Below are 144,179 nucleotides of genomic sequence, written 5' to 3'. Positions count from 1 at the left end.
TGACTTTTTAATGATCGCCATTCTAACTAGCATGAGACGGTATCTCATTGTGTTTTTGACTTGCATTTCTCTAATGACCAGTGATGATAGCTTGTTTTCATTCGTTAGCCACATAAATGTCTTCTTTTGTGAAGTATCTCTTCATATCCTTTGCCCACTTTTTGATGGGGTTATTTTTTTTTTTCTTGTAAATTTGTTTGAGTTCCTTGTAGATTCTGCATATTGGCCCTTTGTCAGATGGATAGATAGCAAAAATTTATTCTAAGAAAGTGTTAGATCTCAATTTTTTTAAAAAATTGTCATCTAATTAGATTGCATGAGATGGCAGCCTAAAAACACAAAATTATCAATGAGATCCTTTGAAAGATAGATTTGTCATTATTATTATAAATGAAGAACCTTGTTTTAAGAGCATATTTTCTTATTGGCTGATTAACTAAGGGGTAGTATCTAGGCATCAGTAATCAAAACATTTAAAAGCCAAGCAACCAGAATGTAATACATACAATTATGTTTTGAGATTTTTTTTTTTTTTTACTCAAGCTAGTGTTTACAAAGTTTCATGACAGTGTAATAATGGAGAAGGTCTGTTTTGATATGTGATGTCATACTAGAGTTTTATGTAAGATAGTACATTTGAGGGAAGCTAGGTGCAGGACATGTGAGACCTATCTGCACTATTTTTACAAATTTCTATGAGTCTATAATGATTTTTAAATAGTTTTAAAAACTCAGCTTTTTAATGTATTATATATTTGGGTTTCTAATAACATTTCCATTGAGAAAAGAATTTTAATCAAGTCAGAAAGCCACTCTGTACAGAACAGTTCTAGTCTTCTGTGTAGCAGCAGCACTGCCCCATGGTACTTACATGTAATTAGAACTCTATTTAACTATAGCCAGGCAGAGCAAAGTCATTCAAACCAGGGCCTAGAGTGATTTGTAAACCGCTAATTGTATTTAGGGCTGTTTGTTTTCAGATATCATTTCTTTAGGAAAAATCACAGCTATTCAGCAGTCCAATGTCTAGAGTCTTTGTTTTGTTCTTGACACCAAAATAAAATATTTAGCCAAATACCTATTCTGCTCTTCTCCATGACTATAACATTGGCCACATGCAAATGTATGAAGTAATTAAAGGCTTTCCTTAGTGCTCCTTTCCCAGATACTCTATGCTTGCTTGTGCTTAAGCATATGCTATTGCCACAGATAGAAGAGCAAAGGAAATCTTGTAAGTCACCGTGTTGAACAGCAAAGCCTCAGACCCTCAGTGGCTGGGAGCAGCGCCTACTCCCAGTGCAGTGGACTTAGACTATGGCAGCTATTGCTATATTTACTGTCAGTGAAGTTACTAGGAAATCTGTATTGAAGTGTGGGGGTGGGGATGAACTCTAGCGACTCATGTTTTTGACAATCACTGCAAATCAAGGCATTGTAATCTGACAGCAAGAATTAGCCTGTGGGATGTGAGTTCCGCACCGTGCTCTCTGCTCTGTGTTTCCTTAAGAAGCTCACAGAACATTTTCCACATGGCATCCTTCTGTGTGGCTTCTTTTTCTGCTGTATCTATAACTGGTTGATATAGCTCATGCCTTTCAATTTGTGGCTGCTACTTGCTTTATAATAAAAATTGTAGCTTTTTGCTTGGTTAGGTTCCTGATCTTGTGTTATCCCCACAGGTTTTTGGCATCTCATGGTTAAAGCCCACATTTCTTGGATTCTTCCAAGTTATTTCTGCTCCAAATTCACAGCTAAGTGGGTGCGAAGTCATTCATATAGAGACAGGCTGCTCCTTTATTATCAGGAGGAAACCACACTAGAAGAACAGGGTGACTTTGCTGGGATTCAATAACCATTCTCTCCATATATCAGCCACAGATGCTGCAACCTTCGAATTCAGAAATTACTTCTCTGCATAGGCCTGCCTTTGGGGGTTCAGGAGTATACCTCTGCAGACAGGTACTTGGTGTCATGTTTCCCAGATTTCTCCCAATGCTTCAATAAGGTGAGCAGACTACCAATTCTTATTAGGATTTTGGCGATTGATAGGAATAAATGTGCTATCAGTGCCTTGTCAGGTGCTTCGTTTTTTTTCAGTTTTCTTTTTCCTTGGAACTCATTTAATACACTAGCTGAGGCTGCTGTAACAGGTAATTTTAGTCAACAAGATTCTTTCTGGTATATTTCCAGTAGTAGCAACCTGTTCCACATTAGTGCAGTCTTTCCCCAGACAGCCCTGTTGTAGTGTGGCAGGAAAACCCGGCACTGGGAAGAGCGAACAGGACCATGGTCTTCCATGTCATCAGTCTTAACTTGTGAAACCTGCTTTCATGGAGGCTAGTAAGAGGGAAAGAACCACATGCATAGATCTACCATAAGGTGAGATTTACTTTGTCATTTAAGTCCTCACAGTAAAATATTTTAATGGATGTGAGAGGGCACATAGGGCTGGAACTGAAAACCATATTTCAGTAAAGTGTTCCTCAACCTCAGAGTCCTAAGGGATTTCAACTTCGGGGGCCGCAAGGCTGCAGTAGCATTGCACACACTAAGCAGTGTCTTTCCAGACCTGAAACACTCTGCTGTTGATTCCCCAGTCTTTTATACTTGAGGTTTGCATCTCCATCCAGAAGAAATTATGAAATACATTGATTCACTACATCTAAAGAAATGTTTTTAAACATTGGATTCTTACAGTTCTTCAAACACGTCCAAAGGCAGCAAGACTTTATCTAGAGCTGAGGTGTAAACACAGATTCAGTGTGCAAGTATTTCTGAGTATACCTATGCCTCCAGTTCTTCAGCACTGGGGAAACACTCTTTCCCCAAGAGAGGAAAAGCTCTCCCACATGCACGTGTTGACTGTGTGATTTCTGCATACCACTGTGCCTGCCAGGTTCTCAGGGAGTTATACATTCAGCTTTTCATTTATCTTTACAAAACTAAAGGTAGGGGATGTACCCATAATCACTTGGTACCACTCAGTCATGCTAGTACTGAGGAACTCAGATTAAAGTAGAATATCTAGAAGCACCAAGGTGGGGTGGACGAATAATTTCATAGAAGCAAAATGCAAGGTAGAATGTATGATGGATTCTACAGATAAATATAAATTTACACTCTGGGTTCACCAGGAAAAATGTCTCAGTTCCATGACTTTCCCCATGGATATTCATGCTTTCTTTTCCCTTTCCTCTTTCTCTTTCCTGCTCCCATATATTGAAGAATATTTTATCAACATGTATTAGAAAACCCTCTGCAAAAGCTTCCTACTCTTTTTTAAGGTAAAGTTATCTAAAAGATGATGCTCTACTTCTTTGAGAGGTGTAATGGAACAAGTCTCCATATATTGAAGATTATTTGATCAACACTTACTAGTAAACTTCTACAAAACCTTACTAGCCCTTTTCTTTTAAAAAGGTCTCTAAAAGATGATGTCCACTTATTTGAGAGGTATCTTGGAACAAGTGAGGACTGGCTCTGTCACAGCCCCTGCCCCATTTTCCTTGAGAGAAGCACCCCAGTCACTTCAGAGCCACGGTATTCACGGCCCTGGGCAGTGGCTCATGCATCCATCTCCTTCTCTTCTTTTCTAGCCTCCATTACAGTAAGGAATGGCCACAAAATCTAGTTCTATCAAATGACATGCCTACTGGAATGACAGTGGGTAGGGGTGGCGTAGGGTTGTTTGGGGAAAGTGCTTGCTTATAGTTTCCTAATTAAAGGGGGGGAAAGTTTTTCTCTCTTCACCTTCTTTCTGCTTGAGTGCAGACATAAAGCAAAGTCTACAGAAGTCATCTTGTGGTCATGATGTGGAAAGATAAAAGGATGGCCAGATTGATCACAGAGATGCCAGCTCTGATGTCATAGGTCACCACAATAGTGCAAACAGCTGCATCTCTTGAGACATTTTGTATATAGAAACAACCTTTATTATTTAATGCTAGCAGTCAATGGTTTCTAAACATATAAGATACCTTCTCTTACAGGGTCAGCAGTTGGGAGGCCAGTCCAGATATTCAATAATTTACACCAATTTGTGGACATTTAGATTAGATAAGAGTAAACTTGATCAGAAACTGACCAACTCAGAATCAACTCAAGAAAGTTTGAATTTAAAAAAATGAAAAATGAATTACCTGTCTACTTTTCTGTCCCATAATTAATTTGTCTTATAATGGGCTTTCGGAGGTAATTATTGCCTGAAGTGGGCACTTGAATATTATATAATTTTGGAACTGGCCCACAAAGATCCCACAGTTTCCTAGTATTTGGGAGGAAGGGTAATAATGGGCAGTGTGCCCAGATTCATATTCCAAGGACTCATGACCCCCTGCATTTTAATAAACTCAATGTAAGAGAAGAGAAGGGATTGTTACTGGGAAGTTTATTCTTTTTCTTCTTCAGGTCTCTCCTACACCACAGGTAAGGAGCTGAAATACACCCTTGTCATGTTTCTCATCATGATTTCCTTGAATTGTCATTCCTGCCCTTTCATAACCATTTCCAAAAAAAATCATCACTTAGAGATGAATATGGCAAAAAGGAGAACATTCCCTGTCTGCTTCCCTGTCTTTTATCCTTTGCCCAAGAAGTGGATGGAGACAGATGATGAAGAGAAGGGTAAGAATAGACTGAGGACAGAAGATAAACTATAATTCTCTGGGGACTAAGAAAGGCAGCATGAATCTCTGTAAGAAATGAAATAATTTAAGAGAAATTGATAGGAAGAAGAGAGGAAGTGAGGGATTAAGAGGTTCTTCTGCACTTGGAGGAGGGAAGAGTCTGCAGAGAGTTTATGAAGATAGAGAAGTGTAGAAAGAGCAAGGGATGTTAAAAAATATTTCTGTGCACTATTTGGAGAATTTTTTTAGTCTTGAGGATTTCAAGAAAACATTTGAGTTACTTGTAATCTATGTTTTCCTCAAGGCAACACCATCTGAAATTGCACTCACAGCGATGCATCCACATTTAATATTTAATACATAGATTCACAAAATGGCAATTAATGGCCTAGACCAATAATTAAGTGTACATGTAAGAAAACATTTTAAACAATTCACTAAGAAATGCAGAAACTAACCATTAATAAAAAACATCCACAAGAGCTAGAACGCCAAGATGTCATAGTGGAAAGGATGATACAGATTAACATATGTACTCTACCAATAAAGAAGCTGAGGCCAAAACAGGTTAATGGACTTGTCCACGGTTCTTCCCAAGGTTTGCCCTCAATTCCATTGCATGATCTTACTGATCTTGTTTTTGTAACATCCACACATCAGCTATCAGTTCAGGACTGAGGGTTGCATTTTATATACAGTAGGCCAATGGGAGCTACAAGAAACTATGAGTGACATTTACTTCAAGAAGAATAGAAGAAGTAAATTACAGGGAAAATGCAGCTGAATTTGGGTACGACACCTGCCAACAGCAAAGGAAACAAGCACTCATCTTCCATGACACCAGGAAATGAAACCAAAATGAAAGACAAAGCTGTTCTCTAGGTGCTGTCATCCAACCTGGTTTTCCAAGGTACATAAATACTGACTGCACAATCTGTGTGTGCAAACAGTGTTGCAGAGTTGCAGAGTAGGCCTCTGTTGTCTTTTTCTTACCCTCAACCTTGTATCCTTTATAAATCTCTAGATGCAGTAAAATATTGGGGCAGACTAAGGTGAAAATACAGCATTTACTTGCTGAAAAAGATAATGGCAGATGATGAGGGGACTCCTAGGTCATTACATCCAGACAGAGCACCACACTCTATGTGCTTTAACCCTCAAATAAAAAAACAAGGAGAATGGAAAACCCATAAGCACTAAAACCACTTTATTTATATGGTGCTAGGCAAGATGAGTAAGGCAAAGTCCCCTTACTCAAAATTATGTCAGGAAGCTATGAGCATTAAAGAAAATTATGGTCTGTTTAGCACCGATGGCATTATGAGCGCAGAGGCCTAATTTTCATAGAATGAGAAAGAGGGTATCTCCATTTGCTGTAACATGCAAGCAATTCCAAAGATAACTCAGGAGCACTTCCTTGTTGGATTTTGCAACTCATGGATTCTTGATATTTTGCATAGAGATTTCTGTAGAGTGCTACATTTTATAATTTTACAATTTAACCAACATTTACTGATCACCTCCTATGTGTCAGGCACTGTGTTAGATTCTCGAAATTTTCAGTGATTGTTCAGACAATATCCTGTCTGAACAGCATATTTAGGACAGCTGCATTTAGACTGGCAAATTTGGACTTCTGTTCTCTGCAATATGGAGAACCAGACAACCTCAAAGCTTTGCAAGAACAAAATACCTAGAAATATAGGCTAACACCCATTAAATACTTAGCTGAGCTCACAAGGAGGAAAAAAATAAGGGAATGGAAAACCAGAGCAGAGCACTGAGCTTATGTGTAATACAAGAATTATACTGTGGTAATTTTCTGTCAAAATATGGCAGAAACTGTTAGTGTTTATCCATAATCATGTGTCTTTGTATCTTTCTCAGCCTCCCTTGCAGTTAAGTTGACCATGTGAGTGAGTTCTGGCCAATGGATGGTAGGTAGGAGGGATTATCCCTAAATATAGCCTATTCACACTTCTACACACTCTCTCCTTCATCCATGTATCTGGAAGCAAATGAAAATAGGGAAGCTATGTCATGGAAGGCATCTAGACCCCCAACTGCTATTTAGAGAAAAGTATCCAAGAGAGATGCTCAGTCTTTATTGAATGATATGTGAACAATCAACTTATGTTGTGTTAAGCCTCTAAGATATTGGGGTCATTTGTTACATCAGCTGGCATTAACTACTAATATATAAGGTTGCCTAAATTTGCAATTTAATTATCCCACAGAAATAGGAGTTGAGACTCTGAGCCTTTGTGAGAAAGTGATGCCAAGCTATAATCCCCGAATAATATTCATATAATCTAGAAAAGGTAGAGATTAACAAAAGTTCATCACAAGGAGACAATAATGAAGCTTTTTGTTCTCCACCTGAGCTGTGGCTGGAGGAATAACAACAAAAACATCAAAGGCTTTCTCTAAACTTTGATATCCTGGGTCTGAATCTCACATGGGTTTGGAGTTAAAATGTAACCCTGTGGTACAGGAATATGCCAGTTAAAAGTTAACATAAAAGAAAAACCTAATAAAACCTACAGGAGAATAAATTATAAACACTCTAGAAAGACAAACCTTAAATATAAGCTACAGAGAATTTCCACAGTTAAATTCCCAAAGGAAAGAATTACTCGTGCACACTTAAAAATACACCAAGAAAAGCAGTTCTTGTGTCATTCACGTCAGCTGAAGTCAATAGACACAATAAACCACACAATCAGACATTCAAAAAATTTAGATATCTAAGCTAATAAGCTATAAGATAAAGCTCACTAACCATTTATGATCAAAATAAATAAAGGCATGCAAGAAAGAGAAGAAAAAATAACGTGTGGTGCTTGCTGTGAGAGACTACTCAGATTCTCCTTTGGAAGTAACATACTTATTTCCCCAGCTGCTATGAGGGCTTCCAGGATAGGCCTTTCAGCTATGAGTCCTCTTTGTAGGTTGCCTCAAATAAAGAAACTGCTTCACTCGAGGTCACACCACCTTTTAGGGGCACCCCACTTCCAGTGATTAATCAGACAGATGATAACCTAACCCCCCTGGTCCAATTCAGTATAAATCTGAAAGGCCATTCCATCTCCAGAGCTCCCCCTGGCATCAGCTAAGCTTTCATTGGGACTGTCATGCAGTTCATCTTCTCACTCTTTTCAAACCCTGTTTTGTGTGTCTCCCTTTCGCAGATGTTGGTCCCAGTAACTACTTAGCATATGTCCTGCTTGCTCATCTACTTCCGAGAGTCTGCTTCTCGGAGAAGCCAATCTGAGATAACATAGAACTATAAAAAAAGAACAAACGAACATACATTAGCCAATTTGAAAAATCATGAAACAGAAATCGTATAAGAGAAAAATATGGCACACACAAAAAAAGGAAAGGTTAAATGGCATGCTATACACAACTAAAGGGAGAAGTAAAATTTTAAAATTTTACTAATTAGAGATTTAGTGATATTTTTAAAGATTAAGAATTAGGAGAATTAATATGAAAACATTATCAAGACCATGTGTGTTAGATACCTTCTATTTGTCCCTCTCAATCCGCTTTACACCCTTCTTCACCATGTTTTTTTACCCTTAGATGCTGACCTGTATTTAGGATGACCAACTATCCTGGACACAGGACTTTCATTGCAAAGACTAGAGCAGTCGCAGGCAAACTTGGATGCTTTTTTCTTTCCCTACCTGTATGAACTATATGAACGAGCTCCCTTGCCCTCTTGCTTTGGGTTGGGGGAAAAAAAGAGGCATATTACCTATGAATAGATGACAAACGCACTGACAGTAAATTTCACAATAGCAGTAAGTTCATAAAATAATACATGCAAAAATTATTAAAGAAAACAGTCAATTAGTCACTCAAGAGTAAAGACAGAGTTGTAGATGTTTGCTCCCAACCATGATGGGGTAATGAAGAGTGGCTTAATCTTCCTGACTTAAACAACAATAAAGTTAGAAAAAAAATAGATAAAATAATGGTCTCCAGACATTTCACAAAAGGCAGCACAGGACTAGGATCCTTAGTATTATAGAAGGAAAGCAAATGAGAGGAGCCTAACAACTGCCCCATTTTCTGCTTGGAGGCAGTTTCTAGGCTACAGTGCAGGGAGAAGTGGCCCCAAGAAGTGCTTGGTAGTATTTGTGATTTGAAAAGATACAGATAATAGTTTGTGGAGGCCAAGGAGGCTCAAATTGAGGGGCAGTGGAGAGGAGGTTGCTTCATAGAAAGCAGCAAGCTACAGAGACTGCAGAAATGGCCCTTCCGTCATCTTGGAGTACTGATATGCACATACATTAGGTCTTGGAAGGAAACAGCAAAAAGCAGCAGGCTAAACAAGTCTTGAAATTCTCAGAAGGCTGGAAATAAATCATGTTCTGACTAGTCAACAGAGAAAGACCCCATAATATAAGGGGCTTCAGGTAGAGTCTCCACAGAGGTATCATCTTATTAGTGAGACTAAATTAACCTGAAAAGAAAGATTGCATTGCAACTTCCCTAATATAACTTAAAAGCAGATATGTACATGACCCAAGTGATTTCAAGTAGTTGTGTGCCAGAACAGAGACAAATACTACCTAAAGGAATATATCAAAATCTATCACCCAACAATGCAAAATTCAAAATATATGCTATTCAATAAAAAATTGCAAGGCAGACCAAAAAAGCTGAATAAAAGAACCAAAAGCAGGAAAAAATATCAGTCATAGAAAAATGTCTCCAAATGGTAGAAGCGATGGAATTAGTAGAAAAGAATATTGAAATAGAGACTCTAAGTATGACTCACAAGTTCAATAATATAAAAGACAACATGAAATTAAAAAAGAAAGAAATTGAAGGTATAAAAATTTTTGGAGGTAAAAAATAATACTTTTATTTCTTGAAAAAATAATTGATTTCTTAAAGCAAAAGTAGTAACTGTCTATTAGGGAGTATATCCAAAAATGCTCTGGTAGAAATAAGAAATGTATAAAATTATTTGCAACTGGACTGTGGACTATACAGTGTATGGACCTCTAAGAGTCTAAGCTTTTTTAGCTTAAGACCTAGAAAAGAGACTGACTCAGTTTATTTAGTCTAGGCTTCCTTTTTCATTGGGTCTAACCAAGTCCTGCTTAGTATCTTCTTATTTTATTTATTTTACAGTTAAAAAAGGGAGAGTTCATTTCTCTAAAGCTTAGCAGTTATTAACAGCTGTCATTATTGAATGTTTAGAGTGTGCCAATCCAGAATTTTTCATGATTATCTCATTTAATACTAACACTCATCTGGCGAGATATACACGTAAACTTATCTTCACTTAGGAAGCCAACGCTAAGAGTTGTTAAGGCACTTACTCAAGATTTCACATATAGGCAGTAAAACGCAGGCCTCTCTGGTTGTACAGCTGTGCTTTTGCAACCACTCTGCTGTGCTGCCCCCTAAGAGGAGAACTGACCTGAGCCATTCACTGCGTGTGACCTTTCCTCTTTGCCTCAACTGATGACCTCGGCTTTCCAAAAGGTGGGCAATCCTTAAGAAGAAAGTTTTCAGATGTCTGGTCCTACTCTATTGTCCACAGAGACTGAGAAAAAAGAATGAATATCTTTTAGAAAAGAGTAAGTATCTCTTAGAAACCTAAGTTATATATAATTTAGAGTTTCATGTGTTCTTCGACCCAACAGAGCTATTTTTCTTGGTGTGAAATGAGGATGAAGACCATAAATTCAAAATGTAGGACTAACCTTTATTCTATTTCTGTTTATTTTTATTTTCCCATCTATGTTTTAAATCTGCATCCTGTATTATTTTGAATCATCCACTCTGTATAATATAGAACTAGACATTAAGCCACAAAAATTTAAAAAATATATATGTGAATTATTTTTGTAAGTTATTCAGAGTGTTGTAAAAGTAGGGGAATGTTTACTCTTAAGACTAAATATTCAGAAAATATACTGATACTGGTCAACTAAGGTAGAATGTAATTGTGGTAATAATGACTTGCCGCATTTTCAGAGCACTTTTAGTTTCTGAAACCTATGACTTATTTCATCTGATTTCTCCCTTACAATAGGCTAGTGAAGCCTAGATACAAAATATTAATATCTTAATACCTCTACTTGGTAAATGAGAAAACTAAGTCAAAAAAGATCAAGAGACTTGTTCCAAGTCACACAATTAGTAAAGTGTTGTCTGGCTGGAATTCAAATCCATGTCTCTCAGTCCACATCTGAATTTCTCTCAAAGCACTGCACTGCTTTCCTGGTAGATGAGGTAACTTTGGATTCTGAGCTTGTTTAGATTTTCTGATGGGTTGATTACATTCACATTGGTTAACCTACTCACTTTCAACTCTGTATTAATGGATTATCCATAATTACTAGCATGTTCATTTTCATAAACTTCCTTATGACCTGTAAAAATATTTTAAATTCATGTCTCTTGCCCACTTTTTAATGGGGTTATTTTCTCTTTGCTTGATGATTTAAGTTTCTTATAGACTCTGGATATTAGACCTTTGTCAGATACATAGTTTGTGAATATTTTCTGCCATTTTGTAAGTTGTCTGTTTATTCCCTTGATAGTTTCTGAACTTGTGAGTTCTGTGCAGAACCTCTTTAGTTTAATTAGGTCCCCCTTGTCAAGTTTGGTTTTTGTTGCAATTACTTTTGAGAACCTAGCCATAAATCATTTGCCAAGGCCAATATTGAGAAGAATACTTCTTAGGTTTACTTCTAGGATTTTTATAGTTTGAGGTATTACATTTAAGTCTTTAATCAAATATCTTGAGTTTCTTTTATATGGTGATAGGTAGGAGTTCATTCTTTCTGCATATGAATAGCCAGTTATGCCAGCACCATTTATTGAATAGATAGTCTTTTCTCCATTGCTTATTTTTGTTGAATTCGTCAAAGATCAGGTGGTTGTAGATGTGTGGCTTTATTTCTGGATTCTCTATTTTGTCCTATTTGTCTATGTGCCTGTTTTTGTACCAGTATCATGCTGTATTGGTTACCACAGCTTTGTAATATAGTTCAAAGTTGGGTAATGTGATGCCTCTGGCTTTGTTCTTTTGCTGAGGATTGCTTTGGCTATTGGGCTCTTCTTTGATTCCATATGAATTTTAGAACAGACACTTCTCAAAAGAAGACATACAAATAGCCCATAAACATATGAAAAATGCTGATAATCTCTAGTCATGAGAGAAATGCAAATCAAAACCACAAGGAGACACCATCTCACACTAGTCAGAATGGTTTTTTTTAAAGTCAAAAAATAACAGATATTGGTGAGGCTACAGAACAAAAAGAGACAATTATACACTGTTGGTGGGAATGTAAATTAGTCTAGCCACTGTAAAGAGAAGTTTGGAGATTTCGCAAAGAACTAAGAGTTGAACTACAGTTTGACTCAGCAATCCCATCACTGAGTATACACCCAAAGGAAAATAAATTGTTCTACCTAAAGGACACATGCACCCATATGTTTATCACAGTACTATTCACGATAGCAAAAACGTGGAATCAACCCAAGTGCCCATCAACAGTGGATTGGATAAAGAAAATGTCGTACATATACACCGTGGAATATTATGCAGCCATAAAAAAGAATGAAATCTTGCCCTGTGCAGCAACATAGATGTAGGTGGTGGCTGTTGTCCTAAGGGAAATAATGCAGAAAGATAAAGCAAAATGCTGCATGTTCTCCCAAGTAGGAGCTAAGCATTGAGTACACATGGACATAAAGACAGAAATAATAGACCCTGGGTACTACTAGAGTGAAGAGAAAAGGAGGTGGGGGAAGGGCTAAAAAAACTACCTATGAGTACTATGCTCACTACCGGGGTGATGGATTCAGTCATACCCCAAATCTCAGCATCATGCAATATCCCTTTGTAACAAACCCGCACGTGTATCCCGATTTGCAAATAAAAGTTGATAAAGAAAAAAATTTAAATTGCTTTCTGCATGCAATTTCAAGGTAATCAAAATGTCTTTAATGAATAATAAGTGACAATGAGAAGAAAATACTATATTTTTAATAAATTGTATGTGTTAATAAGTGAGGTAATTCACCCACCAACCTGGGAGATGGTGCTCTCATCCCCACTCCACAGGCAAGTATGGGAATCCAGAGCCCTTCGGTAGTTGCCTAGGATTAATCACCTTTGCAAACATATATCTGGATTCAACATATTCTTGCTAGATTCCTGAGCCCGTGTTCTTCTCATTTTACCACAAGGGGGTTAGAATTGAATTTTGGACATGATATTTTGTGACTATGATGCTTATTTTTAAACAAATATTGTACACATTCTTTGACTCTATTTTTAGAATTGGTTCTAACTTCTATTTAAAATGAAACAATAACGCTTGCCAGGATGTATTAGTCTTCTTAAATGTGGGAGTGTTATAATATTTTAATACAAGAATCTACTTACTTGGCAACTTCATTTATCTGACATATTTTTAGTACAAATAAATTAGCAGAAATGGTACTAAATGTACAATACAAAAGCATGCTGTTCATAGCACACTAAGTCATTTCATTATCTAGAACTCATTGACAGTTTGTGCGCATTTATAGCAAGTATGGTGATTTTTACTTTCCAACACATAGCAGGTTAGAAACTTCAAATTGGAAAACAGAGAAAAAAGCTATAAAAAGTGAGCTGAGAGACATATAAAGTTGTAAATAATTGCTGAATAAAAAGGTTAAAAAATTGCCAAGATAGATACAAGTATTTTACATAGGGTAGCATATTGGTTTCATTTATGGAAGGTCATGTATCCATTTATTTCTTTATTGAAAAGTTTTATTTCATAAACCTTAGGCCTGAATGTATCACTATAATAATAACTGATGTTCATAATAACCATGAACAATTTAAACAGAAAAGTTAAAGTTGAATCACGGACTAGCAAGGCTGGAAGAGATCTTAGAAATGCATCATGGAGCTAAAACTCTCATTTTTCAGATGAAGCTACTTAGTCTCAGAGAAGTGAAGTAACTTCCCAAACCTTCCTACTTCGTCCCTGGAGAGTTTGGCGGAGCTAAACTCAGATAAATTCACTGCCTCCCTTTTCCAGTGGCATTATGTATTGAGGTTGCTATTTAGAAAGTGCATTCCACGATGATCAGTCTTCACAAAGACTTCCATTGAAGAGAAAGTTATTTCTTTTGAATATTGGAGCCTGATATTCAAAATAAATATACACTGAGTTCCTGTTCTAAAAATCACTTCCATGGAACACCCCATACCCTCAGGAAATGAGGTAAATGTGCTGTTGCTGTATGTTAAATTTTTAACTACCATGAACAAATAGGTCAACCATCTCTTGCTCCTTTTGGCTAATCTCTATGGGCCTCTGTTACAGGAGAAAATGAGATGGAGAATTTGTGACTGAGCAATACACACTTTGGTCCTCTGAAATGGATGGAGGTGACAATTTTCTCACAGCAGTCTGAGGGCATCAATTAGAAATGAAGGAAAGGTCAAGATGAGAAAGCAGAAATAATTAAAATAAAGGGAAAATTAACCTGAGTGCCAGGGACTCATCACTGAAGTTGAAAAAGAAAGCAGGCAGAGTGGAGGAGAAGCAGGATCGGAATCACATTAATATTAAATAGGAAGGAAATACAGGAGGCGAGCGTGAGGGAGGAAATGAATTCCAAAAAGTACAAAACAAATTGTAAAAGCTTAGATTATTTTCTGACTATCTTTAGTTATTATAAAGGCTTTGGTAATTTAAAAGAGAGAGAGAAGAATGAGAGAAAAGGAAAAGAAACAGAAAAAGAGGGAAAGAAAGGAAAAAAAGATAAACTAGTTGCTGCTCTGCCTTTTACGACTACATTTTCTAGACCTTCATCTGAACACCTATCCCCTGTTCCAATCTATCTCTCTCCAAGCTCCAAGCCTCCTGCCCTGAGGCAAGACCTAGATTTCAGGAGTTAGAGAAATGACTCCCAGCCAAAAATGCCATCAGAAGTAGGCACATCCTGCTCAAGTGCTCTGGCTGAGATCAGCACTCCTGAGTTTTCCCCAGCGCTTATTTCAGTACGGCATCACTTACCAACAACTCAAGCAGTGACCAGGGCCACAGGCATTTCTGGTGGAGATCAGGCTGGGTCAGAGCACATAAATCCTAAAGGAAAGTGACACGCTTTCAGCATACAGAGGTTGCAGTGCTAGCACTAATACTATACGGAGAGACAGAGAAGGAGAGAGAGAGAGAGAAGAGAGCGTAAGTAGGAACCCAGATTCTAACACCACTTCAGACTCTAGGGATGGTCTGAATGTTCAAATATGTGAGGTAAAGTCAATTAAAATTACCCAGCTGTTCAAAATGGCCTGGCTATTCAAGTTGGTTACAGTTCTATAATCTCTCTTCTTTTGTGACTTTATCACTTCTACCCATAGGTTTTTCTCACCCTGAATTATTCCCTATACAAAAAACAAAGAAAAGGAATAACAACTTTACATAGCTACTTTTCTTCTTCTGCTTCACTGGAAAACTCTCTGAAAATGTACTTAGCTTCTCGTATGGTCTCCTTACACAGTCTAATGTCTCTTCTCTCTCTCAAGCCTTAGCACTCGGGTTTCAGCACCATTGTTCCACTGCAACTGCTTTTGCTTCAGACTGTCTAGTCTCTGCTCAGACCTTACCTGACAAGCCCCTCCAACAGCAACATGATATTGGCTATGACATTTTTCTTGAAGTTCTTTCTTTTTTAATTTCTCTAACTATTATTCTGGTTTATCTTCTGTCTCTTTGATTAATATTGCTCTTTTCTGAGATTCCTCTTTTCACACCACCTACCAGGTGCTGAAGTTCTCTAGAGTCCGGCACTTTGCATTCTCCCTCTCCATCCATTCACTTCCATCTGTCAGTGCTGAAGGAACACTTTGGGATGACTTCATCCACAGGCTGATAGGAAGATGATTCAGAAATTCCAGGTTCCACATTCAGATAGAACAATGTTCAGAGGATAGAAGAAACCGTTTTTTTCTTGTAATCTTTTATGAGTACACATTTCTTCAGAAGCTAGTCAACAGAATTCCAACCTCATTTAATGGCCAGAATGGAATCACATGACAACAAATGTTTATTGAACCAATGACAGACAAGAAGAATGGAGCTTCTATGGTGGCTAATAGTACCCATCTTGAGAAGAAATTATATTTGTCACGGTCCTAGCCAGAGAGTTCAATAAACGATATTTTACGTAAGTGCAGTCAAGTTATAGGAAAACCACAAGAGACAGTAGAGTTTTCTGGTTGTAAGGGCACCCTTGAAGCTGGCAGGGAGGTTTGCCACCCTTAGATGTGAAGGAGAAAAGGAGTTGTGTGAGGACATTCTCTGAGTGGAAATTTGGTCTTTGGCACAATTTTTTTTTGGTTCAATTTGTTGATCTTTTGTGTGTTGATTTGTAATGTAATCTTGTATCCAGCATATAGATTTCATTTGAATTTTAATTCAGTTTGTAGATTTTTATGTGTATGTGCATGCGTGTGTGTCCCTGTATCTCATATCTGCAAACAATCACATACTGTATTATTGCTTCCAGTCTGTATACATCTTATTTACTCTTCTAAAATTTCTGTATCGGACAGAATTTCTGTGCTATGTTGAAAAGCATACTGGATAGCAGTCACCCGTGCCTTATTCCAACTTTAAACAGAATGCATCTAATTTTTCCCCATTATGTTTGTTATTTTCTGTGGGTTTTTTTTTTTTTTTTTTTTTTTTTAGATAACCTCATCATCCCCTTTCTATTCCCAATGACTCTTCTTAGTTTAATCCCTCATTATCTCTCCCTGGGAATATTGCAATAGCCTCCTAACTAATTTATCTGCCTCCAGCCTCATACCCCACACATTGGTCTTCTGCATTGTGATCAAGGTAATATTTATGAAATGCAAATCTGATCATGACTCTACATGCTTACAATTTCTTATTAACTTTGCAAGATGTATATAACACACAAGTCCAGGTTCCTATATCAGTCAGAACTTCATCTCACATAACTTCCTGCTAGAGAGAATATAAGGTCTCTACAAAATAAGAGCACCTTAATGTTTACCAGTAAAAGCTTCTGCCTTTTTCAAGCTTAAGTTTTGTCACTACTCTTCACAAACAGCCTTCTGAAAATGGTGTTCTGTAAGATTTCTCTCCCCTATTTTTACTCTGAGTTCTCCTCTCTTCCTTTTCACAAGGTATACCCTCATCACCTGTGATCATAAAATCTCCACTCCATTGCCAACAAAATTTGATGCTCAAATGGGTTTTAAGTTGTACCCTTATATGTCAGGAAGCCTAAGATTTTGATATGCAAAGGAATTGAAATGTGATAGCAACCCAGACACTACTAACTAGTGAGAATTCTACCTTTCCTTTATTGGTAAGCAGCATAGTTTTAGATTAAATTTTAAGGTTTTGGTTTTGGTCTTTTTTCCACAACACTGTCCTTCTAACTTAAGCTATTTTTACAACCCCCTTTGGCATGTTAAGCTTCTATAATATCAACATATGGACATTTCCATAACAAGCTGTGCTAGGTCAAGCCTCCTCTGTTTTCACATGTATGTTCCTATGCCTGCCTGAATTATCCTTTCTCTGAAAGCCTATTCTCTTACAAACCTCACTTTATGTCATTTCTTCCTGGAAGCCTTCTCTTCGAACCCCAAGGATTAGGGGATTCTTTTCTCTGTATCATTTCTGTACATTTTACATATTTTACTGTACTTTTTATACTATATTCTAACTTCCTCACTGGGACTGTTGCACACAATTTGACCCAAAGGGAGCTTTCAACACTTTTGATGAATAAATTAATGAGTGCATAAATGAATGCATGAATATCTTAATGAGTTTCTTTTTGAGGCACAGATCTGGCAGAGTTCTTGGCCCTAATTCAATATTCTGTATATGTTTCTTCTTCCTTGGTTCACTGGAAAATAGCGGCAGGTTTCTCTCATGCAAAGCCATTCCAGTACCATCCAGAGGACCTTCAGAAGCATAGCAGCCTCAGTCACTCAGGGACATACCCAGCTGAGTCCTGGAAACATTCAACTTCTCTTCAGTCTTTGCCTTGCCAGCACCTTTATTATTCTGGGAAATTAGAAACCTGATGCCTTAACCACTGCTGAGGAGCTCCCATTTTGAAGTTGGAAGCCCAGAGCAGAAAATGCCACCTGTCCTGACTGTGGGGTGGGGGACTGCCCTAAACAAAAATACTGTTGAGATGATTGGGAGCAGGTGTGCTGGGGAAGCTACCAACAACTGAGAGCTAAAGTGTCTAAGGCTACACTAGCTTTGGAACAGGAGAAGCCAGACATGGTACTAGATGAAGTGTGCCAGTCTCATTTAATTATCACAGCAGGCCTGTAAAGTCAATATTATTCCCATTTTATAGATGAGGACCCTAGGGCTGAGTGAAATCAACTCATTTAATGAAGGTTATGTAGACAGTAACTTTCTAAGCCAAGCTACAAAATTAGGTCTGGTCTTATTCCAAAGAATTCATTGTTTTATTGATGTTTTTTTCTTAACCCTGTACTACAACACACTTTTATCTGAAAGCAGAAGTGGCTTCGGCCCTCACCATCCTCAACCACCCCACTTCCCAGCATACCTAAGCTGGTAGTCTGCTTCAATACGTCAAATTATTTCTATAAAAGAGAGAACTCAGAAAGCATTAAATGCCAGATGTCATCAAACTGACCACCCACCTCTAGGTATCAAGAAGCAAGGACAAGAACAATTAGATTATGGTGATTGATGTCAGACTAAAAAAAGAGGCAAGAAGGTGGTGTGATACTTTTAAAAGAGGGCAGCGGTAGTTTAAAAACAACATGAATCAGATTTTAAGCTGAACTATAATTTCTGTAATTTAGTGAATAAAAAAGAAATTAAACTTCTATTCATGTCTAACTCCAAAAAGTTTTGATTGTCATATTACATTTTCTGTTGCATAGAAATACAAAATTCGGGATTCATTCTAGATTGGTAATAGTAATCCAAGGCTATCATGTGAAAGAAGTATTTGAAAAAAAAACAGTATTTGTATTTTGCTGGATTACAGTGGCAGAACTAAAACCAATAAATGGAAGTGTCAGGGATCACAATAAAAGAAAACACTGTACTGTAAACAGAGCTGTCCAAAGGTGAAATGAGTTACTTCAGTGAGACTGCCTCTGCAGAGATTTTCAAGGGTAACTGGGACAGCACTTAACTGGGGCATTTCAAAAAGGTACAAGTCTCCAGTTGCGTAGGATTACATGATGTCTAAGGACTTTTCCCAATTTGTTATTCTTTTGTTTTAGAACAGGTGAAAAGATTTCCACTTTTTCTGCTATTGTTTACACATCTTATATTTATTTGGAAATGATGTACTACTATATTAGCCATTAATTTTTGCATGTACTTGATTTGTGCCTATAACCTCCGTGTTGCCTCTCATTAATGTTGAATGTTAGGAGAAGGTTTTTACCAGTGTTAACTAGCTGCACTTGACTTATTCTGTATTATGGTGGGCATCACACATCTTGAGCAAGTCTATTGCTAGGCTTAGTTAATTATTTATAATAAATAAAATAAAATTTGCATCATTCTGAGCAAACTATCACAAGGACAGAAAACCAAACACCGCATGTTCTCACTCATAGGTGGGAATTGAACAATGAGAACACTTGGACACAGGATGGGGAACATCACACACTGGGGCCTGTCGTGGGGTGGGGGGAGGGGGAAGGGATAGCATTAGGAGATATACCTAATGTAAATGACGAGTTAATGGGTGCAGCACACCAACACGGCACATGTGTACATATGTACAAACCTGAAAGTTGTGCACATGTACCCTAAAACTCAAAGTATAATAAAAATAAATAAATAATAAAAACAAACTTGAAGAATCCAGGAATAAAATTGCTCTTGAAAATGACTCATGCTGTAATATTTATTTTTGAAAAAAAAAGTAAAATCCGTTTCCACTCACATATTATTGGACATTACCCTAGTTCTTACCTTGCTTTTGAAAAATCCCAGTTTACACGTGGCAATTAATAAGCCTCTTGGTTGCTTATTTTCATAGATTCACATAAATACTAAGGAGCATAAAACTTTCTTCATCTTGTATCTTCTTCATAAAAATGATAAATTTTAAATCGAGTATTTAAATGCCATATATAAAGCAATATTCTGCTTCTTAAGGACAGAATTTTATTTAAAACTCTGTTTCCTGGTTCTTAACAATCCCCCTTTCCCATTTCTCTATCTCTCACTTTTTTCGCTCTCATGCAGGCATACCTATGAGATACTGTGAGTTCAGCTCCAGACCACTAAAATGAAGGGAGTATCTCAATAGAACAAGTCACACAAACTTCTTTAGCTTCCCAATGCATATAAAAGTTATGTTTATGCTATCCTGTAATCTACTAAGTGTGCAATAGCGTGTGTCTGAAAATAATGTACATACCTTAATTTAAAAATACTTTATGGCTAAAATAAGCTAATGATTATCTGAGCCTTCAGAGTGTGATCATCTTTTTGCTGGTAAAGAGGCTTGCTTCATTGTTGACGGCAGCTGACGATGACAGGGGAGATTGCTGAAGTTTGGGATGGCTGTGGCAATTTCTTAAAATAAGACAACAATAAAGTATGCTGCAGCAATTGGCTATTTCTTTCACACACATAAAATATTTCTCTATAGCATGTGATGCTCTTTGGTAGCATTTTACCCACAGTAGAACTTCTTTGAAATTGGGGTCAACCTTCTCCAATCCCGTTGCTGCTTTATCAGCTAAGTTTATGCACTATTTAAAATCCTATGTTGTCATTTCAACAATGTTCTCAGCATCTGCACCAGGAGTAGACTTCATCTCAAGAAACCACATTCTTTGCTCATTCATAAGAAGCAACTCCCATCTTTTCAAGTCTTATCATGAGATTGCAGCAATTCAGTCACATCTTCGGCTCCATTTCTAATTCTAGTTTGCTTTCTATTAATATTTCTACCACATCTGCAGTTACTTCCTCCAGTGACATCTTGAACCCCTCAAAGTTATCAATGAGGGCTGGAACTCACTTCTTCTAAACTCCTATTTATGTAGATCTTTTAACCTCCTACCATGAATTACAAACGGTCTTAATGGCATCTAGAATGCTGAATCCTCCCCAAAAAGTTTTTATTGACTTTGCCCAGATCCATCGGATAAATCACTACCATGGCACATATAATATGATAAAATGTATTTCTTAAATAGTAAAAGTTGAAAGTCAAATTACTCCTTGATCCATGGGCTGCAGAAGGGATGCTGTGAAAGCAGGCATGAAAACAGCATTCATCTCCTTGTACATCTCCATCAGGGCTCTTGGGTGACTAGGTGCATTGTCACTGAGCAGCAATATTTTGAAAGGAATCCTTTGGTCTGAGAACTAGGGCTCAACAGTGGGCTTAAATTACTCAGTAAACTATTCAGTATACAGATTTGCTTTCATCTACACTTTGTGATTCCATTGATGGTGCACAGGCAGCGTACGTTTAGCATAATTCTTAAGGACCCTGGGATTTTCAAAATGGTAAATAAGCATTGGCTTAACTCAAAGTCACCAGTTGGATTAGTCCCTAATGAGAGAGTCAGCCTGTCCTTTGAAGCTTTGAAGAAAGGCATTGAGTTGTCCTCTGTAGCTACAAAAGTCTTAGATACCATCTTCTTCCAATAGAAGGCTGTTTCATCTACATTGAAAATATGTTGTTTCACTGTAGCCACCTTTATCAGTTATTTTAACTAGATTTTCTGAATAACTTGCTGTAACTTCACATCAGCACTTGGCTGCTTCATCTTGCCCTTTTATGTTATGGAGATGACGTATTTCCTTAAACCTTATAAAAACCAACCTCTGCTAGCTTCAAACTTTTCTTCTGAAGCTTCCTCACCTCTCTCAGCCTTCACTGAATTGAGGAGAATTATGGCTTGCTCTGAATTAGGCTTTGACTTAAGGAAGATAATGTTGTAGCTGGTTTGATTTTCTTTCCAGACCAATAAGACTTTCTCCCTATCAGTAATAAGACTGTTCATTTTCTTATGAGTTGTGTGTTCACTGGAGTAGCACTTTCAGTTTTCTTCAATAATACCTTTGCATTCACAACTTGACTAAATGTTTAACACAAAACACCTAGCTTTGGCCTATCTCAGCTTTTGACATGCCTTCATCACTAAGCTTCATCGTTTCTAGCTTTTTACTTAAAGTCAGAAACATGCAACTCTACCTTTCACTTGAACACTTAGAGGTCATCGCAGGTTTATTAGTTGGCCTAATTTCAATAATGCTGTTCTCAGGAAATAGTCAGGCTGAAGTAGAGAGAGAGAAGGAAAGTGGAGCAGTCAGACACACATGACATTTATCAAGTAAGTTCATTGTTACGGCACCCCAAAACAATTACAGTGGTAACATCAGAAATCACTGATCACAGATCACCATAGTGGATATAATAATAATGAAAATGTTAGCAATATTGTGAGAATTACCAAAATGTGACACAAAGTGAGCACACGCTGCTGGAAAAATGGTACCAACAGACTTGCTTGATGCAGGGTTGCCACAAACCGTCAATTTATATTTTAAAACACACACACACACAATATCTGCAAGGTGCTGTAAAGCAAAAGGCAATACATTGAATTATATTATTGTATGTGTGTTTGTGTGTTTGTATGTATATGTGTACATGATATACTTTGGATGTTTGCCCCTTCCAAATCTCATGTTAAAATCTCCCATCCCAATGTTGGAGGTGGCACCCTGTGGAGGTGTTTGGGTCATGTGGGTGGAACCCTCATGAATAGCTTGGTTCCTTTCCCACAGTAATAAGTGAGTTCTGCTCTCTTAGTTCACAAGAGAGCTGATTGAAGAGCCTAGCATTTCTTCCCTTCTTTCTCTTATTCTCTCTCTCTCATGTGGCACACCTGCTCCTCTTTTACGTTCTACCATCAGGAAAAGCTTCCTGAGGTCCCAACCTGAAGCAGATGCTGGCGCCATGCTTCTTGTACAGTTAGCAGAACTGTGAGCCAAATAAACCTCTCTTCTTATAAATTACCCAGTTTTTGGTATTCCTTTATAGGGATGCAGAATGGACTAATACAGTACATGAGTACATATACATATGCATACATATATGACTATATAATATGTAATTATATTCCTATGAATGTATGTATTTCATATATCACTTATGAATTATAATTTATATAAATTAAGACAAATTATAATGAATATGAAGAATTGGGATATCTTTGTATGTTTTAATTTTATTTAAGTTTAATACATAATTTTAAAAATATTCACTTCTATTAACACGTATTTAACTTTTATTGTGATCTTTGGGCTTAATTATTGACAAGGCAAATGTTTTTGTCTTATTAGAGATTACAATATTGAGATGAAGAGAGACAACTAAAAGTCCAGTATCAGTATTGGTGACAATTCCTCCAATAAGGGAAGTCAAAGTATATTAGAGAATTACCTGACTTGGGCCTTGGGAGGTTAGAAATGATGCCAGTAAGGTTTCCAGGGGAAGGGATGGCTCAGTGGAAACCTGAAGGGTGAGTGGCAATGAGTGAAGGCAAGAGGCCTAGAAACTCACGTGCAGAAGTCACAAAAGAAAGATAAAGCAAAGAACATTCAAGGAACTGGAAGAAGCTAAGTATAAATGTGCTAGAAGATTGAGAAAGCAAAGTAAATGGGCATGAAAGAGTATAGACAGTTACATCAAATATTAAGCAAGCAAACAATAAAGCCACAAGATTCACTCCACAGTTTAAGACTCTTGGTGAATTTTCACATGTGTCCCTTACATGCCTATGCTCTCCAATTTTCCCAAATTCAGCCAGCAGCATTTTCTGTTTCATTAGCTCCAAGAATGGTGGTGCCCTCCACCCAGTTGCCCCTGCTTAATTTCAACACCTCATCAGGTCTGCAAGACCTTCCAATTCTTCCTCCTAAATGTTTCCTGTATCTTCAACTTTCTCACATCGTCATAATTACTACTTACTTTGTTTATCCTTGTTTATTGCAACAGCCAAGAAGCCTTCTTGCTTTTGGTTTATCCTTTCCCTTGCCAGTTCATGCCTATGGTAACATCTACTCAAGTGGAGGCAGAATGGTGCAGTGTGGAGAACACCGGGATTCAAGAAGAGAAAATGAGAGATCTCCCACCAAAATTCTGATGTGCGACTAAGAGTCAGACATCCTAAATGTGGTTGATATACCCAGCCAAATATGGTACGGAAAACATGAAGACAACATCTCTCCAATGTCTCTTTTCCTACATTCAACACCACTACCACCACTCCCCCTACCCCACCCCCACTCCCACCCCCACCACACACACATACATATTTTGGTTTCTAGGAATAGCTGTTCCTGGGACACAGCCCTGATAAGACGCCCAAGAATGGTGAGTTTTGGCATTGAGTTTAGCAGCAGGCACACCATAGATCTTCTCTGTCAGCTTTTTGCTGTGATGTTGACAAACTGGGTGTAAACACAGTTAGGAAACTGTTTTGGCAGCCTTGGAATTGGCAGCTTTCTATAAGTGAGGCTTTATAAAAATCATTACTTGGTTTACTGAAACCAAATGATGCCCCTTGTCCCCTCTGCATCTTTGCATTCTATGACTTCTGGTACCAAAAAAGGCAACTAGAAACTTAAACAAGGGAATTGTTGGCCAAAGGATATAAAATTCCACCTGGACTGGAGGAATAAGTTCAACAGATTTAGTGTACATCATTGTAATTATTATCATTATTAATAATTATTAGTATACTTGAAAATTGCTGAAAGTAGATTTTAAGTGTTCTCACTATAAAAAAAAATAGCATGCAAGGTAATGCAGATGTTAAATAGATTGATTTAGCCATTCCACAATGTATCCATATATCAAAGCATCACATTGTACACCATACATATATATGATTTTTTATTTGACAAAAACAATACAAAAATGCAAAACACGGTATCAGGAAGGTTATTCACATTCTGAGTTACTAGGAATGTTACTTACATACATTTTGAATTTTTCATCCTTAAGACAATTGCAAACCACCACAACAAAAATCTTTGTGGACAGGTTGATACCACCACTAGTCTCAAACAATTGCCTTTTTAGCTCCATTTGTCTCCCAATATAGACAAAGTTACTTTCTGTGTTTCATTTTTTCCCCCTTTAATTCTCAACTGAGCCCGCCTTCTCTGACTCATAAAAAGGACAGAAGACTGTGAAATAACACTACGCAACAACTTCTCAGAGAAGCACTTACTGACCATAAGGCATAGCCAGCAAGTAGGATAGCACGTAAAAAGTTGGCCTTTACTTAGAACTGATTTGAAGACGATGTATTTAAAACCACACAGTTCGTTAGCATTTCAGAGGGATAACTTTTTACTATGACTGAGTAATAAGACTGAGTCTAAGTAGAGCATAGTGTTTCCTGAGCCTTTTAGTGCCTGTGCTGAAGTCTAAGCCTGCTTTCCATTCTGCATCTTCATGTTTAATGTGATTTTCTGTGGTCATACTGGCTATTCTTTCAGAAACAGTACCAGGAAAAAAAATTAAACTTCCCAAGGAAGATAGATTCTGTGTATGAAGAAGCATGTTCCAATCCACTTTTTATATTTTTTATTTTTATTTTTTCATTTTAAACAAGAAGTTTATTTAAACAACAAGACGCTTGACTTGAAGGGAAAACTATCTAGGATTCTTTTTTGTTTTAGAGTAATTTATCCCTACTTAAACTCAGATTGCCCTACATATAACAGCTACGTACAAAAAAGTTATAAAATTGTCCTTGGTTTTACAATGATAAATGAAAAACATTAAAATTCTCCAATTGAACAAGTTATGCAAGGATTTTTCTGTTGTGTGTTTCTGTTAAAACAGTGAGAGCAAAATAACTTACTGGAATATAAAGATAAGAGCTGAATGAGCATGCCACTAATGGAGAAAGGGGGTATTTTCACAGAATCAGTATTTTTCCCTATCCCGTCTCCACTTGATGTCAATCAAAACATAACATTGGCTGTTTAGTTTTAAAAAAATGCAATATGCTTGTGCACATATACCAGTTACTTTATGTACAATAAAGGAATGGGGAAGGGGGTAATGAAAGAATAGAGAAAACTATACGGTAGTAGTCAGGATGTGGTGGAACCAAATTGCAGTTTTCTAATTGAGAATGTAATCTTGGTCTTTAAAGAACAGAGTACTGGAGTAAAGAAGCAGGTTCCCTTTTCAGTAGACACCTCCCGTCTGCTGTTGGAACACATCAATTGTATCTTCATCCTCCAGTTCCAACTGTGCAGGTGTGTCTGTTTCATTGATTGGTTGCTCATCGAATCGGAATCTGATCTGCCTCATTGACAATCCCTGTCGTTCACAATAGGCTTTCATTAGTTTACTAAGTGGTGTATGCCTCTTAATCTTAAACTGCACCACAGAACCATCCTGCCCCGCCACCTTCAAATTAATATGATCGTTATTCTCAGTCTTGACTCCTTCCTTGGGCTTTTCGTAGGCCATGGCGAGCGCTGGAGTCTCCTCAGCTGCCGCTTCACAAAAGAGGTACCAGGTCCGCACCAAACGAGCACACAAGCAGCACCAGGAACCCCAATCCACTTTTTAAATTGCAAAATCTGCCCTTTTAACTTGTTCAATTCCATGGGTTTTGTCAAATGTACACAGTGATGTTAACTCTGCTACAATCATGATGGGAAATAGTTCCATCATCCCAGAAAATTCTCACCTGCCGCTTTGTAATCAGTTGTCTCCTTCCACCCATGGAACTCTGGCAACCACTGATTTTTTCCCCTTTCCTAGCATTTCATATAAGCAAATTTATAGAATATGTAATATTTTGTTAATGGATTATTTTATCATTCTTTATACGATGTTTTTGAGTTTCAATCATGATGCGAATATAAAGAGTTTGTTCCCTTTTATTGCTGAATTGCATTCTGTAGTATATGTAATCCAGAATTTGTCTCTTCTAAAGTTGGTCAACATGTGGATTGTTTCTAGTTTTTTGTTATTATGAGTAAAACTGCTATCTGTAAACATTCCTTCACAAATCTTGGTGTGCACATATCCTCTTATTTCCCTTGTAATGCTTAGACGTGAAATTTCTAGGTAGTTTGGTAAGTGTGTTTAATTTTGTTTTCACACTAGTTCTGCATAGTTGCCAACACTTAGAATTTTCAATCTCTTTTATTTTGGCTATTGTAATGAATATATAGTGACATTTTGTTGATGTTTGAATTTTTATTTTTCTAATGACAGATTATGCTAAGCATCTTTTCATATGCTTATTTTCCATCTGTATCATTTAGTAAAATGTCTATTTAAATTTCTTTTTTTCTTTTTTTTGTTTCTTCTTTGTTTTTTTATACTTTAAGTTCTAGGGTACATGTGCACAACGTGCAGATTTGTTACATATGTATACATGTGTCATGTTGGTTTGCTGCACCCAATAACTCATCATTTACATTAGGTATATCTCCTAATGCTATCCCTCCCCTCACCCCCCATCCCACAACAGGCCCCAGTGTCTGATGTTCCCCATCCTGTGTCCACATGTTCTCATTGTTCAGTTCCCACCTATGAGTGAGAACATGCGGTGTTTGGTTTTCTGTCCTTGAGATTGTTTGCTCAGAATGATGGTTTCCAGCTTCATCCATGTCCCTACAAAGGACATGAACTCACCCTTTTCTATGGCTGCATAGTATTCCATGGTGTATATGTGCCACATTTTCTTAATCCAGTCTATCATTGATGGACATTTGGGTTGGTGCCAAGTCTTTGCTATTGTGAATAGTGCCACAATAAACATAAGTGTGCATGTGTCTTTATAGCAGCATGATTTATAATCCTTTGGGTATATCCCCAGTAATGGGATGGCTGGGTCAAATAGTATTTCCAGTTCTAGATCCTTGAGGAATCGCCACACTGTCTTCCACAATGGTTGAACTAGTTTACAGTCCCACCAACAGTGTAAAAGTGTTCCTATTTCTCCACATCCTCTCCAGCACCTGTTGTTTCCTGACTTTTTAATGATTGTCATTCTAACTGGTGTGAGATGGTATTTCATTGTGGTTTTGATTTGCATTTCTCTGACGGCGAGTGATGATGAGCATTTTTTCATGTGTCTGTTGGCTGCATAAATGTCTTCTTTTGAGAAGTGTGTCCGTCCATATCCTTTTCCCACTTTTTGATGGCATTGATTTTTTCTTGTAAATTTGTTTAAGTTCTACGTAGATTCTGGATATTAGCCCTTTGTCAGATGGGTAGATTGCAAAAATTTTCTCCCATTCTGTAGGTTGCCTGTTCACTCTGATGGTGGTTACTTTTGCTGTGCAGAAGTTCTTGAGTTTAATTAGATCCCATTTGTCAATTTTGGCTTTTGTTGCCATTGCTTTTGGTGTTTTAGACATGAAGTCCTTGCCCATGCCTATGTCCTGAATGGTATTTCCTAGGTTTTCTTCTAGGGATTTTATGGTTTTAGATCTAACATTTAAGTCTTTAATCCATCTTGAATTAATTTTTGTATAAGGTGTAAGGAAGGGATCCAGTTTCAGCTTGCAACCTATGGCTAGCCAATTTTCCCAGCACCATTTATTAAACAGGGAATCTTTTCCCCATTTCTTGTTTTTGTCAGGTTTGTCAAAGATCAGTTGGTTGTAGATGTGTGGTATTATTTCTGAGGGCTCTGTTCTGTTCCGTTGGTTTACATCTCTGTTTTGGTACCAGTACCATGCTGTTTTGGTTATGGTAGCCTTGTAGTATAGTTTGAAGTCAGGTAGCGTGATGTCTCCAGCTTTGTTCTTTTTGCTTAGGATTGCCTTGGCAATGTGGGCTCTTTTTTGGTTCTGTATGAACTTTAAAGTAGTTTCTTCCAATTCTGTGAAGAAAGTAATTGGTAGCTTGATGGGGATGGCATTGAATCTATAAATTACCTTCGGCAGTATGTCCATTTTTACGATATTGATTCTTCCTATCCATGAGCATGGTATGTTCTTCCATTTGTTTGTGTCCTCTTTTATTTTGTTGAGCAGTGGTTTGTAGTTCTCCTTGAAGAGGTCCTTCACATCCCTTGCAAGTTGGATTCCTAGGTATTTTATTCTCTTTGAAGCAATTGTGAATGGGAATTCACTCATGATTTGGCTCTCTGTTTGTCGTTATTGGTATATAGGAATGCTTGTGATTTTTGCACATCGATTTTGTATCCTGAGACTTTGCTGACGTTGCTTATCAGCTTAAGGAGATTTTGGGGCTGAGACGATGGGGTTTTCTAAATATACAATCATGTCATCTGCAAACAGGGACAATTTGACTTCCTCTTTTCCTAATTGAATACACTTTATTTCTTTCTCCTGCCAGACTGCCCTGGCCTGAACTTCCAACACTATGTTGAATAGGAGTGGTGAGAGAGGGCATCCCTGTCTTGTACCAGTTTTCAAAGGAAATGCTTCCAGTTTTTGCCCATTCAGTATGATATTGGCTGTGGGTTTGTCATAAATAACTTTAATTATTTTGAGATATGTTCCATCAGTACCGAATTTGTTGAGAGTTTTTAGCATGAAGGGCTATTGAATTTTGTCAAAGGCCTTTTCTGCATCTATTGAGATAATCATGTGTTTTTTGTCTTTGGTTCTGTTTATAAGATGGATTACATTTATTGATTAGTGTATGTTGAACCAGCCTTGTATCCTAGGGTTGAAACCCACTTGATCGTGGTGGATAAGCTTTTTGATGTGCTGCTGGATTTGGTTTGCCAGTATTTTATTGAGGATTTTTGCATCGATGTTCATCAGGGATATTGGTCTAAAATTCTCTTTTTTTTGTTGTGTCTCTGTCAAGCTTTGGTATCAGGATGATGCTGGCCTCATAAAATGAGTTAGGGAGGATTCCCTCTTTTTTCCATTGATTGGAATAGTTTCAGAAGGAATGGTACCAGCTCCTCTTTGTACCTCTGGTAGAATTCAGCTGTGAATCTGTGTGGTCCTGGACTTTTTTTGGTGGTAGGCTATTAATTATTGCCTCAATTTCAGAGCCTGTTATTGGTCTATTCAGGGATTCAACTTCTTCCTGGTTTAGTCTTGGTAGGGTGTATGTGTCCAGGAATTTATCCATTTCTTCTAGATTTTCTAGTTTATTTACGTAGAGATGTTTATAGTATTCTCTGATGGTAGTTTGTATTTCTGTAGGATCGGTGGTGATATCCACTTTATCATTTTTTATTGCATCTATTTTATTCTTCTCTCTTTTCTGCTGTATTAGTCTTGCTAGTGGTCTATCAATTTTGTTGATCTTTTCAAAATGCCAGCTCCTGGATTCATTGATTTTTTGAAGGGTTTTTTTTTGTGTCTCTATCTCCTTCAGTTCTGCTCTGATCTTAGTTATTTCTTGCCTTCTGCTAGCTTTCAAATGTGTTTGCTCTTGCTTCTCTAGTTCTTTTAATTGTGACGTTAGGATGTCAATTTTCGATCTTTCCTGCTTTCTCTTGTGGGCATTTAGTGCTATAAATTTCCCTCTACACACTGCTTTAAATGTATCCCAGAGGTTCTGGCATGTTGTGTCTTTGTTCTCATTGGTTTCAAAGAACATCTTTATTTCTGCCTTCATTTCATTATGTACCCAGTAGTCATTCAGGAGCAGGTTGTTCAGTTTCCATGTAGTTGAGTGGTTTTGAGTGGGTTTCTTAACCCTGAGTTCTAGTTTGATTGCACTGTGGTCTGAGAGACAATTTGTTATAATTTCTGTTCTTTTACATTAGCTAAGGAGTGCTTTACTTCCAACTATGTGGTCAATTTTGGAATAAGTTGTGATGTGGTGCTGAGAAGAATGTATATTCTGTTGATTTGGGGTGGAGAGTTCCATAGATGTCTATTAGGTCTGCTTGGTGCAAAGCTGAGTTCAATTCCTGGACATCATTGTTAACTTTCTATCTCATGGATCTGTGTAATGTTGACAGTGGGGTGTTAAAGTCTCCTATTATTATTGTGTGGGAGTCTAAGTCTCTTTGTAGGTCTCTAAGGACTTGCTTTATGAATCTGGGTGCTCCTGTAATGGATGCATATATATTTAGGATAGTTAGCTCTTCTTGTTGAATTGATCCCTTTACCATTATGTAATGGCCTTCTTTGTCTCTTCTGATCTTTATTGGTTTAAAGTCTGTTTTATCAGAGAATAGGATTGCAACCCCTGCCTTTTTGTGTTTTTCATTTGCTTGGTAGATCTTCCTCCATCCCTTTATTTTGAGCCTATGTGTGTCTCTGCATGTGAGATGGGTCTCCTGATTATAGCACACTGATGGGTCTTGACTCTTTATCCAATTTGCCAGTCTGTGTCTTTTAATTGGACCATTTAGTCCATTTACATTTAAGGTTAATATTGTTATGTGTGAATTTGATCCTGGCATTATGATGTTAGCTGGTTACTTTGCTTGTTAGTTGATGCAGTTTCTTCCTAGCATCGATGGTCTTTGCAATTTGGTATGTTTTTGCAGTGGCTGGTACCAGTTTTCCTTTCCATGTTTAGTGCTTCCTTCAAGAGCTCTTGTAAGGCAGGCCTGGCGGTGACAAAATCTCTCAGCATTTGCTTGTCTGTAAAAGATTTTATTTCTCCTTCACTTAATGAAGCTTAGTTTGACTGGATATGAAATTCTGGGTTGAAAATTCTTTTCTTTAAGAATGTTGAATATTAGCTCCCACTCTCTTCTGGCTTGTAGAGTTTCTGCCGAGAGATCTGCTGTTAGTCTGATGGGCTTCCCTTTGTGGGTAACCCAACTTTCTCTCTGGCTGCCCTTAACATTTTTTCCTTCATTTCAACTTTGGTGAATCTGACAATTATGTGTCTTGGAGTTGCTCTTCTCGAGGAGTATCTTTGTGGAGTTCTCTGTATTTCCTTAATTTGAATGTTGCCCTGCCTTGCTATGTTGGGGAAGTTCTCCTGGATAATATCCTGAAGTGTTTTGCAATTTAGTTCCAATCTCCCCGCCACTTTCAGGTATACCAATCAGACATAGATTTGGTCTTTTCACATAGTCCCATATTTCTTGGAGGCTTTGTTCATTCCTTTTTATTCTTTGTTCTCTAAACTTCTCTTCTCACTTCATTTCATTCATTTGATCTTCAATCACTGATACCCTTTCTTCCAGTTGATCAAATTGGCTACTGAAGTTTGTGGATATGTCATGTAGTTCTCGTGCCATGGTTTTCAGCTTCATCGGGTCATTTAAGGTCTTCTCTACACTGTTTATTCTAGTTAGCCATTCGTCTAATCTTTTTTCAAGGTTTTTAGCTTCTTTGCCATGGGTTCGAACATCCTCCTTTAGCTCAGGGAAGTTTGTTATTACCGATCATCTGAAACCTTCTTCTCTCAACTCATCAAAGTCATTCTCTGTTCAGCTTTGCTCCATTACTGGCGAGGAGCTGCGTTCCTTTAGACGAGAAGAGGTGCCCTGATTTTTAGAATTTTTGGCTTTTCTGCTCTGGTTTCTCCCCATCTTTGTGGTTTTATCTACCTTTGGACTTTGATGATGGTGATGTACAGATAGGGTTTTGGTGTGGATATCCTTTCTGTTTGTTACTTTTCCTTCTAACAGGACCCTCAGCTGTACGTCTTTGGGAATTTGTTAGAGACCCTGGAGCTTTGCTCCAGACCCTGTTTGCCTGGGTATCACCAGCAGAGGCTGCAGAGCCGCAAATATTGCACAATGGCAAATGTTGCTGTCTGATTATTCCTCTGGAAGCTTCCTCTCAGAGGTGCATCTGGCCGTATGAGGTGTCAGTAGTCCCCTACTGGGAGGTGCTTCCCAGTTAGGCTACTGGGGGGTCATGGACCCACTTGAGGAGGCAGTCTGTCCTTTCTTATATCTCAAACTCTGTGCTGGGAGAACCACTACTCTCTTCAAAGCTGTCAGACAGGGACGTTTAAGTCTGCAGAAGTTTCTGCTGCCTTTTGTTCAGCTATGCCCTGCCCCCAGAGGTGGAGTCTACAGAGGCAGGCAGGCCTCCTTGAGCTGAGGTGGTCTCCACCCAGTTGGAGCTTCCCAGCTGCTTTGTTTACCTACGTAAGCCTCAGCAATGGCGGGCGCCCTTCCCCTAGTCTTGCTGCCACCTTGCAGTTCGTTCTCAGACAGCTGTGCTAGCAATGAGCGAGGCTCCGTGAGCGTGGGACCCTCCAAGCCAGGTGGTGTGCCATTTGCTAAGACAATTGGAAAAGCACAGTATTAGGGTGGGAGTGACCTGATTTTCCAGGTGCCATCTGTCACTGCTTCCCTTGGCTAGGAAAGGGAATTCCTCGACGCCTTGTGCTTCCTGGGTGAGGCGATGCCTCGCCCTGCTTTGGCTCATGCTCCATGGGCTGCACCCACTGTCTTGCACCCACTGTCCTACAAGCCCCAGTGAGATGAACCCGGTACCTCAGTTGGAAATGCAGAAATCACCTGTCTTTTGCATTGCTCATGCTGGGAGTTGTAGACTGGACTTGTTCCTATTCGGCCTTCATGGAACCTCCTCTTAAATTTCTTATAAATGTTTAAGTGGATTGTTTGTTCCATTTGGTTTTTAAGTTACAAAAGTTATTTATGTGTGTGAGCAATTATATTTAATTGTTTTAGATAAAATCTAATACAAATTTGAGTTTTAAGTAATTATTGAATAATGCCATTTTCCAATAATTATCATGTTACTGTTTGTATTGCATATCAAAATATTATTATTATTTTATTTTGTTTTTTGAGATGAAGTTTTGCTCTTGTTGCCCAGGCTGGAGTACAGTGGCGTGATCTTGGTTCACTGCAGCCTCTGCCTTCCAATTTCAAGCAATTCTCCTGCCTCAGCCTCCTGAGTAGCTGGGATTACAGGCACCCACCACCACGCCTGGCTAATTTTTGTATTTTTAGCAGAGATGTGTTTCACCACATTGGCCAGGCTGGTCTCAAACTGGATCCGCCCGCCTAGGCCTCCCAAAGTGCTGGGATTACAGGTGTGAGCCACTGCGCCCAGCTGACATACCAAATTATTTTTAACTTTTTGTTATAAATTTTCTGAAGAAAAAGCATAAAAAGTAAGTAAAATAGTACATGGAAACCCCACGGACCTATCATTCAGATTTTACAAATATCAACATTCTTCCATTTGTGTGTTTTCTGTGCTTTCAACCATTTTGTATCTATAGTTTGAATATCATTAGTAGTATTAGTGGTATTATTTTAATTTTTTGAGGTAAAATTCACCTATAATAAAATACACAAACATGAAATGTACACCTCAAAAAACTGAATAGAACTGAGTAACCCACAATTCACACCTCATAACTTAGGGCCTTCTTGCCTCTCCTTAAAGCTTTGTTGTATTCCATTCCACTTGTATCCCCTTATCCCAAACCAGATAACCAGTATTCTGATTTCCTTTTTGCCTTGGATAAGGTTTTCTTCTTCTAAAACTTTACAAAAATGAAATCATTCAGCATGTACTCTTCTTGTCTTTCTTTCACTCTACACATTCTAGCCATTTTATAGGAATTCAGTGATAAATCATTTTAATTTGTTGAGTAATTTTTCATGTATTTATTGGCCATGTATATAACTTAATTTGTGACTTGTCTGTTCATGTCTTCTGCCCATATTTTGAACCGTGGGAATTATGAATCTATTCTGGATACAAGTCCTTTGTCAAATATGTTTTGTAAATACATATTTTTGAATATTTTTTACACTCTTTTTGCCTATTTCTTTAATGTTTGTAATATTAATAAAAATATTCTTGTATGCTGCATTATAGATTTGGATTTTATATTTAGGCCTCTGAGCTATCACAAATTAATTTTTGTGCATGATGTTACTAGGAGCTGAACATTTTTGCTTGCATATGGATATTCATTTGATCCAGCACCATTTATTGACAAGACTGTCATTTTCTTATTGAACTAAATTGACATCTTTATTGAGACTGAATTTGCCATATAAACATGGGTTCATTTGGACACTCCATTCTATTTCATTGATTTATTTGTTTATCTTTGTGATGGTGCTATGTTGTCTTGATTAAATTAACCTAGAGTAATTTTTAGAGTCAAATAGTGCAAGCCTTGCAGGCTTTTTCTTTTTTGTTTTCTCTAAGATTGTTTTGCAAATACTAGGTTCTTTGCATACTCATGTACATTTTAATACAAGCTTATCGATTTCTATAAAAATGGCTGTTGGAATATGATTAAAATTTAATGTTAAGTTGGGGAAAATGAATATCTAATACTGTATCTTCCAAACTATAATTGATGTTTTCAGCACATTTGAGAAGTTTCCAGCTATTATTTCCCCAATTTGTTGTTATTCTGCTCCATTTTCTCTTGCCTTGACTTCTAGAACTCAAATTACGTGTACAATAAACTTCTTGTTATTGTCCCACAGATCTCTGAAGTTCTGTTCAAGTTTCTTCCGTTTTTCATTTATTTGTTCTTTTGATTAGATAATTTCTACTGATAAATCTTCAAGTTTACCAATTCCTTCTTTTGCTATCTGAAATTTGTTTTAAGCCCCTCCAGTGAATTTTTCATTTCAATTACTGTATTTTGGGGGTCTATAATTCCCACTTTGCTCTTTTTTTATAGTTTTTATTTCTGCACTGAGATTCCCCATCTGTTCATCTATTATACACATATTTCCCTTTAAGAACTTAAACATGTTTGTAAGAGCTGTTTGAAGTATTTGTCTGCTCACTGCAACACCTGGTTTACCTGGAGGTTTGTTTCTGTTAATTGTTTCATGAGTGAGGGTCACATTTTCCTTTATTTTTACATATCTAATGATTTTTATTTGGATCTAGGACATTATGAATGATGCATTTTGTAAAGATTCTGGATTCTGCTGTGTTTATCTGGGGGAATGATTTTTAAAAAATATTCTAGGAGGCAGTTAATTTGATAGTCAAACTCTGTCTCTTACATTGGTATTAGCTGACTCTCTACACAGTAATTTTAGCCTCTACCTGCTGCTTTTATTCTGGCCTCCTAGGATCTTCCCTGTAAATATATAGTTTACTGGTTAGCCAAGAGTCTGGGTAAATTTTGGACACTTGTTTTAGGGATCATCTCCTCAGTCCCTTCACTTTCCAGATTTCCTCCCCAAGCATTCTGACGCCTCTTGACAACCCAAAACTATATTCTCTGAGACCTCAAGCATGTAGAGTTTTGTCTTTCTGCTGTATTTTATATTTTTTTTAGGCAAATAGCCACAAAATGGTAAGTTTCACCTATTGCAGCTTGTCTTTCAAAAGCAGTCTTCTCTAGTGTCTGCTTGTTTTTGGTCACTGCAGTGCCTTCAAATAGTTGTTTGCTACTTTTAAATTTTGTTAAGGTTTAATCATTGTTACTTATGGGAGGGTTGACATGACCAAGCTAATCCATAGAGGCCAAAACCCTAAAACCTTTACTTTTTAATCTAAAGGCTAGCAATTGAGGATCATAAGGGTCACAGTGTTTAACAAAATGTGTTTAGCAAGTGTTTAACACATTTTACAAAACACGAATAACACAGGAAAAGTCAGAGGGACTTGTCTGCGTTTTTGTGTGTGAGTTTTCTTCAACCATGCACAGAAGAAATTTTCTTGGTTATCCTGTGTACTTTTCCTGAGGCATTTTGCTAAAGAATTAGGACAAATCTGATCAGGATATACTTTGTTTGGAAATAAGATTATGGCAACGTATGAAACCCTGCCAAACACCAGTTATTCCCCACCCTCTGTTTCTCAGGCATAGGGAGTTAAAAGAAACAAGGTTATATGAATTCAAGTCTGCTATTATAATTGACAGGCACGACCTAGCTCACCATTTTAAGTCCCCCAGCATGTGAAAAACTGACATAGAAAAGATTGAGACCAGCTGTTCTTTTTGTTGAAGACCTAAAAGGAAGAAATAGACAAACTGCTACATTAGAGATAAAGATCATCTATGTAAGAAAACCTTTCTCAATGTTGGAAATGATTATATTCCTCAATGGATAACCAAAGGCACTGTCTGAGAGAGAGTTAGAGAGAGAGAGAGAGAGTGAGAGAGAGAGAGAGAGAGCGAGCGAGCATGTGATTTCTCTGAAGGGAGACATCTGTGCTTTAAAATGACAGCATATGCTTTTATCTTTTTTGAGTTTTTAATCAACACTGTCATAAAAACTTGTGCCAAAATTTTAAAAGATATTATTTTCAAATGGGCCTTATTTTCCAAGATGCATAAGGAGCACTCAGCATAATAATGTGACTAGATGACACATTTCGGTTATTTAGAATTTTGGACCCCCAGATTTCCTCAAGAAAAAGGGTAAGTATCAATACTCTCTCAGATCTACTTCCACTACCCAAAGCACAGTATAAATATACAACATAAAATTACAATTTAATAAATACTTGAATATCAGTATGTTCTAAACATTTTAAAGCCTATATACCAAAAAAGTAAAGACTTGGCATCAAGGTAACTGATTTCAAGACCCAACTATGCCATGGAAAGGCAGGACAATTAAAAGATATTTTTCTGTGCTGTTACTGCTCTGCGCTGTACTGTGGATGGACCTACAGATGCCCATGGTCATGGGATGCTACCATTTCCAGTAGTTCCTAGGATTGAGGAACACCAAATGCTGCTTAGTCAGATATGTAAATATCACCATTTCTTGGCTGGACACTTCCCATAGGCTCTCGGTAGTGTTACTAAATCTCCAGGGTTAAATTATTTATGTATGTATGGTCTGAGTTTGACTGGCTATTTTTGACATGTGTTCTAAAGGCTTATCAAGATTTGCTTTTTCTTTAATACAAGTTTATTTTAACTAATTAATGGGGAAATGGTTAAATGAAAAACAGCTAAAGCCTGCATTTTGCTGTATACTGTATTTGCTAGGGCTGCTATAACAAAATACCACAGATTGGGTGGCTTCACAGTAAAAATTTATTTTCTCATAAGTCTGGAGGCTGGAAGTCCAAGGTGAAAGTGCTGGCAGGGTATGATTACTTCTGAGGCCTTTAGCTTAAAGATAGCCTCATTCTTGCTGCCTCCTCACATAGTCATCCCTCTGTGTGTGCCCCCAGTGTCTCCCTCAGAACCAGATTTCCTCTTATAAGCACACCAGTCAGATTGGCTTAGGGGCCTGCCCTAATGGCTTTGTTTAAATTTAATCACCTCTTTGAGAGCCCTATCTCTAAATACAGTCTCATGGGTTAGAGCCCACCAGTATGACCTCCTTTAACCTTAATCTTTAAATGCGTATGTCTAAATATAGTCATATTCTGGGGTACTGAAGATTAGGACTTGGACATATACATTTGGGGGGCAGGGGACACAGTCCAGTCCATACTGGACACCAAATCTATCATGAGCCATTTTGGCACAGTCAAAAGCATAACTACTGCTCTACCAAAGCAAAGGCACACAACTCAATTGACACCATTGAGAAACTACAATAAAATCTATGCTCATCCTTTACTCATCCCCTATTATATACTCTGAATCTTCTCTGCCCTTTCTTGGCAAAGAGGAAACTTTCAAGCCAAGTTTGTGATGAGTGAATGAAGTCGTAGATCACGTAAATGATGAAAGTCCACAGCTTTTACATATCAAATGGAAAGAAATGATATAGGAAAATTCAAACAAAACAACATTAAGTAAAATAGTAGTAGAAAACTGTTTACATATTGTAGTCCTATACATTACCTTACAAGGTTGAGGTGAGGATTAAATGAGTTAATACATGTAAAACACTTAGAAAATTAGCTGGCAGAAAGAAAGTGTTCCATATACAATAGCTTATTATTCCTTGTATCATCATGTAAAAATAATTTAAGATTTTTACCATTTACCTGACTGTCTTTCTCTGTACCACAGTACCTGACCTTTCTCTATCACTCATCCTCCAGATTTCCTTGTAAAGCCTCCTCTTTGGAATTCAACATCTTTTGGAATTCAACATCTCTGTTGAGGCAGAGGTGTCACAGGTGAGCCTGATGTTCTAAGTCCAGCCTACTTATGAGACTTGAGAATTTCCTTAGAGGTTGCTTTGTGACTGAAATTGAGAGGAATACTTTTCTTCAGCAGAAGCCATTGACCAGTCTGTCAGATACACACCAGATACAAAGGACTTGAATTACACAATTGTTTGGGGAATGCTCCTGCAGCCTGTAGTATCATTAGTTAGGAAGAAGAGGTTCTTATATTAATCAAGTCCCCTAAGGATGTTGACAAGGATAATAATTCTTTCCCAATGTGCTGTTATAACTCTCAATTGTTTCATATTAAAACAAGAGAGTAAAAAGGCTTTGGGAAAGGATACACATTTTTAATAGAAGCTATAATTCTGTGTGAAAGGTTATCTGAATAGATTGCCCAAGAAATGAAATTATAGCACTTCTTCTATTGATATAGCGATTGAGGGAATGAAGCCAAAGTCCTGTCATCCCTTTCCATAGAGGTTTGTAAGGATACAGTTAACCCTGTGTAATTTCTGTCCATAAGTCCAAAGGCTTTTGCCTTTCTCTGAAAAGAACAAACTGGTGCTATTAACCTTTGCTTAATCTGACTACACAGCCTTATACAAAATAAAAGGCATTATAGCCAATGAACCCTTGCAGATATTAATATTTTTAAATGAATGACAAGTTATAAACCTAAAGAGTATGTGCCTCATGAGTAAACTTACCTGGGTTGGATAGTACAGTTAATACGTTTTTACCCAGCATCATCCTAACTCTATGAGATATATATGGTGCTTCAGTTTAGTTAAACATATCAGAAATGTCTAATTGCCTGGGTAATTTTTGGTCCCTTCATACTCTAGAAAATTACCAGAGGCTTAAGTAGGAATGAAGTTCGTTTTAGTTTGATCCCTCCAGAGAGCAGGACTATGCTTCCTTGTTTAACAATAACTTCTTTTGAGTACCTAGCCACTGCTGAATCTCACAGAGAAAATACAAAATTTCTAATCAATTTTGAAGTAGATTTAGACCCAGAAGATAACCAATTAATGCTTTTCAACTTTCCAAAAAGCCTGAGTACAAGCAAGTAGCCCCCAAGGCCCCAGATAATGATTGTTATTTCCATCTTCATCCAGGAGAGAAAAAGCTAGAAACAGCCTTCATTTCAATAGCGTATTGGGCCAGTGGTTTTTATCACCTATGTAAGAGTCACTTGCAATTCATGTACAGGATCATAACCTCTTATAGCTATAAGGATCCACAGAGAAAATCTAATCCAGTGGTCTCATTTTACAGATGAACAGACTGAGGCCTATAGAGGTTTAGAGACTTGTTCAAGGTCACATGCTTGTTAATGGCTCAGAAGGGATATTGATCAAATGTACTATTGCTAAAAGATGTGGAAAACAGCTGATTCTGCTTAGGAGCTGTATTAGTTTGTTCTTATACTGCTATAAATATACTGCCAGAGACTGAGTAATTTATAAAGAAGAGAGGTTTAATTGACTCACGGTTCTACATGGCTGCGGAGGCCTCAGGAAACTTACAATCATAGCGGATTGGGAAGGGGAAGCAAGGCACATCTTCCCATGGTGGCAGAAGAGAGAGAGAGCAAGGAAGCTGCCACTTATAAGACTGCCAGATCACCCGACGTCAGGAGTTCAAGATCAGCCTGGCCAACATGGTGAAACCCCATCTCTACTAAAAATGCAAAAATTGGCTGGGCGGGGTGGTGGGCGCCTGTAACCCCAGCTACTCAGGAGGCTGAGGTGGGAGAATCACTTGAACCCAGGAGGCAGAGGTTGCAGTGAACCGAGATTGTGCCACTGCACTCCAACCTGAATGACGAGAGAAACTCTGTCTCAAAAAAAAAAGAAGAAAAAAAAGAAACCCACCAGATCTCATGAGAACTCAAACTCACTATCATAAGAACAACACAGGGGAAACCTCCCCCATGATTCAGTCACCTCCCGCCAGGTCCCTCCCTCAACGCATGGGGATTACAGTTTGAGATGAGAATTGTGTGGGGACATAGAGTCAAACCATATCAGCAGCATAAACATTTCCTCTTCATTGTTACTTACACTGTTATTTGTAGAAAGTATAAAATTATATTTTAGCCCAGCTCCCACTAGAAATAAACTAAAAATGAAAATGAAAACCCACAGATTTTTGTTTAGAATTTGATGCTGTTTTAAGCAAAACAGTATTTAAAATGACCCTGCTAATAAGGGTGCCATGTTTTCTCCTATGAGCAGTAAGAGTGGGAGTGGGGAGAAAAATGCTTGCTAAGTTCATGGAAAAAAGAGATTGCTGGGCCTGGTGTGTTTTTCCCTCCAAGGCAGAGAAAGTCACTTTCTCATTTTGAAGAGGATTAGTGTTTCCTGGCTTTCTAGACTTGAGGCTGCATTCTCCCTATTCTCTGGTTACAGTAGATTTGGGACACTGGCTGGTGCTCAGAATTCCAGGCCCTTCTTTTTTTTTTATCCCTGTTTAGGTTGGAGAATAGGAAGGATGCAACTAGATAGAGGGAAAAGTTGATTTGACTGTTACAGTTAAATAAATAACCATCATATCTTCAGTCATTGCAGTGAAATACTCAGGCAAAATTAAAAAGGTGTACATATATATTTATATTGTAAAAACCAGCATCTCTCACACAGAGCAGCATTACAAATTAATTGAGCCCATTTGTTTTTTGGTGTCATGTTAGTAATGAGGATAGCAGGATATTCTACAGATTTAGAGGGTGTTGATGAAGTGGATACCTTGTAGAAAAGCAATGTGCTGTAGAGTAATAGAGGTCTCAGCTTCTCCGTTCCTTCCTTAATTAAACTAGAAATTTCATTTAGGAAGAAAGAGAATCTCAGCATCATGTTTGGTCTCAAGTAAGCATGGAGGTTGGGATGGTAGGTGAGATTTCACCTTCATCATTGCCATGTCCACTGTCCGTTGTGCATATGCTGCCATCGACCAGCTGGAGGAAATCTTCTCTGCGGGGAGAGGTCAGCAGTTGGCAGAGCATGGGTCAGTGTGGAAAAAGCAGGACATTACTGCAGTTGCTCCATTGCGTTACTTTTTCAACTGTAAATGAGGCTCCTCATTAATGAGTCATGCACACAGATTGCCAGGGTCTCAGCATTAATTGGCACTAATGGGAACATCTTATGGTTGAAGGAAGAAGCTGTGGGAGCCATTTTCAGTCTGATTTGATTTGGAAGAAAACTCACGCAATTTACATTTTTCCATGAAACTTTAGGGCAGCCTTTTACACCACATTTTCACTCCAAACCCCAAATAAGTTGCTGAATATCTGCAGAAAAGTCTATCAAATTCTTCATGAGAGAGAAGGATTACCAACAAGTGCCTCAATGAGATTTGCCTTCTCCTGCCAGGCAGGGCATCTACAGAGAGTGTTTGAATCTCCTTTTGACGGTACTATACATGCTAAGGCCTAATGCAGTGTATATAATTTGTTTTATTCATTTGAGATCATTCAGCAGGGAGTCAGTGCAAGTTTGCCTGGAGGATGTTTTATCCAATAAATTTCACTTAAAAATGTGTTCTCCCATGATAATGTACTGTTATTCCCACAAAATAGGTGATGCAAAAGTTTAATCTGAGCTGTCTTGGAATGTTTTGCCCCTTAAGAGGAACCGATATGTAACATCTCTTTTTTAACCCCAGAGTCTCTTGTAATTGGTTTTGTGATATATGTTCGGCATTGGAGAGTCAATGCTAATAGCGTTGGTATATTTCAGACCTTTTCAGATCATAGAACAAATGGGTGAATCCCACTTTTCAGAATACCCTAAGCCAATACCCTAGAATGGATTAGCAATAGGCATGCCTGCCTTCAGGTGGATGCATCCACCCAAGGCACCCTGCTTGCAGCTCCCACTTGCTCCTTCAGTTGGGTACCCTTGTGCAGTATATAATCTGGAAAAGACACATAATAGCCTTAGAATCATCCTTGTGAACATTAATACCTCTCTAATCCAACGCCGAGTCTGTGGGAGGAATCTGGAAGCAAGATAATCTTATAAAGAAAAATGCAGGGCTCAGAGAAAAAGATATGGAGCAAGCCTATGAGGCAGACACAATGATGATATAATTTTCAGTAGAGGAGAATGTGATAGAAAGCTTGAGATTCATATCAGTACTACAGTTGATCTACTGTTAGAAGTAAATATTTTCTTTAGGATCACATAATTTCTTGCTGGAAAAGAACTTAGGAATCATTTAATCCTACCTGATCATTTTACTGGTGAGAAGTCATGTGTGTAGCTCAGTGCTACATAGCTAGCTAATGATGGAGCCTGTGCTAGAATCCAGCTCTTAGGGCAAGAAGTGCAATTTACATTCTATCCTGCCGAGCTAAATGCCACAAGCACAAACCCATCTCTCAGCTTCAAGAAGTGCCTTTAAGTCTGACATTCTGTTAATAGGTGACTAAATCCATCCCTATCTTTAACCTTCCCAACTGTTAATTGAAAATTAATAGTTTCAATTCTTCTTATTTCTCTGTCTTTATGTTTGCAAAATAAATCATAATCTTTTAATATAGCCTTTCAAGGATAGTTGATATTCACTGATGACAATGGAAATGGCATTCCCCATCAAGTAAGAAGTTGTGTTAACTGACCTCTCAGTTTCCTAACATCTCAAGATCTAGTTTTACTAGCATGGCAACCTCTATCTCTTTTGCTTATTTAGTTACCCTTCCCTTTTATACTCTTAGGTCTTGCTTGAGGGGCAGTACCAAGACCTATCTGGTATAGTACAAAAGCAAGGTTAGAGATGTCTTCAGCCCACAAGCCTGCACCCACATTGCCCTCCCCTCTACCATATACATCACATGCACACACACACACAAACACACATTTGTGATTACATATAATGTTGTGTTGATATTTTGGATGTCACAGTACATTGTTGTTAGTCCACTATAGCTCCTTAAATTAAGTCTGGTAGGTCCAATTAGAATTTGATGCTGTTTTAGTAATGCTAAGCCTAAAATAACTCTACTGATGGGGGTCTCATGCTTATCTCTGGGAGCATCTTCTACATATGACTGAAGCAGTGATGAAATTCTGAGCAATTGTCAGACCCACAGTCACCAGGAAATGCCAAACCAGTTACTGTATCTAAGAGGTGTATAAAAGATGGCTGCTGTGTCTCTGCATACTGAAAAGAGAGGAAATGTGTCTGGTTAGCAAAATTCAAAGGAAATGCCTATCAAGAAAACAAAAGCTTTCCTCCAACACCATCTGGCATAAGAAAAGTCTGAGTTAATAGTAAAATAGCATCTTGTACATTTTAGCTTTCTTTCTAATGTTTCCTGTGTTTCCCCGCTTTTAGATGAGACCAAAATGATAATATTAGCTGCATTCATCTATCCATTCATCCAAATCCTCACTCTCTCTAAAGTATGCCATATGTGAAAGAAAAGTTTAAAAATACGTAAGGCTTCTGTTTTCATCTACTTCCATAAATAAGCACTATAAATTATGGCTAACCACCAAGTAATATTATTGAGCATCTGTTCATGGCATTTAAATGTCTAAAGGGGCTAAGGTTGTTTAGCCAAGAAAGGAGGAAACCAGAAGTAGTGTTTGTGACAATCCATTATTCAAAGGGCAGTAAACAACTGTTTATCATGCCCTCTTAAAAAGAAATAAGAGAAAAGAAGCTTGCAAGTTTAAGAACTTCTTGAAGTGTCCAATAAAACAATGAAAGAGCTCTTTCTACTTCTCTATATTTACATCTTTAACTATAACCATTTCTATGCTTACATACTCATATCCATACAAAATTATAAAATCAGGATGCCCCAAAAGCAAAATTTGGGTAGGATAATCAGATAGCTGTCTGAGGATGATGTTACATATATATATAAGCTATCTAGTAACCCATTTTTCTCAATCAATTATTCATGGGGTAACTAGCATGTTATAAGGGCAAGTGCCGTAAAGGAGTATAAAAAGTCCAAAGTGTAATACCTGAACTGAAAGAGTTTACAGTCTGATTGGGAGACAAATTGAGTGGAGAAAGCAGTGGCCAATACAGTGTTATTCATAGTTATGTCATCTATCAATTGTATAGTGTAGGTGGCAATACTGCAGGTGTTCTGAAGATAGCAGGCTTAGATTCATTTGCACGTCTTAGAATAATCTGAGGGCAGAAAAATATGAATTGATCTTTGAAGGATCATATTTTTATATGTGAGAAGGGGGAGAAGAAACAACAGAAAAGAGGGAAACTGAGAAAAGGTGGTAAAGTACAAATTAATAAGGTATTTTGTAGAGTCAGTAAATATGTAGATTTAACCAGATGAGAAGGAATGCATTAAGGGAGAGTGGGGAATAAGTTCTAGCAGGTAGAGTGGGAGAATCCACCATAGTGCTCCCCACTGTATGACTGGGACAATGCCCACACATGACGCTACCTCTCACTTCTAGTCATTCATACTCTTAACTGAACAATCTACACTACCCAACTTATTCCTTACCTTTAATCTCTCAGAACAACAAATATCTAACCAGATGGTCCACATAGGAGGGCACTGGAATCAAAATCAATTTAATTGTTGTATAAGATTGTGCTTTGTATTCTCAAGGTAAAGGCAGAGGACTGCTTTTCAACCCCTTCTTGCCATTACCTGCTCCTCTCTCCTTTCCATTTTTTCACATTTTTATTGTTGCTCCTTCACTCATTATTAATTCAACAGATATGTTAGCTTCTATTTTGTCTCATGCTCTGGGCTAGACACTGAGGGTACAGAGCTGTGTAAGACACTCTTTTTACCTTCAAGATGCTTTTAGTCTAGCAAGCCAAACATGCAACTCCAGTAGAGTTGGATGCATGTTATATGTTGCAGCACCTCACCCAGCTCCTGAGGAGGGCCATCTTAATGAAATGCTAAAAGGAAGAAAGAAGTAAAGGTGGTTAGAGAGAGGAATCTGCTCCAGTCAGGCAGCACAGTGGTGAAACCTAAAGTGAGAAAACACAGTGCGCATAGAGAACCACAGGAACTACACTGTGGGCTATAGCGTGATAGAGGACAGATATGCGAACAGGAGGTTCCTGCAATCAGAACCCCATTACCATAAGTCTTTGATAATTGTGTTCAGTCATTGACTCACAGGGCACATATTTAATGAGTACTTCTTGTGTGTCAAGAATTATGCTAGAGGCTAGACATAGAGCTCCACACAAGACACAGAGCTACCTCAAAGAAGCTTTCATTCTAGCTATCACTAGCTATCACTCAGAAAATGACAGTTATTGATGATTCTGATGGACGTGAAGGGGCACATGATTCATCCCTAATTCATTCTAGAACAGTCTCTCTGCCTCTGATCTCCATTACTGCTATTCCAGACTCATTTTTAAATTTTAATTTTCTTTTGGAGGTCTGTTAAGTTCTGTTATTCTATTCTACTCTTTATTTTATTCATAATCTTTGTATTGTTTAAACAACCAAAATGAACATATTTCCATTAATGTTCAGAAATATCTTCTTCCAAATAAATTACATACATGCATGTACTGAGGTTCATTTTATTTTTAAATTTGCTGAGAAATCTGTAAAATTAAGCCTAATATTCAATAATTTTTAATGAAGTATAAAATAAAACATTAGAAATAAATGTTTAAAAAGGTAGTGTAGCTATTGTTTGTTATCCTTTCGTCTATTTCCCGCCATCCAAGGCCCAAAATAAAATATAAAAATACAAAAATAAATGTAAAATTAAGAAAATAACCTTAAAAATAGAAAAAATTTACAAGAACATAAAGGATTTATCTCAACAATTTAATTCAGCATTTCTTCAAGGAGACAGGAATTTGTCAATAAACAAGTCTTTGCTAACAGTAAGTTCCTGGAGAAGGATGACAAGCTGGCTGAAACAAATAAAACAGTAATAACACGACTGAGAAAAGGTAAATAGAATTCTGGAGCGAACAGTGGTAAAAGTGAATGAGATAGTGAAGAATAAATAATAGAAACACTGAGAAAGCAATGTTTTGGGAATGAATGCAACAACAAGGAAATTAAATTCAGAGAGAGATAAGAAATGAGAAAGAGAACAAGTACAAGTTGTCTTTTCTTTTTCTTGTTCCTCTATCCAAGAGAAATAACTGTCAGCTACAGGTCGTAAAACTTTATAGACTAATGCCCTCTGACCTCTGACCCTGTGATTTATTTCCTCTGAACAGAGGTGTAGTCCTCCCTCCTCCTGAGAAAAATGAGGCAACATGGCTGGGTAGTTTCTTCCATCCATCAGGCAATGAGATGTGTCTCCAGGTCTCAATTTGCCATCAGCAGTCGTGCTCTAGGCCAAGTCAGGACTGGTTTATACACCAATACAAAGATTCAACAGACACATTTTCCTTTAGAGAAAAAAAAACCCCACCATATATAAGATATATATAAGGCATGTATGTCTTATAAATCCTTTCTGCTGCACCACAGAAAGCAAGCAGTTTCCAATTTAATTAACAGTTTTAAATTGCTGAGACTCAGCAGAACCAGTTCATAACTGGGCAGTACTGATTTGTCCCATTTGGAAAAAAAAAAAAAAGTTTCCTAAATGTAAAGGAAGAGTTCTTTCATTTGCATTGAGCTGTTCTACTTGGCAAATAGAAACATCCATTTGTAAATGAGCACATTTCCACACACAGGCCATCAAAGAAGTATTTCCAGAAGAGCAAGTGATAATTAAACAAAGTATACATACCCTCTTTGAAGCCACTTGAAGCTGCAGGGAGACTGACTGGAGTCTGGGAGGGAACCAGGGTAAATTGTTCTTTTGTGAAGCCAAGACTGCTGGTAGCCAGAGTTGGCTCCGGCTTTCGGGGGCAAAGGAGACTGAGTCATCTCCCTTCATCGAACTGATTTGTTCAAAGGGCACAAGAAGTTCCCAGGGATTTCATGCTTCTTTGAGGCAACCTGCATTTCAGATGGATGGGAAAGGGGGTGGGCGCAGTGAATTTTGTTGCTAGGTCTCCCAATGACTTGCCAAAATTTTGCCTGTTTCTTTGTGAACCTGGTAACCACCCCAGCTGGGCTCCCCATTACTCTAAACAGGAAAGGGATGAATATGCCCAGTCTTTTTTAGCTTGCAAATGTGCCCTGGTGAGGGTAAACATGGCTGTGTTTGTTCACCCTGGGGAACAAGTCAGGCATGAAGTCCCTTTTGTTCAGGCTAAGAAGGACCTCCCTTCATTCTCAAGTTCAGAGGGGCTGGTGATTTCATCTGGAAATGTGAACATGAATCCTACCTGAGAAGGACAGCGCTTTCTAAAGTTGCCCGGGAGCTGGCAAGGTCTGTCTGAAGATCTTGGGAAACACAGGGATGCAGGTGATGCCTGGGAGAGACCCACTTTGATCTGTGTACAGTTCCATAAAGGGAGTCTTCCAAATACGCAGGACAGCAAGCAGCTGGTCCAGTAGCGCCTCTAGTTTGAAATAGTTTAAAAAAGATCATGAGCTGCAGGAATGAGAAATATCTTAGATGCCCTAGGAATAAAAAAAGTATAGCCATGATTAGTATTTCAGTGTATGTTTCCTGAATAATAGATGCAGAGAAAAGAGCAGAGCAATGGGTATTTCTCTTTTCGTCACGATGATAGAGAGTGCATGAGTCTTGTACGTTGCTGTGTGTGTGTAATGTGTACGTGCATCCATGTACACAGAGAGTTATATCTGGTGTCGGGGTGAGTTGATAAAAAAAAAAAATAAGCTATCACTCCTAACTTCAGTAGATTTTCAGGAAGAGAAACAGAGTATTAGAGTTGTATGACTATAGTAAGGGGCAAATACAAATTTCGTACTGATGAGTACCATGTAAGAGAAACAAAGCGCTCTGGGGGTTTAACACTAGAGGAGATCATATTTCATCACGTGAAATGAGGAAAGCCTTTATGATAGACGTGGACTGTATGACCAACCTAGATGTGTGGGGAGGATTTCAACATATGGAGAAAGGGGACGGAAAGAGGGCATTCCACTAGTCGGGCAGAGGGAGGACAAACATGTCCATGAGGGAAAGTGCAGAACATGATGGTAGAACAATGTGGTTTAACTGAAGCATCCCATTCTTATAGAAAAATAGTAAAAGATAAGAATGAACAGTCATCCTGGGGCCATATCAGGAAAAGCCTTAAATGTTAGGCTGTTTGGTTTTTAACTAAATAGAGGGTAAAGAATCTTTGAAGATTTTTAACATAAAAATGATATAATTGGAAATGCATTTTTCAAAAATTAATAATGGGATATATTAGAAGGAGATTGGAGGCTGAAACCCATGGGACTAACTCTTCTAGTCATCTAATCTAAATGTAACAAATCTCTTATATTAGGATTATAGAAGTAGAAATAGTAAAAGAAGAAAAAGTTTGCAGAAACTCTGAAAGTAGAATCTACAGACTTGACCACTCGTCGGATGTTGCCTGGCAAGGGGGAGAAAATAGTCAGAGATGGTGCCTGGATTTTAGGCCCAGGAGACTGGAATAATAATGTTGTCATGGAGAGATAAGAAAGTCTGTAGTCTTGGAAAGTGTTGAGTTTATTTTGGAGTGCATTGAAATGAAGGTACTAGCTAGAAACAATTATAAATGCTCAGCAGGCAGCTAAATTACAGGAAATAGGCCAGGACTAAGATATAGAATTGGGAGTCATTTACTTAGCAAATTGTCAGCAAGTCATTTATTTAGAAAATCCACTATGTGCCAGGCATTGTATGATGTACTGGGATTACAAAGATAAAGAAGATTCATGGCTTCTGATATCTAAGAGCACTTACAGTCTGCTGAGTGATACAGACAGGTGAACCCACCGGTCTCCTGCAAACTGATAATCTGATCATTGTTTGGGGTAAGAGAGAGAAACACAGGGTGTTATGGCATCTAGAGGCATTTCAGAACGTGTTACTTATACTGTGGGGTCAAGGAATGATCCCAGAGGCAAGTGGCCTCTAAGCGGCGGGAGATTAAGGCAGTGAATTGGGAAGAGCATCCCCATGCAGTGTGAAGGGAGCTCAGCTTAGAGTGACAGCAAGGTGCAAATGGGCAGAAAATACAAGATGAAAAATAGTAAGAGAGAAGGTTGGAAAGTTGAGGCCAATTATTTAGAGCCTTAAGGTTACATTAAGGAATGTAGACTCTATCCAGCGAATCATATGAAGTCGCTGATTGGTGTTATCCTAGTTTAACTTTGTAAAAATTGTTCTGCGACAATGTGGGAATAGAAAGGAGGAGGAAAAACACAGGGCAGTGAGATTCAGGAGACCTGGTCTTGAATAGTATCAATGTGGACTGAGAAATGCGAATTGACTCAAAAGATAGAGTTAAAGTCTTCATGATTTCTTTTGTGGAGTAGGGGTAGTGGGAGAGAAGCGTCAAGAAAAACATCAAGTTTCTTCTTGGCTACAAGATGGTCGGTGTTACCATTCACTAAGTAACGAATATAAAAGTAGCGAGGGATAATGTTTGTGTGTGTGTATGAGTGTGTGTTTAATTTGATTTGTAGGAAGAGACCTCATCTTGTGATGCTAAATTTGACATTATATATTGGAGATTTCCAATGGTCAGTTGAATATGTGTTTGATGGACATGAGAGGTCAAGTCTGAGGCTACAAATTTTGAAGGCTTTATCACATAAATGAAAAGTAGAACCTCAGAAGAATAAGTACTTACTAGACACATTCCCAGGCAAATACAGGAAAGTGCCAAGATACATCCCTGAAGAATATCAATATTTCAGGGATAGGATGAGAAGGAAGAGACAGCAACAAAGGCTGGGCCACTTTTACCAGAGAGGTAGGGGAAACACCAGAAGACAGTCTGTGTTCTAGAATACAAGGAAGGAATGTGTCAACTAGGACAATGGGTTAACTGTGGTAAACATTGCCAAGAGGTCAATGGAGAAGCCTGTATTGAATAGAATGGAAAGGAATCATTAGTGTCTTAGGCAAGAGCAGTTGCTGAGGGAAGGGAGGAGAGAGGTCAAGATGTAGCAGGTTGCCACAGTGAAGATTCTGAAAGGTCAGGGAGCTTCAGTGGGACAGCCTATTAGCTATGCCAGAAAGTTGAGTGGTAAGAACATAGATCAGACAGCAAGGGCTGAGAAATGAGCAAGTTGGTGGTAAGAAGGAGGTGGAGGAAAGGTGTGAGGACTACTCGTTCTAGAAATTCTGGAGGGAAAATAAGGACAAAAACTGTACTTAGAAGGTCAGTTGAACGTGTTTGCAGGCAAAAAAGAAAGGGTCAGTAAAGATGGAAAAATGGAAAGTACAAAGGAGAAACAGAGAGGAAGAAGCAATAGGCAGATAGTTGGTTGGAATTCAGGTTTTAATGAGACCGCTCTCCTTGCCCCTTCATTCCACTGACACACACACACACACACACACACACACACACACACTCTGAAGTCAGGGCCTTAATATAGTGATCCTGTGGATATTTCTTTTTTTTAATCTCCTAAATACTTAAAATTTAAGAGGAAGAACAAGCAGCACAGTCTGTGGAATAGACAGGAAGCATCAGAGAGTTAAGCCTAAAATACCCTAGCATAATACACCTGTTTGGAAGGCATTAGCAAACATTTTTTTAAGAATGTAAATATCCTTTTGAAGGGTTAAGGTCCTTGGACTCTGAATCATGTACTTCTTTATATAAATGATATCAGCTTTGATGAAAGGAATACTCTTGGTCATAGTTGTGGGAATGGGATCCATGGGAGAGTGAAGAGCGATTTAAGAAAATTTGGGAAGGGTAAGAAGAAAGGAAAGATGATATCAGTACAGTTCAGCTGTGCCTCCCAACCAGGTAAACACCCTTCTGTCCTCTTCCTGAAGCTCCTCCTGCCTTCCAGTAATAATCTTTCTTTCCATTTTCATTGTCATTTATTGACTAGCATCCAGGTTATTAAAAACAAAACTGTTCACAAAATGTTTTAAATAGCCTAGTAGCAGAAGCAGCTCAGTAGCCAGATCTATCAGTGGGATCTGGGTTCTGATTTGTTTAAGCTCCCTGAAAGTAGCTAGCACAATGGACATACTTTATGCCCATCATAGCAAAACAGCCAGAAAGATACCTGGCTTCAACCTAGGCTCACCACAGGGAAACTGTAGAACTTCAATATGGATATTGTGATGGGTAAGGAGGTTACATATTTTGGCTGTCTTTTCTCAGGGCAGGGTGGGGGTCAGGGAAGAGGCACTGGCCAGGTGCTGTAGGTCCCACTTGTGGTCCCAGCATTTTTGGAGGCTGAGGCAGGCAGATCCCTTGAGTCCAGGAGTTGGAGACCAGCCTGGGCAACATGGCAAAAGCCCACTTCTACAAAAATGCAACAAATTAGCTTGGCATGATGGCGCACACCTGCAGTCCCAGCTGCTCAGGAGGATGAAGTGGGAGCATCTCTTGAGCCTGGGAGTCAAGGCTGCCGTGAGCCGAAATCGCACCAGTTGCACTCCAGCCTGGGTGAGTGAGACGCTGTCTCAAAAAAAAAACAAAAAAAAAGAGGAAGAACATGGAGCATTCTTTCCTTTAAATGTAAATAAATAGCTAATTAATCCCAATAGTTTCTTTTTCTTTCATGATTGGCTTCAGGGACAGGAAGCAAGGTGTCTTAGTTTTCAGAACTTTTCACATTTTGAATGCTCAGTAAATACTAAGAAAGCAATCCAATATGTGAAAATAGAAAGCTAGAATAAATCTGCCTCCTTTCTTGAACGTCGAGACTTTAAGCACTCAGCAGGGAAGAAGCATTTATTCTAATATAGAGACAGAGGGTTGTTTGTTACAAATAGGGGGAAAATCCAATTAAAAGTGGGATTTGTGAAACCCCTGCTTTGGCATGAGCAACACGGCAGAGTTGATACATCAGCCCTAATGCCAATGGCATGGAGGCCTGATATTGGTGATCATAAGCCAGCTTCTAGTCTATTGGCTTTCTCATCAGAGGAGGTAGTTTAATGTCCTAAATTCAGCAGTAAATATTAGTGAAGTAACTATAACGCCTGAACTTCTTTTGCCTTCAATGCTTACATAAAAATGTCTAAAACTTGCCAAAGTAATCAACTGAAAAATGAAAAACTTCAGTCACACTGGTTGTGTCATGCAGAACAGAAACAACCAATTAGCTGAGCGATCTGCCATTTAAGCCTAGCACCTAATCATCAGATCCAGTCAGACCATTTCTAATGACATCCTTGTCATTCTTTAAAGGAAATGAAATCGTGTAATGACATATTCTCCTAAATCTCTTTACTGTTGTTCTGTACACCTCCCCGAGAGTGCTCAGACTCAGAATGGCCTGCACACGTGTCCCTTTGTTTGACAGCTGCCGAGTCTGTGGGTCCTGCTTTGTCTGGGTTGAGAGCCACAGGTGCCCTGCTAATAATATCTAACATTTGCTGAGTGCTTACTAGATGCTGAACTCTGTATTAAGCACTTTAACTCCATTATCTATTTTTTTTTTTTTTTATGGAGTTTTGCTGTTGTCACCCAGGCTGGAGTGCAGTGGTGAGATCTCGGCTCACTGCAACCTCCACTTTCTGGCTTCAAGCAATTCTCCTGCCTCAGCCTCCCCAGTAGCTGCGACTGCAGACATGGGGCACCATGCCCGGCTAATTTTTGTATTTTTAGCAGAGACGGGGTTTCTCCATGTTGGCCAGGCTGTCTTGAATTCCTGACCTCAGGTGATCCACCCACCTTGGCCTCCCAAAATGCTGGGATTACAGACGTGAGCCACCATGCACAGCCTCCGTTATCTCATTGAGTTCTCACAGTAACTCTGCATGGTATAAATTAAATTATTGATGAAAAAATTATTGACTCAATAATTTCCCTTCTATAAAGTTATTATGCTGATATTACTACACATATTATGTACTATGATATGTGTACAAAGATGTTTGCCATGCTGGCCAACATGGTGAAACCCCATCTCTACTAAAAATACAAATATTAGCCGGGCGTGGTGGTGCATGCCTGTAATCCTAGCTACTCAGGAGGCTGAGGCAGGAGAGTCTCTTGAATCTGGGAGACAGAGGTTGCAGTGAGCCGAGATCATGCCGCTGCAGTCCAGCCTGGCAACAGAATGAGATGCCATCTCAAAAAATAAAAATAAAAAACAGATGTTTACAGTAATAATGTTTGGGGGAAAAGGCATACTGAAAGCCTAAATTTTCATCAACAGAAGACTGGTCAAATCAACATTGGTACATCCTTACAGTGGAGTCCTATGAAGCTGGCAAAAGAACGAGGCAGTTCTATGTGCACTTTAATGGAACAATTTCTAAGACATATTATTATGTGAAAAAACAAGGTGCTGAACATACACAGATGTGTCTGAGTGTGCATTGACTATTTCTGTGAAGAGACAAAGCATCCAGGAGAATTTGATAGGAAGATGTAACTCGAGAGATGGGGCACCAAGCGTCCAGTACATGAGAGAAACTTGTCTTTATTTTATATAAATATATATATGTGTGTGTGTGTATATATATATAACATATATGTGTGTGTGAGTGTGTGTGTGTGTATGTGTGTGTGTGTGTATGTGTATGTGTGTGTGTGTGTATATATATATATAAAATCAATGTTATTTACCCAACCTCAGAAATGGGTGTTATTATTTCCATTCTAAGGAAAAGTAGCTGAGTCTCTTAGAATTCACTAAATTGTTCAAATGCACACAGCTAGTGAATAGCAGAGCCAGGATTTGAATTGAAGACAGTTTGATATGTAAGCCTTATTTTTGATAGTATATTATTTATCTTTCAAAATCCATGAGGGAATAAGAAAGCATTTTAGTTATGTTATAAAAATAAATTTTAACAACAAAGAATCCCAATTTTAAATTTGTTCTTTATGATAAAATCTGCCTGCTTCAAACAACGATTAATATGAATATAAATTCAACCACAGAAAAAGTTTTCTCCACTAAATACTAGTAAAGCATATATATATGAGAATTTTTTCCTGAAAACTCCAACTATTATATTTCAACTAAAGCCATTTCTAAAATCAAGTCATAAAACCAAAGAAGCAGAGAAAGGCAGAACCAGTTGTGTGCTGGAGGTGGTTCATACTGGCTCAAGAGAGCCAATCACTAAATTTTGAGAGTCAATTGTTAGAGACTGACATTATTTTAAAATCAATTATATAAACCTACAAGTAAATAAATTATATTAAAGGTAATAAAAATTCATTAGATCTTAATTAATTTAATATTATCTGTGCTCTTTAGATTATTTACATCTAATCAATCATTATGGTAGAAATACTACATAATAGCATACTGCTGTGAATCCCTTCCCAATTCTCTCTTTAGTGATGTCACATTGAGAACTTAAAATCAGACTTGATGATAATATTTACACTGAAGAAAGCAGCAAAGGCTAAAAATTAGAGCTTTTCATTCTCCAGAAAGCTGATTGTTAAATAATTATGAAGCACACCACTGGACTCAATCCTCATTAGTAGCATAAGTGTATAACGTTTGCAATTTATAGCCTTCTAATGGGGGAAAAGAAAACCAAACTTGTGACTATTGCAGTACAAGATGACTACTAAAAAATCTAGCAACAGAAAATTGGCCAATGATTTCTGTGGTCGACTCTGGAAACTACATTTCCAACTACTTTTTATCTAATATACCCATGTAGGTTCTTTTAAAAAAAGAAATGATAAAAGAAAAAGTAAAAAAGGCAATTATTTTTATTTATTTATTTATTTATTTATTTTGAGACAGTCTCGCTGTGTCGCCTGAGTGCAGTGGCACGATCTCGGCTCACTGCAAACTCCGCCTCCCAGGTTCACGCCATTCTCCAGCCTCAGCCTCCCGAGTAGCTGGGACTACAGGTGCCTGCCACCACGCCCGGCTAATTTTTTGTACTTTAGTAGAGACGGGGTTTCACCGTGTTAGCCAGGATGGTCTCGATCTCCAGACCTCGTGATCCGCCTGCCTCGGCCTCCCAAAGTGCTGTGATTACAGGCGTGAGCCACCACGCCCGGCCAACTTCTCTTCTTAGGATCCATTGTTGGCAGTCACTTCGATTGGCATGTACTGATGATATGTCTTGATGGAGGTGGGCAAACGAGGAGCGGAACTGGGACCACAGCAGTTTCATTAGCAAACACTAAAATGGCTACCAGTTCTCCCTTTAACACTTCTGGCACTGGGTGGCAAGTCCGTCATCATGACACATTAGCTGAAGAAGCTCATCACTGTGGGACAGCGCCTGGCATTTTTATTTTATTATTATTATTATTATTATTTTGTTTTTGAGAGGGAGTCTTGCCCTGTTGCCCAGGCTGGAGTGCAGCCGTGCAATCTCAGCTCACTGCAACCTGGACCTCTAGGGTTTATGCGATTCTCCTGCCTCAGCCTCCCAAGTAGCTGGGATTACAGGCCCCGGCCACCACACTCGGCTGATTTTTGTATTTTTAGCAGAGACAGGGTTTCACCATGTCGGCCAGGCTTGTCTCGAACTCCTGAGCTCAGGTAATCCACCTATCTTGGCCTAGCAAAGTGCTAGGCTTGCAGGCGTGAGCCACCACACCCAGCCTAAATATTTCATTCCTACGTAGAGATTGTACTTCTAATTTATAATCTCTTCTCAAGAAATTACTTGTGGGGTCCACAGAATGGAGGTTTTGTAGATGGATTTATTCTCCGTGTTACCCACATTCGTAGACTTTTAAAAAAGAAAGAATAAGACAAAGGAGGAATAAAAATGTTTTTCTGCCTCATAATAAAGGCATAATAAAACAATAAATTATTTTCTGGAACACAATGGTAAATAAAGACTTCAAAGATTAAAATAATCTGCAACCCAGAAAACAATCATAATGGAAACCAGTTTAAATGGAACTACTAAATGAGAAATAAATCTGCAAAGACAGTGCTCTATAAGATGTAGTAATGCATAGTAGCTATCACACCTGCAAAGAATATGGGGAAAATTTCTAATGGACTATTGGATAAAGACTTGGAATTGTAAAATATTTATAAAAGACCAAAAGAAAAAAAAAAGCCTAAAAACCTGTTAAAAAATTAGTGAGTGTCAGCAGGGCAAGGTGGCTCACACAGGTGTGTGCCTGTAATCCCAGCTACTCGGGAGGCAGGAGAATCGCTTGAACCCAGGAGGCTGAGGTTGCAGTGAGCCGAGATTGCACCACTGTAATGCAGCCTGGTAACAGTGTGAGACTCCATCTCATAAAAAAATAATAATAATAATTAGTAGGTGTTAAGTACATAAGACAAATGGTCTTATTGATAAACTTTAGGCTTCAACATTATTCTTTTTATTATTATACTTTAAGTTCTGGGGTACATGTGCACAATGTGCACATTTGTTAGTAGGTATACATGGACCATGTTGGTTTGCTGCACCCATCAACTCATCATTTACATTAGGTATTTCTCCTCATGCTATCCCTCCCCCTTCCCCGACCCCACAACAGGCCCCAGTGTGTGATGTTCCCCATCCTGTGTCCAAGTGTTCTTATTGTTCAAATCCCATTTATGAGTGAGAACATGCAGTGTTTGGTTTTCTCTTCTTGTGTTACTTTGCTGGGAATGATGGTTTCCAGTTTCATCCATGTCCCTGCAAAGGACATGAACTCATCCTTTTTTATGGCTGCATAGTATTCCATGGTGTATATGTGCCACATTTTCTTTATCCAGTCTATCATTGATGGGCATTTGGGTTGGTTCCAAGACTTTGCTACTGTGAACAGTGCCACAATAAACATACGTGTGCATGTGTCTTTATAGTAGAATGATTTATATAATCTTTGATAAACCTGACAAAAACAAGCAATGGGGAAAGGATTCCCTATTTAATAAATGGTGCTGGGAAAACTAGCTAGCCATATGCAGAAAGCTGAAACTGGATCCCTTCCTTACACCTTATACAAAAATTAACTTGAGATGGATTAAAGACTTAAATGTAAGACCTAAAACCATAAAAACCCTAGAAGAAAATCTAGGCGATACCATTCAGGATATAGGCATGGGCAAAGACTTCATGACTACAACACCAAAAGCAATGGCAATAAAAGCCAAAAGAGACAAATGGGATCTAATTAAACTAAAGAGCTTCTGCACAGCAAAAGAAACTATCAGCAGAGTGAACAGGCAACCTACAGAATGGGAGAAAATTTTTGCAATCTATCCTTCTGACAAAGGGCTAATATCCAGAATCTACAAAGAGCTTCAACATTATTCTTAGAGAAAAAATTAACTTTGGTAAATGAAGGGGCTTGGTTTCGTCTCTGTAGAATCAGCTTGCATCAACTCACTGTTGGTATGTCATTTGCTTTAAAGAAGAAATGTTACATATATTTATACATATTTTAAACCATTCTGGTCTTTCACATCCTCAAAAGGGAGGTTATTCAGTTAGGGTATTTGATGGCTCTCCAAGGACAATGGCATGTACTGAGAGATGTAATTAGGAGATACCAGATTAAGCTGATAGCATCTAAGGATAAGTCCCTAGTCACATAGTCATGTTTTTAGAAGTTGTTCTGCTGACTGAGGTTCACTGATGGCCTTATTAAACAAAAATCTAACTTTTTAATTTATAAGATAGACTTAAAGGAGTGTAGCTGAAGTTTCTTAACTCAGAAAAGTACTTGTTCATGATTACTAGGCATGAGAGCTCAGGGACAATTACATTTTTACTATGTATGCAAAGCCTGCCCCAACCTCTAGGCAGCCTGGTCACACATATTATGTGATTTCAAAGAATCCAAAAGAATCCTCTCACTTTAAAAGAATTGTTACAGACTTCAGCCTGTTATTCTTAAAATCCATACTATTTAAATTACTGCTTTGAATGAATTATTGCCTCCAAAAGATAGTCTTGAAACCAAGATAAATGTGTTTTTATTTATTTTGTAATTGACACATTGTTATTGTGCACATTTGTGGGGTACAATTTGATGTTTCAGTACATGTATATGTTGTATAATGAGCAAGTCAGGGTAGTTAGCATATCCTTCATCTCATGAATTTATTATGTCTTTGTGTTAAGAACATTAAAAAGTTTCTCTTCTAGCTGTCTTGTAATAAACAATGCTCTATGGTTAACCAGGCACCCTGCTGTGCAAAAGTACAGTAGAATTTATTCATCCTGTCTAACAATAACTTTCTTGTTTGGGTTTGTTTTTTTTTGTTTTGTTTTTTGTTTTGTTTTGTTTTTTGAGATGGAGTCTTGCTCTGTCACCCAGGCTGGAGTGCAGTGGCACAATCTCGGCTCACTGCAGCCTCTGCCTCCCGGTTTCCAGCGATTCTCCTACCTCAGCCTCCTGGGTAGTTGGGATTACATGCACATGCCACCATGCCTGGCTAATTTTTGTATTTTTAGTAGAGATGGGGTTTCATCATGTAGGCCAGGCTGGTCTTGAACTCCTGACCTCAGGTGATCCACCCTCCTCGGCCTCCCAAAGTGTTGGGATTACAGGCGTTAGCCACCGCACCCAGCCCATCCTATCTAACAGTAACTTTCTACCCAATGACAAACATTTCCTGATTCTCCTCTCCTTCACCCTGTCCCTAGTCTCTGGTAACCACTCTTCTACTCTCTTTAAAAAATATATTTTACATAAGAGTGATATCATGCAGTATTTGTTTCTCTGCCTGGCTTATTTAACAGAACATAATGTCTTCCAGATGTATCCGTGTTGTTGCAAATGACAGGATTTTATTCTTTTTATGACTGAATAGTATTCCATTGTGTATATACCACATTTTCTCTATCCATTCATCCATTATTGGAAACTTAGGTATATTCCATGTCTTGGCTATTGAGAATAGTGCTTCAATAAACTTAAGAATGCAGATATCTCTTCAACATACTGATTTCATTTCCTTTGAACATATACCCAGGAGTGGGATTGCTAAATCATTTGGTAGTTCTATTTTGTATTTTTTAAGGAAACTTTAGACTGTTTTTCATAATAGCTCTACTAATTTACATTCCCACCAACGATATGTAAGTGTTTTCTTTTCTCCATGTCTTTGCCAACATTTGTTTTCTTCTGTCTTTTTGACAATACCATTCCAACTGAAATGAAGTAGTATCTCATCATGGTTTTCATTTGCATTTCCCTAGTGATTAGTGATGTGGAGCCTTTTTTCATATACCTGTTGGCCATTTGTATTTCTTCTTCTGAGAAAAGTTTATTAAGGTCTTTTGCCCAGTTTTTAATTGAGTCATTGGGGTTTTCTTGCTGTTAGGTTATTTAATATATATTCTGTATATTCATCCTTTGTCAGATATACAGTTTGCAAATATTTTTGCCCATTCTGTGGCTGTCTCTTTGTTAATTGTTTTCTTCATTGTGCAAAACATTTTTACTTTTATATATTATTGTCTATTTTTACTTTTGTTGCCTGTGCTCTTGAGATCTTATTAAAATATCCTTGCCCAGCCCAATGTTGCAAAGTATTTTGCCTACGTTTTCTTTTAGTAGTATCATAGTTTCAGGCTTTACCTTTAAGTCTTCAATCATTTCGAGTTGAATCTTATATATGATGAGTCATAAGGGTCTTGTTTCATTCTTCTACAGGTACATATCCAATTTTTCCAGCACCGTTTATTGACAAGACTGCCTTTTCATCGATGTGTGTTCTCGGCACCTTCGTCAAAAATCATGTAGGTGCATGAATTTATTTCTTGGCCCTCTTTCTGTTACATTGGTCTATGTGTCTGGTTTGCTTTTTGTTTATTTTTTCTTGCCAGTTCCACACTTTTTTGTTGTTTCCATAGCCTGTAGAATGCATATATTTTGAAGTCAGGTAGTGTGATGCCTCCAGGTTTGTTGTTTGCTCCAGATTGCTTTGACTATTTAGTCTTTTGTAGTTTCATATGAATTTTAGAAGTTTTTTTTTCTATTTCTGTGAAGAATGTCATTGGTATTTTGATAGGGATTCCATTAAATCTGTAGCTTTTTTGGGGTAGTATGGCCATTTTAACAATATTAATTATTTCAATTCATGAACGTGGGATATTATTCCATTTATTTGTGCCTCTTTAATTTCTTTCATCAGGGTTTTATAGTTTTCACTATAGTGATCTTTCACTTCCTTTGTTAAGTTTATTTCTAGGTATCTTATTTTGAGGAGTAGCTATTGTAAATGAAATGGTTTCATTGATTTCTTTTTTTATATAGCACACTATTAGTGTGTGAAAACAACACTGATTTTTGTATGCTGAGTTTGTATCTATCCTGGAACTTAACTGAATTTGTTTATTATTTCCAACAGTGTTTTCATGGAGTCTCTATAACTTTCTACATATGTAATCATGTTCTCTGCAAACAGGGACAGTTTGACTCTCTACTTCCCAATTTGGATGCCCTCTATTTCTTTATCTTGCTTCATTGCTATGGCTAGGACTTCCAGTACTTTGCTGTATAGAAATAGTGAAATCGTGCAACCTTGTCTTTTTCCTGGTCTTAGAGAAAACCCTTTCATCTTTCCTCATTCAGTATGATGTTGGCTGTGGGTTCATTATTTACAGCCTTTATTGTGGTGAAGTTCATAACTTCTATACCTCATTTGTTGAAAGTTTTTACCTTTAAGAAATGTTAAATTTTGTCATATGCTTTTTCTGCACATGTTGAAAAGATAATATGGGTTTTTATCTTTTTAAATTTATGTTTTTAAGCTTCAGGGTACATGTGCAGGATGTGCAGGTTTGTTACATAAGTAAACATGTGCCATGGTGGTTTGGTGCACCTATTAAGCCATCACCTAGGTATTAAGCCCAGCATGCATTAGCTCTTTTTCCTAATGCTCTCCCTCCTGCCCTCCCCCAAGAGGCCCCAGTATGTGTTGTTCCCCTCCCTGCATCTATATATTCTCATTGTTCAGTTCCCACTTGTAAGTGAGAATATGTGGTGTTTGGCTTTCTGTTCCTGTGTTAGTTGGCTGAAAATAATGGCTTCCAGCTTCACCTATGTCCTTGCAAAGGCCATGTTCTTGTTCCTTTTTATGGTTGCATAGTATTCCATAGTGTATATGTTCCACATTTCTTTTATCCAGTCTATCACTGATGGGCGTTTGGGTTGATTCCTTGTCTTTGCTATTGTGAATAGTGCTGCAGTGAACATATACATGCATGTATCTTTATAGTTGAATGATCTATATTCCTCTGGTTATATACACAGTAATGGGATGGCTGTGTCAAATGGTATTTGTGGTTCTAAATCTTTGAGGAATCGCCACACTGTCTTCCATAATGGTTGAACTAATTTACATTCCCACCAACAGTGTAAAAGTGTTTCTATTTCTTCACAGCCTCACCAGCATCTGTTATTTCTTGACTTTTTAATAATCATCATCTGACTGGCTTGAGATGGTGTCTCATTGTGGTTTTGATTTGCATTTCTCTAATGATCAGTGATGTTGAGATTTTTTTCATATGTTTGTTGCCTGCATGAATGTCTTCTTTTGAGGAGTGTCTGTTCATGTCCTTTACCCCCTTTTTAATGGGGTTGTTTGTTTCTTGTAAATCTATTTAAGTTTCTTATAGATTCTGAATATTAGACCTTTGTCAGATAAATAGATTGCAAACATTTTCTTTCATTCTGTAGGTTGTCTGTTCACTCTGACGATCATTTCTTTTGCTGTGCAGAAGCTCTTTAATTAGATTCCATCTGTCAATTTTTGCTTTTGTTGCAATTGCTTTTGGTGATTGCATCATAAAATATTTGCCCATACCTATGACAGCAAAGACTGCTGTCTGCTTCTTCCTCTGGAAGCTTCATCCCAGATGGACACTGACCTAATGCCAGCTGGAACTCTCCTGTATGAGGTGTCTGGCAACCCCTGTTGGGAGGCTTCACCCAGTCAGGAGGCATGGATCAGGGACACACTTAAGGAAGCAGTCTGTCTCTTAGTGGAGCTGGTGCACTGTTCTGGGGGAAACCCCCTTGTCAGGATCACACAGACTCTTCAGAGCTAGTAGACAGGAAAGATTAAGTCCACTGAACCAGAGACTTTGGCCACCCCTCCCCACAGGTGCTCTGTTCCCGGGAGATGAGAGTTCTGTCTGAAAGCCCCTGGCTAGAGTTGCTGGAATTCCTGTAAGGAGGCCCTGCCGAGTGAGGAGGGATGGATCTGGGTCCCACCTAAGGAAGCAGTCTGGCAACAATTGGCCACAACCACTGTGCTACGCTCTGAGGAATAATACCCAGTCCAAACCTCCCAATCTCTCTAGCACTAGCCAGGGGAAACTGCTGACTAGAGCCACAGTGATGGCGGTCTGGTTTTTGTCTTTTTTTTTTTCTTTTTCTGTTAATGTGGTATGTCACATTTATTGAATTGCATATGCTGAAGCATCCTTTTATCCCTCCAATGAGTCCCACATAATCATTGTGGATAATCTTTTCACTGTGTTGTTGAATGCAGTTTGCCAGTATCATGTCAGGAATTTTTGTATCTATGTTCATCAGGGATGTTGGCTTTTAATTTTTGTTGTTGTGTTATGTCCTGGACTGATTTTGCAATCAGGGGAACGCTGGCCTTGTAAGATGAGTTTGGAGGCATTTCTTCTCCTAACTTTCTGTAATAGTTTGAGGATAATTGGTATTACTTCCTTTTAATTGGTAGAATTCATCAGTGAAACCATCAGATCCCAAGTTTGTTTTTTTTTTTTTTTTTTTTTTTTTTTGATGAAATACTTTATTACTGATTCAATTTCCTCATTCATTATTAGTCTGTTTAGATTTTCTATTTCTTCATATTTTGGTAGGTTGGATCTGTCTGAGAATTTATCAACTTCTCTGTGTTACCAACTTTCTTCATGTGTAGTTGCTCATAATACTTGAACAACAATGGTATAGTTGCTAATAATAGTCTCAAGATTCTTTGTAATTTTTGTGAATTTTGTAATGTCTTCTCTAATTTCTAATTTTATTTATTTGAGTCTTTCCTCTTTTTTAAGTCTTGCTAAAGGTTTGTCAATTTTATCTTTTCAAAAAAAACCTCTTCATTTTATTGCTCTTTTGGATTATTTTTGTCGTCTATATTTCATTTATTTCTTCTCTGAGTTTTATTACTTTCTTCGTTGTACCAATTTTGTGGTAAGTTTGTTCTTTTTTAGTTTCTTGAGGTGTCACATTAGGTTGTTTATTAGAAATCATTCTACGTTTGAAGTAGTCATTTATTTCTAACAATTTTCCTCATAGAACTGCTTTTGCTGTGTCTCATGTTTTGGTGTGATGTGTTTCTATTCTCATTTGTCTCAAAAAACTTTTAAGTTTTCCTCTTAATTTCGCTATTTACCCATTATTTAGGAGCATGTTTTCTAATTTTCATGTATACAGTTTCTGAAACTTTCTTGTTGATTTTGTTTTATCAACATTCTCCCTCTATCGTCAACAATTTATATTTTGGTTATATTAATTAACATATCTATTGTGTGTTCATTTGCCACCAATTGTAGTTATTGTTAATTTGACCTTTATTCTTCATACTAGAGGATTGAAAGCTTTGCATAGCACCATTACAGCACTGGAGTATTCTGAGTTTGATTATAAATTTACCTTTAAATGTAAGTTTTATACAATTACATGTTTTGTGATAGTAATTATTTTCTTTCTACTGTTAGTTGTAGCACTCCCTTAAGCATTTATTGTATGGCCAGTCTTGCAGCAGTGAAGTTCCTCAACTTTTGCTTATCTGAGAAGGTGTTTATTTCGCCTTCTTTGCCGTAAAGCTTTGCTGAATACATTATTTGTGGCTTAGAGGTTTTCTTTCTTTCTTTCTTTCTTTCTTTCTTTCTTTCTTTCTTTCTTTCTTTCCTTTCTTTTCTTTCTTTCTTTCTTGCTTGCTTGCTTGCTTGCTTCTTTCTTTTTCACAGCTCTGAATATATTATGTCATTCTCTCCTGGCCTGCAAGATTTCTGCTGAAAAATCTACTCAGTGTAATGAGGATTCCTTATATGTGACTTGATGCATTTCTCTTGTCACTTTTAGAATTCCCCCTTTATATTTGATGTTTTTATTATAATGTGCTCTGGAGGAATATTTTGAGTTTGAATATAATTGGAGATTTTTGAGCTTCGTGGATCTAGTTGTTCATATCTCTCCCCAGGTTTGGGAAGTTTTCAGCTGTCATTTCATTAAATATGTTTTCTGTGTTAAATATGTTTCTTTTTCTGTCTCTTCTCCCTCTGACATTTCTATAATGCAAATATTTTTTCACTTAATGGTGTCTCATAAGTCCTAAAGAGTTCTCCATTCTTTTTTATTCTTATTTCCTTTTTTCCCCTGTGACTGGGTTATTTCAAAAGACCTGTCTCAAATTCAAAAAATTTCCTCTGCTCAGTCCAGTCTGTTATTGTAGGTTTCAATTGTATTTTTTATTTTATCCATTAACATCTTCAACTCTGAGATTTATGTGTGATTCTTTCTTATTATCTCTGTCTCTTTGTTGAACTTTTCATTCATATCATGAATTGTTTTCCTGATTCTTTCGAATTGCTTGTCAGTACTCTGTTGGATCTTGCTGCGTTTTCTTAGGATTATTATTTTGAATTACTTTTCAGGCACTTGTAAATAACCTTTTCTTTGGGGTCTGTTCATGGAGAATTATTATTCTCCAAAATTATTCCTTTGGAGGTGTCAGGTTTCCTTGCTTTTTCATGTTTCTTGTGTCCCTATGTTGATGTGTGTGCATCTAGTAAAACAGTTAATTTTTTTTTCAATTTTATAGAGTAGCTTCAGTAGGGAGAGAATGCTTTTTCTGTATATGGGTGCTAGAGTATTGGTTAGGTATGGTGGTACATTGGCTTTGGTTTGGGTGGATTCAGTCATATGGCTCTGTACAGTTTCTTCAGCCATAATCCTCATCAGTGATGTCTGTCATTGCTTCAATGGCCTAAGCTATGGGAGTTTGTGATGGTGGTGGCACAATTTTTCAAAGAATTCAAGCACTGGACTGATTGCCAGGCCAGGCATGAGTGTAGCAGGATGGCCGGCTGTCCAACAGGCTCTCTGTGGGGCATATGTAGGCACAACCAGCTGTCTGACTGTACAATTGATTCTTTGGTGAGCAAGGCTGCTGCCACATTGTCTGTCAGGTTGGGCAAGAATCGTGGACCCAGGGGGCTAGCCATCTGTGTGGCAGTTTCTCTGGGGGATGGGACCACCATTGCATTGGCTGTCAGGCTGACGTGGGTGTGTATGAGTGCAATGGGCCAGCAGCTGTGTGGCAGCTTCCCCACTGTGAAGGTGCATATGTGCCCCAGGAGTTTGGGTGCCACTTGGATTTGGGGTCTTGGTTATGCCCTCAAGCCAGGAAGCTGGGGTCATGAGGCTGCAGGTACCCACATGAACATGGTGGAATGATGGCAGGACTTTTGGGATGGAGAGAGTTAGTAGCTACTGGCCTCGAGGGCAGGATACATTCTAGCAGTGAGTCTTTCAATATGGCAGTGTGTCATAGGAGCTTAGGTCATGGGAGTAGGAGATGTAAAATGGGCTCTTACTCTGGGGCAGTGTAGCCACACACACTCCCATCAACTCTCCAAACAGGATTCAGGGCCTGTAAAAACTGGGGGATTCTCCCGTAGCAAGTATTCTTAGCATCTGTGACAGTAATGGGGACCACTGAGGGTCTCCAGCTTAGCTTTTCCTCATAAGAAGTACTCCTTGGCTCAAATCAATCCTAGTGAAGAAAGAATGTGGCAGAAGCAGGATGCTTCACACTCCTTGCTATGGTGCTATCCTGCACTTCCATGTTCTGTGAGGACTGTGCTGCTCCTCTGGTGCTTTTCAGCATGCTTTTTCAGTCACCTACTCAAAATATAGTTGTTTATTCATTGTTTTGTTCCCTTTTTATGGGATGAGCACCAGGCAACTTTTCAGCTATCTTGCTGACATCACTCTTTTAAATGTATATTTAAAGAAAGAAAAAATAAAGGCTGGGAAAAAATGAATTAAGAATTCACTTTAAGAAGCTGGAGAAAAAGGACACAAGAGTAAACAAAGAAAACAGGAAGAAAGTATAAATAAAAGAGCCAAAATGAATAAAGAAAAAAGGTCTAAAAGACACTGTAAGCAAAGAATAAAGATAAATGATAAACTGGAAAACATTTGGAATTCATGTTACAAAAGGCTTATTGGCAATCAGAAAACTGCAAATTAAAACAAAAAAACTAAGGTAGTATTTCACATCTTTCACACTTGACAAAATTTTAAAAGTCTCACAGTAACAAATTTTGATAAGGATATGGGACAATAAGAAATTCACATACCACAATTTAAATTGTACAAACACAATAGAAAGCAATTTGGTGACCTTATAAAGTCAAAAATGCCATTCCCAGAAACTCAACAATTCTACCTTTAGTCAAGTTCTATAGCATATTTCTTGCATATATGTCCAACAGAAATGTGCAAGAATAATCATTGCTTAAGTAGAAGTACAACAGAATTGGAAATAAATGCTTATCAATTTAAGATAAAAATAATGTGTTAGACTTTCACAGTAAATATTACATAGCAGTTAAATTCACTAGTGCTATCAATACAAATATATATTAATACAGATAATTTTCAAAAATGTAATTTTAAGGGAAGAAAGAAAAATATGGAATGTATTTACAATAGGATGTAATTTCCATAAGGTATAAAAATGTGCACCTCATGTTTTATATGTTTAATACAATTAAATATTAAAAGTACAAAATCATGGACAGGAAGGATATAAAACTCCAGAACAGTACTTACTTTATGGGGAAGGGAAAAAGAAAATGGCTTCGAAGGGATATACAGGACCTTCTATTAAATGTGGCACATTTTTCTTTAGGAAATATGGCAAAATGGTAGATTTAAGTAAATCTGGCAGAGGCTTCAGGATATTTGTTTTATTTTTCTCTAGACATATCGTGAGTTATAAATATGTAATAATGAAAATTAATAAAAGAATAAAATGTACTATTTAGAGCATCCTCTAAAGTTATTTTAATAAGAAATCTTCCCTTACTCCTTTGAAAAGAAATTAATAGAGTTTTATCTGATTTGGTCATGAATTTCTAGATCTTGTTAAGTTCATAGTTTTAGAAACAAATATTTGATGTTAACAAATCATATTTTTGTGTGTGCCTTTTTTTTTTTTTTTTTAGAAACGGAGTCTCACTCTGTCACCCAGGCTGGAGTGCAGTGGTGCGATCTCGGCTCACTGCAACCTCCACCTTCCGGGTTCAAGCGATTCTTCTGCCTCAGCCTCCCAAGTAGCTGGGATTATAGGTGCCCGCCACCATGCCCAACGAATTTTTGTATTTTTAGTAGAGATGGGTTTTCACCATATTGGTCAGGCTAGTCTCGAACTCCTGACCTCGTGATCTGCCCACCTCATTCCCCCAAAGTGCTGGGATTACAGGCGTGAGCCACCGTGCCTGGCCACTTTTGTCTTTAAAACAACTTTAAGCAAGTTGCCTTTCCTTCCAGAGAAAAATATTTATAGAAGAATAACAAGAACACACTTAAACACACAAACAGCCTCACACCTACATAAACAAAACATACACATACACACATATGTGAACACATATGCACATGCCTACCCACCTATATACATGTTCATCGACACACATACACATACTCCTAATTTCTCTATAGCAATGTGACATTTACTGTACCTTACTTTACATAAAATTGTATAACTATTGTCCTTTAAAACAACACACAAAAACAAACAAACTTTCTTATCTTAGGTTCAGGAGCGTATGTCCAGGTTTGTCTTTTAGGTAAACTTGTGTCATAGGGGTTTGTTATACAGATTATTTTGTCACCTAACTACCTATCCAGTAGTTACTTTTTCTGATCCTCTCCCTCCTCCCACCCTCCAGTGTCAAGTAGGCCCCGGGGTCTACATGACCTACACGTATAGGTCTACACCTATAAAACATGAGGTGCACATTTTTATACCTTATGGAAATTACATCCTATTGTAAATACATTCCATATTTTTCTTTCTTCCCTTAAAATTACATTTTTGAAAATTATCTGTATTAATATATATTTGTATTGATAGCACTAGTGAATTTAACTGCTATGTAATATTTACTGTGAAAGTCTAACACATTATTTTTGTCTTAAATTGATAAATTTAAGACATTTACAAGTGAGAACATGTGGTATTTGGTTTTCTGTTCCTGTGTCATTTTGCTAAGGATAATGGCCTCCAGCTCCATCCATGTTCCTGAAATGGACATGTTCTCATTCTTTTTTGTTGATGTATACATATCTGAGTTTGATGCTATTTGTGCTGCAGAATCATAGGACAGGGTTGTGATGAGGTATGTCTGTGGCATTGCTGGATCATGTGATCACAGCTAGAACACCATTGGTTTCTTTCACAATTCTACATTCATTTTGCGATTTAATTCACCTCTTAAAGCTGAAAGTTCTGAAGGTCATCTGAGCTGCCAATTTTGTGATAAGTGTTTTTGTCTCCTGACATTTCAATTTACTCACTTTTAGTCATTTCTATAGGCTGCACTCATTTTAGCATTAGCATACACTTCCTTTTCAGGGAGGAAGGAAACAAACTACCCCTAATGATTTATGACTTAGAAGTTTGCACATGCTGTATTGGGAATCAGTTTTAATAATAATCTTCATGATACTATTTCATTTATGGTTCATATATAATATGGCAATAGCTCAATTCCTGTATGTAAACACAATTTGACATTTAACAGAAAATTAAAGTATTGGGAAACGAGCTTTTTCTTTTTAAAAATGGGCCATCTAATAAGATCTATTTGTTGAGCTGATATTGTTTCTAGTGATTAAGTTAAGTTTTAGTGTTGCCTAAAGTGTTTCTCTTGTGGCGAATGATTGAGAAAATAATTATAATGGGCTATGTCTTTGACAGAGTCTATAAACACTGAGATGGCAGCACATGATTAAATTTATGTTCAGATTGTAGAAATCGTTGCTGCTTAAGAAGAGAACAAGCATATTGATCTTCGAGAGTGAAATAAGGCAAGATGAAAGGAATAATTAAATCTGGCGGTATTGGTGTTCCCATCCATAGCAATACAATTATACAAATTGCATCTCCCCTCACCTTGCCCCTCCTTCTTCTCCTCTTTAAGTTTAAACTCAAGACCTCCTAATCAAATGTTGTAAAAAAGATTTTGTTTTTATTTGCCTTGCTAAATCAGCCTGTTTTCAGCAGAAAAAGGCTTTGGCATGATCCCTGAAAAATATTCTCTTGTAATTTCTATTTGAGGTGGAAACATGAAGAATGCTTAAGCCTGTTTTAATCATTTTGCATGACTCCTCTCTGGTCCTGAAACCCTGTGACTAATATAGGTACTTGGGGAGGTAAACAATGAACTCATATAAGCCAGTAAGGTACAATTTAATGCCAAGGCAATCATTGTGACCTACTGTAGAGTGGTAGGGGAACATCTGGGGTTGTGATTCTTCAAGATAAAAATAAAAATAGTAATAATAATAAATCCCTTTGGGTCTAAGCCAAGCTTTGTTTGAGATGAAAAATTCAGAATTCCTCTCTAGTAACCGTCATGTACTAGATTTCACCTAGAATGTCTAGGAATGACTCAGAATATATAAGAAATTCTGGGAGATAAATCCTTTTTTAAAAAAAATCTAGGCTTTCCTTTGATTGGGAAAATGACTCAATTTAGAAGGAATTACCATTCCTTTTAGAGGCAGTGGGTTGGAGGATCCTTCTGTTTGAACACCAGGATCTCCCTTGTAAAGCTGTTCTGCTCGCTAGTCTTTTACTCTGAGAACTACTCACTCTCTTATTTGTCTTGTCAATATTGCAATTTCATGTTTCTTCTGCCTGCTCAGAATTTAATCCAGTTGAATGTCAATCTGCTCCTTTGTATGATACCAGTGTGATGCTAAATTAATGTTCACAGTAACCATGACGCAAGCCTTCATTTTTACCCAGATCTCATACGTTAATGGCACTTTCCATATCCTCATTTCTCTTGCATCTGGAAATTTCTCCATTGGTCCCCTTCATACATCACTATTTGTTCATCACTGTTTCTGGAATATAATCCCTTAATATGCTCCATGAAAAGTAAACTATGGAAAAGTAAATTTGAGAAATACTGCAGTCCAGTCAGTCCCGCACTGTTAAATGTGGTAGCCACTCACTATGCACGGCCGTTGAGTGCTTGAAGTGTGGCTAGTTTGAATTGAGATGTGCTGCAATTTCAAAGCAGACACTGATTTTGAACACTCACAATGCAGAAAAATATAAAATGTCTCAATAATTTTTATATTGACTAAATGCTAAAATGATAACATTTTTGATATACCAGGTTAAGAAAATATTAAAATAAATTTATAATTTTTTTATTTTGCCTTCTGGAAAATGTGGCTCACATTATAAATAACTGAGAAAATCTCCAGAATGGCACCACTGTAGTCACTTTTGGAAATCTACAATATATAATTACATAATAAGAGTTCTGAGGTCTCACAATAATAAACTGTTTAACTTGGTTAAAACCTGTATTTCCTGTATCTCATTGACCATGGGATTTATTTTAACATAAAAACTATACATACTCTCCAACAGCTAGTAGTTTAAATAAACCCACTTCAGAAAACAGTGTTTAAGGCTCAAGGAATGAGAAACCTTGATTCTATTTTTTCTGTGTTGCATGCTTCCTGATTCTCAGTAAGATACAGAGGGCAGGGGTTTGAGAGTCCAAATGCCTGTCTGTTTAGTCCAGATATCACAAATATGCCTGGTATTCCTGATATTAATACAAATTAGTTACTTAGCTTTATTGACAAAAATATCTGTGAAAGTATAAGTGGAATTCAAATTCATAACTGTGCTAATGGCTCTTCTCCACCACGAACATTAACCTTCATTTGGGATTTGGCAGTGTTGAATACATATGTAAATGTAATGATTTGATGGCATAAGAGAATGGAATTTCTATTATAATAGGCACTTAAAACCTTGTCTGTAGTTATCCTGAATCATAGAAGAAGTGAAATAGTCAAGATCATGGTAAAAAGGACTGAAGAAAAAAGTCATAATAATAAAATATTAGTTAATTTTGAAACAATTTTCATATCCCAGCACTTTGCTGAGCACTTTATTAACCCCGTCTCAATTAATTCTTACAATAACTTTATTAGTTAGAGACACATTCTCTCCATTTCACCGACAAGGAAACTGAAGTTTGGAAGAGTTAAGTAACTAGATCAGAGTTTCATAGCCAATAAATTATGGAGCCGTGAACTCGGAGCCTACATCTTAATTGCTGTGACAATTATACGGTACCGTATGCATCTATAAACCTCCTTCCAGGGAAAACCCCCAAGGACTGAAAGGGAGCAAGGTGTGTGTATGTGGCCAGGGGGAGAGAAGGGGGACTTTCAATTTCTTTTTCTCCTTTATAAAAATCTAGGCAATATTACCACAAATATGCCTTCATGTTGGTTAGGAGAGGGCAAAAAAATATTTATTTGTAACCCTTAGACTTTTTTTTCCTAGAACCTCCCCATTAATATTAAACAGTCTTTATCTACACAGGCTACATTTTCCCCAGACAGACCAGTCTTCCTGTACATTAGATGAGAAAAATGGCTGATTTCTCAAAACTTGCAGTACAGTGACTATGCCTTGTCTTCTCTCGCCGTATTGCTTTGACAAGTGCTACTCTCTCAGCTGAGAATGTCTTCTTTTTTAATCTTTCTTTGCTTCTTTTTTTATCTCCTTACTCAAACTGTTTCCACAAATCCCATCCCAAATGTCACTGCCTCCAGGGACCTTTTCCTAAATCAAATCATCCTCTACTCCAAGTTGGCTTAGATGAGCCACCATCACCACAATGGGTATCTTTAACCTGATGTATTTTGCCCTATGAAAAAAAACCCTATCATACTATTTTGAAATGTAATAGTAAGATGGGCCTAGTAGTGGGTATTTGTCACCTGGACCTAAGCTCTCTTTTAATGCTTAAGAAATGCTTTTCACTTAGTCACTTGTAAGAGTAGGTAAAAAGTAGAGCTTACTTCTTTATGATACAGTACAGTACAGTTCAGTGGAAGATTTGGATGTGCCCAGACAGAGTGGTAAGCCTCAACAGAGAATTTCAAATAAGGTCTGCAAGGTTTGAGAGGGAAGTCATGCCCACTGGAAAAAGTTACAAGACTTTGTTAGAGTCAGCTCTTCCCCTTGGAACTAAACATATAATTGTGGGTTAATTGATGAGTTTATGTACTGGGCAAGTCACTGCAAACTAGGTTTCATCTATACATTAGCCAGAAAGTCAGGGATGCCCTGAATCACTCCATCATCATATGAAAGCAGTACAAAGAAGGCCTGGATTAGGCAAGTCCTGAAAGCATAATTATTTTGCATGAGCAGAAAGCTTTTAACCCAGTGCAACTGACGTTAACCAAACCTCCTTCAGCTCCTACCTGTTGGTTATTCCCTAGATTAGTTGATTGAGAAAAAAAAACATTCCAACTGAATTTACACAACAGGTTAGGTTCTCCAGAAGTAGATGCTGAGATGGAGTCTGGAATGCAGAATGTTTGTTAGGAATCAACACCTGCTAAAGGGAGAGATGAAAAGCAGGATTGAGCACAGGAAGAAGTCAAACAGTGATAGAAGATAAACAAAACTTGGTCAACCCCATGGAGAACTTAAAAGCATATTCATCACGATTACCCTGCTTTGGGCCCAAATAACGAGGCCTTTATATTTCTACTTCAATCAGTCATTGAACATGGGCTTCCCTAGAGAAAGTTCTGTCCTTGGACAAGATGACTCTTGCACTTGAGGCAAACCCTGAAGGAAGTGACAACTGAAGCCTCTCAGATGATAGATGAGGCAACTGATTTTTTTCTTAAAAGAGGAAATAAATCCTTCTGATGAGGCAGAACTTTGGATAGTATATCTGATTGTTCACTATTCCTTGAAGGAATTAAGGCCTCAGTGAAGACTCTGCATCCTGAGATAACAAAATTGGAAGACTAATGTCAAATTGGCTTAGTGGAGCATGGATGGACCTCTTGGAATGGGCTAAAAAATGGAAGAAACTTGGTTCGGATATGACTGTTCATCAGAAGGCCTTCTTGGTGGGGAACGCTTTCAATAATCAGCATCACTCTCCTTGTGAATGTTGAGCAGCCTCTTTCCATAATCTCTTTTACCCCTAATCAATAGGCTCAGAAACAAAGCAGACTTGGTGTCAAGGATAAAAGAGATGTCGGAGCCTAACATTATAGACCTCACCTCCCCAAGGCTGACCTGTTTACTTCCACTGATAAGTAATCAGTCAGTGAGTAGCAGAAACCAATGTTGAGTGACCTCCCTTACGCTCCCCCTTCAATATGGAATACTGTCTAAGAGGAGCTAGTCATTTACTGAATTTCAGTTACGCTGGATCCTTGATGTGGAAGGGATGGAAACTGGCTATTTGGTGACTGTTTTGTTTTCTCTGCACACCATACTAAAAAGCCATATCACCAAGTGAAGAATCACAGAATGCCCTATTAAACATGTGGTATATCACAAACATTGCTTCTAACCAAGGAACACTCACTTTATGGGAAATGAGGTAAAGACAGTGACTTAGAACTGCATTCTCTAAAAGAAGCTGGACATGGAAAACAGTGGCATGGCCTATTAAAAGACTCAGGCACTATACCAGCAGTAAATTCTCTGAATGATTACCTGATATATAATGCTATTTCTCCCATCACCAGAATATATGGGTCTTGGAACCAGAAGTTGGAAGTGGGAGAGGCCCCTCTTACTATTAGATCCAGTGAGCTAATGATTTACTTAAAAATTTTGCTTACCTTGCCCTGTGACTTTGGCTAAAGTTTTCAATTCTCAAAGACAAAATGCTCCTTTCCATCATGGGTCTCTTATCTTGGCTAACTATAAACAGGAAATAGGTTGCTGCTACAAAATGGAAAAGAGAGGAGAATGAATAGGACATATAAAATCCCCATAATTTTTTTTCTAGTGGTAAAATGTAATGGAAGACAACAGTAAATCTATATAAGCAATACCACAAGGCATTTGGATACTTTAGTGATAACAGCTTGGTCAGAGAACCCCAACCAACAGAAGAAGTGGCTGAAAGCAAACGGAATGGTGATAAAAGAAGGAAATCGTGGCAATTAATTATTGCCTCTAGACCAACTTCAGAAATGAAGACTACAGCTCTTATTCATATTTGTTTCTTGCTCTGTGTTGTATATAATTAGAAATTTTAAGTTACTTTATTTTTCTCTCTCCCTTTCCCCTCTGTCTTATACAGTGTCCTAGGTGGTAGTAAACTTTCCAGTTTAGTCCATAATATCTGGACTTGTGACAGAACTAAAGGAGAATGAACATCAGCCAGTGATCTTCGCTTGTTGCTAGAAGCAAAAATTGTGAATTTTACTTCTGGAAAGAGAGTAATAGGCTTTATGGCTGTAGGAGAGATTTTTGCATCATTTTGCTGAAAGCACTTTTTTAAAAGTCCAAGTGTTTTTACTGTAACAGATTGACATGTTCCTGGAAACCTCATGTCCTGAAAAATCATTTTCAAATAAATATAGGGCTTATTAGAAATAATAGTTTGCAACAAACACTCAAAATCTATGCCATTTGTAACCAAAGCAATAACAATCCAAATAAGTATTCCAGTCCAATTTAAAAGGAAAGATATTGTAATTCTTAACATTTTTAACTAGAGGAAACCTTGTACTGTTTTAAGGAAGTTATATATAAAAAAGGATCAGGTTTGCTAACTTATGAAGGCATGGCCAAAATGCACAAACGCTGAGCAAAACCATTCCATAAGCACTTTTTGAGAAGAGCACATGTCCAGAATGAAAGAGGAGGGAGTAATGTGAATGAACACCATGTATAATTATTATATTATGCTCCCCCACAGCCTTCTGTGTTCAACTGTGTGAGCATTCACTCACTGTTACTTGATGGCACAAAAGATTTGTATGGTGAGAAAAATCATAAATAGATCAATGAAACTTTTGTACTGACATCATTCCCATATCAACCAATCGTGTAAGCTTATTTCTTTGTAGACATACATGTTATCAAAGCAGTATGTGTAAGTAAGGAAAGAAGAGTGCACACTGATTTGGAATAACCAGAATCAGTGATGTATTGGATATTTGTCACTGTGATGGTCACGTAGCCCAATACCATTTTTAAGTTTGGAGAACTGTACAGAAGCTGAAATTTCATATTTTAGCTGAAAATTTCATCTTCTGTAAAATTTCATTTCCCTAGCTTCTCTTGGACCTAGAGCAAGGCACTCACCTAGGCTCACCAGCAAACAGACCCACACTGACTTTTAAAGCAAGACTCCCAAGGCAAGAAAGCAGAAATGGGGAGGAACTCTTTACGATGATGTCAGCAGTTGCAGCAAGATCAGGTTGCTTAGGGCAGCAGAGATAGAGGTCAAAGTAGCAGTCTCCAGTGCCCAATACCAGATGTATCTCCAGGACAAGACACAGGGTCTAGTGCTTGTGTTCACCACACTGATGTTCTTGCTGCTTCTACAGCGATGTCATTTTGGACTTGTTTTTCACTGTTTTGACCTGAGTCTGATTCTTTTGTTATTTGGTAGATTATTTGAGTTACTTCATGTCCTCTAGTAAATTTTTTCCCACTTAACTTGGACAGCATAGCTTTTGCAGCTTGCAACTAAGAGCTTTGACTGTCACAGTCATCTGGACTCTGAAGGATTTTAGAGGAAGGGTTGTGCCTCTTATCACAAGAGTGCATACTGTTGTGCCTGGAAGGTAGAAACCACTCAATATATGCTTGTCTCATAAATGAATGAATAGATGATGTTGATATGAGAAATATATTTGCCATAAAACCAATGAGATTCAGTAATTAAAATAATAACTAATACATCAGACTTGGAATAGCATTAAGATACTAATATAATCCTAATAATAGGTATTCTAATAATTGTTTATAAATATTTCTACAAATAGGAAACCTTTGCACAAACAACATAAAGTATTGTTTTATCTTAGATAACCATTTGATGTTAGAAAATGAATTTTAATACATTATAAAAAAATAAAACTTACTACCTGTTTGGTTATTTCTTTTTTCTGCCTGACGCTAAGATGTTTGTCATAGTTACCTTCATTATGGTTTGAACTCCCCCATATATTCTGCTGCCACTTTTGGAAGTTTTTAGTAATTTATCAAACTTTAACCCCTATCAACTAAAGAATAGTGACTCCCTCATAACTGCATAACCTTAGCATTCCATGGAAAACTTATATGGACTCTAATGCTCTTAACCCTTGAAACTTATTTCTCATATTCTCATTTCTCTGGGTAAAACATCTAAAAAAATAAGAGAGTTCAGCCAGGCACGGTGGCTCACACCTGTCATTTCAGCACTTTGGGAGTCCAAGGCAGGTGGATCACTTGAAGTCAGGAGTTTGAAAACAGCCTGACTAACATGATGAAACCCTGTCTCTATTAAAAATACAAAATGAGCCAGACGTGGTGGTACATGCCTGTAAACCCAGCTACTTGGGAGGCTGAGACAGGAGAATTGCTGGAACCTGGAAGGCAGAGGTTGCAGTGAGCTGAGCTCGTGCCATTGCACTCTAGCCTGGGCAACAAGAGTGAACTCCGTCTCAGTAAATGGTTAATAAATAAGTTCATGATTGTAACAGAGAGCAAGACGAATTGGTGAGATTACAGGTTATTGAGGGTTGACATTTACGTGCAGAATTTCCTTATATTTTAATTTTGATGATTGAAAAGCAGATTGTATCTAATCTCAGATGGCTCCTGCAGTCTTCCTTCAGTATTCCAGCTGGACAAGTTTGGACAAGCATTAAGAAATCAGTATCTCAAATCTCAAACAGAAATGGTAAGGTAAGAAGACAGGTTAGGGAGGAATATGAAAGAAGTTGGGCTACAAGGGTACATGCTGAGCTGCTCTTAAGCTGCTCTTTTGTACTCTAGCAGATAGCAGATGCCTATATGCTCCCGAATTAGCTCTTTGTTTCACACATCACAAAAAGGAAGATGCTATTATTGTCATTTTAATCTTGACAGCAGATAAAAGGGAAGATTGTATATAAGCAACACACTTTTCTGTAAGCTTTTTTTTTTCCCTCAAAAAGGTAAAGGGAGAAAATATATGCATAAATACAATATATTCATTTTGGAACTGGATAAAAAAAATCAGTGGACATCACTTTGTTCCTACCAGTGTAGGTTGGAAGGTGCTTTAGTTAAGTAATCTCCCAGGCTTCATTCTACATGTAAATGTCTTAGATTGCTATCCATCCATGAAAAATAGAGAAATGAAAGAAAGAAAAGACCTACTGTCTCCACACATGGCTGACAGTCAATTTTCTACTATATTTTTCATTTTAAAATGTGCATGTTGAGATAGTTTCCAATGCATTTCTGGAAGAGCTGTTACATTTGATCAGGTTCCATGCTGGCAAACTGCATTTTGGAGCCACCAAGGATCTCTCAATACTTTACCATCAGCTGACTAAATTGGTCTCTATTTCTATGGTTTTATACTTGAACTGATGGACATATGATCTCACACTAGTGAAGTCTAGGAGTCATTATAGACTCTGAGCAATAGCATAGGGTTCATACAAAGAGTGAAATGGGTACAAGGGCCCACTTAAGCTGACACTTATACTATAAAGGTCTTCCCAGGACTTTGGTTGGTTCCTCAGATTTGGAAATATCTGAAGGAGGCAAACTGGCTTGAAATTCTTCCTAGATATCCAAGACTACTTGGGACCAAATGCTTTTATTCTATATGCAGTAAGCTAGACACCAAGGGACACCCCAAAGAAGCACAGGTTCAGTAGCACAGGTTTGTCTGAGTGGCAGACAAAATAACTCAGAGAACTTTAGAGGACATACTGGTCTGGCTGAAGCAGAGGAGGAGAGCCTTTTTTACTCTGTCATTGTTCCATCCAGATGCTCTAGAATCCCTTTTACCCATTCTGTGTATCCAACGCAAAGGTCGTGTGTGCTTTAATTTTAATGCTTTTCACCTGCAACTGTCTTCAATGGCCTGACCTTAGACAACTAAAACAGCTTTGCCTACAGTGCGAAGAATCAAAAATATGCAGTAATTTGCACTGCCAATACCTTCCTACTGGGAGAAGCTAACAGTCAATGATTGACTCATGGGAGTTTAAAAGCTCAGCCTCCTTTGAAGACAAGACAAATTTGAGGTATAATTTACACTCCAGAGCTCCCCACAGGATCAAGTGAGGTCCGGAACTCTTGTTTGCCCTCTTCCTCTTCCCTCTACTGCTTCCCCGCTTTCTTACCAGTTTTCCTGAGAACACTTCTTAGCAAATCATGTGCTTAGGAATCCTTGTCTTAAGGCTTGCTTCTGGAGAATCTGACATAATGCACCTTATTAAGGAGTTGGGACTTGCTCTGGAGCCTGAATAAGTGATAGGATTGGATTTGGAAGTGAGAAGGGAGAACAGCTCTATTCCTGAGAAGGTAGAATGAACAACATAAGAAAAGGAACAAAAAGGTTTCAGTCCAAACTGGTGTGGTGTACTAGAGTACAGTGAAGAGAACATTATGGCTGGATTAAAATTGGGTGGTTGTGAAGTCTGGTCTTTTAGTGTAGCCATCATGCAATATTTTGAGTATTTTACCCCATGGGTAATTTTTCACTCTTCTCCCACTCTCTCCCCTCTGGAGTCTCCATTTTCATTTTTATATCCATGTGTACCCATTGTTTAGTTTCCACTTATAAGTGAGAACATGTGGGGTGTGACTTTCTGAGTTATTAAGATAATGACCTCCATTTCCATCCATGTTGCTACATAAATCTTCCATTCTTTTTTATGGTTGTATAGTATTCTACGTTGTATATGTACCACAATTTCTTTTTATCCAGTTCTCCATTGATGAACACTTAAGTTGATTACATATCTTTGCTACTGTAAATAGTGCTGCAACAAACATATGAGTACAGGTATCTTTTTGAGAGAATAATTTCTTTGCCTTTGGGTATATAGTACTGGAGATTGCTGGATTAAATAGTAATTCTATTTTTAGTTCTTTTAAAAACCTTTGTACTGTTTTCCATAAAGGTTGTGCCAATTTATATTCTCATCAACATTGTATAAGTGTTCTCTTATCTCTGCAAACTCACCAATATCTGTTGTTTTCTGACTTTTTAATAACTGTCATTCTGACTGGTGTGAGATGGCATCTCACTGTAGTTTTAATTTGCATTTCTCTGATGATTAGTGATGTTGAGCATTTTTTATGTTTGTTGGCTGCCTGTATGTCAACTTTTGAGAAATGTCTGTCCATGTCCTTTGCCCACTTTTTGAGGGAATTGTTTGATGCCTTTTAGATTCTGGATATTAGCCCTTTTTCAGAGCATAGTTTGCAGATATTTTTCTCATTCTATAAATTGTCTGTTTACTTTGTTGATTGTTTCTTTTCCTGTGCAGAAGCTTTTTAGTTTAATTAAGTCCCATTTGTCTACTTTATTTTTGTTATATTTGCTTTTGAGGACTTGGTCATAAATTATTTGCTTAGGCCAGTGTCCAGAAGCATAAAACTCATGATTTAATCTGTTTTACTTTCTTCCAGAAAACCTGGGAGTCAAAATTCTAAGTACTCATCTCAAGTTGTAAAGATGTACAAAATTAATCATATTAGGAGACATAGATGAGAGAATTTCTCTTTGGGCCTTACTGCAGCCTAGAGAAGAGATTACTCTACAGTCAAGGGGCATGGTCAAATTAAAGTTTGCTACATTTTTTTTGTCTTACACATAACTGGAAGTGAATGCTAAAAAGAAAATAAATATTATTTTAAAATAAAATTACTGTTTATTCTTTAGCAAGGCAAGCAAGTACCTTCCTAAGTCTAGCCCCATGCTACATTTTAAACCTTTCTGTTTAACTACTCTTCTCTGTGCACATAATTGGTTCATCCTTAACTGAGCCCCTTGTCAGTATTTGAACATACCTTACTACTCACACACTCATGCTGCTCCTCAAAATGTCCTTCTATCCCTTCTCTGCCTGACACACTTCTGTTACATTTTTCAATACCCAGCTCAAATGTCACATTTTCTACCTTATCCTACCCTTTCAAGTAGTTTTATTTCCATCTATCTTTATGGGGTTTTGTTTTCTTTTTTAGAAATAGGGTCTCACTGTGGTGCCTAGGCTGGAGTGCAGTGGTGTGATCTTGGCTCAATGCAGGCTAGAGCTCCTGGGATCAAGCAATCTTCCCACCTCAGTATCCCAAGTACCTGGGACCACAGGCACACACCACCATGCTCCACTAATTTTTGTATTTTTTGTAGAGCTGAGGCCTCACTTCATTGCCCATGCTAGTTTTTGTGTTTTATTAGCACTTGGCATATTCTTTAATATAACACTTACATTACCTTTAAAAGTTAACAAGTCCCTAGGATTCTAGAAAAAATGTACTTATTTTTGTTTTGTTTCTCCTCCCTATTGTAGTGCCTGGTATACTGCTACAACTCCATAGGTATCTGTGGGTTTCGAAATGAATTGTATAAATTTGGATTAATAAAGTGAGGCCAAATTACAAAAGTTCTTGGACAGTAAACTAATCTGAATTATAGCCCGAAAATATGGTGAAACACTTAGGATTAAGAGAATGAGAAAATGTGCTGAATATTTGGGGAGAGCAATAAAGCCATCATAGTCTGCTCCCTGTCTTCAGCCTCCCCTAACACACAACTAGATCTAAACAGTGATGGTGTAGTGTGTTGGTAACAGGATTAGCCAGAGGAGTGGTTGTGCAAACTGGTCAATACAATCCTGATTAAGCATTTGTTATTTCATATATTTACTAACATATTTGAGAAGTGGTTTCCTGAAAGCAGAATGGTTAAGAACAAGGAGTTTTAATCTGAGAGATTTAGGGTGAAATATAGACATTGCCAGTTACAACTGTGTGACTTTGGGCAAGTTATTTTCATTGGTGAAATAAAGATAAAGGCACTGACCTCATATGGCTGTTGCAAAGAACAGCACTTTGCCTCCAATACTAGGTGCTATAAGTCACAATATGATTGGGGCTTTCTCTGACAAGTACACTCCATTTTATCAGGGGGATTCCTCCAGGATACCCCATTCAAAATGTGCCAGCATTAGCTTATTCCATATGCAGTTAAAAATGGGAATTCCAGATTGAGGGATAAACCACGGAGGCATAAAATACATGGCATGCTCAAACAACAAGCATCATGACTCCATCTACTCCTACACCTCCACATCCCTTCCCATAGATTGAGGCAGCAGCTAATCTAGGCCTAAACTCCTCAAACCTCACTCTCCCCTCGAAATACTATGGGATTTCTGGGTCTCACTGAACTATGAGAATATCCCCAAGTCACTAACTTGTTTTCAAGTGTTTTCTGCTAATGTACAGCAATATGGTAAAGTGGTTCTCCTACTTATTTCTGATCAGAAATTTTACCTGGGATCATGGAGATCCACACCCTCGATTTCTTCAACTCTTCTTCAGCCAGCCCATTCTACATTACAAGGATTGTATCCATCCCTGCTGTAGAGGCTAACTTCACCTTGTAGGTTCTCCATCTGGAATTTCTAACTTCCCATTGCACAACGCACATCATGCACAAGTATTAATGATACATGACTGACCCCTCGGATAGAATATTTTTACCTATTCTATGCTACCCTTAATGTAGGATTCATAACATTTTATTCATACAAAAGAAATGTCTACCATACTTAATGAGAAATACATATGTTATTCAAAATCCGTAGGGATCATAGGGGCATATATGAAATGATTGTACTGTAACACATGTGTAGCACTTCACTCAAAAATTAATCACTAGTAGTTCAATCTTTATGCCCAAGATTCCTCACTTTCCACTACCAGCACTTACTCTGTCTCCTAACAATAGCTTCATCAGCTCCCCTGACCACAGTCCTATGCACCTTTCTTCCTTCCTGGCTTCTCTGTAGCATTTGCTATTTATTACTCATGTGTTTCTTTCCTTCAAACAGGCATCCTGAAACCCTCATTTAATAAAATATTTAAGTTTGTAAAAGATCCTCCAGTTACCAAGATCCACCTGCCTCAGAAAACAGACAAGGATTTGTAAATGGCACTTTTTTGAATTAACATTATTGTTTTCTGATCACACAAAAACAGATAAATAATCATGTAGGGATATTAATGGGTAAGCTGTCAAGAAGTTCAGGGACTCTATGTCAACAAGCCCCTGAGGTGTTTTTAGTCTGTTTGAATTTACTCAATTTCTCCAACTTTCTGAAAATTTTCCAAACTGATTTGGCCATTTCCACCTATAAGTAGTTTTGTAACATGAATGGCAATATGCCTAAAACTGAATTTACCTTGTTTACCCAACTTGCTCTCCTGATCAATTCCCATTTTTAACACTTCTATTTTTCCTTAGTAGTTCATGTTTGAAAGCTAAAAACAATCCTTAGCATACTTCTATACTTTTTCATATCCAGTATGACATTGGTTAATTCTTTTTCCTAAATGCCTCTCAATGTGAAGTCCTTTCCATAGTCGCTGCTAACCTATTCAAAACCCTCCATACCTTCTGCCTGAGTACTATAAACTCTGAGTCTACCATCTTGCAATTCTTCCTGCCCATCGATAGATGATTCTTAATATCATTTCCCTTTTGAAAAATCTCCAATGGCTCCCATTGCTTAATTGTTGAATTAGTAAGAGTTAGTATCATTAATTATTGTTTAATGACTGATTCAAACGAGCAAGAAAAATGATATTGGAAGTGGGTTTGGCCTATCACAGGAATGTTGAGGTATCAATATGTTGTACACATAATTAATCATCTTCTAGAAGTACTTGGCCAAACAAGAAGAAAAATGAGAAAAAAGGAGGAGAAGAGGAGGAGGAAAGAGAAGAAAAAAGAATGAAAAGATAGGGGAGAAGAGGACGGGAAGGATGGGGAGAGAAGAGATGAAAGAAAGAAACTCATCTAAGGCTATTATATAATTGCCTCTTTCCAGATTGCTTACTTCCTTTGAACATCTTGATTTCTCTTTTTGTGTAAGTCCAATTTTTAAGAAAAACCAAGTTCGTTCTAAGTAAAAACAAAAAAAGTAAAATTTATAAACTAAAGAAAAAACAAATCACTTGACTTGACTTTAATGCTTTCCTGGAAAATATTAAACTAAAATAGCTCTCTCTATTCCAATTTTCCAATTTAGAAACAGGAAATAGAAAAATATTTTGTGGCTTTCTCTCATAAAAGACAGAACATTCTGTATATTTGAACCCTGCATGGCTCAGATGTGGTGCTTAACATGTTTTTTTTCTTTTTTTAAGATTTGTTTCTGTTACCTTTGCTTATGTGTTGATTAGTATGTCAAAGAGAATATCAAGACTGATGAATGGTAGTCTGTACTTAAGGCATCTTATTGGTGCAAGAAATAGAAAGTAAACAACTTTAAAAGTGAAAAGCAAGCTTTCTCTACTAATCTGTGTTTTTAGGAGTGAATGCAGAAGCATGATTGAGAATGAAATTAATGGTCAGAATATTCTTAAACCAAAAATAATTTTGTTTTAAAGAATAAAAGTAATAACTGCTGCTGGTTTTAATATTGAGCTTGGCTCTTTAAGTCGCCCAGTAAGAAATCCATTGGGATGTAGATCCTAATGTGAAGGAGTTGAGTTAAGGTCATTTAATTAAATTTAAAGATTTTCCTACCCATGGGAAAGGGCATAATTAGCTGTTTTCTAACACATTTGACCTGAAGATGCTTGAATCAGCACATAATTGAATGTATTAATAGAAGTAGCAAATTCTAATTATGAGACTTAGTTGTTGGGGTAGTAGAAAAAAGAAGTTATTCATTATTTATTCGAGAGAGTTCAAACAAGTGTAGAAGAGGGGGAGGAAAAGAGGCACTTACCAACTGTCTCAGGTCCACAATCGTGCAGCCTCACATGGTGGCTCTTAGGAGAATCGGGCAGCTGAAGATATGAGTCATTTTGTTATTCCCACGAAAGATCTCAATCTGCATGCCAGATAAATTACCACTAAAAATAGAGTGAAGCACTCACAGCAGTAAAATGTACCAGCTGGACTGATGCCTGCATCACAGATTAACTCTGATATATTGGGCTTTGGTATGTTGCTGTGATGTTTCTGAGGGCACATATATGCAAATCTACACACTAACAAGCTGTTCTCAAATGGAGTTCCACTGAGTAAGTACTTGGGTTGTGTGGTGCTTTTGCAAGTTTGAGTAAGACATGGCTTCTTTTTAAAGGAAAACAAGTCTCATGAACTCTCACTCCAAAATTATTTTAATATGTTAAATACTTACACATGTAAAAACTACGAACTTAAACATAAATTCTTATACTTATCAGCTCTTATACAATTAAAACAACAAAGCAATTTATAAAATAAACAATGAACCAGTAAAATTCAAATCAAAAAATTTGTGTGACCAATGATACTATTTTGTTGATCTCCACTCAAAACCCAAGATATGATATTGGCTACTATGGCAGAGATTCTGCTGAGTTTATCATGCCCAACCCATTGTGTGCCTTGTGGTGACTCAATTCTCAATCACTCTTTTATATTTGAACTAATGCAAAACTGACCCTTTTATTATATGCCATGAGGGCATTTGGCTTTCATTTGCATTAACATGACATTTAAATATTAAGCAATCCTTTTTTTCTTATTACTCCTAGATAATTAATGTAGTATTACTAATCAAAATAAACTAAAACAAACTCAGATGCTGAGTACACTGTATAGTATATTATTTTGCTTTCTTAGCAGATATAGAAACTACTATTGTTTTCTTCTCATTCATACATGCATTCATTCACTCAACAAAAAAGGGTGTTTTCTATGTATTAACTATCGCAAATAATGATCATGATTATGATCAATGCTGCACAATCCCTGGTCAGGGAAAATTTTTAAAACTTTAAACGTTCAGCTATAAATTATATATCCAAAAAGCTACAATTTGTGGCTATGTTAATAGGGTTAAGAAAGTACGAATGTAGCAGAGCACATCTCATTGGACTGGGAAGTGAAGCCCAATTTAAAAATAATTACAACAAAAGTAATGATGATTCTTATTACATTTCACACATACTCTTGAGTGCCTGATAGGTGCAAATCATTGGTTGGGTGTTATCTTATTGAATCTTCACAACAAACTAATGAGATAGTTATTATTTTCATCATTATATAGATAAGGCAATTGAGATGCAAAGGCATGCAATTAGTAATAGAGCTAAAACTGTAATGCAAGCAGAATAGCTCCAAAATATGAGTGTTTAATTACACTTATACATCAAAGAGTTGGTATTTGAACTGAATACTTTATAATTAACAAATAGGAATTGAGCACGTACAATATAATAAATTATATCCCACATACATTTATATGTTATAAAACTATTAATACATATTATAAATTTAATAATACTGTGGTTAATTGTATGTGATAGTTGTAACTTGGCAATGCAGGCCTGGACTTTAATCCTTATGGTAAAATTGGAAATGGAAGAAGGATGAAATATTCCTATGTATTTTATTTTATTTATGTAGTTATTTGTGCCATTTAATAATCAATGCCACTTTGAAAAAATTATTTTTTAATATTTCTTCTACTTCCCCTTGTAACCCTGTTAATTGGGAAATATGAAAACTTCTTAAGAAAAAATGTATTTCTGCTCCCAGATCAAATGGTGTTTTATTTAAAAGAACAGCACAAAATATATCATTGTGTCTATCACTTCCTTCCACACTACTAGACTTTGGACTACTACGAAGAATTTGCTGGCACCCCGGAGGATCAGCACTGGCCGTACTCCTTGAAGGCCATATATAAGTACAGTGTCTGAGTAAATTTGGTGGACTTTCTTATACAGTAACTAGGGGCTATAATTTAACTGATGCTTGATTTTGATATAAACTCTGTAATCTAAAAGAATAACACACACATATATATACACACACACATATATATATCTATATATACACACATACATCTATCCTGAGCTTGCCGAAATTCAATTTACCAACACACACATATAATAAACGAGCCAGTAAAATTCAAATTAACAAATTTGTGTGATAGATACTATTTTGTTGATCTCCACTCAAAACCCAGATATGATATACATATATATGTCGATTTCAACTTAACACGCATACACGTATATACATACGTATCTATGTATATATACATGCATATACATATATACATGTACATACAAGTATATATATGTACATATATACATGTGTATATACACATATATATGTGTGTTGGTAAGTTGAAATTGAAACGTGTGTATATGTTGGTATGTTGAAATTTACATATATCTGGGTTTTGAGTGCAGATCAACAAAATAGAGCTAAAACTGTAATATACAGATATTATGTATATGTATATATTATGCATGTATATGTATATACATAATATATGTATATATACATAGGTACTATATATACATATATGTACATGTATATACATGTACTACATATATATAGTACCTATGTATATATACATATATGTATGTATATACATATACATGCATATATATATATATATCAGTCAAGTTGGTTCTTTGGTGTCTCACAGATTCCCAAGATCACTGTTTCACAAAATTTGATCTAACATTGATGGATGATGTGCCTTCATTTTATCTATTGGCCTATAACAAAGAATGTAAAAGTGCGTTATTTCACATGGAAGTTAATATAGGTGTAATGAGGTTTTATAATATAGTTGGCATTCTAATAACAAAACTTCATCATATTCTTTTAACTTTTAGGTTCAGGGGTACATGGGCAGGTTTGTTAAATAGGTAAATTGCATGTCACAGGGGTTTGGTGTACAGATTATTTTATCATCCAGGTAATAAGCATAGTACCTGCTAAGTAGTTTGTCAATGCTTTCCTCCTCCCACTGTCCACTCTCAAGTAGGTCCCAGTCTCTATTTCTGTCTTTGTGTCAATGTGTTCTCAATGTTTAGCTCCCACTAATAAATATGAACATGTGGTATTTGGTTTTCTGTTCCAGTGCTAATTCACTTGGGGTACTAGCCTCTAGCCGCATCCATGTTGCAGCAAAGAAAATGATATTGTACTTTCTTATGCCCACATGGTATTCCATGATGTATATATACCACTTTTTTTTATCCAGTCTACCACTGATGAACATGTAGATTGATTCCATGTATTTGCTATTGTGAATAGTGCTGCAATGAACATACTCATGCATGTATATTTATGGTATAATGGTTCATATTTCTTTGGATATCCCTATAAGGGATTGCTGGTTGGAATGGCAACTCTGTTTTAAATTATTTGAGAAATCACCACACTACTTGTGACAATGGTTGAACTAAGTTACATTCCTACCAGCAGTTTATAAGTATTTCCTTTCCCTGAACCTCACCAGCATCTATTATTTTTTGACTTTTTAATAACCATTCTGACTGGTGTGAGACAGTATCTCATTGTGGTTTTGGTTTATATTTCTAATGATTAGTGATGTTGAACATTTTTTCAAATGCTTGTTGGCTACCTGTATGTCTTATTTTGTAAAGTTTTTGTTTATGTCCTTTACCCACTTTTTTAATGGGGTTATTTGTTTTCACTTGTTAATTTAAGTTCCTTACAAATTCTAGATAGTGATTCTTATTGGATGCATAGTTTGCAAATAAGTTCTCCAATTTAGTAGGTTGTCTATTGATAGTTTCCTTTGCTGAAGCTCTTTAATTAGGTCCCATTGGTCAATTTTTGGTTTTGTTGCAATTGAGTTGGTTTGTTTATCATGAAATCTTTGCCAGGGCTGTATTCAGAATAGTATTTCCTAGACTATCTTCCAGGGTTTTCATAGTTTTAGGTTTTATATTTAAGCTTTAATCCATCTCGAATTGAGTTTCGAATGTGGTGTAAGAAAGGGCTCCAATTTCTATTTCTACATATGACTAACCAGTTATCCTACCACCATTTATTGATAGGGTGTCCTTTCCGCATTGCTTGTTTTTCCATTTGCTTGTGTCCTCTCTGTTTAAACAGTGTTTTGTAATTCTCATTGTAGAGATCTTTCACCTTTCTGGATAGCTACATTCCTAAGTATTTTATTCTTTTCATGGTTATTGTGAATGAGATTGTGTTCTTGATTTCACTCACCGTGTAGATGCTGTTGATGTATAGGAATGCTACTAATTTTTATAGATGGATTTTGTATCCTGAAATGTTGCTGAAGTTGTTTATCAGATCTAAGAGCTTAAGGCAGAGACTATCAGGTTTTCTAGGTATAGAATCACATAATCTGCAAACAGGCATAGTTTAACTTCCTCTCTTCCTATTTGGATGACTTTTATCTTTCTCCTGCTTGATAGCTCCAGTTAGGACTTCCAGGACTATGTGGAATAGTAGTGGTGAGAGAGGGCATCCTTGTGTTGTTCTGGTTTTTGAGGGGAATGTTTCAGCTTTTGCCTATTTGGTATGATATTGGCTGTGGGTTTTTCATAGATGGCTCTTCTTATTTTGAAATATGTTCCTTCAATGTCAATTTGATAAGGGTTTTTATATATGAAAGGATGTTGAATTTTATGGAAAGCCTTTCTACATCTATTCAGATGATCAAGTGATTTTTGTTTTAGTTCTGTTTATGTGATTAATCACATTTATTGATTTGTGTTTATTGAACCAAACTTGCATCCCAGGGTAATGCCTATGTGATCATAGTGGATTAGCTTGTTGAAGTGCTCCTGAATTGAGTTTGCAGGTATTTATTTTGCATCTATGCTCATCAACAATATTGGCCTGAAGTTTTCTTTCTTTCATTGTGTCTCTGCCAGGTTTTGGTGTCAGAATTATGCTGACCTCATAGAATGAATTAGGAATGAATTCCTCTTTCTCAATTTTTTTGAATAGTTTCAGTAGAAAGGGTGCCAACTCCTCTTCATCTATCTGGTAGAATTTGGCTGTGATTTCATCCTGGCCTTTTTCTGGATGGTAGGCTTTTTATTACTGTTTCAACTTCAGGACTCATTATTGATCTGTTCAGAGATTCAGTTTCTTCCTGGTTCACTCTTGGGACATTGTAGGTTTCCAGGAATGTATCCCTTTCTTCTAGGTTTTCTAGCTTGTGTGCAGAGAGGTGTTTGTAGTAGTCTCTCAGGATGTTTTATTTCTGTAACATCAGTGGTAATGTCCTCTTTGTCATTTCTGATTGTGTTTATTCAGATCATCTTTTTTCCTTTATTAATCTAGCTAGTGGTCTGTCTTATTTGTTCTTTAAAAAATAAACAGCTCCTGGATTCACTGATGTTTTGTTTGATTTTTGCATCTCAATTTCTATCAGTTCATCTCTGATTTTGGTTATTTCTTTTCTATTGCTAGCCTTAGGATTGGTTTTGTCTTGTTTCTCTGGTTCCTCTAGGTGTGATATTAGGTTGTAAATTTGAGATCTTTCTAACTTTTTGATGTGGGCATTTAGTACTATAAACTTTCCTTTTAACACCATTTTGACTGTGTCCCAGAGATTCTGGTATGTTGCATCTTTGTTCTCATTTGTTTACCCAAAAGTTAATCAGGACCAGGTTGTTTAAGTTCCATGTAATTGTATGGTTTTGAGCAATTTTCTTAGTATTGATTTCTATTTTTATTGCACTGTGGTCTCAGAGTGTGATTGGTATGATTTCAATTTTCTTTGAATTTGATGAAGATTGTGTTATGGCCTCTTGTGTGGTCAATTTTAGAGTATGTGCCATGTGCAGATGAGAAGAATGTATATTCTGCTGTTTGTTTGTTTGTTTGTTTTTGAGATGGAGTCACGCTCTGTCACCCAGGCTGGAGTGCAGTAGCCGGATCTCAGCTCACTGCAAGCTCCGCCTCCTGGGTTTACGCCATTCTCCTGCCTCAGCCTCGTGAGTGGCTGGGACTTCAGGCACCTGCCACCTCACCCGGCTAGTTTTTTGTATTTTTTTAGTAGAGACGGGGTTTCACCGTGTTAGCCAGGATGATCTCGATCTCCTGACCTCATGATCTGCCCGTCTCGGCCTCCCAAAGTGCTGGGATTACAGGCTTGAGCCACCGCGCCCGGCCTATTCTGCTGTTTGGAGTGAAGAGTTCTGTAGATGTCTTTTAGGTTCAGTTGGTCAAGCGTCAAGTTAAGGTCTTGAATATCTTTGTTAGTTTTCTCCTTTGATGATCTATCTAGTACTTTCAGTGGGGTAAAGACTCTTACTATTATTGTGTGGTTCTCTAAGTCTCTTTATAGATCTCTAAGAACTTGCTTCATGAATTTGGGTGCTCCTGTTTTGGGTGTATATAAATTGAGAATAAGTAGGTCTTCTTGTTGAGTTGAACCCTTTACCACTGTGAAATGCCCTTTCGTTGTCTTTTTGGTCTTTGTTGGTTTAAAATCTGTTTTGTCTGAAATTAGAATAGCAACCCTTGTTTTTTTCCTGTTTTTCATTTGCTTGGTAGATTATTTACTATCTCTTTACTTTGAGCCTATTCCCTATTCGTGTCAATGCATGGGAAAAGGTTCTCTTGAAGACAGCACACCATTGGGTCTCGCTTATTTATCCAACTTGCCACTCTGTGTCTTTTAATTTGGTATTTAGCTAATTTACTTACAAGGTTAATATTCATATGTGTGGATTTGATCCTGTCATCTTGTTAGCTGGTTATTATGCAGACTTGTTTGTGTGGTTCCTACATAGTGTCAATGGTCTATGTACTTAGGTGTGTTTTGGTAATGACTAATATCAGTCTTTCCTATCCATATTTAGCACTCCATTCAAGATCTCTTGTAAGTCAGGTCTGGTGGTAACAAATTCCCTTAGCATTTGCTTGCCTGAAGAGGATCTTATTTCTCCTTCACTTAAGAAGCTTAATTTAGCTGAATATGAAATTCTTGGTTGGAATTTTTTTTTTTTTAACAATACTGAATATAGGCCCAATCTCTTCTGGTTTATAGGGTTTCTGCTGAAAGATCTTCTGTAGCCTCATGGGGTTCCCTTTGTAGGTGACCTGCTCCTCATGTGTAGCTGTATTTAACATTCTTTCATTTCAACCTTGGAGAATCTGATGACTACATGTCTTGGTGATGATCTTACACAGTATCTCACAGAGGTTCTCTGTATTTCATGAATTTCAGTGTTGGCCTCTCTAGTGAGGCTGGAGACATTTTCACAAATAATATCCTCAAATATGTTTTCCAACTTTGTTTCATCTTCTTTCAGTGATATTACTGAGTTGTAGATTTGGTCTCTTTATATAATCTCATATTTTTCAGAAGTTTTGTTCATTATTTTAAATTTCTTTTTTCTTTAGTTTTGTCTGACTTAGATCAGAGATCCAGTCTTTGAGCTCTAAGAATCTTTCCTCAATTTCATCTATCCTGCTATTAATACTTCCAGTTGTATTATAAAATTCTCTATCAGATCAGTTTGGTTATTTCTTATAATGGTCATTTCATCTCTCAGATTGTGCATCATTTTATTGTAATTTTTAGATTCATTGGATTGGGTTTTGACTTTCTTCTGAATCTCAAAGATCTTTGTTCCTATCCATATTCTGAATTCTATTTCTGTCATTTCAGCCATTTCGGCCTGGTTAAAAACCCTTGCTGGGGAACTAATATAGTCATGGGGAGGAAAGAAGACATTCTGACATTCTGGCTGTTTGAGTTGCCAGAGTTCTTGAGCTGGTCCTTTCTGTGTGGGTAATGTTCCTTTAACTGTGGTGAAATTTGAGTATGGTCAGTTGACTTCTTTTCTATAGGCTTTCAGAAGCACAAGGCTTTGTGCAGGGTCTTTGTAGCTGAATTTTTGTCCTTTGTTTCAAAGGGGACTATACTAACAAAGTATTTTTAGTGCTGACATTTAGGCTGTGAACAGTAGATGATACTTAAGTGTAATTACCAGTAGGTAGGTTTTTGCTTAGCCATATGGCTCTTCTGTATTTCCTCAGGGCTGCAGCCATGCTCTGTCTCAATGTTCTGAAAGTGGGGACTCCTTTCTCACTCAAGTGCTGGCTACAGATCTTGGCTTGGCACTTTTGTGCTGCACGCCACTATCCAGGGGTATGCTTAGGCTTTAGGTTTTCTCTCCAACTTAGAGGCAGCAGGGGAAGAGTGTTTGGTAGTGACTGTGGCAGACGGTCTTTCACTTGTCTCCTGGGGTTCCAGCCCAGAGAAATTAACAGTTGCTACCAATCAGTGCCATCAACCCACAGGTACGGCAGCTGTGTTGTAGACCCAAGATGGTGGGGAGGGAGGACTTGCCTACTCATAAGCAGGGGGACTCATGGGGGAGACAGACTAGCCTCTTCTTCTTAGGGCAGCTGCAGCTTGCTATAGGTATGGATAAAGCACTCAGGGTCTTTGTTCCTTCCCCAGTCTGAGGGCAGCAAGAGCAATACCAGTACAGAGGGACTTTCAGTTGCCTATGGGAGCTCCACCTCAGACAACCATAGAGCCACTGCTACCGACAATATTCAGCCAGGAGGTGGGGTAGCTATGTTGCTGGCAAGAGCTGGGGACCCCACTTGGTGAAGAGCAGGTAGTCGAGGGCTTATGGGAGAAGAGACTGGGCTCCTTTCCTTATTGTGACTATGGCATACTGGAAGCACAAGTAAAGCCCTCAGTCTCTTTGTTCCTTCCCTAGTCCAAAGGCAACAGAGGCAGATCTGCTGCCATAGCAATGGCAGAGGAGCTGTTGGTTGCCTCTGAGAATACCACTCCAGAGAAAGACAGAGCCACTACCAGTGGAAATCCTCATCTGAGGGTGGGGCAGCTGTTCTGTGGTTCTGAACCAGTGGTCCTGTCTGGTATAGAGTGGCAGATAGGGGCTCACTGGGAAGAGCACCTAAGCTCTTCTCCATATGGTGGCTGTGGTGTGCTGGAGGTGCCACCATAGCAACCAGGGCCTTTATTCCTTCCCTAGCTCAAGGGCAGCAAGGATGGTGCCACTGCAGCTGCAGTGGCAGAGGGGCTGTGGGTTGTCTCTGGGATAAAGGCAGAGCAGCCACCACCAACTGAAGTGTTCGGGAGGAGGCAGGGTAGCCGTGCTGGAAACCCAAGTCAAGAGGCACTGTCCGGGGAGGAGTAGCAGGGTTGGAGATCCATGTGGAAAATACTCTGGCTGCTTTTCCATAAGGTAACTATAATGTCCTAGAGGTTCACATTAGTTCCTAATCACTGAACTCTCTTCCAAGCCTAAGGGCAACAGGAGTGAGGGCTGCAGTAAAAATAGTGGCCTGCCCTCACTCTGAGAGCTGCTACCTTGCAAGAGCCCAGGGGGAGGGTGGCTGGAATCTCAGCCTGGGAGGCCCCCACCCAGGTATTCTTTCAACATAAAAATCATCTTTCAACTCTCAACTTCCATATGCATATTCAAGGATTCACAGAGAAAGCAGAGTACTGCTAGTAATCGGGATCCCAAATCCATAGTGGAAAATATTTGTACAATTTCAGAAAAGGGAATTTGCTATGCCAGACTTATCAGAGAAGTATTCAGGACATAGGTAGGGTTTGAAATAGGCCCTGAAGTAAAAAATATGATGGAAAAACAAATTTCATTTGCTGATCATAAATGTACTGTGAAAAAGATGATACAAACAAATGGAAAAACACTCCATATGGATTGCAAGAATCAATATCATTAAAATGGCCATGCTGCCCAAAGCAATCTAAAAATTCAATGCTATTCCTACCAAACTACCAAAGTCATTTTTTTCACAGAATTGTAAAACACTATTCTAAAAAAATTCATATGGAACCAAAAAACCTGAATAGCCACAGCAATTCTAAGCAAAAAGAACAAAGGCAGAGGCATTATACTACCTGACTTCAAACTATACTAATAGGTTACATAACAGAAACAAAAATGGACATACAAAATCAGAAATATAAACCAATAAAACAGGACAGAGAACCCAGAAATAAAGCCACACCTACAGCCATCTAATCTTTGACAAAGTCAGCACAAATAAGCAATGGGGAAAGGACTTCCTGTTCAATAAATGGTGCTGGGATAGCTGGCTAGCCATACACAGATGATTAAAACAACCCCTTCCTTTCACCAAATATAAAAACCAACTCGAAACAACTTAAATATTTAAATGTAAGACCTCAAAGTACAAGAATCCAAGAAGAAAACCTAGGAAACACCATTCCGGACAGCAGCCTTGGGAAAGAATTTATGATTAACTTTTCAAAAGGAATTGCAGCAAAAACAAAAATGGACAAGTGGGACTTAATTAAAGAGCTTCTGCATAGCAAAAGAAATTATCAACAGAGTAAACAGACAACCTACAGAATGGGAGAAAATATTTATCAATAGCGCATCTAACAGAGGTCTAATACCCAGAATCTATTAGGAACTTAAACAAAATAACAAGCAAAAAACAACCCCATTAAAAAAAATGGGCAGAAGACATGAACAGAAATTTCTCGAAAGGAGACATACCAGTGGCCAACAAACATATGAAAAATATGCTCATCATCACTAATCATCAGAGAAATGCAAACAAATACCACAAGATACCATCTCACAGTAGTCAGAATGACCATTTTTAAAAAGTCAAAAACCAACAGATGTTGGTGAGGCTGTAGAGCAAAGGGAACACATACATTCTTGGTGAGAATGTTAATTAGTTCAACTACTGTGGAAAGCAATGTGAAGATTTCTCCAACCACTTAGAACAGAACTACCATCGGACCCAGCAATCCCATTACTAATGATTTCTAGGAATAGAAATCATTCTACCCTAAAGATACATGCATGCAAATGTTCATTGCAGCACCATTCACAATAGCAAAGTCATGGAATCAAACTCGGTGCCCATCAACAGTGAATTGGATAAAGAGAATATAGTACATATACACCATGGAATACTATGCAGGGCTAGAAAAAGAATGAATTTTTGTCCTTTGGAGCAACATGGATGCAGCTGGAGGCCATTATCCTAAGCAAATTAATGCAGGAACAGAAACTCAAATACCACAGGTTCTCACTTACAATGGGAGCTAGCCATAAGTATTCATGGACCTAAATATAGCAACACTAAATATAGGGACTCATAGAAGGGGGAGGGAGGGAAGGGTTAAAAAACTCACTGTTGGGTACTACGCTCAGTACCCTGGGTGACAGGGTCATTCACACCCCTAACGTCAGTATCATGCAATATACCCATATACCGAACCTGCATATGTACCCCCTGAATCCAAAAGAAAAGTTGAAAAAGAAAAAAATAAAAATAAATAACAAATGAATGTATTATGAAGAAGAGAAATTCACTTTCTTTGGCTAGAAATTAATAATAGAACTAATAATAAATATCTGAACTTGTATACTTTATCTCACACACAATAAGATTGGCTCTTAAGAATAGGATCCTGATTCAACTATGATTTTTATTTGCCTGATTTCCTTTTGGATAATGAAGGCATCTTTAGTCATCATCTCTTCTGAGACATTTGTGTAAAAAAAATTTTAACAAAAGAACAATGAAAACCTGAAGGCCCGGCATGGTAGCTCATTCCTGAAATCCCAGTGCTTTGGAAGGCTGAGACAGGAGGATCACTTGAAGTCAGGAGTTCAAGACCAGTCTGGGCCATAGAACAAGACTTCGTCTCTGCAAAAAAATAAAAAGTATCCAAGTGTGGTAGCACACATCTTTAGTCCCAGCTACTTGGAAAGTTGAAGCAGGAGGCTTGCTTGAGCCCAGGGCTTTGAGGGGTGACCTGAGACAGGATTAATGGCATCAAACTGAATATAACCTGTTTGGAAAACAGAACGTTTTAGCATTTCCTCTCACTTTATACTTTACCACAATTAGAGGATGCAAGTTGGGAAATCTGCATTATAGTTTCCCTGGAGAAGCAAAAGCATATAAAGAATGAAACAATTTATATAGCGAGATGATTAGAAGAGTAAGAAAACCATGCAGAAGCCCTGAAGTATCAGAGCTACATCTTCGCAAAATGGCATTATACTCCAAGAAAATTTTCAGGCTTAATTTCACCCAATATCAGGTAAAACCAAAATTATTTTAAACAGTGATTAAGATTAACAATTAATATTTGGGTGTCTTTATTTTGTTCTAGTCTTTCCCCCGGAACAGTATCACTATTCATTATAAATTGATTCATGGATATAACTTGTCATTTTAACATGTAGTTTTTTGTTGTGTTTATAAAATTTGAAAGTATGAGGAAGTATGGGTTCTAACACCAGTCTCAGTTAACTGTGGTGATAACCATATCCATTCATTTGGACCATGAAGTGTTGTAAAGCTATCACTATGCACCTGTTGATAATTTATCCGAATTACAGATGCAGCTTGTGGGAAGAGGAAAAAGTATCTATATTTATTTGCTTGGCAAACCCAAAACTCAGAAGAAATACCAAGAGTCCTTACAGAAATGCTATGGCTGTATGTCTAGCATGATACTATAAACAAATAGGTGATTACCTAAAGCCCCCATAGCCAACAGGACTGTGAGAAATAAATTTAGAGATGCGATTACATGGCTGACTTGGATCCTCTAGGGAACATACAACAACTTTCATATGATTATGCAGTGAGACTTTGAGTGGTAGCTATGGAATAACTAGTATTTCCATTTTCAACATTTGACTATTTTAAACCAGCTTTCTCTGATACCAAATGCCTGAAGGGTTCTACAAAAACGTTTAACATATTTTAAATGCAGTAGCTTTACAAATACTTGGTAATTTAAATGATAAACTTCAGATACCCTTCATAACTCCTTCACGGCTCTGAATTCCATATTACATCTGGTTTTGTTTTAGATATCATCTGAAATTTAAAGACACTTTCATCACATTTGAAATGAAATGATTAATGAAATGTACACTAACAATATTCTCTGAGACATTTCTAACCAGTCATCAAGGATGGCATACAACATGTTTCTTAAAAGTGGTATGATAGCATATTATTCTAAATTTGGTTACTCCCTGAAAGTCTAAAGGAACATTACCAAGGGATATAGCTCAATGATTATGCAGCCTCAAGTAAATGAATAATTTAGTTATGATTTAGCCCAATAAAATCACTGTCCTAAATTACCATATACTATGTGGCTTTTCTACCAAAAAGTTCTAAGGTGCATGGGACAAGTGTGAAAAGGCAGTCTTATGTACAGCATATTGTCCCAGACCTCTCAGCCCAATTCGCCCCCAAATTCAGTACTTAACTCTGATGAAGTATACTGAATCCAATATATTGACATCCTCCTTTTAAAAATCCCCATAACTTAATATCAATAAGCACATATGATGAGTTATGAGATAGCAATCTAGCAATTCCAAGGCCATGTTCTTATAGCAAGCTACGCGTATTTCTGATACTGATACTCTTGTGTTTTGTATGCTTGACCTTGTGCAGTAACTCTTTTACGCAAGGTCAAACACCTCACTATGTTGTTTCAAAAGAAGAATCCATGAGACAAATCGGGCAAAAATTTGTTGGAGGAAACAAACAGAAGCAGAGTCTGAGAATGGTCTGAATGGAGGAGTCATGGTTGGAGTCAGAGAGCAATGAGAAAACCCAGAGATCATGAAAAGGACTGTGCCTACCCTGATCTAAATAAAAAGAGGTTTCCTGACTTTTAAGAAAATCTGCATTTTTAGCACCATTATTTTATCCACATAATACTACATCCTAGATTCTTAAGGAGGAATGAACAATACCCCTCTCCCAATTTTCCTATCTGTATAACTCACCAACTTGACCTTATTACATAATATACATCAAGGTATTATTTTTTTCAAACAGTAAATTATTGATCCAATGATCAAAAGAAGTTCCTAAAAGAGTTTAACATTCGCCCAAGGAGTAACTTGTTATACTGGAGAACCGTGGAAGAACATTCTAAATCAGTGTGACTTACAGAAATACATATTTTGTATATTACATGAGCTGAAAGCACCACGCTGGCAATTCACAGAAGCTGTCTTTATAAACAAAGTGTCTCCAATCAATTCCTGCTAATGCACAGTAATAAGAAGCAAATCACTCAATCACCAGCACAGAAAAACACAGTACAATGGTCCATATACAATGGCCCCAAAACAAATTATAAAGGGCTAAGTAGGGTGGGGTGAAGCTCAGTATTGGGAGGTTTGTTTTTCATGAACAGATGGTTTCATCATTAGTTGGGGTGCCAACTAAAACTTTTGGGGCCGGGAGGCAGATATCATTTCCTGTCCACCCACTATTCTATTCTGCAATTCCATCCATTTCAGGAACCTCTCCTAGCAAGCTGTGAGCCTTTCTTCTCCTGGCTATGATGCATCCTAGAGGTGATAACAAATTGCAGCTCTTTCATAACCCATAATATCTTTTCAATGACCAAAGCAAATCTGTGCTCATGTAAGTGTGCCTTTTCCTAGGTAGATGCTGAAGTAAGTTACACACAGTTACTTATACCATAGTCTCACCTACAGAGTTAGAAGTTGCCATTAATTATCTCCTCAGACTGCTCCAAACTCAACAATCTCAATAAGTTCTGTTTCCCAGTCAACCCTCTAATTGCTTTTGTTGTTGTTGTTTTATCTCATTTCCTCTGGATCCCATCCAAATTCTCTATTTCTTAGATCAATAATAGAGTTAAAATGAGTCTCATGCCAATAGTAGTCAAGACTAAAGCAACATGAACTATGCTGGAGGAATCACTTCATATTTCCAAAGCCTGCCTTTTAGAGATTGGATTGAATGGCGGACATGTGTTATTGACTGTTACCTCATATTTTAGGCCTTATACCACCATGTTTATATAAAACTTTACTGAAAGAATCACATAAGCTTGCATTCAAGTTCTATTTGCCTACCCCAAAATGTTTTTTAAAATTCTTCCTTAACGAATTATACTTTAAATGTCAATTGCAATATCAAGCTTAATAATTTATTCAGTTTCTAAGGATATTTAAATTTTAATTAATTTGTGTAGGGTCCTACCCTAAGTTGGTATTATGCACATTAAGGAATATGTATGTCTTATTTATACATATACCTAGTTGTATAAAATATGATGATCCATTTTTAAAAAACTAAGAGTAGCCAAAAATCAGACTCATGGAATCTTATAGGTGGAAGAACAGTACGTCATACTGTATTCTTTCAGAGACTTCAGTCTAGTTGCCTTAGTTTTCAAACAGGGAAGAAAGGAAGACAGGAAGACAGTAAGCTCTGTGATTTTAGAGCATATAATTCAGCCCACCTTGACACAGATACCATAAGCTTGACACAGATACTATAATAAGAAAATAATTAAAAATGCAATCAAAGATTATTCAAATTGTGCATTAAATGTATTCATCACATAATTACAAAGGAAAAAATTATAAATCCCCTAACTAAAATTTCCAACTGGAGTCAGCTACTTTTTTTAACTTAACAGAAGGAAATCTTCCATATGCAAATATTCAGTGGATTGAATATTGTGCATCATATGGACTACAGTGGAAAAATCTGAAAGTACGACCTCAGATGATCAAAGTTGACATCAATAGTGATAGGTCATGTTGATAGCATGTACACTTGATGTGATGAAAATGTCACTTTACCTGTTTGGTCTTCTTCCCCAAAACCCATAACCTCAGTCTCCTCATGAGAAAAACATTATGCAAATCACACTTAGGAGGCATTCTTCAAAATATCTGACCATTAATCCTCAAAACTGTCAAGGTCATCAAAAACAAGAAAAATTTAAGAAACTGTCACAGCCAAGAGGGGCCTAAAAAGATATGATCACTAAATGTAATTTGGTATTTTGGATGAGTCAGAACGGAGAAAAAAAATTAAGAAAAAAATAAGACAGTGTGAACATAGTATAGACTTTAACAATAGTGTATCAATATTGGTTTCATCAGCTTTAATATGTACCATGATAATGCAATATGTTAATAAGGGAAATTGGGTGTAGGGTATATTGAAAGTCTCAGTACTATCTTCACAACTATTCTATAAATCTAAATATATTCTAAAATGAAAAGTCTATTTAAATATTAAACATGTGCACACATGTGCATTTGCGCACGCACACACACAGACCCTGCACACACAGTGCATTTCACCACTACTACGGATTGACATAAGCACCTCTCCTCGACAACAAACCCTGACATAAGAATGTTGTTTTATTCATCTTTGTATCTCCTACAAATATTTAGGCCATGCCTATTACTTACTACTTATAGAATAAACGTCCATGGAATTGAAAGAGATGATGATCTAATATCCAGGGTCAAGCTGACTGCACAGTAAGAAAACAAAAGTTTCTATTAAGATGCACTTTTCCCACTCTTGGCAATTACTGCAGAATTTATTCTTATCTTGAGAGAAAGACCCATAATGGTGGATTAAAATTGGGGGAAAAAAAGAAGAAAGAGTGAACACAGGGTAGCAGCCATGCCACTAACAAATGCAACATATAGGAATCTGTCTCCTAACTTACAAAATTACCTTAAACTCCATCACTTAGTGCCTCAAAGTCAAAAGGAGAAAAACATCTTAAAGAAGACAACACATATACTTACACTTGAAGGTTGTTCTGAGGATTAGGTGAAAAAAATATGTTTACGCCCTTTGAAAATCACACAATCAAATAGCAGTTCCTAAATTTCCCCAGAGGTGGAGCACCTGAAAGTCATAGTGGTCCTTGGAGACCAAAATGAATACTGATGTATTGAATTGCATTAGAGGAACCATTTTCAGGGTAGAAAATATAACAATGTGATGCAGAATGAGATTATAACCATTAGTGTAACGCACGTGCACGCACACACACATACACACAAATTAAATTTAGTTCAATTGTCTCCTAGTAATTTTTGCCATTATTATGCATCTGCTATTTTGTTATCCTGTTTTCCTGTATCCTCTTGTTAATTGTGTGTCTTCCTCACTAAACTATTACCAAGTACCCATGTCTTGTTAATTCTTGTATCTTGAGAATAGATTTTGGCACATAATAGACATTTATTCAACAAATATTCCTGGAGCACTTACTGGAAATCATGAGATCTAGCAAATGAAAGATTAAGATCGCCATTCTTAAAGTACTTACCTTCTAATTCTAGCAGGCTAAAAGGCTAGAAGGTGATAGATGCAATGGAGAAAAGCAGAGCAGGATAAGGCGGGATGGGAGTTAGAAACAGGTTGTGGAATTAAGCAGAGCGATTACACTGTCAATGTGAGGTTTCAGCAAAAACTTGAAAAACTAATGATTTCAACAAAGCACATATCTGGGTGCTAAACATTCCAGGCAGAAGAATAAGGCACTATCCCTAGATGCAAGCTTGCCTGTCATTTCAAAAAGCAGCCAGGAAGCCAAGGTGCCTGGGGCACTGTGAGTGTCAGGAAGGGGAGTAGGCAAGGCCAGGATGGTCAGGCCAGGCAGGGCCTTGTAAGTCGTGATAAAGACTTGTGCTTCCCTCCACAGTGAAATGGGGAGCCACTGCAGAGTTTTGAGCCAGAGTCACATCATCTGAGCTACATTTTTACAGGCTCACTGTGGCTGCCATGTGGCCGCTATGTGGTGGCAAACACAGAAGCAGTAAAGAGACCTGTTCGGGTTGGTTGCCATAATCTGGTGGCTCAGACCAAGGTAGTAGGTGTGGCCATGAGGAAAATTAGTTGGATGATAAATATATCAAAGTAGAGCCAAAAAATTTTAAGACGGATTCAACAAATACTTTAAATGGATAAATATTGGCCAATATTCATTAGCAGGCAAGCATCATCAAGTACCAAAGGCTTAATAACAATTTATGGGCCAAAAAAAAAACTTAAAACAAAAACCACATTTGTTAAATTAGCATGATATGTATTAAATTATGTTGACAATGACTTAATTATTTGATTTCAGCCTCAGAACATTGACACCCAGCTTACTGACTTAGGGTTTTGGGTGGGGAGAGAGTTGGATAACCACTAATCTACATACATGTGTGAATGTTGATACTGATACTGAAACTAATTTATGACAGGGGCTGTGAGGGGGTATCTCACCTGTTCAAAGAAATATCATTATCTGATTTCAGCCTTACATTGGAGAGGAAGTCGGAGCCAGCCAGGTGGAAAGGATTGCCGTACTAAGCCCTGGAGTTGGCTCTGCTTAGTAATTGATACCATTTTCTGGCACTAGTTATTTTTATAAAGATATTAGCAAAGCAACAGCAAAATTAAAGTGCTTCATAATCCTTAGCACTCATCATCAACTTCTGAAATATGATTGCATGTTAGCTTTTATTGTTACTGTACAAAAGCACTTACTTAAAGGTAGGGAGGACAAACTCTGTTAATAGTAGTAAAGGGGAGAACTATTGCCTCTTTCCAGACTGTGGCATCCCTTTTCCAAAAGCAACAGGAGTTACAGAGATCTCCTGAATCTCCTTTTTGCTGAACTTGGCAAGAAACTGGTAGGTATCTTCCAGGGTGTGTGAGCAAAATATGTCCCTAGAAAGGTTAACAAATGGGTGACAGGTGACTACTGTATTCCTTCCTCATTCTTCTCCTTTTACGTATTTATTCCCCCTGCTTCCAGTGGCCTCCCAGGGATCCAAGCCTGCTCATAGGAAATTAAATGAGGTTAGTGATTAACATTTCAAAGTGAATTTAAGTCACCGCTTGCCCTCCATCTGGGGAACGCACATTACAAGCTTAATTTGTGGAAAAGCAGACTTTGTATCCCTCTTAGCCATCAGGGCAGGGTGCTATTTTATTTACTCAGGGGATCTGGGGAGCACAGCATGTTTCCTCAGCGGAGAGGAGGAGGATTTTGCTAGTTGAGGCATGTCCACGCTCCCCAGATCAGCTGCCTAGCAGTAGCATCCTTCCCTGCCTCATTCCAGGTCATGCTGTGAATATGAGGACACCAGTCTCATGACAGAGCTAAATCAGAAATCCAGAGACTAGTAATGCTTGCTGAACCCCTAATTTTTTCTTTATAAAATAGTATCCCTCTATAGACACCCTGCCTCACAGGGCCTTTTTGAAGACAAATGAAATAATGTCATCTCTTCAATGCAAGCCTGTCCCCCAACAACTCAATGAAAGGTGCTATGTACAATGACCAAGTTCTCTTTCCAGCTGAATTTAGAAACTGCAGAGTACAGTGCTTCCTATGTTTATTCACAGTGGCATCTAATTTTGCATAGGAAAGTAAAGGCCTAGGCATTTGCATTTTTCCTCCTGGTTCCACTCTCCTGGCCAAGAAACACATGAAGAAGGGTCTTCACTGGCCCAGAGCCCCTGATAGGATTCCATTCATGCCCGCCACTCACTGACAGAGAAAGCCCCCCACCAGAAGGCTCCGCTCTCATAAAGAGCTCTGCCTGATTCAGGAAGACGTGGCTTTTTGTTCAGTACCATAGGACCTTGTGTGACACTCCACGGCCCGGGCTAGGGGCTGTCACAGCAGTCTTTCACAATTCAAAGAGCAAAAGAGAATAGCCTGCCTTTGAGCGTCAGAGATGTGGGAGAGGCAGGAATCAAATCATGAATAAATAAATAAAAACACCAACAGCTGTGATATTTAAAACAGACAATCACTATAACAGCAAATGACAACCCTGCAGCCTACAGAATCTGCTAATAAACTGTCTGCTGTGAATGTTATTAAAGATAAACTTATGAGCCATGATTATTCAACCATTAAACCTAAGTGGAAATCAAAGATGTGTGTCAGATGATGTTTTAGGTGCCACATAGCCCAGGAAATTTACTCATCAAATCTGAATCCTGATCTCTCTGTCCTCCAAGGATTGGTCCCTTGAATTTCTGGCACTGTGTGCAGAAGCTGTCTTCTCTTTTTTCCTGTAATTATCATTTTAGTTTTGAATGTGTGGCTTATTTCCAATAAGTTGTTGTGATAAGCACGTCTCATTATCCATGGAACAAAGGGAGTGCCATTCAATTCAGCAGGGGCATATCTACAAGAAGGAAAGAAAAGACGACTTTCCCCACAGCCAACCTGCTGACCAGAAAACTTTCAGCCCTGAGGAACCGATGCTGAACAAGCTCTCAAAAGTCTAGATTGTGAGGAGCTTTGTCAATATATTAGCTAACTTAACTGAACCAGAATTTAATTTCAATTCAGTAGTCATCATGTTCACACTTCACTTTAATCTCAAGCTCTATTGTTAATAGTACAGTTGGCAACACCGTATTGAAGAGTGGGCCTGATATGGTGGTTCATGCCTATAATCCTAGCACTTTGGAAAGCCAAAGTGGGAGAATCTCTTGAGGCCAGGAGTTCAAGACCAGCATGGGCAACATAGCAAGACCCCAATCTCTACAAAAAAGTAAAAAAAAAAAAAAAAAAAAATTGCAGCTATAGTCCCAGCTCTTCAGGAGGCTGAGGTAGGAAGATTGCTTGAGCCCAGGACTGAATTCCAGGCTGCAGTGAGCCATGATTACAACGCTGCAGTCCAGCCTGGGTGACAGAGAAAGACCCTGTCTCAAAGAAAAAAAAAAAAATAGGAAGAGTGGCATATTATGGCAGAAACAAAATTATACAATAAAAGATTCCTATATGAGTATTCTACTTTGAAGACATAAAGGGATGACTTAAATCCAAAATAATTTTCAGTTAATATCCTCAAGAATATAATGATATGCAGGATGCAGAACATAGTGAAGTTAGAGCTACTCAATCTGGTAGTTTTTAAGGAATGACCTTCAAATGTCTGCTTGGTGTTAATATTTCCCAGGCAATTTGAATTAGGAATTTGAAATAACCTTCAATAATGAAGGTGACAGTCTTTTTTAAAAAAAATAAGAAATACAACATTAACTGGTGAATATGTACAACCTATACTGGTAAGATGTTAAGGGGATAATGTGTGTAAGAGGTTGGCAGGGATCAGGAATGAATAAGATACCTTTCTGTCATCCTGCATTTATTGTTTTGGTGTTTGGTTTGTAGTTGATTTTTATCCCCTTTCTACCTTGCCCACTTTAACATCTCTGTGTGATGTAGAAGAGATTTGCTAAGGTTGGGTGTCTCCTCTTCTGCATTCTCATGTATGTAATAAATGTACCTGCCAGGATACATATTACATACTTGACAGACTCTGAAAGAATACTTGGACTAAGTACTTGGATGCTGGCCTAAATCTCAAATTATTCCATGTTACGCCATAATTGGGAAAAATAAATAAATGTGGTATTTATAGCACAAATGAAGAGGAAGAGACCAAGCAACAGCTGTGTACAAGTACTGAGTACCATGGTACTGTGTACAAGTAACAAGTACCATGTCCAGGTAGGAAAGAAGCCCACATAAAGCCCAGACTGGGCATTCAGAACATTGATGTTGGAACTACAGGGTGACACAGAAACTATACAGAGTGACATTGGCTCTGGATCTAGGAGGCCTTCAAGAAATTAAGGCAGTAATTCTCACACGTGGCTTGATATCAGAAAGACATGAAAAGATTTTGTTGATTACTGTAAATAAGGTAGTAATAGCCCCTAGACATAATGCAAAGGTTTGGATTGATAGTTTATTTTCTATTAAAGGGTAGAAGCGGATGAGCAGGAAAACTCCTGCTACAGCTATAGTGCTGGAGTGGAGTAGATCTGAGACTGGGGTTGGGTCTTCTATGGCTGATGGAAGTCAGGGATGGAGGCTGAATTGAGCTGACTTTCCTGCTGCTGGTAAGAGAAGGCTAATTAATGGAAGGGAGTTGAGGTTTTTTTTTCCATTAAATTCAAACTCCCGAATCACCTCCCCAACCAGGTAAATAATATGGGAGGCCCTAATAAATCTGTTTTTATATTTGAGAATAACTGCTAAACAAGCAACATAGCCTCCACTCGACTGTCATCTACTCTGGGAGCTGCTTTGTGAGGGTAATGAAGTCCCTTGGAGTAGCCTTGTTACCATTATTTCTGCAAAAACAAGGTTAGCCTAACACCCACCTAGTAACATAACTAAAAGAATATGCAGAATGAAAGAACTCGGTGATATGCTCCATCTCTGAATATCATAAAATGAAAGTGGAGCCAAAATAAACCTCTTTAGTTTCAATGCATAAATGCTACAATATGGTTGAGGAAATAAGAGCTTTTCTTTTATACACTGGGTATCCTTGTAATGAAAGTTGACTTGAAAGAACTAGAGCTCTATGCTGCATCTAAAGAGACTCCTGCTCCCAAGGATCCAGCAAGCAATCTCAAATGTTTTCATTTCACGACTTGAGAGTAGAGTGTGCCCTGGTCTTATGACAGATGTGTTTCTTAAAATTTGTGCAAACTTGGAATCTTTTCATTAGTTGAAATGGGCTCGCTATCTAAAGAAGCATAAAATAGCTTATTTTTTGAATTAAAAAAATATTTAGAGATCCTAAAAACCACCTCCAAATGTGTCTGTTTTAATGGGTTTTTGCAATGTAGAACTGCATAATGGCTATCATGTTATTATGTAGGCTTGGATATTATGCTATTCTCAAACACAAAATCAAATGTAACAAAAGTCTGCTGCAACCTAGAAATTATTTAAAAATGGTTTGCACTGAAATTTTGGAAATAAGAATACATCTGATTTATGAGAAAGCCAAGTTGCTAAAAATGTAATTTAACAATTGCTATTATGTGCTGAAATCAATAATTTTTAATGTGGACACATTAACATTTTGAAAATGAAAAAGAGTGATTTATATTTTATAATATTTATAACAAAAATTTATACAAATATTTATAACAAATATTTATACAAATATAACAAATTTATAACAAATTTTCAGGAATATGTTTCTCATAAAAATTGCATTTATATGAAAGTAACTTAATTGAGCAACTTAATTGTATCCTGCTCACTAGTTTTTAAAAAATCATATATAATAAACTGCAATGAAGCAAATATCTACGATATCATTGTTCCCATTTTACAGGTAGAGGAAGTAACTTAAGGGAACTTAAGAGTTCTAAGATTACACACAAAGTCAATAATGGAGGTAGAAATTCATTTCACATTTTCTGGCTCCCAAGTCATTTCCATCAGACCGTGGATGCAAAGAAACTGCTTGCAAATGTTAATGAAGTATTTATTTTTGCTTCATACAAAGTAGAGCCAAAAATGTCATTTCGTAGGTCCCAGAAGTGAATTCTCAGCTAAAAATAGAATTACCATGAATTATCGTCCAAAATTTAGAGTATATTTAGTTCAAAAAGTCAGCAATAATGTCCTCTTTGCCTACAGTAGTGTAAGAAAAAAATAAGTTCCCTAACAAAGTTCTCCTTTGCTTTGAGCACATCACAAGTCAATTGGTCACTGGGTGAAAGGAAAGAAGAAACACATCACCTGAGGTGACTGTTTGCACAAAAAGCATTACAATAAAGAAGCAATTATAGCATGTGTATTCATCCGTAAAAACAGCTATAAAGAACTGCCTGAGGCCGGATGCGGTGGCTCACACCTGTAATCCCGCACTTTGTGAGGCCGAAGTGGGCGGCTCATTTGAAATCAGGAGTTCAAAACCAGCCTGGCCTACATGGTGAAACCCCATCTCTATTAAAAATACAAAATTTAGCTGGGTGTGATGGCATGCACCTATAATCACAACTACTCAGGAGGCTGAGGCACGAGAATTGCTTGAACCCAGGAGGCAGAGGTTGCAGTGAGCAGAGATTGTGCCACTGCACTCTAGCCTGGGTGACAGAGACTCCATCTCAACAAAAACTGCCCGACACGAGGTAATTTATAAAGGAAAACGTTTCAATTGACCACAGTTCAACCTGGCTGTGGAGGCCTCAGGAAACTTACAATTATGGCAGAAGGTAAAGGAGAAGTAAGGCACCTTCCTCACGAGGTGGCAGGAAGAAGAATGAATGCAGGAGGAACTACCAAACACTTGTAAAACCATCAGATCTCATAAGAACTCACTCACTTTCATGAGAAGAGCATGGGAAAAACCACCCCTATGATTCAATTACCTCCACCTGGTCTACTCCCTTGACCAGGGGATTATGGGGATTATAATTCAAGGTGAGATTTGGATGGGGACACAAAACCTAACTCTCGATCAGCGTGTTTGTGGGAATCCCTCATCTTAACACCATAGGTGAACAAGATGGGTGTCAGATTGTTCTTACTGAGTAATGGGTTGGGTGGAGTGGAGAGGCGGGCAGGAAAAAATTAAGACCTGCACCAGAGCCTGCCACCTTGCCTGAGGTATTTGGTACATGGTTTAGGGAACATGCTTATTCTCCACCTCTTAGGTTTCCTTTTATACAAGAGACTATGTGTTAGTATTACAATCCTGGTCTCCCTCCAATCCTCCACTTTACTCTTGGTGATTTTGGAAGGAGAAACAGGACAGGCATAGCTGGAGCCTTCCTCTCCTCTTCATCTTCTGAGTGGGACTGCCACAGAGATGATGGGCTCCTAATTGTGTTTGACCATGTCTAAGCCTGTCCACTGAGAGGTCCTATCCCCTCACTGGAGATATCTTAGTTTGATTCTCTGAGAACCAAATGCTGAAAGAGAGATTATTAGCCTTTGGGATTTTAATAGGGGTCTTCTTTCCTAATTGGAGACAAGGCCAAATTTCTTATGTCGATTTCTAAGGCCACGTAAGTTACATACAAGAAATTAATCCATCCATGTTTCTCATAAACTTTCACTTGGAAAATAGTATACTTAATCTAAAACTTATGAAAGAATTTGGTAAAGGCTAAGTATGTGCTTAAACAGGTATGGTGACCATTAAATATATAATCACATCTGTAGAGCCACAACAGTTCATCCATGGTGCTGGAACAGCTAGATAAAAATCCATTTAGCTGGAACAGCTAGATAAAAATCCATCTAGCTGGAACAGCTAGATAAAAGCATGTCAACAAGTAAAGTTGGACCTGATCTCACAAGAAAACTTAAGTGGAAATGGATCATAGACCTAAATTTAAGATCTACAACTTATAAAAAGTCTCATAAGAAAACATAAGAGTAAATCTTTATAGCCTTAGGTTAGGCAACGGGTTCTTAGATGTGACACCAAAAGCACAAGTGACAAAGAAGAAATAAATAAATGTTCTTGGCAGCACCATTTATAATGGTCAAAAAGTAAAACCCAAAGGTCTATCAACAAATGAATGAATAAAATGTAGTATATTAATTCAACGAAATATTATTTAACCATAAAAAGGAATGCAATACAGATACATGCTATAACATGCACGAACCTTAAAAACATTATGTTAAGAAGCCAGACACAAATGGCCATATATCATATAATTCTACATAATTCTTATATTATATATTTAATATAATTCCATCATGTATTCGATTCTATGAAATGTCCAGAATAGGCAAAGGCATAGAGACAATACAGATTAGCAGTTTCCATGGATTGGGGGCACTAAGAATGGATATGTGATAGCCTATAGATATGAAACTTCTTTTGGATGTGATTAAAAACGTTCTAAAATGAGATAATGGTTAGGGTACAACTCTGTAAATGTGCAAAAAACTGAATTATACAACTTAAAAAGGTGAATTTTTATGGTACATGAATTATATAATATTTCAATAAATCTGTTATAAAAAAACTGCATTCATAAGTATTTGTAAAGGGTGTCACTGAAACAACATGTGAAGGTTTCTTGCAGGGATATATTGCATGTTGCTGAGGTTTGGGGGTCTATTGAACCTATCACCCAAATAGTGAAGATGGTACTCAATAGGGAGTTTTTCAGCCCTTCTCCTCTCACTCTCTCCTTCCTTTTAGAGTCCCTACTGCCTATTGTTGCCATTTTTATGTCTGTGTGTACCCAATTTTTAGCACCATAAGTTTCTCATTTCTGTGTTAATTCACTCAGAATAATGGCCTCCAGCTGCATCCATGTTGCTGCAAACAACATGATTTCATTCCTTTTTATGGTTGCATAGTATTCCATGACGTATATGTAGCAAATTTTCTTTACCCAATCCACTGTTGATGGAACCTAGGTTGATTCCATGACCTTGCTATTGTGAATAGTGTTGTAATAAACATGCAAGTGCAGGTTTCTTTTTGGTAGAATGATTTATTTTTCTTTGGGTATATTACCCAGTAATGCAATTGCTGGGTCAAATGGTAATTCTATTTTTCGTTCTTTGAGGAATCTCCAAACTGCTTTCCACAGGGGCTGAATTAATGTACAATCTCACCAACAATATATACGTGTTCCCTTTTCTCCACAATATCATGAAAAAAATCGGCTTTAAAAAAAATTTAATAATAACCATTCTGACTGGTATAAGATGGTATCTCACTGTGGTTTTAATTTGCATTTCTCTGATGATTAGTGATGTTGAGTATTTTTTTTAATATCTCTTGGCTTTGTGTATATCTTCTTTTGAAAAGTGTTTGCTTTTTTTTTTTTTTAAGAGAGACGGAGTCTCGCTATATTGCCCAGGCTGGTCTTGAACTCCTCAGCTCAAGTGATCTTACTGCCTTGGCCTCCCAAAGTTAATGGTGTTATTTGTATTTTGTTTGATCAATTGTTTAAGTTCATTGTCGATTCTGGATATTAGACCTTTGTCAGATAGTTTGTAAATATTTTCCCACATTCTGTAAGTTGTCTGTTTATTCTGTCGATATTTTCTTTTGCTATGTAGAAGCTCTTTAGTTTAATTGGGTTCTAATTGTCAATTTTTGTTTTTGTTGTATTTGTTTTTGAGGACTTAATCATAAATTCTTTGCCTAGGTTGATGTCCAGAAGAGCATTGCCTAGGTTTTCTTCCAGGATTTTTAGTTTGAGATCTTACATTTAAGTCTTTAATCCATCTTGAGTTAATTTTTTTTTATGTGGTGACAGGTAGGGGTTGAATTTCATTCTTCTGCATATGGCTAGCCAGGTTTCCTAGCACCATTTGTTAAATAGAGTGTTCTTTCCTCATTGTTTATTTTTGTAGACTTTGTCAAATATCAGTTGGTTGTAGGTGTGAAGCTTTATTTTGGGGTTCTCTGTTTGGTTCCAAAATCAGCATACAAAAAGCAGTAGCCTTTCAATACTCAAATAAAATTCAACCTGAGAACCAAATCAAAAATGCAATTTCATTTACAACAGCTACAAAATAAACAAAATTACACCTAACCAAAGAGGTAAAAGATCTCTACAAGGGAAACTATAAAACACTGCTGAAAGCAATCACAGATGACACACACAAAAAAATGGAAACACATTCCATGATCATGGATTGGAAGAATCAATATTATTAAAATCTCAATACTGCCCAAAGCAATCTACAGATTCAACATAATTTATATCAAATTACTAATGTCATTTTTCATAGAATTAGAAAAAACTATTATAAAATTCATATGGAAGAAAAATGGAGCACAAATAGCTAAGGCAATCCTAAACAAAAAGAACAAAGCCAAAGACATCACATTTCCCCACTTCAAACTGTATTACAAGACTATAGTAACCAAAACAGCACAGACCAATGAAGCAACTGTTGAATAGGACATAAATTAGCAAGGAAAGAAATAATTCACCTGAATGCATTTAAGAATACTAATAACACATGGAAACCTGATCGTACATATCTCCTAGCTTTTTGGTAGAAGCTCTGACACCTGAACCATTTGTACTCAAAAGCGACTTTGAGAGTCTCTGGTTTAGGGCAAATTGCATGATAAAACAAGTATGTTTTACATGAAAGGCATACAAAAGCCTTACTCTGTCATTCAATGTCTTACCCTGTGAAGCCAATCTACCCAAGCTTATCTACCAATTTTCCTATTTAATATTCTTTGTTTAGAACTGTATGCCTCAGTATTTCCCATTTATCTCATTATTTACCACCTGTTTAGTTTTTCTTATGCTGTTACAGTCCCTGAAACACCCTATCTTATGGGTCACTTCTACTTATCTTTCAAAGCCCTTCTTAAATGCCATCATCTCTATGGAGCTATTGCTCATTTTCTTAAATTAATGTGTTTCCCTTCTACTTTGCTTCAGTTTACTCTGTTTCATATTAATTATTTGTATATTTATAATATTTTATCTTTTTCTAGAAATATCTCAGTGGTTGTCCAATGAGTGAGTCAGTGAGGATGGAGATTGCCCTTTATGGCATTTGGAGCATTTAGACTTGCTAAGGAAGGCATATAAATGTTTGTTGATTAGACTGGACTATCTGCAGATTTACAGTTTTTCATCTTCATTTACATGTGTGGAGATGGAACATTATTTTTAATTATTTGACATTTAAAAAAATCAGTACTTTAACCTATTGAATTGTCCCTTCATATTGAAGTTACTAAACAGGGACATCATATATATTTATATTACATATAAATATATTAAATTTATATTTATGAAAATATAAATTTTCATAAATTTGTATTTATGAAATTTGAGGGTGGAAGATAAAACATGTTTTCTACTATAGCAGCATTCAATTTATTCATATACATTTGGAAATGAAATTTTCATGAAATTGCACTGCATGTATTGATATATGGTAAGAGAACTATTTAATTGGAACAATTTGACCTTAAGCTACCCTTTTATTGAGGAGTTTTCCTCAAAATCATTGTACCATATTAAGCATAGAACCACAGTTATCACTTATCACCTAAGTTGACTGGCAAACTTTTGAATTGAAAGGTAAGTCCACTGAGCTGCCTGCCCATGACCTGTCTTTATATCCCATTTGCCACATATTTCTTCGTAGAATGTCATGTCTCTGAGAGCAGGGGTGGCACCTTCCATTTCTCTATGCCAGTTTTATTATGCTTCCATGTGTGCAGAACACCAGTTTTTGCTGACTTTCATTTTATAAAAAGAAACAAATTACCCATTAAAAGGAAAACCCTGCTTTTCAAAAGGTTGAATAATATAGATTTTTTTAAATTTTAAATAAAAATCCAGCTGGTTAAACTGAAGCCATTGAAAAGAAGCTTAATTGAGGAATATTTTTTGGCTCTAAGCCCATCATCTTTTCATTTGATTGTAAATTGGATACAATTTTATTCACTTCAAGCTCTTGTCTTTCAGTATTTTATTCCACTGAGACCAGTAAAGAAGTGTTAATAGTCATGTTGAGCTCAGTTAGACTACTTCCTTCACTTAAATTACCCATTTTGGTTGTATTATTGCCAGCCAGCATTTTGCTTGTTGACATTTTTATTGAATGACTGTGCAAGAAATGTTGATACCTTCATATATTGTTTTGACCCTTCACTAATCTCTTTTTATCTGTCATTTTCTTCACCTGAAATATGCTCTTCTTCCCCCATGCTTTTATCATCCATCCATGAAAGCATGCCCTTTTATTCTCCTATAAAATTATGTCAACTTGTGTCCTTTAAGAATCTTTCCAGAGGATGTAACCTCTTATCTTTAAGGTAATATAAGTCAAGCAGATGCTGTGATTCCTTGATGGAAGAGAGTTTTATCTTCTTTCTTTCTTTGTCAAACATTGTTTTGTTTCTCAAAGGGAGTGGAAGACAAAATTGTTGAGGTGTGGAAATGTTCAAAAGCAATAAATAATTGCTTGTAGAAAAACCTGCATTTTCTAAGCTTTATGCTTCGTCAATTTAAAGCATTTGCTAAGGAAAGCAGCTGTTAAGTAATACCAACAATTGAGACCTGTTTTTCATGCCCACATTCTTTTCCCTCCAATTTCCAACTTCATTTCTATCTAAGTTTAGGACTTGGAGTCATGCTCACAATTCAACTCCTTTATTGCCCTCAAAGAGTCTTTATTCATATGAAATGTTCAGAATTTAATATATTTTGTCATATACTATATGTAGGCAAACAATGTGGAGAAACAATGATGAACATATTGGAGATACTTTCAATAGGTTGAACAGAAGGGGAATATATCACAAGAGTGGGCCTGGGTAGAGAGAGGATGTGTCTATCTTGTGGAACTTGGGGTTTCTCTTGGGCATCCAAATGGAGAGATCCAAAAAACAGACAGACGTACAAATTTTTCTCTTAGAAAAAAATAGATCTTGGGAGACATATAATAATAACAAATATGTATTGATTACTTAGCATATGACAGGTACCATTATAAATATGTCTATTAACTCATTGAATCTATACAATATCACTGTTAGTTTAGAAGACATAATTATCTTTGTTTTCAAATTAGGAAACTAATCTGAAACTCAGAAAAGTTTAACAATTTGCTGAATGTCACAGATAGCTAGTGGTCTAGTTGGCATTCCAAGTTAGGCAGTCTCCAGAGTGCACACTATCTTGTGCATTTTCTCTGTTTCACATAAGAATTATTATGTAAGCACATAGAGGATAGTTGACATTTTTGCCATGAATGTGATCACTGGAATAGTGAAAAAGTGTATGTCAGACAGAAACTAAAGAACACCCAATCTACTGATCGTTCCCTGTAGTCTTTAGTTTTACTTTCCATTCTGGCAGCTCCTGGTCATTGATGTCTGCTCTCCAGCACCATCCATCTTGGCAGCTTTTCCTTGTACAAGTACCTTACAAACAAATCCAGGAACTATCTCCAAGCCTGCTTTTGAGAACCTGAATGGACTTGAATTTGCACTCTAAACCACATAAAATAGCCTTTATGATAAAACTTTAAGTTGACTATTAATGGAACTTTCTTCCCCTTCCTACTTTCCATTATATAGCCTTTTCTGAACACACAAAAACAATGAATGTGATCAAGGTCATGTATCTCTCTCTAAACTATCTCACTTCTTTTCTTGAGATGCTTTCTCCCACTTTCATCTTCCTTTGCACCAAAACACCTCTTGCCTCTCCTGCAAAACATACCCTTCAGATAGCCTTTTTACATAAATCCCTACTTAATCTACTTCCATCTTGCTCTCATTATAAATCACTATGATTGCTCAATACACATAACCATTTCTGTGCAGATGTTGCTGGAAGCAAATGTTTATCTGTTTCTCTAATTTTGTTTACAAAAGATCAGAGAATGGTGTACTCTAGTTCATCATTGGTTCAAGTTACTAGAAATAATAAGTCTATCCTATGCATGAATGGACAATTGTCTAGTATTAAAATTTAAGAATAGTCTCAAACCTAGAATGAAAATAATTTAACCTTCCTTTAATGATTCTGAAAATACTTTAGGGGTTTGCAGAGTTCTAAGGTTATCATTATCATGGTCTTATACATGTATAAGAAAGACTTCCAGCCCATAAGTTATCAGATTAATCAGCTTTTACTGCATTTCTTTAGACTTGCCTCACCTCTTCCATTGTATTGTAAGATCTTTAAGAGTCAGAATTATGCCTATTTATATTGCACTTCACATAGGGTTTTGCCCAAATGGGTGCACAATTCATATTTGTATTGTATGGATTGGAGCTTAAAGTGCATGGCAAGATTCTCATTTTAATTTTTTATCTTCCACTTTACTATATATGTCAGGACTTAACCTACTTTTCCAATCCATAACTATAAGAAAATACAAGCAGTGTCCACTGTTACTACTGAGTAATACTTCTTTAAGTATACCTCTATTGTACATCATACAGTAGAAACTAGCACTTTTCACTAACATGAAATTCTCCTCTATTTACAGTCACATAGGGTGGTTGTATAGTCCTGAGGCAAAATTAAGCATGGCTAGACAACTTGCTTGGGCAATGAAATATGGATAGAAGTGCCAAATGTCACTTCCTGTTAGAATATTTAATTCTGATGCCTACTCCCCAGCTCTCTGTTCCCTAGCTGTGAGGATTCTGAAATTACCTGTTGATGTGGGATTGTTACAAAATTAAAGCAGCTGGAACAAGAAACTAACACATGGAGAATACCTGCCTTCTAGAGACACTCACACTGAAAGCAGGCAATACATAAGCAAAAAACTAGAAATTTGTTAAGTAAAGCCACTTAGATTTTGGGGTTACTGTGTTATCACTGCATAACTTAGCATAACTTGATATAGTACTTACTTTATAAATGTCTTATGTATCTTTCTTTCCATAAACAGTACATTCCTTCAGGTCAGGGACCAGGTCTGAAGCATTTCTTTACTCTCAATATTACGCAAAGATAGTTTTTACTAGGCTGTCAAATAGTATTTGTGGAATAAATAAATGAAAAGTAAATAATCTTTATTTCTATAGAAAATGTGATATTATCCATTTGACCATTTCTTTCATTTTATCCTGTCGAATTAGAGTTCAGCCTTAGGAATTGGCAAGTCTACTACACTTTTGTCAGTAAAAAGTTTTTTCTTAAAGCTGTTTATTAAATTTATTCCCAAGCATTTTGTACTTTTTATTTTTTTGTTTTATATATTTGTATGTTTTTAAATGTTTTTTAAATTTTAATTATTAGACTAAATATTGTAATCAAAAGGCAGATATTGTTAGACTAGCTCAAAAAAGCAAGACCAGCTATATTCTGTCTAGAAGAAATAGACTTTAAGTAGAAGGATTCAATAAGTTGAAAATAAAAGGAAGAAAATAAGTGTACAGTCAAAATAAGAATATTGGATTGGTTATATTAATATTGGAAGATTTGAGAAAAGAAAAATGTGTTCAATAAATTGTGCTGGAAGAGACTAAATATCTTTATGGAAAAAACTGAACTTTAATAGTTACCTTATACCATAAACAAAAATTTTCTTAAAATAAAGCTCAATGTGAAACTAACACTCTAATACTTCTAGAATAAAATATAGAAGAAAATCTTTGTGAGATTACAATAGGCAGATTATTCAGATAAAAGCTAAAAAATCATGAATCATAAATTTGATCAAGTGAATTTCATCAAAATTGAAAACTTCTGCTTTTTTAATTCCCTGGTTAAGTAATTGAAAAGTAGAGCAAAATGATGAAAAAATAAATAACAATCTCTATATATAACAATAAGCTGGCATCCAAAATATTCTTTCAACTCAATAATAAGTAGCAAATTAAAAATGAGTAAAATATTTGACCATATACATCACAAAAGATGACACTCAGATGATCAATAAACACAGGAAAATATGTTCAATGTCATTAGGGATAAGGGAAATGAAAATTAAAATCACAATGAATGATCACTGTCAAACTGTTAAAATAGATGAAACTAAAAAGACTGATAATAACAAGTGTTAGTGAAGATATGTAAAAACTGGAAACTACATAAATTTTGATAAACTGAGGAATGAATAAAGAAATTATGATACATTTATACAGTAGAATTCTACTCAAAAGAAGAATGAACTTCTAACATACATATAAAAACATGGATAAATCTTTTTTAAAAAATCTTCCTGAGTTCCAGCCCGTTGCTTTACTTTTTGCTTCACCGACCTAGTCATTATGCTGACGAGAAAGTCTCCAGAGAATACAGAGGGCAAAGATGGATCCAAAGTAACTAAACAGGAGCCCACAAGACGGTCTGCCAGATTGTCGGCGAAACCTGCTCCACCAAAACCTGAACCCAAACCAAGAAAAACATCTGCTAAGAAAGAACCTGGAGCAAAGATTAGCAGAGGTGTTAAAGGGAAGAAGGAGGAAAAGCAGGAAGCTGGAAAGGAAGGCACAGGAAACTGAATCTGTAGATAACGAGGGAGAATGAATTGTCATGAAAAATTGGGGTTGATTTTATGTATCTCTTGGGACAACTTTTAAAAGCTATTTTTACCAAGTATTTTGTAAATGCTAATTTTTTAGGACTCTACTAGTTGGCATACAAAAATATATAAGGATGGACATTTTATCGTCTCATAGTCATGCTTTTTGGAAATTTACATCATCTTCAAGTAAAATAAATATCAGTTAAATATTGGAAAGCTGTGTGTAAGATTGATTCAGCATTCCATGCACTTGCCTTAAAATTTAGTCCTGTGCATACTGTGGTGTTTTTACTGTGCATATTTGAATTTTTCATGCAGTTTTTCCAGAGCAATAATCAGTGGTGCTTTTGTACCTAGGTTTTATGTGATTTTAATGAAACATGGATAGTTGTGGCCACCTGCTGACTATTTGTGGTTTAAAATAAAAGGTTTACTTGTCTGGAAAAAAAAAAAAAAAATCTTCCTGAGTGTAAAGGGTCAGATACCAATGAGTAAATGGTCTATGATCCATTTTTATGAATTACAGAAAATACAAAGATAATCTATATTGCCATAAAATAGGTCAGTGGTTGCCTGGGGTAAGGGTTTGGGGGAATGGGCAGGAAGGGGGCACAAGAGAACTTTTCAGGAAAGGAAAAGTGATGAAAAGTGTTCCATATTTTGATGGTAGGAGTTGTCACACAGTGTATAAATTTGTAAAAACATCAAAATATATACTTAAAATAGATGTTTTATTGCATATAAGTAATACATCCATAAAGCTAAATAAATAACAATACCTCTCAGAAATAAATATTTAGGAATATGTACTGTTAATGTTTCTGGAAATTAAGGATAAAATGGAGTGTCTCCTCTCATTCCTAGTGATGAGCTAGCAACGTATTTTCACCCCAAACTCAAAAGTTTGGGTTTGCTAGTCCAAAGACCTTATTTCCCAAGGGAAGAATCCCATAACCATGGTTTCATTAAAACTGAAAGTTGGTACTGCCACCAGGCCAGTTTGGGATTCTCATGCCAATGAATCAATAAACAAAGAAGGGAGTTACCTTGCCAGTTAGATTGATGGATCTTGACTTTCAGAAATGAAATTAAATTGCCCCTACAGGTGACACACACTGAGGAACATCTCCATAATTCCATGTCTTATGGTAAAAGTTAATGTAGAACTACATTAAATGTTAACAATAAATGTTAACTTAAATTAAACAATAAATGTTAAACAATAAATGTTAACATTAAATGTTAACAATAAAAGTCTAACAATAAATGTTAGACTGTCAAAGGTCCACACCTTTCTGAAATGAAGTCTTGGGTTACCACACCAGGCAATAAACCATTAACATCTGAGGCCCTTGCTCAGAACAAAGGGAACATGAAATGGATAGTGAAAGAAGATAGTTTTAAATGCCAGCTATGACCATGTGACCGGTAATAGAAATGAGAACTGTAATAGTTATTCATGTCTTCTATATTTTGATATAAACAAATTGTGACTATATTAATCATTTGTCTTTCCCTTTTCTATTTCCCATAAGATATGTTAACAGTAGTTAACCTTATATCTTAGTAAATAAATGCAAATATGCTCATGTAGATTAAGGAACATCTCCCAAAGACTGATAAAAGGACTTTGTATCTTATTTTGGAAGAGGGTTAGTGAAGAGATTAATAATAAACAACATAGCTGTTTCTGGATCCCATGTAAAAGAATGGAACATGATGGTTTTCCCAGTGTTAATTTAGCTAAACTGGAACTAAATGTCCCAGACTTTTCTTACCTGTGTAACATTGATTTCGAATTGGCCATTTGCCTTATCTACAGGATCTGGAAAGCAGAAGTGAAGAAACAATGAATTTTTTGCTCTGAAGGCTAGTGCAGGACACTAGGCACTGTGGCTGCTCATGTAGACTTTTACTGATCTGCTGGTTCACTTTATTGATGTGGACAGAACCCAAATCCACAACTACTGTAGCCGCCTCCAAAATATTTTCCCTCAGCTTCTCCAAGTTCTTATGCAGAATCACATGGAAAACTGTGTAAAAAAACATTAGCTAATTCCACAGGTCACCAGCACTATTGAGGCTGAAGGTGATAAGAGAGAGATGTGGACTCCAGATTGTCTTTCTGTGTTCCTGCTGGGTTTTGCTCCCCCACTTCACAACAAGCTTTCCTTCCTAGCTACTTACCCAGTTTACCTAATGCCTGTCTACCATGAATATATTTATGATTTTCTAGAAATCTGCTATTAATAATGTAAAAGCTATATTAATTTAATAATACTGTATAGTAAAAGCAACAATTAGTAGCCAGGAAGAGATTTCACAACTCTCTGATGTCATTTATAATTTGAAAAGTTAGCATGTATTTCATGTGTTGCAATATAACCATTGGATAAAGACCCCATTATTCAGGAAGGGCTAGAAAAGGAGAGAGGGTGTGTAGAAGAGTACTTGATACTTTGTTCTAAAGATGGGAGACACAGGACAAATGTAAGTGTCACTAGGGAAGAGGGCTAGGACTATGGCGAAACACATAGAAATCAAATCACTAGATGCTGTGTAAGTTGGTATTGCATTCGCCATGTTTATATAGGTAATGGTATTTACCAATACATTACTCAATAATCATTTGAGACGATCCACTTAAGAACTATAATTCATACCAAAGTCCAAAGGAAAACTGTTTCTCCTAAAACACTGATAGAACTTTTTTTTTCCTATTAAGAATAAAAGTTATATAATCAATCATATCTCATTCTCTCTCACTCTGGCCACTTGGAAGCTCTATATCACTTTTTAAAAATTAATTACATAAACTATTTTTCTTTCTGTTCTATATTTTCTCGGCCTTTTGGCAATAAATTAAAATTTTGAAATTATGACATATAGTTTTATAAAAGCTACCTATTAAAATAATTAAAATTCATGAATAAATGGATTAAAATCAAATTTAATAGACATTTTTGAAATAAATATACCAATATAAATAATTAAATTCATATTGTTAATACTAAGTGTATATCTGCTTAATTCATTTTTTATTAGTAAAGAGTCTTAGTCATTTGAGACCATTTTAGCTAATCTATTTCACTTAGAGTAATGCATTCTAAAAGACATATTAAAAATTGCATTTAATGTTAGGTAAGTTTGACACTCAATCTTTTCCCCTATGTCTACAGTTTCTTTCTTGTATAATAGAATTATTTCAAACCAATAGATTACTTTCAGGGAGGTCAGTCCTAGGCACTGGCAACTTATGGCACTTTAGCCCTTTTTTCAGTTACAGAAAATTTAATATATTTCAATTTTTAGATGGTATTCAGTGTTTGGGGTTTTTATTATATGATATGGTTAAGACAATATCTGAAATTGAGGAAAATATTAAGATGTAGACTATAGTCTTATAGACAGTTCATTTCAATCCACACATCATGGCAGTTTTCTGTTCCACTGTAAAATTATTCTTATGTTTTCCACATCAGTGTTACTTTAATACATGAGCTCTAAAAGGAGTGATATCACAGTCATTCCTGATTCCACATGTTCTAGCACCATTAGCATTCATACTAAATGAATGCCATTTAACTTAATGAGAAGTTCATTTCCTCTGTCCATTTACTACCCCTTTAAGTGCCTATCTTCCTTCCTAAGCCTGCTGCAAGGCATGTAGGCAGCTAGCAAATTGAGGATTTAAAAAGATTTTTATTTTATATACCTTGAACTGAATTGCTCTTTACTGGCATTCTAAAAGTAGAGGGACCTATGGTCGTATCATATTTTCAGTCTTCTTTTCTCATATCTTAGCAACTTCCATAATATTCCTACCAAAGTGGTTTATTCAGTAATATAATAACTGAATTGTCAACTTTCCAGCCCCATTTGTGTTTTGATGAATCATTTGAGTTTTTTAAAGGAATGAATGTTTGGGTACCATTGTTATGGCTGAAAGAAAACCACGGTACCTTGTTACATCTCAGGTAGATGTTGTACTGCAAGTGTTTGAATACTTTTTATATTAATACTTTTTAATATTTTTTAATATTAATACTTTTTAATATTTAGATGATTGAAGTTCACAATAAGAAAGCACAAATTCTAAGAAATTATATAGCTGTTGAGATGAAGCTGCCATTTTCCAAAGCATAACACCCATTTCTTGTCATGAAATTTTATTCAAGATGCTGAACTGCACACCACAGAGAATGAGATATCGGCAAAGGAGATGCTAGAGAAAACATAACAACAAAAAATCCTGATGGATTCCTTAATCATATAAGCCACTGGTGAACAAAAAAGCACTGTTAAGATTGCTTCAGAAATTAGGTCGTGACCTGACTTTTTGAAAAATAGAGCAAAGTAAATTGAAAACATAAATGGATACACGTTTCTGAGAGAGGTTGGGAGAACTGCCTTTCAGTATAACGAAGATGAAGGATGTTTGTTCTGTCAAAGACAAACATTAAAATTAACAACACCAGTCCTAAAAAGGATGAATTATTTAATTTTGCAGTATATATCATATATTCATCTCATCAGTATGTGTGTAAAGGGTGTGACTCTACTCACAAAATAATTTGACTGAAATGGGGAGAACCAAGCCAGGAGCGCACCCAGTGTATTCAGAGGTGCATGTCTGCCCCGACAATGTGAGGACCTGAAGGAGATGTGGTATGTCCATGACAGCTTGCACACATAGCAGTGTTATCCTATTGTGCCCTACCAGATGACTTTGTTTTTCTCTCTAGGGTCTTTGCTCTATTCTAGTTTCACGGCTCAGCTTTCTTTCGCTGATGCTGGCCCTCCCCATTTTGGCCTTTTTCACTACCTGTCTGGCTCCAGATTTATGGATATTTTTCCCCAGCTCCAGCCAGAGACTGCTGAATTAGCACAATGCATAGCCCAACTAAAGGAAAACTTCCTGGCCTTCAGTCTCAGGTGTTAGGATTCGGCACTGCTTACAACAGGAGCCAACTATGTATTGTTTATTATAGTTTTGACCATTTTTGTGCTTACTGTTACCTAAAGTTTCAGAAGCCTAACTGAAAACAATGCCTGATCCCTTGAATGTTGCTGTCACCAGGTGCTAGCAAGAGCCAGGTGCTTCAGTAGCACTCATAGAGAAGCCTGGTGACTTCTGCATTTGCATGAACTAGACTCATTAGGAAAATCGGAATTAAAGAGAATAGTTTCAGTCAACATACAAAGGTTGGAGAATTTACAAACCAATATTCTAGTCCATACAGTAATTAAACCTAAAATATTGACTAAAAAGAATCACAAAATTTCCTGATACACACGATGTGTATAAAGTTTGCACTATTTAAATTATGGATGATTCAGTGTTGTGTCAAGTGGTTTTTGTTTGTTTTGTTTTGTTTTGTTTTGCTTTTAATCAGACTGACCTCAGAACTATGACTCTACCTTAGGACTCTGCCACTTAGAGCCAGCTTCATTAAGGGACTTAAGCTCCCTGAGCTGTAGTTTCTACATCTCTGAAGTTGAAATAATATCTACTTTTTAGAGTTGTTTTCAGTATTTAAGATAATATTGATAAACTAGCACACATCAGACACTAAATAACACATTTAAGAAACTAAAATTACTATAACACACCATATATATAAGTATGCATATAGGTAACATTTTTAAGACTCTGACATAAGTAGCATAAAAATGCTTAATACTTTTAAAATGCTTCAAATATAATAATGGACTTGCCCTGCACAGCCACAGTCTCTGATGTTTTGTCACTTTGCATCTTTCTCCCTTCTCCTCTCAGCTGATGAGAAGTCTCTCTAGGTTCCCTAAGATAAGGAAGCTTAAAAGCCTATCTGGCACCTCAATTCTTGTGAAGAAAGAGAAGGAAAATAGGAAAATCTCCACATACTTTAATATATCCTATGAAGGATAAATAATTTTCAAAACATGGTCTTTTCCAATCTGATTTATTCAACCTGAAGTGACATTAACATAGAAAGATCAGAGAGCAGTATGATTTCATGTAAAAACCAGCTTTCACCTCAGGCTAGTCTTCACTTGAAATACTAGTCTCTTGCTTGCTTGCAGTTTCAAACGTCCATCTGCCTCTATAGCTTTAGACACATGGTGCTGTCCTGGGGATGACTGTGTTCATGTAAATGGTGCCACATTGGCTGAATTCCTTTCATAGCACAGCCTCCATCATAACATTGGAATAACCAGGTAAAAGTCATCTCCATTTTCCTTGTGCTGATGAATGCTTTGATTTCACAAACCTATCGTTGACTGCTAGCCTCTTTACATTTTCCTTAAGAAGCCTTTTGTCCCCTCAATTTCCCTGTATATGCTGGAATTCCTTACTTCACTAACATCATTTTTAAGGCTTTTTTAGTTTAATATTTTCTTGTTTTAAATTTATTTTAGATACTTAATATACTGATTATCAGTATATTTGCATAGTTTGAACTTACTCCAGATACAAATAGACCTCAATTATTAAAAGGTGTTATGCAAATTGACTTGTTTCCAAGATGCTCTGTCTAGGATCACTTTGGTATTTCCCAGACAAAAAGAAGTATCTCCATATGTAAAAAGCCCCCTAAATCCAGATATGGTCAGACAAGCTAGAAAAAAAAAATGTATCAAATGAGAATTTCAGCTTTAGGAGTTGAAGTTGAGGCTCCTTGTGTGTGTGTGTGTGTGTGTGTGTGTGTGTGTGTGTGTGTGTGTGTGCGCGCGCGCGTGCACCTCTCTCTGCAACCCTTAACGTGACAGACGTTCCCTTCCTAGCTCCTCCTCCTCCTCCTCAAACACTCAGTGACAGCCTCAAGCTTTCTCAATCCAAGAAGACCTCAGTACTTCAGACTTCATGTCATTTATTCTTTACAATAACTGTGTGAGATAGGTTATATTATCCTCATTTTAGAAATGTGAAAGCAAGGCTCAAAAAGTTAAACCACTTGCTTAGGTGAAATAATTATATAGCAAAGCTAGGATTTTAACTGAGATTCATCTAGAATTGAAGCTCACATTAACTTCATAAAATAGTATTTATCCATGGACGATCATACAAATGTTGGTTATTTTCACCTAGGGAAGCCAAAAAGTGGGAAATGAACTTTAAAGAGAAAAGAAAATGGACATTCACAAATGGGGAAAAAATATATCTTTAAAAAGAAAGCATATAAGCACAAAAACTACCGTGGAAATGTTTGAGTCATAAATGAAGAATAGCAACCCTTCCATTTGGTTATTTTTTCTAATGTGAAGAAGAAAATTAGAGACATTTTTTGGAAAAGAATGCTTGGGACAACCCTGAAGCCTTGAAATGACAGGCTGGGGAGTTTGAACTTTATTCCATGGGCCACTGGGAACCTGTGGAGGCATTTGAGAAGATGGGTACATTTCAAGAAAAGCTATGTGGAAGAGTTTCATAAGGAAGAAATATAGGAAAAGAGACTCAAGCTGGGGAGACCATGTATCCAGTTATCACAGTGGTTAGAGAATAATAATGGGATGGAGATCATTGAAAAGAAGGGAAGGAACACGTGCAATGTTAGAGAAAGGTTAAACATGGAGTAGAAGGTTATTCTGAACAGTCCTCCCCACTGTGTTTTCCTCAATTGCCCGTGATTTGTGTGTAAGTCCTACATTATTTAGCAGTTGTTAAAAGTTAAAAACTAAATTTTGATCAAGAAGCACTTAGAAAGTTTGGGCAAATACTATAAGGAGATAGCACCATTCTAGCTCAAAGTGACTTACATTAAAAATACATATTATCTTCATGGAAATATGGGGTAAAGGTAAGAGAAAATGAAGTTGACAGGTGAATCTATACAATTAGCTTGATATATTTTAAGCTGAAGTTTCATCATTGGAAAGAAAAAGAGATGTTCAGTGGAAAACTTAGAGGGCTATTATTGAGTGAGATATTTGGAAGGACATAGAGTCCAATACACTCAGGCTAGGGGTTTCCCTCCAGCTGATCACCTCATGCCTGTACTTTCCTTTGCTATTAAAGATAAAGTGTGAATAAAATTGAAACCACACATGTAAAACAAACACAATTTAGATAAAAGGCAATAATGTAGTATAAAGGAGATAAAATAGCAATCTAAAAATTCAGAATAGATAAAATATACTAAAAAAGGCAAGAATAAAACAGAAAAGATTAAAGTAGGCAAATATTGACTAAAAGAGTATTAGATAGGCTATTTAAAGTTGACAAATTTAGCTATAAGAATATCCTTTTTAAAAGGACAGGAAAAGTACTACAGAGCTCAGAGTTAACCCTTGGGACAGACCGACCTATCAATTTCCAGCAGTCACCCTGACGCATATCCTCCTTCTGAGCCTGAGTTGGTTCTAAAGGGTCCACCGCCAAGAGACAGAGGCCCCTGAGAGATTGTCCTTTAGAAAGAAGCCTTTCATTTCTAACACCTGGGCTCCTTTACATATTTGGCGAACAGTTTTAATAAGCACAATTCCAGCCACTTTTTTTCTACCCAGGTTCTGCAAGTTAGCAAAGTCTCTTTTACACATAACCCAGAGATAAGACAAATGGATTGAGAATATTCACCAGCTAATTTAACATGGGAAACAAAGGAACGGTAGCATTGGTGAGAGGCCCAACATTACAAGTGTTCATCCATGGCTATCGCAGGTACCAAGGGGGATTTAAAAATGTGAGATATGTTCCCTTCTTATGTGTGAAGCCATAAATACCGAAAGAGCAGCTTACAGATAAATCACGTGGAGACAAATCAGCAAGAACCACTACTAGAAAAACATTTGTGTCTCTAGTCAATTTGATTGTTGGAGAAAACGATACTTACATTTTATGAATTTCGCTAGTAAATTCCACATAGTCATTGACGAGCCAAGACTCAAAAATTCTGGTTGGTTACCAATCATACAATAAGGCTGGAACTCTTATTTGGTCAAAGAAAAAGTAAAAGCGATCGACTTGGTGGCTGGTTGTAGTTACAGCAGAGAGTGAGGTGTGCCTCTGGAGCCAGCCTGCAGACCTGGCTTGTGTCTCTGCTATTTCCTGGCTGGACAATCTCTGGCAAGATCCTTCAACCTTCATATATTCAAGTTCTTCATCTGTCACATGGGGATAATGCTATAGGGTTTTTACGAGGAACAGATGCATTAATCCATGCAAAGTGGTAATGTGCATAAAGCCTGGCACATAAAACGTGCTCAGTAAACATTTGCGATTATTGTTATTATTCTGATAGCAAGGGCTTGCTTGATGTTTGGAAAAGATGATAGCCCAAATATCTCGATTTCCTCAAAGAAATCTCAAAATGCAGTGCAGCATTTGGGTAGAAGCTAGAAACCTAACACAAATGCTAAAACTAATGAGAAAAAGAAAGAAAAAAACACAAAAAACACCTCAAACCACACACAAAGCTTCTAACACCAACACCTGACTTTTCTTAAGAAAACTTTGACAAAATGTCTGCAAAAGATAGAAGTTACACAAACAATAAGAACTAGCACTTACAGCATACTTACTTTGAAGCAGATACTGTTTAAGCATTTTACATTCAGCTTACTGATCCTAATAATAATATCATAATGTAGGTGTTACTATAATCTATTTACTGATGAAAAGCACAGGGTGGTTAAGTAACCTGCCCAAGGCCAAACAACCAGTTTGCAGAGGAGCCAGGAATCAAATACAAGCATGAGGCTGCAGTGACTGCTTAGTTAAAACTTCTGAGAGAATTCTATTATTCCAATGAAGTAAAATTAAATTTTCTCCTCTTCCCAGAAGCCCACATCTATTGCATGGATAGCCATACTTTTCCATAGCTTAATTTCCTTTAGGATTCTTTAGTTGAAACTTGAAATGAGCTTTAATGGTGTGACCCTTGGTTTCTTTCTTCTCTCTCATTCTCCCTTCCTAGGCTATGTGTGAGTCATAGTTAGAGCTAGATGCCAAAGGGAGAGAAAAATGATTAAATCTTGATTAAGATCTGTATACCAAAAACAGATCATCTTTATTTCAAAGCCTGTGAGCTTAAAGCTTTTGTTAACTTTAGAAATGTATTTGGATTAAATATACATATAATACTTACACATTATTGAACAAGATTATTCTGCAGTCAACATCATTCTGTTTACAACATATGTTTTCAATATTGTTTAACAATGAATTCCGACTAGTCAGCTCCAGACTTCACCTCACATTTTCTGTCTCAATTTGACATTTGTAATCATTAAATTCACTTGCTTTTCAGCAGTCCCCACCCTCTCCTGACATCCATTCTGTAGACATAAAGCTACAAAACAAAAGCCTCTGGAACAAAACATGAAGGAAATAACGGATCCAGGCTGACCAATCAGCTATGAGCAAGACACCTCTGAGAAGTGTAAAGATAAAAACTAGATAAGCAGACAATACACCAATTTGGAATGGGATAAGATGGTGACATCACATAGAGGGGCTACGGCACAGAAGTAGCAACAAAATATTAATCACCATTCCTTCCCATTGATGTATGGGCCAAGGTTCCAGGGGCCCCACAGAACTAGAATCGCAAAAGCACAATGCAGCACTCCTTAATCAATTCATAGGGTGACCTCAGAGCATCAGTCAATGGAGGTTAGCGGTCATTTTCAATTTACTGTGAAAGAAGAGCTTTTAAGGAAGCCCTTAATCAAATGTAATTAGTGTGGAGGGTGATGGACGATCCATTTAGCCAAGACTATGTGAAGTAATATAAAGTAACCTTAAGTAGGGTTGGCCTTGGGGCATCTTATTTACCAAACCAAATTCAGTTTGATTTTATGCTTTGTTCAAAATGATGTGGGAGCAGTTTCTCTCCTTTACTTACCTAATGTGATCCTGACCCATTGCAGTGACCGAAGACATCCCTTGGTTTTTCTTTCCACACTCGACCTTATAGTTACAAAGTGAAGGAAAGCACAATTACTCTCACTAACACCACATATCATTTTCTTTCTGATGCCTTGTTTCTGATAAAAAGTAAATTTGGAAAATAGAAAACAAACACCACCACCCAGAAATAATTCCTGTTACTATTTTGATATATGGCCTTTCAGTTATTTTTTTTGCCTCTTTATATTTAACAATATAATAAGCTTTTCTTTCCTGTGCTGTCTTATTTTGAGTCTTCCCCTACTTGGAGTAATCCACAGGCCTCCAGGAGAATTGGAGTTCTTAGAGCAGGAAGGCAAAGATACAGTAAACTAGCAAACTTTAGTCGGCTTCATCTACTAAATAGGCAGTTAAGATGAAAGCAGAAGGCCGGGCACGGTGGCTCATGCCTGTAATCCCAGCACTTTGGGAGGCTGAGACGGGCGGATCACGAGGTCAGGAGATCGAGACCATCCTGGCTAACACGATGAAACCCCGTCTCTACTAAAAATACAAAAAAATTAGCCCGGCAAGGTGGCGGGCGCCTGTAGTCCCAGCTACTCGGGAGGCTGAGGCAGGAGAATGACGTAAACCCGGGAGGCGGAGCTTGTAGTGAGCTGAGATCCAGCCACTGCACTCCAGCCTGGGCGACAGAGCCAGACTCCGTCTCCAAAAAAAAAAAAAAAAAAGGGATGAAAGCAGAAGACTCCAAGGGGAGCTAGGCATAGGATTTAAGACAAAATAATTGATTGGAAAGAGAATAGGAGATGTGAGTTGTCCTCCCTTTGGGAGATGGATTGAGGGTCACTGGGGAGTGGGGACATGCAGGCGACCAGACTAAAGGAACCATGTACAGGACAGTCATGTCAGGATCAAGGGACTATTGAGCCACTCTTCCCACTCCTTCTCCTGTCCCAGCACCTCATAGAAGCTGAGCCCATGTCTGCCGGCTTCCTGTGCCTGCAAGCCATAATTTTGCCATGTGTGCTGAGGAGACCTTTTGGCCATCCTTCTTACTCTTGAGAAGGTCTTCCAATTATAGTAGAAATCAGTTAATTACAGTAGAAATCAGTTTCGCTAGCCAACAGTGTCCCCAAAATGAAACATACAAAGCCTGCATGTTCAATTCCCAGACAAGGGGTAATAACTGACATTTTAATATCGGGTTGTGATTTTCATGATGCTAACTGAATGTCTTTTTTGTTACGGTAAGAGGACTTTAATTTCCTTTGAGTTCCTCAGAAAAGCAAATCCTAAGGCATCCCTTTATATCTGAAGTATTTTGAGATATATATTTTTTTCATTGAAACCTTAGATCACTGGATTATGACTTTAATCAAAATGAGACAGATGACTCACTCAGAACTTCACAGCTTTTATGCCATCACCATCACATTATGCCTAAGTATATTATTCTGAGAACTGCAAAAAAAAAAGATTTTGAATGTGTTCGACATGTAGTAACCAACACCAGGTTGACAGACATATGGTAAAAGGTATGTATGGTTGCACATGGAGAGAGTTAACAGCATCATTTGCTCAGCCCCAAACCCCTTGGGAAACAGTCAGTTCAGTTCTCCTTATAGCTCAGGCAAATTGGTGCTCCGTGCAAGAGAAGAGCTCCCTTCACCCTGACCCAGGTTGCTGCAGTAATCATGGTAATCACATCCATCAGCTCCCGTGCATTTCCCTGTAGGGTGCCCATGGGAGTGGACGGTGCTGGCTTATCGCCTCTCTGCTGCTTCCCCAAGGGGCGGTCTGGCAGTGGTTGCTGCTTAGCCAGATGGGAGCTTGCTCCTGGGGAAGTAAACAAACATTCTCTACCTTGCAAAAGAGAGGGTCAGGCTTTATTTTTCTAATGTGTACTGGAAAACAAATGCTACTGTTTCTACTTTATCAATGATGGTGTAATACCACCAAATATATAAGACTTGTCCATAGCCTACAGAGCATTAGAGTCTGAATTCAGAAATTCCCAAAGCCTGATTGCTGGTGGGCATCTTGGATAATCCTGCCAGATTTCTGGTGGGCATCTTGGATCCTCCTGCCAGTTATATCCATGGTCACCATTCCTTATTTCCTTCATTCACATTTTATCCCTCTGCATAACCCATGCACAGGGCAGCTGCTTTATTAATTTTCATTGACTAAATAATTAAGCCAAGTATGGCCCTGTACATGCTACTGTCTCTCTGGGACTTATTTCCCATCAGTATATAAGGGGTTGGACTAGATAATTTCTAAGTTTCCTTGAAGCTTCAAAAATCTTCTAAGGTCCTCCACTAGCAGTTTACCTGTACTGCCTGGTTTTCTGCCTGAGCTGCTCTCTTCCCTGAACCAGTACAGTGGGCACTTATAGTATGTGGCCCCCAAACCTGGGGCTTCATTTATAATATTGTACATTCAAAGAGAGAATTTTCCAACTGAGGGAGGAGAGCAGGGCAGAACACAGAAGTCTGAGAGCAAATCAGGACAGCATAAGCAAGACCAGAGCAGAGGAGAGAAGCCCTCACTACGGGAGACATCCCATCCCGAGGGATTGCTGTGGTCAGGGGTGCTTCATCAGGACTCTGGCTGGCTCATGCAAAATAGGCACCTCCTTGTTCATTCATTCTCTAGTTTCCAAATCACTTTCTGATGCTAATTTGACTTTCCAATGCCAAGAAAGATTAGGCTGTGTCATCAACGGAATAACATATTTTATTTCATCAATTAATTAAAATTATGGTTTAAACTTTGTGGTAGGCTAAATGGCCCCCAAAGATATTCAGGCCCTAACCCTTGAAACCTGTGAATATTACCTTTTACAGAAAAAGTGGCTTTGTGGATGTGACTAAGGATATTGAGATAGATAGGAGGATTATCCTTCCTTATCAGGGTGGGAGCTAGGGAGAGGGATATTTGACACAAAGATGAAGGTAATGTGACAATACAAGTAAGATGCTACACTAGTGGCTTCAAAAATGGAGGAAAGTCTGGGCGCAGTGGCTCATGCCTGTAATGCTAGCACTTTGGGAGGCCGAAGCGGGCAGATCACCTGAGGTCAGGAGTTCGAGACCAGCCTGGCCCACATGATAAAATCCTGTCTCCACTAAAAATAGAAAAATGAGCCGGGCATGGTAGCACATGCCTATATTCCCAGATACCTGAGAGACTGAGGCAGGAGAATCACTGGAACCCGAGAGGCAGAGACTCCAGTGATCCCAGATCACACCACTGCACTCCAGCCTGGGTGACAGAGCAAGACTCCATCAGAAAAGGGCAGGGCAGGGCAGGGCAGGGAAAGAAAAGAACAGGAGAGGAGAAAAAAGAAAAATGAGGAAAAGGCCAGGAGTCACAAAAATAAATTAATTTAGGCAGCAGCCTCTAGAAGTTGGAAGAGTCAAGGAATAAATTCTTCTCTGGATCCTCCAGAAAGAACAAGCCCTGCTGGCACCTTGACTGTAGCCCAGTGACACTGATTTTGAGCTTCTGACCTCCAGGATTGTAAGAGAATAAATCTGTGTTGTTTTAAGCCTCTACATTTGTGGTAGTTTATTACAGCAACAATCACAAACTAATACAAACACAAACTCCCTTGTGATAATAGTACCAATGGTCCTTTGTCTAAGAATCTGATTGCTTTAAGTTAGCCTAAAAATGTTTTAAAAATCTAGTTTCTGGACATGCAGACCCTGGACCATACATAGCAGAAACCTTCTGATAAACCCACTGCTCACCCAGGCAACACCTTTAATTTGGATTCACGCTTTCTTTCAAATTGCAGTAGGATGCAGTTTCCCCTACTGTGGTGCCTCTGAAAAAGACATCAGTTGGTTGATTTTGCATGTAACTATAAGGCATCTAGTAGGGTTTGAAAAAAATAAGCCAAAATAAAGTATCGAGTTTACATATTATTAATGGGTGCACCTACTGTGATTCAAATGCAGCTATTCTCCCTCACTTTCTTATTACAGAATGTCCTTATTAATCTTCTATAGGCATCAATGCCACCCAGCCCTGTCTGGACTGGATACTAGTCTATTTCTCAAACCTTAATATGCTTTATGTGCATTGAAATCACCTGGGGATCTTGTTAAAATGCAAATTCTCATTCTGTAGGTCTGAGGCAGGCCCTGAGATTCTCAATTGTAATAAGCTCCCAAGCGATGCCAGGACTGCTGGTCTACAGACCACACTTTTAAGTAGCAAGGTGCTAGATCATATTCTGGAAGTTTTAGCCTAAGGTGGATTTAAATTGGTACTACCAACAACAAAGACTTGTGATATTCCCAACCCCTTGTGGAACTTACCTTGAAATACCTTTGCTAGATGCAGCACTCTACCTAGTGCATCGTCTCTGGTCCTGGCCTGCACATTAAGTACTTCCTTTACATGCCTCTATCAGCATAACACCCTTGAATCCCATCCTGGTCTTCTGAGAATTTTTTCCTTATGAGGTGGGCACTGACCTTGTAAGAATTTCTTCTGCTTTTCCTAAATGTCAGTGTTTCTTCAGTTCCCTGAAGTCTTACTCTAAAATGTCTCCTTTATCCTGTTCACTTGCACCCCTAGGTTGCAAAGACTTGCTCAGTCCTTAAGTAAAGGATTTTTCTCCTGGTTTGGGTCTGTGTCTAGGCATAGATTCACCAGGGCCTGTGCCCAGCATCCTGCCATAGCTGGCTTACCTTTGTAGGCTCCCAGAAATATCTAAGAGCCTATTTCTATCCCTTCCTGTTTTAAAACTACCACTCCCTATGGCATCCCCTATTGATTTCAGTTTCTGATCTGAGTAATGACTCTAGTCTTTGGTTAATTTATGGAGCACACACAACTGGCATACCCTGCACCCCAGAAAGGATCAAATATTTTCTCCTTCTCCATTTAGTTCGCTTCCTCCAGCCTCTATCAAAGGGCTTCCCAGCTCTCTGCTGCCCTCTCCTGGCATTCTTTAGCACTGTGCTCATATCAGCCCTTGGAGAGCCAAAACCAATGGGATCACAGACCCTTGATCTGCAAGACCTAGGAAGGTGGTCTAACTAGCAAGTTGGACTGGGCATCTACTACCTTTATCAGCATTTTCTAAGTAAGAATTTCAACAGAAATAAAGAAGGATCACATCCTTAACAGAGTTTCATTTCTAACAGAATGAAATTCACAAGAATAAGAATAGAGGAGAGAAATTTTAGAGCACATTTAAAGAAGAACAAGGACCCGCGGTTTGGCTAAACTAGTGGTTCCCACGTCTAGCCGGAAAGATTTCAAGAAATATTGTCATCTGGGTCCCATTCCAGTTCATTCCTGATTACTTATATTTTGGATAACCTTCCTAGTGATTCTAATGACTGTTAAGAGCCCCTTGTTTAGACTATAAAATATGAGAGATATGAACTAAAATCTGTCATATTATGGAAAATATTAAATGACATATTCACATTTTATAGACAATTTTTGAATATTTGTAAGGAGCAGCAGATCCCACATAAAAGGGCGCTTTGGTTTATACTTTCAGAGTACAGATCCTCCTGACTGGACTTTGTTCTCTGGCCTACGGCCATCCTTCTGTGCTTGTCCAGCCTCCTGCCTCATTAAGTGTTTTGCACTGTATCTGTCATGCTGACCCACACAGAGGACCCATGGCTCCTCCTGTCTAGGTACTGCCCCTTCACCCTAGTACCACAGTCACAGCCCACTCAGGGAAGCGCCCACCCACTTCATGCCCTCCAAGCCACACACGCCTCCCTCTCAGACTGTGCTGCCCCTGCTCTGTGGGCAGACCCAGATGGTGAAGGCCCGCAGTGGGGGAGACAAGCAGAGCCACACTAACAAATGATACAGTAAGGCTCTCTGATACTGTTTTCACTCCTAATGTTGCTTCTATCTAATAATATGTTCTGATTCTATAAAAGCTATTGTCTCTCCCCTTGGCTGGAATCTTTCCCATCCTATCCTACTTATCATAAGTACCACCCTTTCCCAAAAGACTTTCCTGGCCGCTCCACCTCTCCCTAGTCAGAGCCTCCTTGTACTTCTCTTGTGTACCATTATCTTGCATTTAACATGCTTTAATTTTCTTTCCTTCAATATGTGCAAGTTCTCTGTCTTACTTAACATGTTGTATTTTTAGTTGTTACACTGCAAGACTATCTCATCTTTATACTTCTTTATTGCCCTAGAAAGGCAGACCACGATGCCTTGCACACGGTGACTGTTCAGGTAATATTTGCTGACCGGATTTCTTCCAAACCTCACTGGCTCAATCCTTAGAAATAAAACCCCAATCCTGGTAAATCTGTCTTTCTTGGTCACTTGGCTTTTTTTTTGCCTTCCAATTCACCAGGGCTTACCCAATATTCTCTTACTCCTCAGAGGCTAGACTCCACGTTTCTTACCTCCTTGGTACCCATTTCTTACCTCTTTTGGATGATCATTTCTATCCTTTAGCGAACCTCAAAGTGCCTTTTCTCCCTTCCAGTGTTTACTCTGCTTAGCTAGAAGATCACTGGCAACTTCGAATTTGCATTTTTAATCAGGCATTGCATCGTATTTCTACTCTATTATTCTTAGTTTCTCTTTGCATTTAAGCTACTGCAGGGTATATGGGTGAGAGTATAAACATAAATAAGAAAGTAATTTGCCTTACTTCATCTTCTAAAAAAATCTTTAAGCATTAGATAATTTTCCCTAAAGCAATACCACTTTATCTTCCTTTCATGGAAACGTTGCCTGTTATTTTTAAGGGAAAAATAAGGGCCCTCTTAGGGCAAAACCTACCTATTCCAAAGCCCCTTCTGGAAACATTGTTTAAATTCAGTTAGACCTTTTGCCCAAGATACATCTTCCGGAGGAAATGAAAGCAGTACACTTCATTCTGCTCCCCTCCACCAGGGTCCTGTCCTGTCATTCTTGTCCATTACAGCTTATTTCTGACTCTGGGATGGGGTGTGTACTTTGTACATAGATAAATCTGATCCTCACTAAGCTGTCCAACTCCAGGCAAACCCCAGCTCTGTGATTATGGCAGGGAACTGCTGTAGCCTGCCAGATTTCTCCGTTACAGATTTACTTCCTGTGCAGAGGAGTCCCCCTCTCCCAGGTGGCTGGCTTCCTCTATCATCCAAGAGAACCACACAACCAACCGAACACCCTCAAAAGTTCCCTACATTTAGGCTCTTTGCTGCCCTCTCTTGATGTACTTTGACACTGACACACCAACCCAGGAACATCAGAAGTGAGCCTTCGTCTCTCTCCTCACTGCTGCCTCACTCCATGCCTGACAGCCACTGAATGATCTCCAAACAAACCTGAACATCTGATCGTCTGAAATGGAATTCAAATTACCTCTGCTCTTCAAATTAGCTGAGAATAGGAAATGATTTCCCAAATCCTAAACACCAAGGCAATGGGATGCCCAACAATGTGGGTAGTTGTTAGAGGGCTGCAGGGAGCTGAGAGAGGAAATGAGTATTAAGGCACAGGCTCCTCCCCCTCTGCCAGTAGGATTTCCTTTTGCCAAGTTGTTTTAGCCACTTATGATCCATGTTGCACATCCACAAAATGAATATAACATTACCTCTGGGCCATTTGAGTAAGCAAAATCCCAAAATAGTTAGCACTCAGGTAGTGCTTATTATTGTGCCAGGCACCGTGCTGAGAATTTGGTGCATTCCGTCTCTTAATCTTCCTAACATCCACAAGAGATAGAGACTACCCCAATCTCATTTTACAAATGGGAAGACTAGCTATGGGGGTACTTTTTAAAAATGTTGCAGTGTGTTGTATTTGACTGAGATTTTGACTTAGGACAACAGAAGCTAAAGTCAAGAAAAATAGCCACATAGTGAATACATAGCCAGGACGTCAGGGACACAGGGAGGTGACTGGTAGGGTGGAAGGGGAATGAGCAGCAGTGGGAGTCACACAGAGAAGGGCTTGGATGGGGTACTGAAGAGCACAGCTGTGGCCTCAGCCTTCCTAGATCTGAATCTCATTTGGCCAATTGTTAGCTAACCTCAGGCACTTAACCTTTCTGACCTCTGTAAACTGGAGATAACAACAAAACCTGCCTCACTGGAAATATTACAGGTAAAACACTTAGCAGAATGCCTGGTAGATGGTAAGTGCTCAATTAAATGCTAGCTATTGGCTTAATCACTTGTGAATCTGCACAGTTTTTTTTTTGAAGATCAAAAGTTGCAATCCCAGCAAGTCATTTAATGTATGAATAAAACTGGCCTGTGTGGTATGATATTTTTAAGGATCCAAGGAAACTAGCAGTTGGCCAGAAGCATAGTTCAGGGTTTCTAGAATGTAGAATGACAGAATCCAGGACTGTGGCAGGTGGCTCCCAGGAAGACCAGGGACTAGGGGATGAGTCCAAGGGAAGAAAGACAGAAAACTGCAGTTTCCTTTCTTTTATGTCCCTTTACTTACTGTACACACACACACACCCAAACAAAAAACAAAAAACAACAAAAACAAAACAAAACAAAACAAATGCATGCCTGTGTCTCCTTCTATGGCTGAACAGATTAGCTTTTAGCCTCATCCCTCAGACCTGCTGCATGTTCTGGACAGCACTTTGACCTTCAGTGCCATCCCTAGCACATGCCTGGGTCCTTCTTGCCTTGCCAGCCCAGCAAAACAGAAGGTGCCAAACAGCTAATAAACAGCAGGTATGGCCACTTCACTGGTGGACATGAGAGTCAATAATCAGTAGTTGCAACAGCGCGTGACCCTGGATGAGGACCATCTGTCTGGCAGGTATGGTTTAATTGAACTAATTCTTAAATCGAAAATTAGCACATATTGGATGGCCAAAGGCCAGCTAGCCAGCTCCCTCCAGGTCTCACTTCAGAACAGGGACAGACAAGAAGGACTTAAAACCTTCTTGAGCCATTAACTTTACCAGTGTAGTTATTTTTCTTACTCCCTGTTTTACTGTAGTGTTCCTTAAAAGGATGAGGAACAGTGTGCTTGTCTCACATGTATAAAGGGAGAGAGAGAGGGGCCGGGCGCGGTGGCTCAAGCCTGTAATCCCAGCACTTTGGGAGGCCGAGACGGGCGGATCACGAGGTCAGGAGATCGAGACCATCCTGGCTCACACGGTGAAACCCCGTCTCTACTAAAAAATACAAAAAAACTAGCCGGGCGAGGTGGCGGGCACCTGTAGTCCCAGCTACTCGGGAGGCTGAGGCAGGAGAATGGCGTAAACCCGGGAGGCGGAGCTTGCGGTGAGCTGAGATCCAGCCACTGCACTCAGGCCTGGGTGACAGAGCGAGACTGTGTCTCAAAAAAAAAAAAAAAAAAAAAAAGGAAGAGAAAGAGTGTGGTGCATTTTTATCTACTTCACAGACTGTCCACTACTAAATGGAATCCCTTAGAAAACACCCAGCTCCACTATCCAGAATGGAGGGTGGTCCTGTTGGCTGACTTAACTTTCCTGAAGAAGAATGGGAACATGGGAATAAAGGGCTCAAGAGAAGAATGTCTCTGGACTTTAATAGGAAATGTGCAGTTGAGTGACCTTCCTCTGGCCATAGTTCAAAGTACCACCAAATTGGACTCTATTTTCCTGCGTTCTGTTTTCATTTTTTAAATTTCAGATAGGCAGGCACTATGGTCTTGGGGAAAGAGTTCTTCATTCTAGATCTCCACAGAGTTGGAGCTGAACCAGCAGCTTGAAATTTGCATCTCTATCAGTCTTCTCTGACACCTTCTTCAGAAACTCTTGGAATCGCTGCCTCTAGCTGACTTCTTACATTTTGGCTGGAACTTCATTTTAGAAAAGACCATCGCCTCTCATGAACATCAGACTTTGTTCTTTCTGTGTGTGGCTTTTTAACTTTCCTGGCTGAACAACCTATGCTTGACAGGAAGACTTCATCTTCCCTCCAGCTAAGTTAAATCATTAGAGCAACTTCAAATTTAGAAGCCTCCATTTCTTACCATTTCTAGCAGATCTGTCTTAATTGTTCTGACTAAAATAATTTTTTTCTCATTCAAATTTTATTAATTCAGAAGTGTTTGTCTGATTTTACAGTTCTTAAACTACATTGGACTAAACACACACCTCCAGGATTCAATACACCTTAAATATTAAGGGCAATTTCCCATTTCAGAGTAAAGAGAGTGCCCTGAGTCAGATTCTTGCCTTTCTCACTTTCTGGAGGCCCAGAGATTGTCTTTATTCCTAACAGTAACTGTGACTGAGTCCCATCTGTGAGCCAGACTAGGCATTCATTCATTCATTTATGAGACTGAGTCTCACGCTATCACCCAGGCTGGAGTGCAATGGCACGATCTCGGCTCACTGCAACTTCTACCTCCCAGGTTCAAGCAATTCTCATGCCTCAGCCTCCCAAGTAGCTGGGACTACAGACACCTGCCACCATACTCAGTTAGTTTTTGTATTTTTAGTAGAGACAGGGTGTCACCATGTTGGCCATATTGGTCTTGAACTCCTGACCTCAATTGATCCGCCCGCCTCTGCCTCCCAAAATGCTGGGATTACAGGCGTGAGCCAGCACACCTGGCCCAAACTAGGTATTTTAATCCTTTCAGACTGCTGTAACACAATTCCATAGACTGGATAGCCCATAAACAACAGCAACTTATTTCTCACATTTCTGGAGACTAGAAAGTCCAAGGTAATGGCACCAACAGATTAAGTGTATGGTGAGGACTCATTTCCTGATCCATAAGTGGTGTCTTCTTGCTGTGTCCTCACATGTGGAAGGAGCTCGCTACCTCTCTGGGTTCGCTTTTATAAGGACACTAAGCTCATTCATGAGGGCAGAGCTGTCATGACTTGATCACCTCTGCATTTCCTAATACCTTCTAATACCATCACCTTGGGGATTAGGGTTTCAACATATGAATTTGGGGGGTACAAACATTCAGAACATTGTATTTCACTCCTGACTCCCCCCAAAACCTCATGTCCCTCTCATATTAAAAATATGTTCATTCCATCTTACTAGCCCCTGAAGTCTTAACTTGTTCCAGCATCAATTCAAAAAATTTAAATCCAGTCTCATGTAAGTATCATCTAAATCAGAAATGGGTGAGACTCAAGGTATGATTCATCCTGAGGCAAATTGCTCTCCAGTTGTAATACTGTGAAATCAAACAAATTATGTGTTTCCAAAATAAAATGACAGACACAAGACAGACATTTCGATTCCAACAAGGAAAAACAGGAAAGAAGGAAATTGTGATGGGTCCCAGGCAAGTCCCAAACCCAATTGGACAAGCAACATTAAATCTGAAGACTTGAGAATAATCTGCTTTGCTTTCATGTGTTGTCTTCTGGACACACTTGGACAGAAGTTGGTCTCCTCTGGCTTAGCTGGGCACAGCCCACACTACTCCTTTTATGGCTTACAGTTGGGTGGCTTGCAGTTGGGTGCCTGTATCTCTCCCAGGCTGGAATCCCAAGCAAGTGGCTCTTCCAGTCTGGGGTCTCCGGGGTAGCACTTCCCTCATGGCTGCACTAGGCATTGTCCTAGTTGAAGACTCTCCACAGGGGCCCTGACCTCTCAGCAGACCTCTGCCTTAGCTTAGTGCTTGAGGTTCTGAGAGCCCCATCCTTTGAAATCTAGAGGGGAGGTAGCCATGTCTTGCCAGCTCACGCACTGTGTGAAATGGCACCACATGGGTGTTACCAAGGTTTTCTGCCTGTACCGTCCGGAGGGGCAACCACCACTGCACGTAGGCCTGCTGGAGCTGAAGCTTAGGTAGTGAAAAAGTGCTTGGTGGAAATCAGGAAGCAGAACTTTAAAAAAGCACTGGGTAGTGAGCCCAAGGTTCCATGGGCCCCTCCTTTGAAACTGTTCTGCCCCCAAGGCTCTTGCACATCCAGCCTTTGGTGGGACTGGTGGCCTCAAAGATCTCTGAAATGTCTTTGGGGTCATTCTCTCAGTGTCCTGATGACTAGCACTTGGACAATCTATACTAATTTCCTTATCAAACAGTTGTTTGCCCACACCTATGAGTTACTAGCTGTGTTATTCATCCACTGGCTCTTGCTTAACTTTGGCCAAGGGCTGCTCCTAGGAGGTTAATTCCTGACACTTCTGAACTGTTCTGTGCGTGAGCCACACGCGCTACTATAGTCCTATAAAGCTCTTGAGCTGAGAGTTGCAGGTGCTTTCATAAGAAGTCGAGTCATGTAGAAGAGGGGGATGGCAGTGGGAGATGGGCGGGACGATACCAGCACCTACTTGACTCTCCCCTGTCTAAGATCGTTCCATTGGTTTTCCACCGACTTAAGATTTAGCTAAGCTCCTTCTCTTTGCTTACAAATTTGCCTCCTGTCTAACCTTGTAAGATTATCTTCTACCTCTGAATCCTAGACAGTGATACCCACTGACTATGTCATGCTCTGTCACACCCTCACTCATCTGTCTAGGCGATTGCTTCCACCTGAGTTACCCTCATTAGGCCTAACACATTTTCTCTTTCAAGACTCTGAGCTCTCTCTTCCATGATGCATTTCCAGCAGTTAGTCTCCTCTATTCCCTGTGCCTGCATGTTACATGTACTGCATTGTAACAATGGTCTTTCATATTTTTTAAATATATATGTATTTGAAATACATACGATTATATATTACATATAATTGAATATATATTATATATATTATAAAAAATACTTCTTAAATTTAAACAGAACAAAAATGAACAAAAAAAATGCACTGAAACTCTACCTCAGAGAGATAAATATCTTTAATAATTTGGCGAACATGCTACCAATTATGTATTTCTTCACAAACACATGCTCACATACACAATCACATAAATTTATTCAAATATGATTTTCTACTAGTTTCGTAATTTACTTTTATTTTTTACTCAACAGTATGTCGCATTCATCTTTCGAAGACAGTAAATGTAGATCCACACCTTCACGTGTGATGGTTGGATATGTTTGTTAATATATGCTGTAATTTGTTTATCCAAGTCTCTCTGAGTCGTGTAAGCTATTGTCTGCTGTCAAAAGCCCCATAATGGGTGGACCTAGCAGGGCCGTTGCTTAGTTACCTGTCTGTCTCCCCCTGTTGGCAGCTCCAGAATGGTGTCTTTGACTGCTCACACCCGCTTTCTTCTAAGGAAAGAAGAGATCTTTCTCTTTGGCTTAGTAGTTTCTGTGTCTTTTACAAATACTTTTCTATAAGGCAGAAGTGGGTGATCACAATCTCTTCAATCATATACTTCATTACCGATTACCTAATTAAATCAAGGAAAGCCTCACAACACCTTAGAGCAATGGGTTTTAAACACATTTGATCATGACTCGCTTTAAGAGACACATATTTTTATTATGAATCAGTATGTGCTTTTATATAAACAAGAGTTTATAAAATGATGCTCTTACAGCATGTAATGTATTCTGATATTTTCTTTCCATTCTATCTCATTTTAAATATATATTTTTAGTGAATATGGCATTGTATTTATTTGTTTAAATGTGGATGTAACTCTCTAAATTGACTTCATGAGTCACTATTGGGTTGCGACCACAGTGTGTAACACACTCATGTAGGATACCAGGAGGAAGACTGCTGAGGCTTGTTAGTCCTGCTGCCATTTTTTTTTTTTTTTGACCTTACAGATTCACTATAAGCATACGACCCTGAAATAATATTTTCTTCTCCTAGCTGCCCAAGGTTTTATATTTTAAACGCCAATCTCACTATCACCACTACCACTAGGTAACCACATACACATCTATTCTCGTTGACAGAAATGGCTTCCAGCAATGAACTTTTGAGGGATTATACTCATGTGCCAAATAAAATATGACATTGTATGTGTGAGTACGTACACATACACACAGAGGTGGCCCAGGCTAGGCAGAAACTGAAACATAGGAAATAGAGTCCCTATACATAAAGTGAGTGCAGTCTAATGAAAAAAAGGATAACAGTTTCAGATAGATTGAAACTCCTAACACAGTTCTGCTTCTGTGATTTGGGATGATGTCAGAGGCCTCAAGTCAGGATCCAAGTGTTCTAAGGAGGCAAAACTACCCTCTAACCAGCACAAAGGACAAACTGTCCAGGTCCTGTTTTATTCATTATTGGGAATTCACCTCACCTCCCATCCACACTTCCAGCATAAGAAAGCAAATCTTCTATCAATTCCCGTTCATGAGGACCAAGGGGTCTCCATGGGATACCGCCTTTCCCCTACCAATGACATGAACCTCTGGCAGGCAGGACTCTCCCCACTTAAGTGATTAGCCACTCCCCTGCTCTCCTTTGTCACCCGAACCTTCCCATCAGAAATTACTTTCCAGAAAAGACATTTGAAAGAATTATAAGAGTGACAATCACATTTTCTTTTTGGCCCTTTTAGCTTTAGTTTTGAATGACAGCCCTGAGAAGTAGGGGTTACAGGTGAATTTATCATTTTTGTTGATGTCACTCTATTAGATAACAGCACCAACCAACCATCTGATATCTCACATATCCCTTTTTTTATCCTAGCCACCTATAAGTCCTCAAAAAAAAGCACTAGGATTCAGATCTTGGGTTCCATGCCAGCGGAAGCACTGAAACTTTGGGAGAAAAAGGACTATTCCGGAACCGGAGCTTTTAAAATGTATTTATTGCTGACTTACGCAGCTTCTTGGTTTTTCCTGTTTTAATCAGGTACATAGCTGCTATGTTTGTATAAATTTATCATTTAATGTAATCAGTTGATAATTGAGTGTGCTGTGCTTCTCAGATTGCAGGACACAATTCAAGGTTCTGTGAGGAATATACAAAAGTAAAGAATATATTCCTGGCTCTCAAGAAAAAGTAATTCTGCTGGAAGAACAGGGTGCATGTATATGAAAAGAGAATGTACAGCAATGATCACTAACTACAAAATAAGTCATTTAGAAAATCAGTTCTCTAGGAGTTCAGAGCAGGTTTTATAAACGTGGGCTCTAGCTGGAGAGGTAAAATTTGGTGTAGATCTGCAAGATAGGTAGCATTCGAACAGACTGTTGCCTGAAGAATAGCTCCTGGACTGCTAAATACAACAAAATGACAGAGAGGAAATATGGTAGGGTTTG

At 37.7% G+C, this 144,179-nt stretch overlaps 1 long non-coding RNA gene, 1 other non-coding gene and 2 pseudogenes across 2 annotated transcripts; 2 read left to right on the top strand and 2 right to left on the bottom strand.

Annotated features, from left to right (window-relative positions):
- Positions 1-25,283: 25,283 nt before the first annotated feature.
- LOC103245680 (small ubiquitin-related modifier 2 pseudogene) lies at positions 25,284-26,297 on the bottom strand (annotated as a pseudogene).
- A 20,164-nt stretch (positions 26,298-46,461) lies between these two features.
- Positions 46,462-84,841, bottom strand: LOC140710459 (uncharacterized). Its single transcript, XR_012091484.1, has 4 exons — positions 84,620-84,841; positions 47,915-48,091; positions 47,371-47,582; positions 46,462-47,023 (listed from the first exon to the last, which is right to left on the bottom strand). It is a non-coding gene; the product is annotated as an uncharacterized lncRNA (long non-coding RNA).
- Positions 84,842-96,110: 11,269 nt separating this feature from the next.
- Positions 96,111-96,190, top strand: LOC119628211 (small nucleolar RNA SNORD11). Its single transcript, XR_005244515.1, has one exon. It is a non-coding gene; the product is annotated as a small nucleolar RNA SNORD11 (small nucleolar RNA).
- A 21,753-nt stretch (positions 96,191-117,943) lies between these two features.
- On the top strand, positions 117,944-118,405 carry LOC103245682 (high mobility group nucleosome-binding domain-containing protein 3 pseudogene; annotated as a pseudogene).
- Positions 118,406-144,179: the final 25,774 nt, after the last annotated feature.

This window comes from Chlorocebus sabaeus, chromosome 26 (assembly GCF_047675955.1).
Source record: "Chlorocebus sabaeus isolate Y175 chromosome 26, mChlSab1.0.hap1, whole genome shotgun sequence".
Taxonomy (NCBI): Eukaryota; Metazoa; Chordata; class Mammalia; order Primates; family Cercopithecidae; genus Chlorocebus; species Chlorocebus sabaeus.
Note: the sequence above shows the minus strand (reverse complement) of the source record. Positions and strands in the feature narration are given on the sequence as shown.